General features: G+C 40.5%; 6 protein-coding genes across 10 annotated transcripts; 3 read left to right on the plus strand and 3 right to left on the minus strand.

The window, feature by feature from the left end:
- Positions 1 to 53397: 53397 nt before the first annotated feature.
- LOC307138194 (Golgi apparatus membrane protein TVP23 homolog B) lies at positions 53398 to 57041 on the minus strand. Of its 2 annotated transcripts, XM_079836378.1 has the most exons (7): positions 56969 to 57041; positions 56661 to 56731; positions 55770 to 55914; positions 55227 to 55316; positions 54193 to 54318; positions 53742 to 53870; positions 53398 to 53670 (listed from the first exon to the last, which is right to left on the minus strand). In XM_079836378.1, exons 1-7 carry the CDS (start codon positions 56978 to 56980, stop codon positions 53644 to 53646), a joined length of 600 nt encoding a protein of 199 aa, XP_079692504.1. In that variant the 5' UTR covers positions 56981 to 57041; the 3' UTR covers positions 53398 to 53643. The 2 variants fall into 2 exon arrangements, with proteins under 2 accessions (XP_079692504.1, XP_079692503.1); XM_079836377.1 differs by having other exon boundaries at positions 53569 to 53870.
- Positions 57042 to 59120: 2079 nt separating this feature from the next.
- Positions 59121 to 60548, plus strand: amn (amnion associated transmembrane protein; the record flags this gene model as incomplete). The annotated part of the gene is made up of 1 exon (XM_079819053.1): positions 59121 to 60548. One exon carries the CDS (start codon positions 59121 to 59123, stop codon positions 60546 to 60548), a length of 1428 nt encoding a protein of 475 aa, XP_079675179.1.
- Positions 60549 to 61833: 1285 nt separating this feature from the next.
- ush1ga (Usher syndrome 1Ga (autosomal recessive)) lies at positions 61834 to 68769 on the minus strand. The gene is made up of 3 exons (XM_079836398.1): positions 68472 to 68769; positions 64308 to 64758; positions 61834 to 64208 (listed from the first exon to the last, which is right to left on the minus strand). The coding sequence occupies exons 1-3, from the start codon at positions 68633 to 68635 to the stop codon at positions 63402 to 63404; spliced, it is 1422 nt and encodes a 473-aa protein (XP_079692524.1). The 5' UTR covers positions 68636 to 68769; the 3' UTR covers positions 61834 to 63401.
- Positions 68770 to 69717: 948 nt separating this feature from the next.
- otop2 (otopetrin 2) lies at positions 69718 to 75301 on the plus strand (the record flags this gene model as incomplete). The annotated part of the gene is made up of 7 exons (XM_079818577.1): positions 69718 to 69761; positions 70551 to 70933; positions 71378 to 71514; positions 71614 to 71672; positions 72022 to 72158; positions 72328 to 73142; positions 75131 to 75301. The coding sequence occupies 7 exons, from the start codon at positions 69718 to 69720 to the stop codon at positions 75299 to 75301; spliced, it is 1746 nt and encodes a 581-aa protein (XP_079674703.1).
- Positions 75302 to 75409: 108 nt separating this feature from the next.
- On the minus strand, positions 75410 to 106538 carry hid1a (HID1 domain containing a). Of its 4 annotated transcripts, XM_079834057.1 has the most exons (21): positions 106384 to 106530; positions 103094 to 103243; positions 100614 to 100784; positions 98822 to 98944; positions 95887 to 95993; positions 95572 to 95688; positions 92173 to 92380; positions 91971 to 92027; positions 91747 to 91887; positions 91571 to 91661; positions 89925 to 90076; positions 89727 to 89805; positions 86698 to 86862; positions 85630 to 85857; positions 85373 to 85396; positions 84040 to 84123; positions 83619 to 83764; positions 83460 to 83549; positions 82398 to 82489; positions 82160 to 82318; positions 75410 to 76661 (listed from the first exon to the last, which is right to left on the minus strand). In XM_079834057.1, exons 1-21 carry the CDS (start codon positions 106447 to 106449, stop codon positions 76598 to 76600), a joined length of 2514 nt encoding a protein of 837 aa, XP_079690183.1. In that variant the 5' UTR covers positions 106450 to 106530; the 3' UTR covers positions 75410 to 76597. The 4 variants fall into 4 exon arrangements, with proteins under 4 accessions (XP_079690183.1, XP_079690185.1, XP_079690186.1 ...); XM_079834059.1 differs by lacking the exon at positions 84040 to 84123 and having other exon boundaries at positions 106384 to 106538; XM_079834060.1 differs by lacking the exons at positions 84040 to 84123; positions 85373 to 85396.
- Positions 106539 to 108415: 1877 nt separating this feature from the next.
- Positions 108416 to 113887, plus strand: LOC307136811 (protein VCF1). Its single transcript, XM_079834102.1, has 3 exons — positions 108416 to 108924; positions 109673 to 109784; positions 111113 to 113887. Exons 1-3 carry the CDS (start codon positions 108908 to 108910, stop codon positions 111350 to 111352), a joined length of 369 nt encoding a protein of 122 aa, XP_079690228.1. The 5' UTR covers positions 108416 to 108907; the 3' UTR covers positions 111353 to 113887.
- The last annotated feature ends 30292 nt before the right edge of the window (positions 113888 to 144179 follow it).

Raw genomic sequence — 144179 nt, forward strand, 5'->3', positions numbered from 1 at the left:
AATGTGTGCATGATCTTCTGCAGATGGAGACGCTGATCGCTTTTGGGGATTTCCTTCACACAAATCAATTGTTTGGCCTCGGAAGACTTGGAATATTTGTTCCTTTTGAATAAATTGTACATGCAGTCGTATCTATCTGCCTGTTATATCTGTGTTTTATATACCACACAAATGGGTAGGTTTAGGGATGGAATGGGGTTGGGTTACATGTTAAAACATGTCTAGATAGCGTAAACAAAATGATGCTGGCTGATTAAATTGAGAATCACACTCCAACGTGTCATAATGGCAAAATCACAACCCAATATATGATTATCATGACGATAACGTTCCCATGCCCAACGCGTCAGTGTATGGCGGCAAAGGTTTCTCATTGAAATTAATGGAGCCCTCAGCGCGTCGATATAGTGCCACCTAGGGGTGCCTTTAGCGTCTTTATTGTGACGTGGAAAGCACTTGACCATGCTTCGGAATTTGACGCATTGGGAGTGAGAACGGGTTGAAAATGCTGCCTTCGGAGGACACATTTCAAGGCACCAAGGCACGTCCGAATCTAATGTTAGCTTCACTTCCTGTCTCCTGAGATACCTTCATCTGATCGAGTTTTGAAGGCAGCATATATGTATCCTTCGCTGCCTTTGATATCCCACAATCCTGTGCGTTCCATTCTGTGACAGTTGAGCTGAAAAAAAAATATGGCCTCCGAGAGTTGGGTTTGCTGGTCAGTTTGTGTGTAGATGTACGTTTTCTCCATCATTTTCCACTTCTGATGTCAGAAATTACTAATGTAGTATTTAAAAACTGTATGTGTTTAGTTCTCACAAAAGCTCTCTCTATTTTGCTGTAGATCATTAAACGGTTACACTGCCTAAGAAGTCTGTCCGAAATTAGTTTTGTGAGGTGCCTTCATGCACAAACGCTGCCTTACAAGCCATTGTCTAGTCAGCTGCCTAGGTTTTCGGATGCAGCCATAGACTTGGTCGGTGTAGTGTCACAGCTGGGGGCGTGGCGTGGAGGCGGAGGCGGTGTGGGGGAAAACAGTCCCAACATTCCCTCACACTGGAAATGCATGGTGTTAACCCAGTATAGCCTATTTAGAATCACTTCTGCCGCTTGACCGAGCAAGATATATAGAAAAACTGAGCCGTATTGGGTTGTATTGTCTGTACAGTATCTGTGACTGGAAAAACGACCCAACGCAATGGCCAGAGGTGTCATTTTCTTGTCAAAATGCGTCCTGCTCCCAGACATATTACTTGCCTACTTCATAAATCACCCAGTCTTTTGATGAAGACATTTATTTAGTGATCCTGAAGTTAATGGATTTAGAGTATGTATTACATACATTTAACGTTTTAAAATTATCATACAGGTGCTGGTCATATAATTAGAATATCATCAAAAAGTTTATTTATTTCACTAATTCCATTTAAAAAGTAAAACTTGTATATTAAATTAATTCATTACACACAGACTGATATATTTCAAATGTTTATTCATTTTAATTTTGATGATTATAACTGACAACTAAGGAAAATCCCAAATTCAGTATCTCAGAAAATTAGAATATTACTTAAGACCAATACAAAGAAAGGATTTTTAGAAATCTTGGCCAACTGAAAAGTATGAGCATGTACAGCACTCAATACTTAGTTGGGGCTCCTTTTGCCTGAATTACTGCAGCAATGCGGCGTGGCATGGAGTCGATCAGTCTGTGGCACTGCTCAGGTGTTATGAGAGACCAGGTTGCTCTGATAGTGTCCTTCAGCTCTTCTGCATTGTTGGGTCTGGCATATCGCATCTTCCTCTTCACAATACCCCATAGATTTTCAATGGGGTTAAGGTCAGGCGAGTTTGCTGGCCAATTAAGAACAGGGATACCATGGTCCTTAAACCAGGTACTGGTTGCTTTGGCACTGTGTGCAGGTACCAAGTCTTGTTGGAAAATGAAATCTGCATCTCCATAAAGTTGGTCAGCAGCAGGAAGCATGAAGTGCTCTAAAACTTCCTGGTATACGGCTGCGTTGACCTTGGACCTCAGAAAACACAGTGGACCAACACCAGCAGATGACATGTTACCCCAAACCGTCACTGACTGTGAAAACTTTACACTGGACCTCACGCAACGTGGATTGTGTGCCTCTCCTCTCTTCCTCCAGACTCTGGGACCCTGATTTCCAAAGGAAATGCAAAATTTACTTTCATCAGAGAACATAACTTTGGACCACTCAGCAGCAGTCCAGTCCTTTTTGTCTTTAGCCCAGGCGAGACGCTTCTGATGCTGTTGTTCAAGAGTGGCTTGACACAAGGAATGCGACAGCTGAAACCCATGTCTTGCATACGTCTGTGCGTAGTGGTTCCACTCTTTGTGAATCTCCCCCACATTTTTGAATGGGTTTTGTTTCACAATCCTCTCCAGGGTGCGGTTATCCCTATTGCTTGTGTGGCAACCCGAGGGGAAAGTCTAAGATGATATGGGAGGATACAAGAGAAGCAGGACCAATCTCACACACTCGCTATCTAATATTAATGATTGGCACCTACACAGGTCGACTACGCCACCCCGGAAAACCGGGGAAATCACGGCCTATGGGCGCACAGGTTCGTCATCTTTTTATAAAGAATGGGTGAAGAGACGTAGGTCGTAGAAAAAGGGAGTAACAACTTTATTGTATCAATGTAAAAATGACCAGCAGCGGAGGTATCTGGAGGGTGGCCAGCTGTCCAATTAGACCGTTCCCCGTGATACAATACACACGCCCATGCCAGATAAAACACAGCCCTCGGTGTAAACACCACACTATGGCAGCTGAACCTCCCTCTCCAGAACCCCCCGCTCCTGTAACAAAATAGAAGAAAACAAAAGAAGAAAAACAATCAACAAGAACCAAAAATATAACAAAGAATCCAAATAAAAAAAATGTCACAAATTAAATTAAAAGACAAATTCAACACACTTACACTCAATCAGGCATCCGGGAATCCAGTAACAACACGACCAGAGTAAATGATAAACACAAAAAAACACAATAAATAAAACATACCTCAATTTGAATAGACACAGCTAATGTATAGCCACTAGAATCAAACAGGTGGCGGTCGGTGAAACCGGATCAGCCAACAAAGCCGCTCAAACTTCCAAAGGAGGCGCAAGGCAATACTCACAACAGCAGTGACTATAATAATAATAATAATAATAATAATAATAATAATAATAATAATAGAAACTTGACAGTAGACAATGAAGCTGTGGTAACAGCATAACTTGTAGTAGCAACAAAACAGCAGCGCTGTCCCAAACGCGTTTTATGCAGGAGACAATCACCCCAACATCCTCATTTGAGCTGAGCATCCGTGAAGGAACTGTTTCTCCTGCTAAAACAACAGTTGATTAGCTCACTTGATTAAAATATTAGTTTAAAAAGATAACTTATACGTACCGAGTGATCGTCACAGAAACGCATAGCTGTACAATTACTCACAGCACGAGTCGCCGCTGCTCACATGCATTTACAGTACAAAATACTAGAATGGGTTAAACGAGAGTTACCACAACCACCATATTAACACTGATAAACAATCGGATTTATCTTACCTGCAAATAACAACAGCCTGCACATCACCGCAGAGCTGCAGTGCAGACCAAACAATTCCTCACTGAATGGTGGCGCGGCCTCGCCATAGGGCGGAGCTTACAATGACGCACCCTCAGATAGCGGATGCGTGGTCTTAAAATAGACAGGCCTCGAATGCTGATAGGCTGTCACACTAAATACAGGGGAGGAAACTTGCTCACCCTGCTACAATCTACCGCTGGCCTTTGCATCGTCGCCCCAACGATGGAACTACTCAACCTCATGCCACCTGGGAATATGACATTTAATACAATCTTAGTCTAACATGACTCATGAAGACCGGTCACTCATTCAATACAGGACTTCCTCATGCCACCTGGGAATAGGACATGGACGACAACCTCAGCCTAACATGACTCATGAAGACTGGTCATTCATTCAATACAGGACTTCCTCATGCCACCTGGACTTCCTCATGCCACCTGGGACTTCCTCCCAGGTGGCATACATTTACTTCATGAGTCTAACATGACTCATGAAGACCGGTCACTCATTCAATACAGGACTTCCTCATGCCACCTGGGAATAGGACATGGACGACAACCTCAGCCTAACATGACTCATGAAGACCGGTCACTCATTCAATACAGGACTTCCTCATGCCACCTGGGAATAGGACATGGACGACAACCTCAGCCTAACATGACTCATGAAGACTGGTCATTCATTCAATACAGGACTTCCTCATGCCACCTGGGAATATGACATGGACGACAACCTCAGCCTAACATGACTCATGAAGACTGGTCACTCATTCAATACAGGACTTCCTCATGCCACCTGGGAATATGACATGGACAAAATGCATAAAACAAATTAAAAACTTAAGCCAGTCACTTGCCTTGACTGTACAATAGTGACCCGTTTCCCTATTATACAGACAGCACTCCCCAATTCACGACATACAAACGTTGTAATTCATAACGGAGGGCTCGACTCACACCAGGAAGACTATCAGGCCAAGGAAAAACTCTGATCAGAACTCAGACCCACAGGAAATGGGAATCACAGCCACCGGACACAGGCTGCTGCTTTGTTGCTATGTATCCTACAATAAAAACAAAAAACAAAAAAAACAACACACAAAGCAAAACAAGAAAATACGACCACGTCTCCAACACAGATACCCTGCCGACTACGCCAAAATGTGGCAACCCGAGGCGAAAGTCTAAGATGATATGGGAGGATACAAGAGAAGCAGGACCAATCTCACACACTCGCTATCTAATATTAATGATTGGCACCTACACAGGTCGACTACGCCACCCCGGAAAACCGGGGAAATCACGCCCTATGGGCGCACAGGTTCGTCATCTTTTTATAAAGAATGGGTGAAGAGACGTAGGTCGTAGAAAAAGGGAGTAACAACTTTATTGTATCAATGTTGAATAAATAAACTTGAGCAAAATTTGCTATGCCGTAACGTGCACCAATCGGTATCTGGCACACCACACAAAAATAAACAAATAACACATAATGACCAGCAGCGGAGGTATCTGGAGGGTGGCCAGCTGTCCAATTAGACTGTTCCCCGTGATACAATACACACGCCCATGCCACATGTGAAGATTTGATACAAGAAAACACAGCCCTCGGTGTAAACACCACACTATGGCAGCTGAACCTCCCTCTCCAGAACCCCCCGCTCCTGTAACAAAACAGAAGAAAACAAAAGAAGAAAAACAATCAACAAGAACCAAAAATATAACAAAGAATCCAAATTAAAAAAATGTCACAAATTAAATTAAAGACGAATTCAACACACTTACATTCACTCAGGCATCCGGGAATCCGGTTACAACGCCAGAGTAAATGATAAACACAAAAAAACACAATAAATAAAACATACCTCAATTTGAATACACACAGCTAATGTATAGGCACTAGAATCAAACAGGTGGCGGTCGGTGAAACCTGATCGGCCAACAAAGCTGCTCAAACTTCCAAAGGAGGCGAGAGGCAATACTCACAACAACAGTGACTATAATAATAATAGAAACTTGACAGTAGACAATGAAGCTGTGGTAACAGCATAACTTGTAGTAGCAACAAAACGTCAAAACGTAACGTTAGTGACTAACGAATGGGGGTTTCGCTTAGAAGCCATCAACTTCGAGTTTAGAGAAAACGCCCAATGGCGTGCCAATGCCATGGGGCATGCGGAATTTGCATTCGTAACTCCGCCTCACCTCGTGAGTATATAAGGAAGTACGTGGCAATATCGCATTATGTTACCTGCTTGAGGAGCCAAGACTGAACTCCTGCATTCCAGGTAGCACAGCTGATGTGGCAACGGGACGTTACGTCTCCGTTCCCTCCTCAGGGAACGAGGGTTACATCCGTAACCGAGACGTTCCCTTTCGTTCAGTCACTACGACGTAACTACGTTCAGTAGTGACTAACGAATGGGGGTCCCAATATAATCCCGCCACTCAGCTGTCTTCCAGTGCCCTGCGTAAGTGTGAGTACCCTGTCGTAAGAATGGTACGGACGAAGGACTCCCAGTTATCACAGGATTACCAAGGTACACTGGGAAGCATATCCCAGTGAGGGAATGCCAAGGATGCCTACCCGTGGGGAGGACTTAAGAGACATATATGAGCCGGCTAGGGGCTGCATATGGAGATCTCTAGGGTACCAGCCGAAGGTGGATTTTTAACCCTAGGGTTGGCGGGCACATGCCAAGGGAAGAAACCCGCTCACTGCGGAGACTTACGGTGAAATACTCGTGTGGGGGTCGCCGGAGGGGAACCATGCACACGGGGCACCTGGCCGGAGACGAGGGTCTGGGCTCGCTAGAGGGCAGACACACAGATATCGGCGTAAGCAGTGCTGGAGGAGCTCAGGGCTCTCGGGGGAGCTCACCTGAGGAAATGTCGCACGTATCCAGTCCGTGGAGTGGAGTGGCGAGCAAGCGAAGACACCCGAATGAGTTGGGTGTCGCCCAGCCTGCAGCTCTGCAGATGTCTGTCAGCGAGGCGCCATGCGCTAGAACCCAAAAGGAGGCCACACTCCGAGTGGAGTGTGCCCTCACACCAAGGGGACATGGTCGACCTTGCTGCTGGTAAGCCAAAACAATGGTGTCCACTATCCAGTGAGACAACCTTTGCTTTGAGAGAGCATTTCCCTTCCGCTCTCCACCATAACAGACAAAGAGCTGGTCTGAGGTCCTGAAACACTGCGTCATGTCTACGTAGGCGCGGAGGGCGCGTACTGGACAGAGCAATGCCAAGGCTGGGTCTGCCTCCTCCAAGGCAGCGCTTGCAGGTTCACTACCTGATCTCTGAAGGGAGTGGTAGGAACCTTGGGCACATATCCAGGCCGGGGTCTCAGGATCACGTGAGAGTTAGCCGGCCCGAATTCCAGGCACGCTTCGTCAACCGAAAAAGCCTGCAGGTCCCCGACCCTCTTAAGAGAGGCCAACGCGGTCAGCAGAGCAGTCTTCATCGACAGGAACTTAATATCAACCGACCGCAAAGGCTCAAAGGGAGGCCTCTGCAGAGCACTTAAAACTACTGAGAGATCCCAAGAGGGTACGAGAGGAGAGCGAGGAGGATTCAGTCTCCTCGCCCCCCTCAGGAACCTGATGATCAGGTCGTGCTGACTTACCTTTTTGTTCTCCAAGAGATCGTGGCGGGCAGATATAGCGGCCACATAAACTTTTAGGGTGGAGGGAGACAGCCCACGCTCCAACCCCTCTTGGAGAAACTCAAGCACGGACCCGATCGGGCATTTCCAGGGGTCTTCTGGCGGGAAGAGCACCAGGTGACGAAGAGGTTCCACTTCAACGCATAGGCATGCCGAGTGGACTCTGCCCTAGCGGAAGTGATGGTGGCAACCACCGTAGGTGGCAGGCCACTCAAACCTGCCGCGTCCCGTCTAGGAGCCACACGTGGAGGTTCCAGAGGTCGGGACGCGGGTGCCATAGGGTGCCCCGTCTCTGAGTAAGGAGGTCCGGTATCAGAGGAATAGGCCAGGGAGGGGCTGTCGCAAGGAGTATGAGTTCGGGGAACCAGGTCCGGCCGTGCCGGTACGGGGCGACCAAAAGGACCTGCTCCTTGTCCTCCCTGATCTTGCACAGGAGCTGTGCGAGTAGGCTCACTGGGGGGAACGCATATTTGCGTAGGCCCCGCGGCCAGCTGTGCGCCAGTGCATCCGTGCCGAGCGTGCCCTCGGTCAGGGAAAAGAACAGGCTGCAGTGGGAAGAGTCGTGGGAGGCAAACAGATCTACCTGTGCGTCGCCGAACTGTTCCCAAATCAGCTGGACCGTCTGGGGATGGAGTCTCCATTCTCCCGGGAGAGGCTGAAACCGCGAGAGCTCGTCGGCTGCGTGGTTCAGGACCCCCGGAATATGGACAGCACGAAGGGACCTCAGGCGCTTCTGACTCCATAAAACGAGATGGCAGGCGAGTTGAGACATACGGCGGAAGCGTAGACCGCCCTGGTGGTTGATGTACGCTACTACGGCCGTGTTGTCTGACCGGACAAGCACATGTTGACCCTTCAGCAGCGCTCGGAAGCGGTGCAGGGCGAACCGTACTGCCAGCAACTCGAGGCAATTGACATGCAGGAGGTGCTGGGGTCCTGTCCAGGAGCCCGCGGCTGCTTGTCCATTGCACATGGCACCCCAGCCCGTGGCAGAGGCATCCGTCGATACGACAACATGCCTGGAAACTCGTTCTAAGGGCACACCGGCCCGTAGAAAACTGAGGTTCGACCACGGGGTGAGCGTCTGTAAGCAGGCCCGAGTCACTTGGATCCGGGGCGTGCCAGACAGCCATGCCCATCTCGGGACTCGATCGCGAAGCCAGTGCTGAAACGGTCTCATATGAAGCAATCCGAGCGGCGTTCCCGCGGCGGCAGATGCCATATGCCCCAGGAGCCTCTGAAATAGTTTCAGTGGAACCGCACTCTTGCTCTCGATTTGACGGAGGCAAGCCAGCAGAGACTGCGCGCGCTCGCTCGTAAGCTGCGCGCACATGGCGACCGAGTCGATCTCCATACCGAGAAAAGAGATCCTCTGCACGGGGCAAAGTTTGCTCTTTTCCCAGTTGACCCGAAGGCCCAGACGGGCTAAGTGGTGGAGAACCAGATCTCTGTGTCCGCAAACCTGCTCTCGAGAGTGGCCCAGTATGAGCCAGTCGTCGAGGTAGTTCAGGATGCGGACCCCGTGCTGCCGAAGGGGCGCAAGGGCTGCCTCGGCAATCTTCGTGAAGACGCGAGGGGACAGAGATAGCCCGAATGGGAGAACCGCGTACTGATATGCCCGCCCCTCGAAAGCAAACCGAAGGAACGGTCTGTGTCGAGGAAGGATGGAGACATGGAAGTAGGCGTCCTTCAGGTCGATCGCTGCAAACCAATCGTGAGGACGAACGCATTCGAAAGGCGTTTCGCAGTCAACATCTTGAACGGAAGCCGGTGAAGGATCGGTTCAAGATGCGAAGGTCCAGGATTGGTCGTAACCCACCGGTTTTCTTGGGTAAAATGAAGTAGGGGCTGTAGAACCCCGACTTCATTTCAGCCGGAGGGACAGGCTCGATTGCACCCTTCGCCAGTAGGGTGGCAATCTCCGCACGCATGACGGGGGCATGGGCCCCGGTCACGGTATAGCGGACTCCCCTGTAACGGGGAGGAGCCTGCACAAACTGAATCGCGTAGCCGAGCCTGACGGTCCGCGCAACCCAGCGGGACAGCCCCGGAAGCTGAAGCCATGCTTCCAGAGACTGCACCAACGGGGTCATACGGACGGCAGACGTACCCAGGGTGGGGCAGCGAGGCAGCGTTACCGGCCCGGACAGGGGAGGCTGTTGGGCGTCCCGGGGTCGGGGCACAGTTAACGGCTGCGTCCTGACAGAGGAGACCAGGGAAGGATGCACGTTCCACTGGGGTCTGCTCTGCCAGGGGGCTGGCGACAGAGAGGGATGCGAGTGGCGAGACCCGAGGGTGGCGCGCACTGTCATCACCGGTCTCTGGGTCCTCAGAGACAGGAACATGAGTTCTTCCCAAGCGCTGCTAGCCCGGGGGCCAGCAGCGGAAGGATTTTCCAACGGCCCTCCACCGGGGGAAGGAGAGGCCCTGCTACCATCCCCTGGGAAGAACTGGAACCCATCTCTGAGTTGTCCACCTCCAGCCTGGCGTTTAACCAGTCTGGGGAGCGGACTGGGCGACATCCTCAACCACCTCCACGGCGCGGCCCAGGTGAAGGCTGCTGCTGGGGCCGGGCGGGAAGAGGGAGGGCGCCCTCGGCGGCGAGCGGACTGAGGCGACTGAGCCGGCGGCTGGTGCAGCAGCTGGCCGCCGGGGCAGTACGTGTTACAACCTCAGTCTGCTCTGGGGCGGCCGAGAACTGTTGGGCGCAGTTCTCAGCCGCGCCGCCGAAGAGGCCAGCCTGGGATATGGGTGAGTTGAGGAGGCGGGCCCGCTCAACGTCCTCCACATCACCAGGTAAGGCCAGGTGTTCTCCCGGACCACAGCTGTGGACATCGCCCGACCCAGGGAGCGTGTGGCCACCTTCACCGCCCGGGGGCGGGGTCAGTTGCGGCACGCAGCTCAATGAAGAGCCCTGGGTCGGCTCCACCCTTGTGCATGTGCAAAGGGGCGGCGGCCTGCCCGCAGCTCTGCGGGACCACGCCACCGAAGTAGACGAGCCCACAGGCTTTGGGAGGGTGCTTAGGACAGCCACACCACGCCACGTCAAAGCCCTCTGTGGACACCGTAGTGCGCAACAGAGAGTTCAACAGTGGGGGGGAGGGGGCCCCAGTGTACCCTAGGCCGCGGCCCCATCAAGGGCAGAGAAGGCGGAGGAGGCCACCTTTTATGTCTTGCCCTCCTTGTGCAAGGTGTCAATGGTCATCTTTTGGACAACTGTCAAGTCAGCAGTCTTCCCCATGATTGTGTAGCCTACAGAACTAGACTGAGACACCATTTAAATGCCTTTGCAGGTGTTTTGACTTAATTAGCTGATTAGAGTGTGGCACCAGGTGTATTAAATATTGAACCTTTTCACAATATTCCAATTTTCTGAGATACTGAATTTGGGATTTTTCTTAGTTGTCAGTTATAATCATCAAATTTAAAAGAAATAAACATTTGAAATATATCAGTCTTTGTGTAATGAATGAATATAATATAAAAGTTTGACTTTTTGAATGGAATTAGAGAAAAAAAATCAACTTTTTGATGATATTCTAATTATATGACCAGCACCTAAAACTTGTCGTTTTATGAAATGTTTTTCTGAATATGCTATTCTGGCGAGAAAAATGTCATTCAAGTGTCATACATGTAATGTGACTATATCAGCTTGTAAGCTTGAAGCACACATTGAGCCCAGCCCTTCCCTTAATGAAATAAGACTTTTGAATGATTTGTACATTAATAGCCTCACACACACTATGTGATAGCTTGCGTGAAAACTGCTTTAATGATAAGTTGACTGCTTGAGTTCAAATCCCGTGACAAACTTATGACTATATTGCCGTTTTTGTTAAACAAACTTTTGCCATTGCAATAATGAAATCTCTTATGTTTTCATCTTTACAATAATACGTCATCATGTAATGCAAATGTTTAATTGTAATGGACGTATTGCACAGGCTTTCGGAATTGACGAACACCTCCATCTGTCATTCGGCAGTAAAAAACGTAAGATTTAACTTATTAGAGGTGCAGAACGCCACACAGCAACTTTTCGACATTGCACCAAGCAAAAAACAATCGTAATTATCAATCACCCAACAAGGTCTACGTGCGTTCATTCGAATAGGTTGTTTTCCCCCACAGCATAAACGGATATGACGATCAAGTCGATAGGTGTGTTCGACATCGGCTGAGTCTGGATGCAACTGATCGGCAAGAGTAGCCACGTGCAGGCGGGGAGGAGCTGACACTTTCGAGCAAAGTATGGTTCGGACACTTTCTGCTTTGCGCTGTTTTCATACTTTACCACAGCTGAAGTGAAATTTTTATTCAATACTTTATGTACTGCTTAATACAGCGTCTGTTTGTACAAGAATAAAATTCAACATATAAGCCTACACTATCAATGAAGTGGGGTCTACATTTTTATAACATATAATTATATCACTGTTATCATTATAACATCGCGACTACATGAAAAGAGGTTTTACCATTATAAAAAAATTGATTTGTGAGCATTAGTGGAACTGAAGGTTTTAGAATAAACACGAAACACACGTGACCGCTGTCATGTGGTGAATCCGGCCAATCGTGGAACAGCTGTGTCGTCATCAGAGCTTGTGCAGTCGCTGTGCAGTCGCTCTGTAGAAGCTGCACAAAATGCACCAGCCGGCTGCTCTCGAATCGCTCTCGCGGCACTTAAATGGCATACGTCACAGTCACGTGGCGTCTGTGCTGCCTCAAGTCGGACAACTTTTTTTTTTTATTCATTCAAAAAACAATAACATAATGTATCAGGAAACAGTATTAATAAAAAAATTTTTTAAAAAAGAGGTAACTCTTTACAATAAATACAAAAAAGTTACCTGGGGAAAATGTTTTTGAGCAAAAACAATACATACACATACATCCATAAACATCAAATAAATGTATTATAAAATATGCAAGCTTTCAGAGTTCTTAAAGCTTTCTTATTCAAAGAGTCTCTGATACTGTCAATATATATATATATACATAATTCAGTCAATAAGATTATAAAATTTGGTTTCTTATTGGTGAATTTACACTTTTGAATGTGAAATTTGGTTAATAATATAATTAAATTAATTAAGTAAAAGTAACGTTCTTCTTGTTCAGAATAGTCAGTAAAGCCAAAGAGTACATTTTCCCACAAGAGTGAAAGAGGTCTTGAACATCGACTATTTTCGTTGATATATTTTTCGTTGAGTATGTACAGTGCCAAAATAAGTGCAAGGCGGTTTCCTCATATTTGTCACAAAAAATACAATTCACAATTATGCCAATTACGATATTATTATGACAATTTTTTTGTTTTTTTACATTTTTATAAATAATGACTTGCTGGATAAAATCTGTGAATAAGCTTATAATAAACTTCTTTAATCTTATTTCCAAGATTATATTTCTGTGGTAATAACCAAACTTTCCTCCAGCAAATCAATTTTCCATTTAGTAAAGAGATCCAATGAGACAAAACATAAGGTACAGTAACAATTTCTCTCTGGAAAAGAGTACGAATAGCTATATTAATATTCTTTGAATTAAACAAAAAAACACATTTTACCAACATATGATTTTTTAACATCAAAAGACATTAATTCAGGGGAATGTTTTTTATCAATACCTCTAAAAAGCATGATAGCACCTGAAGGAATTGAACCAAAAACAATTGAAAACTCTCTTGGAGTAATTGGTATTTTATGAAAAGAAAGGAATTCATCATAAGAGAACAGCATTCTTTCTTTGTTGTATGACTGACTAACCAGCAGACACATCACCCTGCAGCCCAAGACTGGTTTCCCACTGAAGCTAAGCAGGGCTGAGCCTGGTTAGTACCTGGATGGGAGACCAACTGGGAAAACTAGGTAGCTGCTGGTAGAGGTGTTAGTGAGGCCAGCAGGGGGCGCTCACCCTGTGGTCTGTGTGGGTCCTAACACCCCAGTATAGTGATGGGGACACAATACTGTAACCGTCCTTCGGATGAGACCTTAAACCGAGGTCCTGACTCTCTGTGGTCATTAAAAATCCCAGGATGTCCTTCGATAAAAGAGTAGGGGTGTAACCCCGGCATCCGGGCCAGATTTGCCCATTGGCCCTCTCCATCATGGCCTCCTAATCATCCCCATATACAGATTGGCTTCATCACTCTGTCTCCTCTCCACCAATCAGCTGGTGTGTTGTGGGCGTTCTGGCGCAATATGGCCGCTGTCGCATCATCCAGGTGGATGCTGCACATTGGTGGTGGTTGAGGAGATTCCCCCTTCTATATGTAAAGCCCTTTGAGTGCCTAGAAAAGCACTATATAAAGGTAACAAATTAATTAATTAACCAATGTAATATTATTGTCAAACCAGTTCTTAATAAAATAGATTTGTGTTTGCATGGAATATTTCTATTATTCCAAATAAAATAATGATGAGAAGAAAAATGATGCTTATAGTAATGACCAAGATAGGAGCATTTATTTATGAAAGGCAGATAACTTTGATTTTATCTATACCGGCATGCACTGCTTCAAGTCAGCCGCCGATCGGTCTGCGCATCACTGCGTGAAGTCGAACAAGCCTGATGACAGCTTCACCTATAACGGTTCTGTGTATCACTACACAACACCCTCAGCAACCACTCTTAGCAACGTAAACATATGTTTGTTCTCATTGATATTGTTCATCGAAACTTGAATTATTAAGAGAGATTTTGTGTGAGGGAGTGTATTACATGCTTTTAGATATAGCATTTTCCTTCAGGTCAGTCCTATGTTCATAATAAAAAATCTATTGAATGTCCACTGCGATATCTTGTCCTTTTGACAGTGAAGGGGTTTTCCGTGTCCTGACCATAGACCGTAAAAAAATGACAGAGCGCTCAATTGACAGTTGCGTCTTGTTTCCTTGTTCACACAAGTTTTAGTCCTTTCAATATAAAAGTCTTCGCTACTGACTGACTCACTCATAAAGACAGTCTTTGCCGCAATCTAATGGTGTAATAATGTAACTTTGGTTGCTGTTCACGGTCAGGGACTATTTTTCAGCAGAAGGAAGGCTTTTAGTGATTTTACTTCATGAAAGTTGCATTGATACCATAGACTGTAAAAAAATATGAACGTAGTGTCTGTGACATCACCCATAGGATTCTGAAGAGCAGTTTTGAAGCGTAAAGTAGGGTCGAGCTGGCCGTCGCCATCTTGGCAGCACGTCATCGCACTACCGGATAACAGAAAATGGGCAAAGAGGCGGTACGTGGGAGGAGCTGAGGTGACGTGAGGAGTAACAGACAGCAGATAAATGGCCTGTCACTCAAAGTGGCCATGCCCTTAATTATGCCGAAATTTAAGGCTTAATATAATGTAAGCGAATGAGTTATACAAAAATTCACCCCCCTCACAGTTGTCATGAAGGACAAAATTAGCCATATAGACCAAAACCACAATTTGTACCAGGCTGTAAACATGTTTTTTTCTGCTGTAAAGTTGGGCATTTTAACATGGGGCTCAATGAGATTCTGCTCCCTTCTGGAGCCTGTCTTTAGCGGCCAGTCGATGAATTGCAGTTTAAGTCAATTCCGAATTGGCTTCAAGAGAAACTAGGGGGAGGTATCTGCTGGTTTGATGGCCTACATATATTTTGGCTTTTGTTAAGTGTTATGAAAGTGTGCTCTATTTGTACACTTAACCCTTAGTCGTCCCTCAAGTAGGGTTTACGTTTGAGTCCCTTGGGGTCAGATAGACCCCAGACTTTTACAGAGCGATTGCATAAGGAAATATAATGTTTTTTACATGGAAAACTATATATCATTTTTTTTTATTTACTTCTCAACTATACATTTATGCTGTGTTTTTGTGGGTATTTGGTAGTTTTTTACCTATTTACTGCACAAATACTTAACTATGTCTTAAATTGGCTCATTAAAATATTTTTTTTTATGAAAAAATCACTTGAAAGATGATCTTAAATAAATATAAATAGTTTTTGGACATTGCTCTATGTGTTAGGGATAGAATACCGCCATCTGTAGGTTTGTGGAAAAACTTTAGGAATTATATAGTTAAAGAGAAAGAGAGAGCAATGACCACATTATCCACTAGAGGTCCATAGGGAAGTTATGCAAAAGTTAAGCTGCCTTTCATCTTTTCATCTAAGCTGCCCTTTTCCCTCTCTTTCTCATGATTGTTCAATGTTGCATTTGTGCTCTAGTATTTGTCCTTCATTTATGTATGGATTTTTTTGAAAATGCTCTCTGTTGCAGTCACACACATGTGTGTGTTTGTGTGTGTGTGTGTGTGTGTGTGTGTGTGTGTGTGTGCGTGTGTGTATGAGACAGAAAGTTCGTTCCACTTCGTGTTTACGCTCTAGGACCAGATCTTGATATAAATGTAGACATTTTCAGATTTATACTGGATTTAGTTGATTTTTTTTTACAAAGTGAAAAAAAAAGCATTTTTTACATTTTCCCATTCATTGCCAAAATCCAAAAAAATGCTCCAGACACCTGTGTTTGTGTTTGTGTGTGTGTGAGTGAACATGCTTGTTCCATATTGCATTTGTGCTCTAGTATTAGTACATCATTTATGTATGAAAATCTTTCAGATTTATGCCAGTTTTGTTGATTTTATTTGCCAATTTCAATGAAAATACTCTCTGTTGCAGTCACACACATTTGTGTGTTTGTGTGTGTGTGTACATGTGTGTGTATGAGATAGAAAGTTCATTCTACTTTGTGTTTATGCTCTAGGACCAGACCTTGATATAAATGTGGAAATTTTCAGATTTATACTGGATTTAGTTAATTTTTTTTGACAAAAAAAGTGAATTTTTTTTCTTTTTTACACTTTCCCATTCATTTTCAATGTGGGGTCAATCTGACACTGAGGGACTTAAACGGTAAATTTTTTTTTACATACCTTTAGAACAACCAAATCAAGCCCAGATTTTTTGTGCATGTTTAGATAGATTATTTAGGAAAAGTCACAGAGTCTCATGGCCCTGAGATGAAGGGAACACTTTTAAAAAATGGAGGAAAAGTCCATTGGGGTCAGCTGAACCCCAAGGGACGATTAAGGGTTAAGTGGCCTTTTTATTTATTTATTTAATTAATATTATATGATCTGCAAATACAGTTTTAAGATTTAAAGTACACTCAAGTGCACATTCAATAGCACAATAAATTTTCACAAGCACTTGCGAATTCGTTTATTTGATATTCTGAACAAGTTTCACAAATAAGAATGTAATAATCTCGGCTTGTTTTAACACTGTCACGATTATGTTCTGTGTAGGTGGTTCCTATCATTTCTGTATTATGTCTCTTTATTTAATTTTTTTACGGTTACTGATTAGTTCCTCTTTATCCAGCTATTCCTGTTTAGTTCGCTAATTTTTCTTGTGTATAATACTTCCTGTTTATGTCTATTCTGCTATCTTTCCAGAGTATTTGAGATTCCTATTAAAGGACTATTTTGTGAGATTTCCTATTTGGAGACACACGTGACAAACACATTTTACAATTTTTAAACGGATTCCATATAAAACTTCCCTAAAAGACCCTTAAAATGACTTTTATCACCTAATCAGGTCAATTCAGTCACAGAATTCAGTGTGCAGGACTTTTTTTTCACCTGGATATTAAAAAATAATTCACACGTGTTTTTGGGCACTCCCTGTCTAAGCATGACACTGCATTTATTCAAAGTGAGAAATCTGGCATAGGCAATTTTTTGAAGTGGTTTGATTTTACTTTTTGTCTATTCACAATGGTGTTTGCACATCAGAAGCAAAGACATAATTGAGCATCCCAGTTGAATAGCCTGATACAATAGCATCCAATCTCTGGTGTTTCCTCAGCTGTCTCTCACTTCCCCCGCAGAACATACCCTCAAATCACAGTCATGCTTTGTCATCTTTTCTCTTCAAACGGCATCACGTACAGCTCACCATTTATTAATGAATTATTAACCGAATTCAAACACACAACCTCACCCTGGACCACCACTGTGTTTTGAATAATTGTAAAAAATTGTCCTGCACAAGAAAATTATGGCAAGGCCACAATAGCACTGTCATGCAAGGTGTTTTTATTGACAGTGTTCCTGTACAGTTCACCAAAAGTAGAAATAAAATTTGACAAAATAGGGAATATGTGGAAAAATGGAGGAAAATATTTACTAAATATAAATACACCGCAGCACTTGGCTGGTAGATCCTTCTCCAGAAAGGTAAACGCACACAAAAATATTCACAGGTCACTCCAATCTCCAATCTCCAAACAACAAACCCTCCTGCACAAACAAACAGGCCTGGCTTACAACCTGGAAGCTCCACCCACATGGACTCCACCACATTCTTCCAGAGGTAAGTATTAAAACAGTAACTTTCCATTAATCACATATACATATTATTTAATCTTCAGTATCATAACATGGCCCAGTCTTCTTGGACAAAGGCCAGAGGTTACTATTTTTAAACTGGGATAGGAAAAAATTATAGGCTACGCATGTCTTCATCACCAATGTCATATTGGCTTTATTTTGCTTTTGTGATGCATATACTCATCATCACATAAAGTAACTGTCTGTTTCAGACTGGATGTTAGAGCTGAAGTCACTAGTAGCTCTGGCAGTGTGTGATCTGGAACAGGAAAAACACATGAACTTCACATGTGCATAAACACACATGTGGTCAATTCATTTTTCTGTAAGGGCTCTCTCATTGAGTGCCAATACCCTGTTTTAATAATGATTTATTACAAAACTTTAATTATTACAAAACTGTAATTATTATAAAACTGTAAAAATTAAAACAATCCAAATAAAATAAAAAAAAATACAAATTTTATTTGTTTACATGTACATCATGTCACCATTAACCAACATCAGAGAACTGTGAACGTGAAGGTGTGTTCTTAAATTATTGAAATATTAACTTTTCTAATCTCAAGAGGACTTCAAGTAAATATTTTAGGTCAACAGAGTTTGGCTGACAAAACGTTCGGGAATCCCTGCCCTACAATCTTCAGAAATGGTATCATTGTTTATTTGTAAAATGAGAAAAAGATTTTCAAATGCTAAACACGATTAACACAACGTAATGGATCATTCAATTTCAGATGATTTCACACACCATATAAAACAGGTTTTTCAGTGTAACATATGGTCAAAGAACAGACATGAGGTATATTATATAGCCCTATATATAGGCTATGTGTGTGTGTGTGTGTGTGTGTGTGTGTGTGTGTGTGTGTGTGTGTGTGTGTGTGTGTGTGTGTGTGTGTGTGTGTGTGTGTGTGTGTGTGTGTGTGTGTGTGTGTGTGTGTGTGTGTGTGTGTGTGTGTGTGTGTGTGTGTGTGTGTGTGTGTGTGTGTGTGTGTGTGAGTGAGTGAGTGAGTGAGTGAGTGAGTGAGTGAGTGAGTGAGTGAGTGAGTGAGTGAGTGAGTGAGAGAGAGAACTATTTAATTTATTAATATAATATTTATTATTATTTATATATATATTTATTATATATGTTCTTTATCTTAGATTATCTAAACTATATTTGACTGTTAACTAAATACAATAGAGAAAAACATGATGCACTCTTTTGAACGTCCAATTTAAAAGGATAGGTTGTTCAAAAATAATTATGATGCCCTCATCTCCTTTCATGCCCTCATCTCCTTTCAAAGTTGTATGACTCATTCTTTTGTGGGGCATATTTTGAAAAAAATGTGTATTCAGTGTATTTTTGTACATACAATAGAAGTCAATTGGCACCAATATTGGTTATGCTGGTTCCCAATGTTCTTAAGAAATGATGAGAGAATTTTCATTGTTTGCTCTGTGTCCTTAGCTATTTATCTGAATGCCTGTGATAAATTTATCATATTACACAAATGTGCATTGTTTTGAAAATGTGAACTGACTGTTGCAGTTAATGTTTAACATTGTAACATTGTAATTATCTTTTCAAAATAATCCATGAAACAGGTTGCGATTTGCGGAGCGTGCACTAATATTTTCAGTTCCATTTGTTTGCGCTGTCTCAAGACCACGCCCAAAACAAGGGCATATAATGAATATTCATGTATACTCCACCAACTGGAACAGTTTTTCACATTAACTGAATATTACACAACACCAGTAACCTGGACTAAACACGACACAAACAAACCACGACTTAAGACAAAACATAATGTGCAGATAAGTACAATAAACATCTATTAAGTAACTTCTGGTGTCTGTGTGTGTTTATTGTGGGATATGGGGAAAGGATGCGGTAATGGTGTGAATATGTGTATGTTATGTATGCTACTGAAGTGTCCGGCCATAGTGTGCACCAGTGATGCGCGGGTCAATGTATAAACAACCCGCACCCGACCGACGTTTTCAACTAACCCGCCCGCAACTCGGACCGCAAAAAAAAAGAAGAAAATATTGTACCCGACCCGCTTCCTGACCCGCATTTTTTAAAAGTAGTAAATGCTCATCGTAGCTCATTGGGCCATTGAGAAAATGTTTCAGGCCCTGGCGTGGTGCTCAGAGGTGCAGCGGCGAGAGCAGGAAGTTCTTGAGGCGGCCCATCATTTTCCATTTCAGCTCCAGATGCATATTATTGATGAACGCGATGTTTATGTTTCGACCCGGCTTGAAGAATTCATCAGCCCACATTTGGAAAACATTTGGAAAAGTGTGAAAGCCCTTAGGAGCGCAAACTGTTATTTTTCTGAATGCTGTATGATATAGCCTAGTGTTGTGTAATACAGGCTTGATTTATTCATTTATTTCGTTTAATTTTCTTAACAATTAAGATGCTGCATGTGTTTATCCAGTCTAATCGAAGTGTGCGTCTCTCCCCCGACTTTCCCAACAAAAATCCCGCCCCCTCTCAGAAAATACATAAAACTGACTTTAAATGCGTTTAAAAGTAGCCTATTAAAATGGTACAATGGCATTGCTCAGTTCAACGTTTTGGGAAATCGGGCATTTTGTCCCGCGCCAGCATTTATTCAAAAGTTAATAACGCTCAACATTCAAAAGGTAAATAAGGATTTATTGACGATCCGACCGACCGTGACCCGAATATCATTAAAAATATTTTTGGATGACTCGTAACCGCGGGTAACCGCGGGTGGCCGCGGGCACCCGCTCATTTTGGATCAACCCGCGCATCACTGGTGTGCACCCAAAGGTAGGAAAACAGTAAACTGGGTGGATAGTGGATCATTTGTGCGTGTAAATGTAGAGCTACTGTGATCGTGACAAAGCCCTCTGTCACATTAGCGAGTCAAGTCAACTTTATATATATAGCGCTTTTTACAATGCAGATTGTTTCAAAGCAGCTTTACAGTGTTAAACAGGAAAATAATGCTACAGAATATGATTCGGCTGTATAGGGACAGGTTAACACTTCAGTAGCATACATAACATACACATATTCATATTCATATTCATACACTGTTTGTTAATTGGCCAGAGGAGAACTGGCACCCCGACTGAGCCTGGTTTCTCCCAAGGTTTATTTTTCTCCATTATGCCACCTGATGGAGTTTTGGTTCCTTGCCACTGTTGCCTTTAGCTTGGCTTGCTCAGTTGGGGACGCTAAATTTTCAACCAAAATATCCAAATAAATCTAATTACTAAACTAAATTAACTACATCAACTAAATTACTGATCTGCCCACATTGTCACTGTATGATAATTGAAATTAGCTGATGACATCACCGTTTTCTCCAGAGCGGCTATAAGAAAAACCAAGAGGAAATGTGATCAGCTGGTGTTGGTTATTCTTTACTGACGATATTATCGTTATGTAATGACTTAATCATTTATCTCATTCAGAGTCTAATGCTCTGGTTATAGAGGTTTTATGTTTTTTTTTTGTATTATTCATAAAATAACCCATGTGATTTTACAGCACAAGATCCAGGATGGTTGCAGAAACCGAATTATATGCAGGATATAAATGAATAAAGTTAACGCATGGAAGGATTTAATCTACAACAGTACTCGGACACACACACACATCAAGAATCAGCGTATGAATCTCAACAATGGTGACAATCAAAAAATATATTCAGATAAACAGATCAACTTTGAACATAAAACAAGCTACAAAAACATCACAACAAACTAAGCAAAAGTAAAAGCAAATAGTAAGAATCAAAGTCACAAATCAGATGGATAATTTATTCATGCCGCAATGCATGCTGGGACCCATGAGGGAGTTTTGATCGGTGGTACCCAGCATGCACTGCAGCATAAAGCTTTTCATTGATTGTCACCATTGTTGAGATGCATACGCAGATTCTTGATATCTGTGTGTGTCTAAATAATGCCATAGAATAAAACTGCATTACAACTTTTGAGCACTACATGATTTTAAAATTTTGCATATTATTCAATTACCACAACAGTGCTGGATCTTGTGCTGCTGAATCATGTAGGCACCATTATGAATAACACAAATATTAAGAACACAATACAGCTGTAACCAGAGCATAAGACTCTGAGTGAGATCAGTGACTTAAAGGTCCCATGGCATGGCATTTTTCTATTATTTTTTAATGTTTCCTGAGGTGTACTTATATTGTTAGTATGATTTTTACATCATAAAATGTCATAATTTAGAAATAAAAGGCATTTTTTCAATACTGATGTTTGTCCTCTGGCTGAATGCCCTGCTTCAAGAGGCGTGTCTGCTGTGAGACTTCAGTAAAAACGCCCACTGTTGTGATTGGCTGACATCTTTGCATTTTAAATGAGCGGAGGGGGCGTGGTTTAACGAGGTCTACGAGGCACGAGCAGGCACGAGCAGAGCCTGCTGCCAGAGAGACGGATGGACCTGAGTTCACTTCACATCAGTTCTGTCAGTCTCAGTTCAGTGCTGTTGTAGTTACAGCATATACTTCAGGTTATTAGTTTATTTCTAGTCGGAGGGACTGTCACTCATGTCAGAAAGTTAGTAACTTTAGTAAATTATGGATCAGCGCTGACTGGAGACCCGAACCGTTTAGAACGATTCAGTCCGATTTGGTGAACTGATTCGGTTCACTAAAATGAACCGGTTCAAAAGAATGATTCGTTCGCGAACCGGACATCACGGAGACGGAGCGATTGCTAACAAAGTTATTTATAGTAACTACTGAGTTGTGAGAGCGCTGTCTGTCAGCGCGAGTTTATTGTGTTTGTATCTGAGAGTTCTGAATAAACACGAGTCCCAGTCACACAGAGTCCGTCTTCATCATTATTACCAACTTTGTAACACATGCAAAGTACCATTACAGCTGTCGAGACGAACGAGTTACGAGTAAGTGTTGATAATAGTGTTGATCCTATCATATGAAAAGCGTCAGTGACGCGCATTGAGTACACAGCGCAAACAAAGACACAACAGCAGCAATCGAATGTAATCCAGTTTATTGTGGGGATAGCTGGCTAGCCTAGCCGGAGACCCTCACGCTTACCCCCCGTCTGCTTTATCTCGCGCCGCGTGAGGCGCCTCCGCTGTGGGCCAGATGCAGTACTGGGGGTCGGGGATGTTGAAGGCCGACCGGTCAGCCCGAGCTTTGGCGTGTGTGAGGTTTATCTCTAAAGATGTGGCTCTCTATGTTGAGCAGAAACGACTGTATGCACATTTTAGAACAGATAGACGCGACGAGGACGTACAAAAACACTGACTCACAAGATAGAAAACACGAAAACACCGTTCTGTCGAGAGAGAGAGAGAGAAGCCGCAGTGTGTGCACGAATAATAAATAATTAGCTACACATAAGAAATCACTGATCACAGATCAGAAGGAACTGAAAAAAGACTTCTGTTTTCATTTGTACATCCAAACACTGAGAAACTGCCAGCGTTCACTCGTTCACAACCCATGATCTCTCGAGTGTTTGCATGGGCGTGCCAGATTCTCTGGGCGGAGGAAAGGGAGGTAACCGTTCCTGCTTGGACGTCAAACCAGGAGACTTCAGGATTGGCTCGTCTGGCCTGTCATTTTCTCAAAGGCAGAGAAAGACAGCCAGAACTCGGGTTTACACCGATCAACATTTCTATCCACTTGGGGACAATATTCAGGCTAGGGGAACTCACATTAATGTTGAATAACCTCATAAAATGAAAATTTCATGCCATGGGACCTTTAAGCCACCACATGATGATTGTGCCAACACCACCTAATCACATTTTCTCTTGGCATTTCTTACCATAACAAATGTATTTTCTATACACAAAGTTAAAGCAGCCAGAGGCAAACAAATTAAAGTTAAATGTTTAAGGGTCAAGAGCCCAACTAAAGAAAAGACTAATCTCCATCATGGTGACATGATGAATGAATGATCAATTACACTATTATTTTAATTAAAACAGAAATTACAGAAATAAAGTCAGTCTGGTTAGTAATGTGTGAAGCTGGTAGTGCTGTTTGTGGAGTTGTTTAATCCTCCTCTGCTGAGATATTCAGAGATTTAATGTCTTCTTTTATCTACTGTTATTTCATCTAAAGCTGTGGCTTAAATTGTAGTTCTTGTGTTTCTCTTTCCTTCTGTGATTCTGCTCTTTATCATCAGGTGTTCATAATTAATGCTCAATCATCACTTAATTAATCACTTAATTACTCAACTGCAACATATATTAAGAATCATTTAAAAAAATGTCTATTAGTGTACTCAACTGAAATGAGCTTAGAGTACTCATAACTATTGGTTTTTAAACACATATTATTTGAGGTAATAAGTTTCCTCAAATGTAATGAGTTTGCTTAACTCATTGGGTTTGACTTTGTGTGTGCTATTGTGAGCTAGCAGTAACTAGCAAGCTCTCTGAGTTCATTTAAAGTTTGTAATTTCTGTTGTTTTACTCATTATAGTGAAGTTTTAGCTGTAAAAATTATTTGAATGCAGTGTAAAGTTTAATTGGATATTAAGAAATATCGTTGGTTTAGTGGACTCAATTAAAATAAGTTCAGAGTACTCATAACTACAGTTTTTCTTTACTTCAATTAAGTTTGTTAAACTCAATTTAATTGAGGTAATCAGTTTCCTCAAATTAAATGAGTTTGCTTAACTTGTTGGGTTTTACAGTGTACATGCAAATCTAAATAATACAACCTTAAACTATAATAATAATAAACAATCTAGGTAACAGTTTACAATAATTTCATTAGTTAACATTAGTTAACTACATTAGTTAGCATGATCTATAGTAATTATCATTACTTCTATAGCATTTATTAATATTTAATGTTAATTTCAACATTTACTTATACATTATTAATATCAAATTTTGCATTTGTTAACATTAGTTAATGTACTGTGAAATAACATGAACAAAACATGAAAGAAAGGTTGTATTAGTTAACATTAGTTAATGCATTAGTTAACATGAACTAACCATGAACAACACCTCTGTTCAGCATTAGTTAATCTTTGTTAGCGTTAGTTCATAAAAATCCAGCTGTTCATGGTTTGTTCACGTTAGTTCACAGTGCATTGACTAATGTAAACAAGATTTGAATAATGCGTTAGTAAATGTTGAAATTAACATTAACAAAGTTAAATAAATGCTTTATAAGTGCAGTTCATTATTAGTTTATGTTAACTGCTGTAGTTAACTAATGTTAGCTAATGAACCTTATTGTAAAGTGTTACCATTTTTATTGGTACACTAACAAATGTATTGCTTGTGGTTAGTTCATGTTAGATAATACATTAACTAATGTTAACTAATGAAACCTTATTGTAAGGTGTTACCAACAACTATTTATGACATTATTTTTGAAAACATTCTCAATTTACAGTATTTTTCAGAAGTGTGAATAACTGGTGAACATTTTTTTTTTTGGCCTCCATGTCCTAAATATACTTGATAATGGTGAGATCAGATCTCTCTATTGACCATACTTTCTTTTGTCAGACTATTTTGGATTATTACCATGCAGCAGCTCGAGTTCTTACTAGAACCAGGAAGTATGACCATATTAGCCCAGTTCTGTCAACACTGCACTGAAGTTGTATACATTTTAAAATCTTGCTTATTACTTACAAAGCACTAAATGGTTTAGCTCCCCAGTACTTGATCGAGCTTTTAACACATTATACTCCATCATGTCTATTGCCGTCTCAAAATTCTGGCCAGTTGATAATAATAAGTTAATATGTATAATTATGCTCTCATTTATAATTATGTTTACATTTATATTTACATTTGTATTTGTATTATTTTTCTCAGTTATGTTATTTCTGTGGACCAGGCAATCACACTGCAATCATGTGTCATGTGACTTAATCAGTGACTGAATGAATGCACCTGTCTATTGTTTAAATAAAATATGCCAGTCAGAGTGACTGAATATCGTGAAAGAGCAAAACGTAGTCCTGTGTTGTCTCTAGAAACCATCCTCTGCTAACAGATAATATCAAAATCAACTGCAGGCGGTCGATCCTTTTCCTATTTAGCACCTAAACTTTGGAACAGTCTTCCTAGCATTGTTCAGGAAGCAGACACACTATGTCAGTTTAAATCTAGACTACAAAATACATCTCTTTACTATGGCATACACAAAAAACACTTTTTCAATTAAATGATTGTTAGGCTGCATTAACTAGGTCAGCCGGAACTGGGAACACTTCCCATAACACCTGATGTACTCGTTACATCATAAAAAGAATGGCATCTACGCTAATGTTAGTCTCTCTGTTTATCCTGAGGTTTACTGTAGTCTGCCGGATCTGGGCCGTATCCAGACCAGATGGTGGACCTGTGCAAGAATCAACCAATGCAGCCCTGAAGTGTCAGCAGAGACCGTGTCAACTAGACTCTCCCCTGTGACGGCCCATCGAAAAACAATATCCTCAACAAACCCGTCTCCGAATATTCCGATCTAAAATGACTTCTGACCTGTAATCCTACACTGTTTGTTAATTGGCCAGAGGGAAACTGGCACCCCAACTGAGCCTGGTTTCTCCCAAGGTTTTTTTTCTCCATTCTGTCACCTGATGGAGTTTTGGTTCCTTGCCACCGTCGCCTTTGACTTTTGGCTTGCTTAGTTGGGGACACTAAATCACTAAATTCAACTAAATTACTGATCTGCTCGCATTGACACTATATGATAATTGAAATGAGCTGGATGACATAACTGCTTTCTCCAGAGCAGTTGTACAGCCAGATCCTGTTATCACTGTAAAGCTGCTTTGAAACAATCGGCATTGTATAAAGTGCTATAAAAATAAAGGGGATTTGACTTTTACAGTGAAGGGCAAAAGGAAAGTTTGGAAATGTTAACTAATAATTCCTATTGACACACTAACGCAAAATATATAAATAACAAAATGAAAATCAGACTTTTGCACAGTTCAGTAAATTTAAAATTCATATTCTATCTATATCTATCTACAGGCTCATTATAGATGCCAGCACAATGTTTGTGCCCGATCAAGCACGGCTAATCAAAGGCGGCTGTCAAAAAATACATGCTGTGAGGCTCAAATGGTGTGCACTCTGGTAAAGACGGTAGACAAAAGGGGAGGATCTAGTAGGTGGGTTAGCAAAGAGAAGATGATATAAAATGAATGCTTTTGCTTTTGTCAGCTACTTTGTAAGATTTTTTTTTTTTTTAACTTTTCAGGAGCAATGATCCCCATATACCCACCTACCCAGCTTCTGTGTGTTTGTACAATGTACATAGCCATAACATCTTTGTTGCGGAGGCACTAAGGCACAGGGATGTGTGGGTCAAGGCAATTGAAACCCTGACTCAGTTGTTTAAGACTGGGCATAGCCCTACATCAGCTCTGGCAGTACTGGAAAGTGACCTGTTGGATGAGCATGGCAACAAATATGTATATGCCTCAGCTAGCCATGCCCTTTGTCCAGACCTTCAGTTTTGCTAGGTATGTGAAAATGTACTTGGTCTAAATCAGTAGCTTTGAGAGTCATATGTAGTCAAAACAATCAATTTAATTTGCAGATAGTATCAGACGGTGAATAAGCACGAGTTTGGAGAGCATAATGGGGAGGGAATGCTAGCAGCTTCCTACAATGCAGGATGCGATGACAGCTTTGCCAAGCTTAAAATGTCCTCAGCAGGAACACCACTTGTAGCCATTTGTTCCCTGATGACGAAACAAACACACAGTCTTTCCAATAGTGGAGAAGTGTGTTTTATGGATTCATCTGGTAACATGGACCGGGAGAACTGCAGGGTGTTTCTGATTCTCACACACACTTGTGCTGGTGGTCTTCCTCTTGGAATAGTGATAACCCAGTCGGAGGATGAGAGGACAATTAGTGAGGGATTGGAGCTCCTGAAGTCCTTTGTTGACGAAGGATGCCCTTGGAGAGCAAGGTGAGGCAGGCTCTTATTTCTTACAGAAGGGAACTATAGCCCAGGTTTTTCCTGAAGCCACACAGCTGCTCTGCATATTTCATCTTCTGCAAGTTTGTGTGGAGTTGGTTGTGGAACAAAGAACACAATATTGAGATGAAGGACAGGCAGACACTGTTCAGCATAGTAAAATACATGCTTTATGCAAGGGAGATGAGTACAGTTGAATTGCTTTACCAGCAAGCCCTGGACAACCCTTTGACCAACTGGTAGAGGAAATAGTAGACTGGTAGAGGTAGCTTAAAGATTTGATTAGTAGGCTACTTTTGGTATGTTCACCCTCCAGAGGCTTATTTTGATGGATTTATTGATTTTTATTTATTATTATTTTTTAACTCACTACAGATACAAGAAGTTCCTGACCTATCTACAGGGTCTTTACAGTCGGCGTGAGAGTTGGGCTCTCAGTTATAGGAGAGACTTGCCAACACGTGGCAATCAAACAAACAACGTGGAGGCTGCAATGCGTGTTTTGAAAGACAAAATACTTCAAAGGACAAAAGTGTTCAACCTCCCTCAATTATTCAACATTTTTATCACCCGACTAGAGATGTACTATGAGTGTGACAGACGTTGCACTTGGCCATTGGGAGGCATTCCAGCGGTCAAGATTCCTTGCTACAGAAAGTGATATTAAAGTGTCTGATATTTCTCAGGTAAAGTATCATTTTTAAATAATCATGATAAAATTCATCATAAGATCTTTATGCTGTCTGTATATCACATCTTCGTTTCATTGTTAGGTTGAGGAGAAGAAGTTTCAGGTGAAATCCTCCACATCAGGGCATACCTAAACAGTGGACATGGAGTTGGAGCTCTGCACATGTCCAGTTGGCCATAGTGGGGCACCATGCAAACACCAGGCAGAAGTGGTGCAAAATTACAACATGACCTCCATCACTTTCTGCCCACAGCAGGTGAAATGAGGGGTGAGCTGCTGCAAATAACACAAGGTCATTATTTCTTTGCAGCATCGGTTGTCACACATGGCCTGACACTGTTTTTAAATGCCTTCTTTAGATATTTGAACATATAGTATGTCAGTTTCATGTTCTTCACAGCCTGAGTTTCTCTTGACATCCTGAACCCTTTACGGCCAAATTTGCTTAATCTGAGCACATTAGCACCAGGTAAGAAAACTCAAGTGGGACATAGAACATTCATTATACATGCTTATTCTAAACAAAACAACTAGTCAGCAGGTTGACATTCATATACACTTTTTGTAGACATGCCTCCAAGGCAAGAAACCTGCAATACTGATGATCAGTACAATTTCAGTGCTCAAGATGATGGTCAGTATAAATGGTGCTGTTTTGTTTTTTCTTGTTTGTAATGGTGGCATAATGAACAGAAATTATCTTGAAACATTTATATTCATTTTGTATATGTGTGTAACCCCAGTAACGATACTCGCTATGTTAAAGCTGGGGCCTGGGTAATTTATTTTGCTGTTATGATTAATTATAATCACATTTTTTTCCTTCCCTTCAACAGCAATAAAGACTAATGAATCCAATACTGGTCTTATGAGTCTTTTTATATTTTTAAATAACCCAATCAATTCAGAAAAACAACGTAAAAAGTGATAAAATGTGAAAATAAACTATTTTGGGATTTGAAATGAAATAAAATGTCAAATTAAAATCCTTTTAAAGGAGTGACTATTTGAAATAAATCAAACTCTTGTGCTGCGTCCCAATTCGCATACTATCCGTACTAAATAGTATTCAAAAAAAGAATTAGTATGTCCCAAATCGTAGTATGTTGAAAAGAGTATTCCAAAGATTCCCGGATGGTTTACTATTTCCGGTCAGAATCCGAAGTGCAGATCGATGCGCACTCTAGCGGCTGATATTGCCCACAACCCATTGCGAGATGGACGAGGATTCGATTAGAACTACAAACGCGGATAAAAAGTGTTAAAAAACTACAAACATGACGGTTATGCGAGTCTGACGGTTAAGTGGAGAGGATTAGATAAAGTGGTTTGAGTGAGCAATTATCAGTATTTAACCTGACGAAAAGATATTTATTCAATATTATCCACATTATATTTCACCTGCAGCAGCATTGAGAACTTTTGTAATGATACGTTTGGCCATTAACTTTGCAAACACATGAGAGGAGTCTAAAGACCCACGAAAGGCAGATCAACGAGCGACTACATTTCTCTCCGATACGGTAGGAAATTAAATTTAAAGTGGGGGATTTTAACTGTGACGATGATTGACAGTTTAAACGGTGACGGGACGCACGTTACAGAGTCCGTTAAAGATGACGAAGTAGTATGTCCCAAAGCTTGCATACTCTTCTGCTACACACTCAAAAGTATGTACTTTTTCTTCACAAAAAGAGTACATACTTTTAGGACGTAGTATAAGTAGGCGAATTGGGACGCAGCCGTTTATTCACAAGTGTTTAACACCCTTCAAGGAATTAACTCAGCAGTTTGGAAAACTGTATAAATGTACAACTCAATAACACACTATAACAATTTATGATTTAACCCAATGAAATACTCAGTCCATTGAATAACAAAACTCAGTTAAGTGGGCCCACATTCACGGACTCACTCACACAAACACCCTACGTTGCAGCCACTCAATGTTGGTTCGCCTCTGGTTGCAGGTCTGGGGCACGTTCAAAGCTCAAACCGGTGCGCAACGTTTTGCTACGGTTTCCGGTTGAATGTCATGTTTCCTGGAAACGGTGTGCAACGGGTTTGAGATGCGTTTTCTCTCGTTTGGTGGGTGTGTCAAAAATGTCTGCCCAATCAGCAGCAAAATGTATATAAACCACGCGGTATTAAAGAGACAGCTCACACAATTGGTCCAAGTAAGTTGTTTACAAATGTGTCCGCTGCAGCTCAGTATGTACAGTATACGCAACAATTGAAGATATTAGAAGACATGATTGTCGTAAAAAAAAAAAAAAAATACAGTATATATATATATATATATATATATATATATATATATATATATCAACATCATGATGTATTTATTTATATTTTTAGCTTCATTGCAAGGCAAATTTCATATATGGTAATTAAGTGCTTTACATAAAAATGAGAAATAAAATACAAGCTATTAAAAAAGTAAGAACTAGAAATAAAATAAAATAAAATTAGAATTGATTACCAGGAGATAAAAAAAGTTAATTAAATGGGATTGGGATGTTCTCTTTTATTCTGGATGGCAAGGGCAGTGATTGCATGTATTTTGCAGTAGCTATTAAACACGTATTTATATCGATTTCATCAGGCTCTGAGAATTCCTCAAAAAGAACAAAGAATTTTCTTCTCAGCTGCCATAGTTGCAACTCTTGCGTCATCAGAAGAGGGTGTTCAACGCAGCACCGTTTCCCTTTAAAAAACGTTTTGCAACGTTTTGTTGGAGCTGAACGCAGCCCTGGTTCGCCTCCTATATCAATGCAGATCCGGCTCGTGCTGATCACCACACGAGCGCATGGGATGAACGATGAGTGAAATCCATGTTGAATATCACTAATACTGACCAGGGACGGACTGGGGCTAAAAAACAGCCCTGGACTTTCTCCCAAATAGGCCATCATCCGCCCTTAGCCGTGCGCAACAGACACTAGCCAGGATGTACTATGCCACAATACTGTCAGACTATCAGACAAGGTATTCACAACAAGTAACATCTCAAAACCAATGATGATAATAAACTTTGATTTATATTAAGGCTGTGAAATGATGAAAATGGCTAGGCCCTATTAATTTTGTCTGTGAAGCTTTCACAAACAACCACCAGGTCTTTGCCAATTCCACAATAATAAACACAAATATGAAAGACAAGGAAAAACTGCACTCTGATTGAAGACAGACAGAAAGTGCAAGCTAGGATTTTTTGGTTAAACAAAAATTTAGTAAATTATTTAGCCCCCTTCCTTGTATGTTAGCACGTTTAGAGTGGTAGCAATCCATGCCTGATGTTCCCTTTCGTTCAGTCACTACGACGTAACGTTAGTGACTAACGAATGGGGGTTTCGCTTAGAAGCCTATCATCTTCGAGCTTAGAGAAAACGCCCAATGGCGTGCCAATGCCATGGGGCATGCGGAATTTGCATACGTAACTCCGCCTCACCGCGTGAGTATATAAGGAAGTACGTGGCAATATCGCATTATGTTTCTGCTTTCAGAGCCAAGAGAACCTACCTCTTCACTCCTACAGCCTTCTGAGACTCTGTCAGCTTCTTCGAGACGAGCAGCTTTCCAGTCGGTGTTGGTGTAACGGCGCGTTCCAGTGATCGCATACTTCCTGCCTGCAGATCTGCGCAGTGGTCCGTTTGACAGCTGGTGTGTGTTTCCCTGGGTGCTTCGGCATCGACTGCGAGGCTTCCTCTCACAAAAAGAGCTTGCGCGTGGCACGTCCTTTTCAGGATGTCTCGCCCGTGCACTTCTGGGTGCAGTAGATCCCTTCAGCCGTTCGACGGGCACGAGCGCTGTTTGACGTGTTTGGGCTTTCAGCACGCTCAAGCGGCGCTCGTGGATGACTCATGTTCTCTCTGCGGGAACATGGCCATCTCGGTGTTACGGTCGAGACTCCGTGAACTCTGTGCGTATGCCGGAGCGAGAGTCCCCTCTGCCACACCCCAATCTGCGGTCTCCACTGGAGGCTGCACTTTGGCTGGTGCCCAGGGTGACCTGAGGGTGACGGTGTGGAACAAAGCTCCGACGCTCATGCCTCGGCCCACACCCCCCTCTCATGCACCTGACCCGGTCTGTGTCCAGGCGTCTGCATTGGGGCCGGCTCCTGCCATCCCGACTGTGGCGTTTGGTGCGGCGGAAGTTGAGGAGATGTCTATCGCCGCATCACAAGGTGGGCTGGAGTCATCTGAGGATGATGATTCGGCTGTGCTGCCACCTTCGGGTGCGCCAGCATTGCCCTAGTCGGACCCAGAATTGACAGCCATGCTGTCTCGGGCCGCCGCAGCGCTTGGGTTGGAGTGGAACCCTCCGCCCCGACCTGAGCGTTCGCGGTTGGATGATTGGTTTTTGGGGGCGGCCCCTCCAATTCCTTTCTTCCCCGAGGTGCATGAAGAGATTGCGCGGTCCTGGAAGTCCCCGTTGTCTTCCCGTGACCGTTTGGCGAACTCTTCCTCCTTCACCTCCCTCGATGGAGCCGCGGCTCGTGGGTACACTGGGGTCCCCCCAGTCGAACGCTCTGTTGCGATGCAACTGTGTCCGCAGAGTGCTTCGACCTGGCGCGGTGACCCAAAGCACCCCTCCAAAGCCTGTAGGTTTTCGTCATCCCTGATGGCGAAGTCCTATAGAGCTGCGGGGCAGGCCGCCGCTTCTTTGCACGCCATGGCACCTCTTCAGGCTTACCAAGCCAAGTTGCTATGTGACCTGCACGAGGGTGGGGCTGACCCAGGACTCAGCAATGAGTTGCGTGCCGCCACCGACCTCGCTCTCCAGGCGACGAAGGTGACCGCACGCTCCCTGGGTCAGGTGATGTCCACAAATGTGGTCCAGGAGCGACACCTATGGCTCACCCTGGCAGATATGCGTGACGGTGAGCGAACCTGGTTCCTCGACGCTCCCATATCCCAGGATGGGCTATTCGGCGGGGCGGTCGAGAGCTTTGCCCAACAGTTCTCGGCCACTCAGAAGCAGACTGAGGCCATAAAACACATACTGCCCCGGCGGTCAGCTGCTGCCTCCACCCCACCGCCCGCGCAGTTGCCTCAGTCTGCTCGCCGCCGAGGGTGCCTTCCTGCGGTTCCCTCAACCTCTGCGCCACCCAAGCAGCAGCTTCCACCCGGGCCGCGCAGAGGTAACCGCAGGAAGGCGTCCCAGTCCGCTCCAGCCCCGCAGCCCACGAAAAAACACCAGGCTAAGCGGCGCTCCTGATGCGGACAGCTCAGGGATGGGCAGTTCTTTCCAGGAGACGGCAGCAGGGCCGCTCCTTCCCCCGGTGGAGGGCCGGGGGAGAATCTTTTGTTCAGCTGCTGGCCCCCGGAACTGACACCCCCATTCCTGAGCACCCAGAGACCGGTGATGACGGTGCGCGCCACCCTCGGGTCCCGCCACTCGCATCCCTCTCTGTCGCCAGCCTCCTCTCAGAGCAGACCCCAGTGGAACATGCATCCTTCCCTGGTCTCCTCTGTCAGGATGCAGCCATTAACCGTGTCCCCACACCGGGACGCCCAACAGCCTCCCATGTCCGGGCCGGTAACGCTGCCTCGCTGCCCCACCCTGGGTACGTCTGTCGTTCGTATGACCCCGCTGGTGCAGTCTCTGGAAGCATGGCTTCAGCTTCCGGGACTGTCCCGCTGGGTCGCACGGACCGTCAGGCTCGGCTACGCGATTCAGTTCGTGCAGGCTCCTCCCCGCTACAGGGGAGTCTGCCATACCGTGATCGGGGCCAACGCCCCCGTCTTGCGTGCGGAGATTGCCACCCTGCTGGCGAAGGGTGCGATCGAGCCTGTCCCTCCGGCCGAAATGAAGTCGGGGTTCTACAGCCCCTACTTCATTGTACCCAAGAAAACCCGTTAGTTACGACCAATCCTGGACCATGTCTCCATGTCTCCATCCTTCCTCGACACAGACCGTTCCTACGGTTTGCTTTCGAGGGGCGGGCATATCAGTACGCGGCCCTCCCATTCGGGCTATCTCTGTCCCCTCGCGTCTTTACGAAGATTGCCGAGGCAGCCCATGCGCCCCTACGGCAGCACGGGGTTCGCATCCTGAACTACCTCGACGACTGGCTCATACTGAGAGCAGGTTTGCGGACACAGAGATCGGCCGCTCCATCACCTAGCCCGTCTGGGCCTTCGGGTCAACTGGGAGAAGAGCAAACTCTGCCCAGCGCAGAGGATCTCTTTTCTCAGTATGGACATCGACTCGGTCACCATGTGCGCGCAGCTTCCGAGCGAGCGCGCGCAGTCTGCTGACTTGCCTCCGTCAAATCGAGAGCAAGAGTGCGGTTCCACTGAAACTACTTCAGAGGCTCCTGGGGCATATGGCATCTGCAGCCGCGGTGACGCCGCTCGGATTGCTTCATATGAGACCGCTTCAGCACTGGCTTCGCTAACGAGTCCTGAGATGAGCATGGCAGTCTGGCACGCTCCGGGTCCAAGTGACTCGGGCCTGCTTACAGACACTCACCCCGTGGTCGAACCTCAGCTTTCTACGGGCCGGTGTGCCCTTAGAACGAGTTTCCAGGCATGTTGTCGTATCGACGGATGCCTCTGCTACGGGCTGGAGTGCCATGTGCAATGGACAAGCAGCCACGGGCTCCTGGACAGGACCCCAGCGCCTTCTGCATGTCAATTGCCTCGAGTTGCTGGCAGTACGGTTCGCCCTGCACCGCTTCCGAGCGTTGCTGAAGGGTCAACATGTGCTTGTCCGGACAGACAACACGGCCGTAGTAGCGTACATCAACCACCAGGGCGGTCTAGGCTCCCGCCATATGTCTCAACTCGCCCGCCATCTCGTTCTATGGAGTCAGAAGCGCCTGAGGTCCCTTCGTGCTGTCCATATTCCGGGAGTCCTGAACCTCGCAGCCGACGAGCTCTCGTGGTTTCAGCCTCTCCCGGGAGAGTGGAGACTCTGCAAGCCTATGCGTTAAAGTGGAACCTCTTCGTCACCTGGTGCTCTTCCCGCCAAGCGGACCCCTGGAAATGCCCGATCGGGTCCGTGCTCTCGTTTCTCCAAGAGGGGTTGGAGCGAAGGCTGTCTCCCTCCACCCTCAAAGTTTATGTGGCTGCAATATCTGCCCACCACGATCTCTTGGAGAACAAAAAGGTAAGTCAGCACGACCTGATCATCAGGTTCCTGAGGGGGGCGAGGAGACTGAATCCTCCTCGCTCTCCTCTCGTACCCTCTTGGGACCTCTCAGTAGTTCTAAGTGCTCTGCAGAGGCCTCCCTCCCTTTGAGCCTTTGCGGTCAGTCGATATAAAGTTCCTGTTGAGGAAGACGGCTCTGCTGACCGCATTGGCCTCCGTTAAGAGGGTCGGGGACCTGCAGGCATTTTCGGTTGACGAAGCGTGCCTGGAGTTCAGGCCGGCTAACTCTCACGTGATCCTGAGACCCCGGCCTGGATATGTGCCCAAGGTTCCCACCACTCCGTTCAAAGACCAGGTGGTGAACCTGTAAGCGCTGCCTGTGGAGGGGGCAGACCCAGCCTTGGCACTGCTCTGTCCAGTACGCGCTCTCCGTGCCTACGTAGACATGACGCAGTGTTTCAGGACCTCAGACCAGCTCTTTGTCTGTTATGGTGGAGAGCGGAAGGGAAGTGCTCTCTCAAAGCAAAGGCTGTCTCACTGGATAGTGGACACCATTGTTTTGGCTTACCAGCAGCAAGGTCGACCATGTCCCCTTGGGGTTCGGGCTCACTCCACTCGGAGTGTCGCCTCCTCTTGGGCTCTAGCGCATGGCACCTCGCTAACAGACATCTGCAGAGCTGCAGGCTGGCCGACACCTAACACATTCGCCAGATTCTACAATCTCCGAGTGGAGCCAATGTCCGACTATGTACACGCCCCCCCAAGGGGCCGGTAATGGGCCAGGCTCAGGTGTCTTCGCTTGCTCGCCATTCCACTCCTCGGATTGGATACGTGCGATATTTTCCTCAGGTGAACTTCCCGAGAGCCCTGAGTCCCTCCAGCACTGCTTACGCCGATACCTGTGTGTCTGCCCTCTAGCGAGCCCAGACCCTCGTGTCTGGCCAGGTGCACCGTGTGCATGGTTCCCCTCCGGCGACCCCCACACGTGTATCTCACCGTAAATCTCCGCAGTGAGCGGGTTTCTTACCTTGGCGTGTCCCCGCCACCCCTAGGGTTAAAAATACACCTTCGGCTGGTACCCTAGAGTTTTCCCATATGCAGCCCTTAGCGGGTCATATGTGTACTCTTAAGTCCTCCCCACTGGTAGGCATCTTGGCATTCCCTCACTGGGATATGCTTCCCAGTGTACCTTGGTATTCCTGTGTTAAGTGGAAGTCCTTCGTCCATACTACAGGGAGTGCAGAATTATTAGGCAAGTTGTATTTTTGAGGATTAATTTTACAACATTAATAATTAAACAACAACCATGTTCTCAATGAACACAAAAAACTCATTAATATCAAAGCTGAATATTTTTGGAATTAGTTTTTAGTTTTAGCTATTTTAGGGGGATATCTGTGTGTGCAGGTGACTATTACTGTGCATAATTATTAGGCAACTTAACAAAAAACAAATTTATACCCATTTCAATTATTTATTTTTACCAGTGAAACCAATATAACATCTCAACATTCACAAATATACATTTCTGACATTCAAAAACCAAACAAAAACAAATCAGTGACCAATATAGCCACCTTTCTTTGCAAGGACACTCAAAAGCCTGCCATCCATGGATTCTATCAGTGTTTTGATCTGTTCACCATCAACATTGCGTGCAGCAGCAACCACAGCCTCCCAGACACTGTTCAGAGAGGTGTACTGTTTTCCCTCCTTGTAAATCGCACATTTGATGATGGACCACAGGTTCTCAATGGGGTTCAGATCAGGTGAACAAGGAGGCCATATCATTAGATTTTCTTCTTTTATACCCTTTCTTGCCAGCCACGCTGTGGAGTACTTGGACGCGTGTGATGGAGCATTGTCCTGCATGAAAATCATGTTTTTCTTGAAGGATGCAGACTTCTTCCTGTACCACTGCTTGAAGAAGGTGTCTTCCAGAAACTGGCAGTAGGACTGGGAGTTGAGCTTGACTCCATCCTCAACCCGAAAAGGCCCCACAAGCTCATCTTTGATGATACCAGCCCAAACCAGTACTCCACCTCCACCTTGCTGGCGTCTGAGTCGGACTGGAGCTCTCTGCCCTTTACCAATCCAGCCACGGGCCCATCTATCTGGCCCATCAAGACTCACTCTCATTTCATCAGTCCATAAAACCTTAGAAAAATCAGTCTTGAGATATTTCTTGGCCCAGTCTTGACGTTTCAGCTTGTGTGTCTTGTTCAGTGGTGGTCGACTTTCTGCCTTTCTTACCTTGGCCATGTCTCTGAGTATTGCACACCTTGTGCTTTTGGGCACTCCAGTGATGTTGCAGCTCTGAAATATGGCCAAACTGGTGGCAAGTGGCATCTTGGCAGCTGCACGCTTGACTTTTCTCAGTTCACAGGCAGTTATTTTGCGCCTTGGTTTTTCCACACGCTTCTTGCGACCCTGTTGACTATTTTGAATGAAACGCTTGATTGTTCGATGATCACGCTTCAGAAGCTTGGCTATTTTAAGACTGCTGCATCCCTCTGCAATATATCTCACTATTTTTGACTTTTCTGAGCCTGTCAAGTCCTTCTTTTGACCCATTTTGCCAAAGGAAAGGAAGTTGCCTAATAATTATGCACACCTGATATAGGGTGTTGATGTCATTAGACCACACCCCTTCTCATTACAGAGATGCACATCACCTAATATGCTTAATTGGTAGTAGGTTTTCCAGCCTATACAGCTTGGAGTAAGACAACATGCATAACGAGGATGATGTGGTCAAAATACTAATTTGCCTAATAATTCTGCACTCCCTGTAGTCTTACGACAGGGTACTCACACTTACGCAGGGCACTGGAAGACAGCTGAGTGGCGGGATTATATTGGGACCCCCATTCGTTAGTCACTAACGTTACGTCGTAGTGACTGAACGAAAGGGAACGTCTCGGTTACAGATGTAACCCTCGTTCCCTGAGGAGGGAACGGAGACGTAACGTCCCGTTGACACTTCAGCTGTGCTACCTGGAACGCAGGAGTTCAGTCTTGGCTCCTCAAGCAGGTAACATAATGCGATATTGCCACATACTTCCTTATATACTCACGCGGTGAGGCGTAGTTACGTATGCAAATTCCACATGCCCCATGGCATTGGCACGCCATTGGACGTTTTCTCTAAGCTCGAAGATGATAGGCTTCTAAGCGAAACCCCCATTCGTTAGTCACTAACGTTACGTCTCCGTTCCCTTCTCAGGGAACAAGGGTTACATCCGTAACCGAGACGTTTTCCCGTTTAATTCAATATCTTAGTCTTCATTCTAGCAGAAAATGTGAACTCATCACTCTCATATACAACTAAATGAATGAAAGAAATGAAAACCAATGCAATACGATGATGAATGTCCAAAAGATGACACTTACAGATACAGACACTGTGTGTGTGTGTGTGTGTGTGTGTGTGTGTGTGTGTGTGTGTGTGTGTGTGTGTGTGTGTGTGTGTGTGTGTGTGTGTGTGTGTGTGTGTGTGTGTGTGTGTGTGTGTGTGTGTGTGAGAGATTTTGGTTAGATGACAGTTGTAGGTTACAGTTTGACAAGAGTTTACAGTTTGACAAAAGCACAATGTTTTGTTTTATTGCGAGTGTACACAAATGTAAGCAAACACTTTGCCGTTTGAATGATGTCCTGTATGAACAACATGACGGAGTATGTATTGTTTTTATGTTTCCACTGTTCGATCGCATTACATTAATTTTCGCGCGAGTTTTATTTATTTTTATGTGGCAACCCGAGGGGAAAGTCTAAGATGATATGGGAGGAGAAAAGAAGCAGGACCAATCTCACACACTCTTTATCTAATATTAATGATTGGCACCTACAGGTCGACTACGCCACCCCGGTAAAAACCGGGGAAATCACGCAGGTTCGTCATCTTTTTATAAAGAATGGGTGAAGAGACGTAGGTCGTAGAAAAAGGGAGTAACTACTTTATTGTATCAATGTTGAATAAATAAACTTGAGCAAAATTAGCTATGCAGTAACGTGCACCAATCTGTCTCCGGCACACCACACAAAAACAAACAAATGACACAAAATGACCAGCAGCGGAGGTATCTGGAGGGTGGCCAGCTGTCCGATTAGACGGTTCCCCATGATACAATACACACGCCCATGCCACACGTGAAGATTTGATACAAGAAAACACAGCACTCGGTGTAAACACCACACTATGGCACTATGCCCCCCCGCTCCTGTAACAAAACAGAAGAAGACAACAGAAGAAAACAATCAACAAGAACCAAAAAAATATAACAGAATCCAATTTAAAAAAATGTCACAAATTAAATTAAAGACAAATTCAACACACTTACATTCACTCAGGCATCCGGTTACAACGCCAGAGTAAAATGATAAACAAACAAAACACAATAAATAAACATACCTCAATTTGAATACACACAGCTAATGTATAGCCACTAGAGTCAAACCGGTGGCGGTCTGTGAAACCGGATCGGCCAACAAAGCCGCTCAAACTTCCAAAGGAGGCGCGAGGCAATACTCACAACAACAGTGACTACACAGTAAAATCCCCAGAGTTAAATTAACACTGCTCAGAGAACATTTGGTCCCACTCTACAGAGTGTTAAAGTAACACTGAATCAGTGTTAAAGTTAATGAGATAATTGAGAGATTAATTAAGTGATGATTGGCCATTAGTGATGAACACCTGATGATAATGAGTAGAATCACTGAAGGAAAGAGAAAAAGAAAAACACAAGAACTACGAATGACTATAAAAAAAATCTCTGAAGATCTCAGCAGAGGAGGATTAAACAACTCCACAAACAGCATTACCAGCTTCACACATTACTAACCAGACTGACTTTATTTCTGTCAGACGTCTCTTATTGAGAATTAACAGATTTTTTGTTTGATTCTGTTGTGAAAATTGTTAGTTTTTAATGTGACCATCATGGTGATCAGTGTTTTCTTTAGTTGGGCAGTTTGATGACGTTTTAACGTTAGTGTTTCTCTGGCTGCTGTAACTGAGTTTGTTATGGCAAGAAAAGCAAGAGTAAACACAATCAGATGCTGTCGGCTGCTCGATGTCGAGAATATGATCATTGTATAATGATTTAATTCATTGATTTTACGACTGAGTTTGAGCAATATCCTATTAATTTTTTAATTGTGATTTTAGAGAAGATCCAACACTGTTTTAATCAGAAAAGCTGAAAAAATTTTTGAAATCGATTGTACACTAATCACTTCTAACTCCTGCGAGATGAACTCACACACAGACATCAAGAATCTGCCTATGAATCTCAACAATGGTGACATGCTTCATGCCACAATGCATTCTGGGAGCCATAGATGAGTTTTGCGTGATGCACCCAGAATGCATTGTGGCATGTCACCATTGTTAAGATTCATAGGCTGATTCTTGATGTCTATGTGTGAGTAAAACTCGCAGGAGTTAGAAGTGCTTATTGTGTGATGTGTTAGTAAACCGCAGTACAAATCTTATGTAAAAATGTTTTGATAATTGTTTAGTTTCTCTGATGATAACATTGCTGGATCTTCTGCCCTAGAATCACAAGTTTCCTATAATCAATGACTTTCAGGGGATCAGCAAATAAGGCACTATATGATGATAACAACTGTATCATAAACAACAAGCGTCAAGATTTTCTTGCCATTTTCACCGTAACGAACAGTTACAGCAGCCAGAGAAAATCTTATGTTAGTAAGTCAAGGGTCAAGAGCCCAATTAAAGCAAACACTAATCACAATAATGGTAACTTCAAACAACTTTAATTTTCAATAAAACATCAACATCTAAACCTCAATAAGAGCTTCTGTAGTCGTCTGATAGAAATAAAGTCTGTCTGGTTAGTAATGTGTGAAGCTGGTAATGCTGTTTGTGGAGTTGTTTAATCCTCCTCTGCTGAGATCTTCAGAGATTTAATGTCTTTTTTATAGTCAGTCGTAGTTCTTGTGTTTTTCTTTTTCTCTTTCCTTCAGTGATTCTACTCATTATCATCAGGTGTTCATCACTAATGGCCAATCATCACTTAATTAATCTCTCAATTATCTCATTAACTTTAACACTCTGTAGAGTGGGACCAAATGTTCTCTGAGCAGTGTTAATTTAACTCTGGGGATTTTACTGTGTATAATAATAGAAACTTGACAGTAGACAATGAAGCTGTGGTAACAGCATAACTTGTAGTAGCAACAAAACAGCAGCGCTGTCCCAAACGCGTTTCATGCAGGAGACAATCGCCCCATCCTCATTTAAGCTGAGCGTCCGTGAAGGAACTGATTCTCCTGCTAAAACAACAGTTGATTAGCTCACTTGATTAAAATATTAGTTTAAAAAAGGATAACTTGTACGTACTGAGTGATCGCCACGGAAACGCATAGCTGTACAATTACTCACAGCACGAGTCGCCGCTGCTCAGATGCATTTATAGTACAAAGTACTAGAATGGGTTAAATGAGAGTTACCACAACCACCATATTAACACTGATAAACAATCGGATTTATCTTACCTGCAAATAACAACAGCCTGCACATCACCGCAGAGCTGCAGTGCAGACCAAACAATTCCACACTGAATGGTTGTGCGCCCTCGCCATGGGGCGGAGCTTACAATGACGCACCCTCAGGTAGCGGATGCACGGTCTTAAATAGACAGGCCTGGAATGCTGATAGGCTGTCACACTAAATACAGGGGAGGAAACTTGCTCACCCTGCTACAATCTACCGCTGGCCTTTGCATCGTCGCCCCGACGATGGAACTACTCAACCTCATGCCACCTGGGAATATGACATGGACGACAACCTCAGCCTAACATGACTCATGAAGACCGGTCACTCATTCAATACAGGACTTCCTCATGCCACCTGGGAAAATGACATGGACGACAACCTCAGCCTAACATGACTCATGAAGACTGGTCACTCATTCAATACAGGACTTCCTCATGCCACCTGGGAATATGACATGGACGAAATGCATAAAACAAATTAAACTTAAGCCAGTCACTTGCCTTGACGGTACAATAGTGACCCGTTTCCCCATTACACAGACAGCACTCCCCAATTCACGACTTACAAACGTTGTAATTCATAACGGAGGGCTCGACTCACACCAGGAGGACCATCTGGCCAAGGAAAAACTCTGATCAGAACTCAGGCCCACAGGAAATGGGAATCACAGCCACTGGACACAGGCTGCTGTTTTGTTGCTATGTATCCTACAATAAAAAAAAAAACACAAAGCAAAACAAGAAAATACGACCACGTCTCCACCCAGACACAGATACCCTGCCGACTACGCCAAATGTGGCAACCCGAGGGGAAAGTCTAAGATGATATGGCAGGAGAAAATAGAAGCAGGACCAATCTCACACACTCTTTATCTAATATTAATGATTGGCACCTACACAGGTCCACTACGCCACCCCGGAAAACCGGGGAAATCACGCCCTATGGGCGCACAGGTTCGTCATCTTTTTATAAAGAATGGGTGAAGAGACGTAGGTTGTAGAAAAAGGGAGTAACAACTTTATTGTATCATTGTTGAATAAATAAACTTGAGCAAAATTAGCTATGCAGTAACGTGCACCAATCTGTCTCCGGCACACCAAACAAAAACAAACAAATGACACAAAATGACCAGCAGAGGAGGTATCTGGAGGGTGGCCAGCTGTCCGATTAGACGGTTCCCCATGATACAATACACACGCCCATGCCACACGTGAAGATTTGATACAAGAAAACACAGCACTCGGTGTAAACACCACACTATGGCAGCTGAACCTCACTCTCCAGAACCCCCCGCTCCTGTAACAAAACAGAAGAAGACAACAGAAGAAAACAATCAACAAGAACCAAAAAAAAATAACAGAATCCAATTTTAAAAAATGTCACAAATTAAATTAAAGACAAATCAACACACTTACATTCACTCAGGCATCCGGTTACAACGCCAGAGTAAAATGATAAACAAACAAAACACAATAAATAAACATACCTCAATTTGAATACACACAGCTAATGTATAGCCACTAGAGTCAAACCGGTGGCGGTCTGTGAAACCGGATTGGCCAACAAAGCCGCTCAAACTTCCAAAGGAGGCGAGAGGCAATACTCACAACAACAGTGACTATAATAATAGAAACTTGACAGTAGACAATGAAGCTGTGGTAACAGCATAACTTGTATTAGCAACAAAACAGCAGCGCTGTCCCAAACGCGTTTCATGCAGGAGACAATCGCCCCATCCTCATTTAAGCGGAGCGTCCGTGAAGGAACTGATTCTCCTGCTAAAACAACAGTTGATTAGCTCACTTGATTAAAATATTAGTTTAAAAAAGGATAACTTGTACGTAACGAGTGATCGCCACGGAAACGCATAGCTGTACAATTACTCACAGCACGAGTCGCCGCTGCTCAGACGCATTTATAGTACAAAGTACTAGAATGGGTTAAACGAGAGTTACCACAACCACCATATTAACACTGATAAACAATCGGATTTATCTTACCTGCAAATAACAACAGCCTGCACATCACCGCAGAGCTGCAGTGCAGACCAAACAATTCCACACTGAATGGTGGTGCGCCCTCGCCATGGGGCGGAGCTTACAATGACGCACCCTCAGGTAGCGGATGCACGGTCTTAAATAGACAGGCCTGGAATGCTGATAGGCTGTCACACTAAATACAGGGGAGGAAACTTGCTCACCCTGCTACATTTATATAGTGTATTCTCCGTGTAAATTCATGCACCGAGCCGTGACGCCCGTGCCAATTCTGTTAAAACGAATACACATGTTCCACCCCATGCACGCCCATGTTGATAGCTAGCTGACTATGCAATTCGCTAAGATAGGGATAAAGGCAGCCTATTTTAATGTGTCCTGCTACTACTGGCACTTACCAGGACCTCTTGCTGGTGTGAAGTTAACTCTGTCTGTCCCTCCTCATCATTACCAGGCTGTGGAAGCTCAGGCTCAGCTTCCACTTGCTGGTCCTCTAGTCTCAGTCTGGCTAAGCGATGTAGTGTGTTGGCAGTTGCACTGCAACCCGCTTTTCTTTAACTTTTTCCCATCCACCTTTCTCCTTACGTTTTCTGCTAGCCATAGACTTTTTTTTTTTTCCTTTGCAGACGGCCGGGCGACGGCCCTCGGTTGGACGGCCGTTCTGGACTTTTCCAGAACGCACATATTGTCAATCCGTCCCTGATACTGACTAAATAAAGTTCCCAGTAGCAAAACATGAATCACTAATGACGAGAAATAAGAGAGGAAATATAACTATATACATATATACGGAACACTGTAAAGGCACAGAATAAATAAAATAAACATATTAAAATGTAAATCACCATATTACTGTCAAACAATATTTTAGTGTCTTTAGTTTGTTATGTTATGAACAGTGGACATGCATCAGCTGGACCAGTGTTCCCCCAGCTCACCTATTCCAGAGGCCTCATACTCCAACCAACCCCGTATGCAGAGTAACTCAGAGCGTGGTGAGTTCATGAAGCTTAGAAGATTTAAAGTTATAGTTCACCCAAAAATGAATATTATCCCATAATTTTTTATTTAATAATTTACTAATTTACCAATTTACCCTCAAGTCATCCTAGGTGTATCTGCCATTCTTCTTTCAGCTAAACACAATCAGAGTTATAAATAATATCCTGGCTCTTCCCAGCTTTGTAATGGCATTGAATAGTGCTTGAGATTTTGAAGCTCCAAAAAGCACATTCATCCATCATAAAAGTAATCAAAACGACTCCAGTGGGTTAATAAATTGACACAAATTGTCAGAATCTCTGGCAATGAATTATTCACATCAACCTTAAAATGGCAGAAGTTTTTATGCTCATTCTAATGTGTTTGGGGGTAGGGGGTGAGTCAATGCTGCAGGGCATGGTTTGGCATAAGGGGCGTGGTTTGGGGGAAAAATTTGAAAAAAAATCATGCGAATCATTCACCTCCACGCGAATCATTTACTCAAACAATTCGTTCCGGAAAGGGCATATCCCTTCAATAGGTCTTTGCAGGAATGGCCAAAATCGTATATCACGGCCTATGTTTTTTATAAGTTGTATATTCTGTGTAACTTAATATAAAAAACATTAAAAAGGTGCGTAAGATGAATAAAAATATTGCATTGAGCTAAAAAAGAAGTGCCTTTTCTGTGCAGTTGCTTGTGTTAACAAGTGTCCAAAATAAATACGATTTTAAAAACATTCACATAAATATGTGAATAAATATAAAATAAAAGAGTTACTTTTATTTTAGTACACAAACACGAGCATCCCTTTTGTGTTTCAGCAATCAGCGCTGTGACAGAGTTGACCAATGAAACCGAGTCATAGACGTGAGTCAACGCTGCGGGGCGTGGTTTTGGCGTAAGGGGCGTGGTTTGCGCTTAACTGGTTTTGGGGGGGTGAAATCCCACAAGGTGTATGGAGATAGAAATGGCTCATTCTAAGGTAATAAGAACATTACAGCTCATTGTGTAAGGTCTTTATACACCACTGAAAACATAGTTATGTATGCATTTCTATATTGCATTTTGGTAAATAAATCCTCATAAATACTACACAATGCACCTTCACAAATCATTGTGTTTTAATCAAAATCCCTTTAAGACAAGTCATTTCACTCGGCGGCCATCTTTGAAACGACTCTCGGGCATGCAAGTGCAGCTCCTATCTCTTTGAATGGGGAAACATCAAATGCTCCAAAACTATTCGCCAAGTTTAAGATTAAATTTCATATTTGAAATCACCAATGAAATATGACGACAACTGTCTTACATTTTTGACCCACGGTGTGTAGATAAAAATGGCTCATTCTAAGGTAATAAAAACATAACGGCTCATTATGTAAGATCTTTATACTCCACTGAAAACATAGTTATGTTATATTATATTGCATTTCTGTCAATAGATCCTCATAAATACTTGACACTGCCCCGTTAAGCATCTGCTCAAAAGCATACTGGCTCTTTCCTTGCAAAAATCAAACCAGCAACCTTCCTGTAACCAACCCTGCGTCTAAACTCCACCAAAAAATAAGGGAGAGTGCAAAAACATTCCCCAATTGCCAAACATTATGCAGTCAAGATTCCCACATTTGGAAATATATATCGGAATTGCCCCAGCATATAAATGCATACAAGGAAAATGACTTGCTGATAAAAATTGTTTGCGCACTTAACATGTAAAAAAAAAAATTCTTAGTAAATGCACCTGCAAATTTGGTCAACAGTTTTACTGTTCATTAAGTGTGTTATGTTACTGCGTTTACACTGTGTACACAAAGCTGAACAGAGCACACACTGCGAATGAATAGCATGCTAACAAGCCCCAGACTTCTAACATTTCAAAATGTCAAGGTTGTTTCATAACTAATTTAATGTCAAACTCATAAAAATTCATTTCAAATCCCCTCGCACCACCGTATCATGTGACCATCTCCAATGGCTTTGTGCAGCCCATCAGCATAATGATAAAAGGCTGATAAGGCTGCGCTACAGATAAGCACATTTACTTATCCAAATTGGACACACCCATGGAAATCTTATAAGATTGACTAGAGATAATCCATATCATCTCATATGATCTGTAAACCTGATAAGATATCAAAATCATCACATATAAATTATCTACTGTAACAGACCAGAAGATTGGGTTGAAATTCCCATAAACCCTGTGATACATGTGCAGCGGTGCCTGCACGGTTTTGGAGTAAAGACTGATTACTTCTCAAGCCAAGTCATTATATGTGCATTACGCTTTTCGCTGTCTGTGTTGATTCAAAGCTGCTTTCCAGAAAATCAACATTTTAAAGGGATAGTTCACCCAAAAATGAAAATTACCCATGATTTACTCTCCCTCAAGTCATCCTAGGTGTATATGACACTCTTCTTTCAGACGAATACAATCAGAGTTATATTAAAAATGTCCTGCCTAATCCAAGCTTTATAATGGCAGTGAATGGCAGGCCAAAATTTGAAGACCAAAAAAGTGCATCCATCCATTATAAAAGTGCTCCACACGGCTCCAGGGGTTAACAAAGACCTTCTGAAGCGAAGCGATGAGTTTGTGTAAGAAAATTATCCATATTTAACATGTTATAAAGTAAAATATCTAGCTTCCGGTGGACTGCCTTCTGTATTCAACTTACGCAGAAAAAGTGTAACTGGCGCGACGATGACGTCAGACGTAGCGTAAGCATTTTGAACTGCAAGAGGTGCTACATTTTCTGCGTCAGCTGAATACAGAAGGCGGTCCGCCGGAAGCTAGATATTTTACTTTATAACGTGTTGTTTAATGGATGGATGCACAGATTACCATAGCAATGGCCTAGCAACTGCCCAGAACACCCTAGCTAGCAGCACCTTTGCAACCATCTAGAATACCTAAGCAACCGTCTAGCAACTCCCTAGCAACCGGCTAGAACACCCTAGCAACCAACTAGTAACACTCTTGCAACCACCCAGAATACCTTGGCAACCACCTATCAACCCCTTAGCAACCACCCAGAACACCCTAGCAACCGCCTATCAACAACTCATAACACCGTAGCAACCGCCTGTCAATGCATCATTGCACTTTTTTGGTCTTCAAATTTTGGTTAGGCGTCTGTCCATCTTCCTCTGGTGTTCATAAACTCAGTAATAGCTAAATATCTAGTTAGTTATTTTAAATGAATAAAATAAGTTGATTTTCATATCAATATTAATAAAATATTGCTCAAATCTGTCAATGAATATGTAAAGATAATGATTCAACAATTCTATACCAATTGAATTTGAGATTTTGATGCGCAACAATAAATGTAAAGTTGTTAAACCAGTCCAGACTGTAGGGTTGAAAGTGGATCTGTGGGTCCTTTGAAAACATGACTCATTTTAAGTGTTATTGCCTTTATGACGCAAGTGAGTAATTCTTGTTCAAAAATGAGAGTTGACTACTATAGAGTGAAGAAAAATGGACTAGGATTGTATTCAAGGTCACAACCTGTGTTGTAAAAGAGTAAAATGAGCTAACCAATGAGATCATTTATGGGAAGGACTCTGTTTGCCGAAGAGACATTCAGAGATTGCTGAAAGGATTTAATGCCCGTATTCTAAGAATTACGACTGACCCGAGGGTCAAAGGTGGGTTAGAAAGTCTGAGACTCACCTATAAGAAGGCCGTTATTCTGTCAAGGTGTGGATTTTTACACTTGTCGGCACACGGGAGAGTTGTAAGTATTTTTTCATTGCTTGGATCCGGTGTCTGATAACTTAAGCCTGCTTAGAGCTGAAATGACAAATGAGTGTTGAAATTTTTGTAGAAATTAAGATGTGTTGCAAAGCAACAATTAATCAACATGTCATTACATCATTGAGAGAAAGCAGCTGCTTAATATTAATGACCCAATCAATGCTGTAAAAAAAAATCTGTTGTTGGTTGTTTAGTCAGTGAAGTTAAGAATGAAGTTGATTGATTGATTATTTGTGACCCTGGACCACAAAACCAGTCATTAGGGTACATTTTTGGAAATTGAGATGTATACATCATCTTAAAGCTGAATAAATAAGCTTTCCATTGATGTATGGTTTGTTAGAATAGGACAATTTGGAAAATCTGGAATCTGAGGGTGCAAAAAAATCTATATATTGAGAAAATCTCCTTTAAAGTTGTCCAAATGAAGTCCTTAGCAATGCATATTACTACTAATAATACATGTTTGATATATTTACGGTAGGATATGTACAAAATATCTTCATGGAACATGATCTTAATATCTTAATGATTTTTGGCATAAAAGATAAATAATTTTGACCCATACTAATTATTGTTGGCTATAATATACCTGTGAGACTTATGACTGGTTTTGTGCTCCAGGATCACATATATATAAATCTTATATATTGATATGGATCAACCATCAGTGCAAGGAAAGAGTACAGTGCTGAACATTATTCACAATTCATTTTTAGGGTCGTCATCCCTACATAACCCATTCTGTCCTTTTTTCTTTAATGCTAACAACACACACACACACACACACACACACACACACACACACACACACACACACACACACACACACACACACACACACACACACACACACACACACACACACACACACACACACACACACACACACACACACACACACACACACACACACACACACACACACACACACACACACACACACACACACAACATTTATAGAGTAAAGCCTGTGAATTAGGGTATGTTTACATGATAACAATGTACTATTTTTTGTGTACAATGGTATCAAAAAGACCCCTGTTCTCACAGTAAACGACTAAAAACACTGTATTACTCATACCAGACCAGTAGGTGGCGATGTCCCTTTGTAAAGAATACGCGCATATAGACTAAACACCCAAATGCATGTTTTTGTAGATGATAACAAAACAGATAGTTTTCAAAAACTTGCACTTTGAAACCCATTTTCAGGCGACCGAAATGCAGCTGATGTGTAAATGAACAGCCAAAGCGCATAAAATGTTTTTAGTTGAAACCGTTTTTAGTGCAAATGGCCCCTTAGTATGGTATAAAAATGATTAGTGGAGAGTGGTCTCTTTGTGTTTGCTGGTTGCTTTTATTGAGCAAGTTACTTTCACATGACGGAACACTCAAAAGGGTTTGAGGTGTCACAAAACTTTAGTCCAATAACCATCCCTTATGTATAACCAATCTGTTAAATCTATGAAAACTAGTACAGGGTCTAGATTATCCAAATTTGTGCAGGAGGTTACTGTTAGGACTTAATTGGTGTCCCGTGACAATATAATCAGTTTTTCATTGAGAGATCTAACTATAACAGATATTGTCTTATTTAAACAGATTTGTCAGATAGACATCGGCTGTAATAGATAAAAGGCAATCGTGTTGTTGCATGCAATGGAGCGCAAAGTGATTAAAGTGCTTTGTAATGGGATTAGACAAGATTGTTGATACCATGATAGCGGTTGTGATAGCAGAAGCTGTTGATATCAACAAAAACTTGATTGTATTTTGGCGTTGGGTGCGGATGAGGATGGATGAAGCGGGCTTTATGTGCTGCACATTAACGGGGCTGAAGTGAGAATATGCCATTCGGTTTCTACATTTGAGTTGAGATTTAAATTTAGGGAAGTCGAATTAAGGAAAGAAATTGATGCAAGTATAGTTGATATCCATGTTTGCTCATTTTCATGAAGGAGCTGATGTTTTATCCAATTTGACATTACAGAAGAACCTCCTGAATTAATTGGCAATGGAATTGTGTGATACATTTTTTTTATATTCATATACAGTCAATCCAAAATTTATTCAGACACCTTCAACATTTTATCAAATGATCACAGTTTATTCGCTATAGTTTATATAAAGGTAATAAAATATGACAAGAACTGTGTCAGAGCAAATTCATCTTGATAACGTAAGATAACTTTGATAGTTATCTTCAATCAATCAATCAGCTGTTAAATTTAAGTACACAATAGATAATACCAATTTAGCAAAAAATGATCAGGTCAAAGTGTTTGAATCATTTTGGACCTACATTTGTATCAATTTAACTAGTGAAGAATTTTTGGGTATAATATGTCAAAAATGGGCATTTACAGCATGGTATAATAAATGATCTGTGGGATATTTTGAAGTGAAACTTCACAAACACACTCTAGGGACACGTATATAGTACATCTGGTAAAAAGTGTCCCCTTTAAAGAAGTTCAACGTGAAGATATCACATCCCAGTTATCAGAACACATCGTTACTATTTTTTGTCTCACTTGTAATACTGTCAATACTGGTGAATATCTAGTGTCGACTCTGATGAAAACAGCCTTATTTTGTCTCATCATTATCTTGTACCATTATCTTGTATCATTATCATCATTATCTTGTTTGGTGTGCTCACATGACACAGACAGAGGACAATAAGGGTTCTGGTTCACTGGAATAGAGGTTATAAGAAAGCTGAAATGCTTAAGGCAGCGAACCAGCATGTCAACACTTGGCCTACTTTATGACTCAAACCTTTCAAGAAAGGTTGAAGATGATCTTTCCTCCCAGTGCAACGATCAGTAAAGATGTCCGAATGAATGTCAACAAAAACAAGCCTTGGTCAGAATGCATGATGTCGACCAAAAGCAACGGCTCTATACACAATTAATTCTGTTTATGTTTCAGGCTCATGAATACTGTATACACCGATCAGGCATAACATTATGACCTTATATTGTGTTGGTCCCCCTTTTGCTGCCAAAACAGCCCTGACCCGTCGATGCATGGACTCCACTAGACCCCTGAATGTGTGCTGTGGTGTCTAGCACCAAAATGTTAGCAGTCCTGTAAGTTGCGAGGTGGGGCCTCCATGGATCGGACTTGTTTGTTCAGCACATCCCACAGATGCTTGATTGGATTGAGATCTTGGGAATTTGGAGGCCAAGTCAACACCTCAAACTCGTTGTTGTGCTCCTCAAAACATTCCTGAACCATTTTTGCTTTGGGTCAGGGCGCATTATCCTGCTGAAAGAGCCACAGCCACCAGGGAATAACATTTCCATGAAAGGCTGTACTTGGTCTGCAACAATGTTCTGATGCTCACGTGCCCACTGTTGGTGCTTTCGGCGGTGGACAGGGCTCAGCATGGACACCCTGACTGGTCTGTGGCTATGCAGCCCCATACACAATAAACTGTGATGCAGTGTGTATTCTGACACCTTTCTATCAGAACCAGCATTAACTTCTTGAGCAGTTTTGAGCTACAGCCTTCGCTCCCACGTGCATCAATGAGCCATGACCCTGTCACCGGTTCACCACTGTTCCTTCCTTGGACCACTTTTGATAGATACTGACCGCTGCAAACCGGGAACACCCCACAAAAGCTGCAGTTTTGAAGATGATCTGACCCAGTCGTCTAGCCATCACAATTTGGCCCTTGTCAAACTCACTAAAATCCTTACGCTTGCCCATTTTTCCTGCTTCTAACACATCAACTTTGAGGGGAAAATGTTCACTTGCTGCCTAATATATCCCACCCACTAACAGGTGCCGTGATGGAGATAATCAGTGCTATTCACTTCACCTGTCATAATGTTATGCCTGATCGGTGTGTATATATATATATATATATATATATATATATATATATATATATATATATATATATATATATATATATATATATATATATATAGGTACATTTGATTATAAAATGTATTAATTACTGCATGTAGAAATCACATGGTCTGGAGTGGAGCAGAGGGCAGGACAGTGGACTGATAGCTGAGAGCCTTTAAAACTAGACTTTTCATTGATCTGAACTATTAGCTACTATAAATCACTCTTAAGTGGCTGCTCGTGATGGTTGTTTGTTCATATATTCTCTAAATTCATAAAACCATGTGTACACTCTGATCTATTTCTGAATGTTATAGTGCAGCGATCTAACAAAAGTTGTCATTTGAGAAGTCAAATTTTACTGTGCACAGATGCTTCAACACAATAGCATACACAATTCATCAGGCGAACAACTGTGAGGCTCATAACAGCTCATAAAAACATTCATATATTGACTAAAAGCTTTTCAAATGTTTGACTCATGATTGATCTTATGAGAGTAAAATTGAGCAGGTAATAAACAATTTAGACTTCTATCCTAGCTGTGCAAAGTGACTAATCATCGAAAGTTAGTAAAATGATTTGTAATGTAAAATAAAATTATGTTTATTCATACCGTAATAAAAATTATTGTAAATGTTAAAGTGTTAAAGTGCATTACTATGTGTTAAATTACGTGGACTAAATATTTTTAAGCACTGCCGCTATTCTCACTTTTAGCACTTGAGATCTTAATAATTTATTTCCTCAAATATTGATTATGGAGAAATGCCCCTTTGATCATGTCAGCAGAACAGAGCAACAGAGACACCTGGAGACCAGCTGAAGAAACACATACACACCACAAACTGAAGAAGACTTCATAATGCTTTTAATTAGACTTATTCTCCAGCACAGTGTTTTCTGAAATGATTACATACAATTTATTTTCTTACAAATTAACACATACTTTAAGGCAACACCAAGTTAGACCAAACTAGCAAAACAGAAAATCTTTTTAGTGAAAACATGAAGAGATAATAATTTATGATAAGATTGAAAAACAAACACAGCTCAACCAGACAAAATTCTCACTAGTCAATAACATTCTTATTTATCAGGGTCCCTCTGTTTGGTTTACGACCTGTAAGAGAATAAAAAACAGTTCAGGGATATTTAGGCATGCATTATATACGGGATAGTGTTTCTCTTTACCTTTTTGAAGAGCGTAAAGCCAAAGTAGTTAGTTGCCATGTTCTTCAGTTTGGTTCCACCACCTACTTTGCATCGCACATATCCATAAAGGTTTGCCCACTGCAGCACAACTCCCATGATCACAACCGCCTGCTCACACACACACACACACACACACACACACACACACACACACACACACACACACACACACACACACACACACACACACACACACACACACACACACACACACACACACACACACACACACACACACACACACACACACACACACACACACACACACACACACACACACACACACACACACACACACACACACACACACACACACACACACACACACACACACACACACACACACACACACACACACACACACACACACACGTCAGGAAGGTTACATCTCACAGTAAAACACTGTATTTAAGATAATTAAAAAACTCACCAACCACTTTATATTGAAGGAAAAAAGGGAACTAAACACAAAGAAAAACCAAAACACCGGACACACGATCAGACCAAACCAGAAAATGCGGGAATCAGAGTTTGAGATGACGTTTTTACTGCTTTCCTATAAGAAAATACATCAAACAGGAATTAAAGAAATAGTTCAACAATAAAACTCTCTCAGGATTCATTCTCCCTCATGCTCAAATGGGGTTTCACTTTATTTTGATGGTCCACTTTAGACATTCTACTAACTATAAGTAACTTTGCAACTACATGCCAACTAACTCTCATTAGAGTATTAGTAGACTGTTAGGTTAGGGTTAGTAGAATAAGTTGACATGTAGTTGCAAAGTTACTTGTAGTTATTAAAATGTCTAAAGTGGACCATCGAAATAAAGAGTTAGCAGATATTAAGCAGATATTACTAATCCTCTAATAAGATTTAACGATGGTTCAAGCTCCAAAACAGCACAAAACAACTCCATAAATGTGTGCAAGATCAGCATGTTTGAATATGCAGATTGGAGAATAATGTTCGAGACTTGCAGCGGTGGAGATTTTTACTGTTTTATCGTTTGTGGTAAATTTGTTTTTCAGCTTCAGTACCTCACACAGAGCTCTCATGTGACTTCAGAATGGGTTTTTTTATTCGGTTTGCTGCTTAACAACCTTAACAAATGTTCCATAGTGTTCCAAAGAACAAAGAGAGTCAATATGTTTGATGATGCACCGGAATTTCCTATGAACTATTCTTTTCATATTTGAACACTGTGACTCAACAGAGGAAATTTAGCTCTTTAAAGTAATTACATAACTGAAGGTATTGTGCATTCACTAACAGTGACAAAACCATTAAACTTTGATCGAGCTGTGATAAAAGTCAGCTATAGCTATATATTAAAGTTGTACATTACCCCAGTATTGTTAGTCACAATCATAAACTTGATTTTTATTATATGGTTGCCTTCCAGAGTTGCAAAAATCTTTAATATCCGGCAGTATTGTAAAGCTGTGGGCGGCGAGACTCACTGATCGGGATTCAAACATCCAATGACTGCGACCGTCGTCATCGACCTGATTCCACCATCTCAAGCCCACCAACAGCCGTCCCGTCACATTCTGTATGAAAACAACACACACAGAGAAACATTCTGAAATGCGCCACACATAGAGAACACCAGGTTAACTACACATTCTCAATTGAATTTTACATTTCAACGAGAAAATATATAAGATGGGACCTTTATTTTGACAGGCTAATTGATGTCAGCCCAAATGGAAAATTGATTAAAAGACTAGCACTTTTAAAGGGATTGTTCAACAAAAAATTTAAATGACCCCATGATTTGCTCACCCTCAACCTTTATTCTTTCTGATAAAATGGTCAAATGGGCCATTTTTTTATATAAAGCCAATTGTGTACGTCTGAATGAAAGAAAGTCATATACAGCTTGAGGGTGAGTAAATCATGGGGTACTTTAAATTTTTTGGGTGAACTATCCCTTTAATTTGGAACAACATGCTTAATAAGACCAGGAACACGCATTAAGAATGTAAACTGAAGATGCTCACCTTTACTGTCCAGAAGTCACATGACAGAAGCAAAATGATGGTAACCATGTTGGCAATAAAACTTCGGCTGAGAAACTCACAAAAGAGGTAAATCAGGACGGCACTCGTGCGGAAGAAAAGATGAAAGAAACAGGCCAGAGGGTGTCTGAAAACAACATCTTATTTATGATTATTTTTTTATGAAAAAAGACTGCTCTGTGTACTATGAGACCTAGCTTATCACAGTTTTAAATGTCACTTAAAGCCACAATATGTAATTTTTCATCGTTAGAGGTCGCTTATTCAAAACAAAGGCGTAGCTTCATGACGCCTTGATTTCGCAGAGCTTTTATTCTGTCGCTTCTTCTGCTCATGTGTATTTGGGTAAGCACTGTTTTATCATATTACACACATCGGAGTGTGTTGAAAGTTATGTTATAATGCTACTCTGTGCGTTCCCTCGAGACACATGTTCACACTGCAGTAAAGCTAGAATGATATTAGGCATGGTAAAACATGGTACTCGCGGTAAATCCACAACACCAGATTTAAACAATAAGACTAACTGTGTTGAGCTGTAGAACAATCATTAGTTTCTGTCCATGAATGATCCAAACAGTTGCTCACCTGTCTAATGAAACATAAAAAACATATTAAGGCGTCATTGGTGTTTCCATGGTTTCTACATGGAAATCAAGGGTAACGCATGTATAAAACTGTTTATTTCTCCGGATTTAAACATTCTTGAAAACATTTGGGATAATGCAAGTACACAAGTCAATAAAAAAAAATTCTAGTCATTCAATTTTTCATCGTAGTGGTTTTTGGATATTTTAATAAAAAAATCTTACATATTGTGCCTTTAAAATCAACTTCTCTAGTCCATTTGTTTTCTCAAATCTAAAAACTCACTTGATATTTGATTTCCTCTCCCTAAATGCGGTTTCATCCTCATGGAATAATGGCACTTCACCCTGAGAGTCCTTAAAAACAAATTATGTATCAGTTCAGCACATCTTTTGTCTCAATAGAGAGTTTTTTGAGGTTATAGCCTAGTGCAACGATCCTTCATACACAAGTCATGCAGACTTGACAGCAGATGCATGCAGAGCTGCACTTAAACTTGACAGCAGTTGCAAAACTCGACCTAGGAATCACATAGGCACATTAGGGCTCTTTCATAAGAGATGTCTTTAAAGGAAATATAAGTGACAGCTCACCTGTCTGATCATGCTGGCGCAGGTAGTCTTATTTCCTGCTGACGTGTATGTAAACACTCTATGAGAAGCAAACGCTACTAATATTTCATTTGAGCTTTACTTCCTGTAGGGGGCGCTTGGTGGCTCAAATAATGATTCCTCAAAGAATCACAGGCAAATCTCACGACGTTTTAACCTTATTTTTTTATATTTTTATAGTACAGAGTATAATTAGTAAAATGTATGATATAGAAAGATTCTTACATATGTAAGAAACAAAGGAAATATACCCCAGAAATATCATGAAATAATTTTTAAACATTAATCGCCAGTATTATTCAGAAACGATTGTGATTGGTCGATTATCTGACTCAGCGGTTAGAAAGACACCAGCCATCACGTGACAACCCCGTCGACATGCAGCTTCAGCACCGGTCCTGCCCAAACAAAAGGTTTTTTGAACTAATATAGATATAATAAAAGTGATGATAAGCTGTTCTGAAACTAGAGTAAAAGGTTAACAAAGTCCAAGATGAAAAGAGTTCTGCTTCTCTTGATATCAGCTGTTTTAAGTCAATATTACCCTTTTTTTTAGTCAAGTAAGTTATTTGTATTGCGCTTTTCACATAGTTTCAAAGGAGTTTTATGATGTTAATGTTCATAATATCTTGATATTTTCATGCTTTATAAGATTCATTTGGCAGATTAGAGCTTGGTGATAACATGTTTCGATGATACAAGCAATCAAGCAGTTGAGATATGCTATAGTAGGCCATATATATATATATATATATATATATATATATATATATATATATATATATATATATATATATATATATATATATATATATATATATATATATAGAAGGCCTACATACAGCTTAACATTAGTATAGCCTTCTGTATGTATCAGGGTAAGGTTGGATATACTTATACTGTAGTTTTATAATACATTATTAATTGCTAGTTGGTATATTTATTCAAAGTATTAATTCATTATGTGGTGATACTGATAATTCTGTAACCTGAGGTTAGTTCAATTTATATATCAGTTTTTTGTAGTGACACAGTTAAGTGATGCATGACAGGGTTAAATTTTTTTTGATCATATCACCCACCCCTTAATTTCTTATATCACCCATCTCTGCGTGAGCGTACACTCTGCTGATTACACACACAGGGCACACACTGTCAAACTCTCTGGAGAAGCGCTCAGTCTTTCTTCCACGTAAATAGTGAATCTGCCATGGTGCGAGTGCAACTGTCTTTTAAAGGGAATGGGAGATGAGACTGATTAGTTTATTGCACGTTACGCCCAAAACACACCCATGACTCATTAAGAGACTAGGGACAACCCTTTTGGATCATGCGTCTGGCGTGCCGACTGTTTTTTTATGTCGTTAAAATAGCAAAAGAGGATTTAGACACACCCTAAGTGCACCTGCGCCATGAGCTTCAGAATCAGATCATGTGCTCAGATCGCTAAAATAGTGCTGAGTAATAAGCAATATCCATGAGAGAGGGAGAGAAATGTTTTTTTGTCCCAGGTAGTACCAGGCAACTTGGAGGACTAATCGTAGTAAATGAACATGCTTATGCACAGTGCTGTATATTTTTTTAAATGGCGTGGAGAAACACTCCATTACCTGCCACATCTCTGAAATAGCCTGCACTTTTCAGCCAATCAGAAACACTATTTGCCGTGTCAATCATTTTGCATGCGGCATTGGATTGGCTATCATGTCTTTGGTGGGCAAGGTTTTGGAGAGATGGCGGTTGTAGTGGTGGGGCTAGTCTAATTCAATGTCTAAGTTAGCGAAATGGTGGAAATGCATCTTTTAGTACCAATGAAGTAGCATGGCATTACAGTTTGGCAACATGGCATCACTACATTTAAGAGGAAATGAGAGACAGAGGTATGTCTTGTCATGTTTTTCATGGGAGGTCTTGTTTTTCGTGAAACCCACAGCGAAAATTATGCAATAGAGGGTCAACGGCTGGCCTATTAAATATTTTACAGTCACCCAGATATGTGCCTTTATTGTCATCGTAGTAGATGTTTTACTGACAAAATAGCTCTTGTGAATTTTTCACTAAGTTATAACTTGGACTCTCATGTGACGGACCAAAGGTCACCCTGTTTTTCTTCCTACCACTCATTCCCTTCATGATGGCTCTTCGACACAACGTTCTGCTTTTCCTTTGCATTTTACCGATCGCTAATGCCCTCTACAAGCAATGGATTCCAGACACCAATTTTGAAAACGCAACCAACTGGGATAAAGGCTCTGTACCCTGCGGTAATGACCAAGTGGTGTTTTTAGCTCAGAGGAAAGTGTCGGTGTACGTAGAAACGGCTCACACTATCAGTGGAATGAGCTTGCCAATGGACGGACAACTGATTCTAGCGTCTGGCGCTGGGTTTTCTGTGAGAGAGGGCGGAGATCCGGGTTGTGGATCTGGGGTCACGGCACAGTTTAAAGACCCTGAGTCTCTGAAATGGTTCGACCCATCACTGTGGGTGGCTGCGACCACTATCGACGACCTGCACAGAGGTACACATCAGTTTTCCGTCCACGAGGAGAGTGTCCCGTGCCAGTTTGACGACGTTGTATTTCGAGAGGCCACCTCATTCCGTGTGGATGTTTCATGTGATCATGATGTGCCTGTGAAGAGTGTGTCTGTGCTTGGGAAAATGTTCACCAGCAGCTCTGAGTTTTCTCAGTACCTCTCATCCGATTCGGGCAGGCTGCAGTTCCATGGCTCCTCATCCCTCAGCATTGTCGGTTCAGGCTGCGGCGATATCACGGGATGCATCTGCGATAACTCTAAAAATCGCGATGAGATCTGTGCAAACGTGAAATGCGATCCGTTGGAGTGCAAGAAACCCCTGAACCCAGTGGGACATTGCTGCGATGTTTGTGGCGCAGTTGTGGACGTTCAATTCTCTCCGAGCTTCAACTTTGAGTCGTATCGTCAACGGCTTCAGCATCTCTTTCTCAGCCAGAATAAATATGAGTCTATACAGATGGCCATGTCGAAAGTGTCAAAGGAGCAGATGCTGCTGGGAGTGATTACTTTCGGAGCCACTCAGGAGATTCAGGTGCTGCTTCTAGACCAGAAAACGGGTCAGGAAGCCGGGAAGCTGGCCGAAACTCTTGCTCGTGACATAGTGCAGGATGTGCACAACCACGGCTCAAGCATCGGCATCAACAGCGCAGAGTTCCAGGCGTCATCGGGGGAGAGCAGCAGCGAAGTGGCTGGAAACAGTGCAGGGGTAGTGGTCGGTGCGGTGCTGGGCGCCCTGATAGGAGTGGGTCTACTTGCAGTCGTTATTCTCCTCTATCGGCGTGGCATTGTTAAACTACCCAGAATGCCTAGCATCCCCTCACTCAGCAAATGGAAGAACAATAGCGACATTGGGGAGCTGGGTGGCCCCATGGACCACGGCTATGACAACCCCATGTTTGACAAGCCGACTATGATGCCAGAAGTACCGGGTCTGTACGGGACAGAGATGATGAACTCAATAACCCTAACCAACTCAGGAGTGCACTTTGTAAATCCTGTTTATGATGAAACTGATTTTAATGCATGACAAGTGTAGTTTCAGCTGATCTGATGCTGGATGCGATGACAAAATAATCTGAAACTTCTTAAAGCTTTTGAACAATCACTGATCAATAACATGATCAATTGAACTGAATCAATAACAAAAAAACAAAAAAAAAGACTTATTAGTGCACTTGTGGTAAAAATAAAAAAAATCACACGTTAACTTTTCTGTACTTTCATACCACACTTGATAAAAGCTTGGTTATCTGAAATATTTGTCCATAATATTGTGTTACGTTACCCTTTTAAATCCTGGGAGTTTAACTCAAACTTGCATTTGAATAAATACATAAATAATACTGTGCAATTGCCAGTGTTTATGTAATATAATCCCATGTTTATGTTGTTTGTTGCTACAACATTTACCTTTCAAATATCAAAGAAAACTCTGAGGTCAGTCTGTACAAACAAGTAATTAATATCAGGTTCAACCTCCGATTTTGAGGTAACAACTTTCAATTCTGTTTGATAGATTGCAAGACTGACTCTGCTTGTGACAAAGGCTATTATTCACCCTTAAAAATACTTCAGCAGTACTTGTTCTGTAAAGAACTCGGTTTTTATCAAGGACCCATTTCGGCTTCTTGAGTTGCTAAATGTCTCTTTAAAAAGGTTTGTTAGCTCTGTGTTGGCTTCTAGTCCTTTAGTAGTTTTTATCCTGGTCCTGGTGAACCTCAACTGCACATTATTATGTCTTTTTTCTTTATCTGACATGCTCAGTTCAGTTCATGATGCTCTCTAGTGAACTGATGATCTGAATCAGGTCAAATTGTTAAATAAAGAAGACATACAGATACAAAATGTTCAGTGCTGTGGGTCCCCAGAAATAGGATAGAAAATCGCTTTAAATCACCAGTACAAAGATGGTTTTCTGAAGGACTAGAGAATAAAATAATACCATGTTTAGCTCCTATTAGGAGTGTAGTTCTGATTGGTGACGTCTATATTATGTATATTTAGCATAATTGTCGTCCTGTAGGGATCATTGAGGCTATTGCTCATAAAAAATTTGTTAGCTTTTACAGTCATGGCATTTACAGCCTTTTGTTCTCCACAGGCTTTGAATAGTTGTGAAAGAGATCACATTTATAATACAAGTTTGCTGACCCCTAACTATTGAAGTGTGCACAAAGGGAGGCAGGGGAATACTATGGAACAAAAGATTCAGATCATTAATTCTTACCAAAATGACTATTTTTCCATTTTAAAGGTTAACACATTAATCATATCTTTTCAACGACCAGACAAAACCACACTTCACAAAAATTGCAAGTTTATGAATTTGTTTAATCGTTACATACCAGCAAATGTCATTATAAATAAAGTTGATGTATGCGTTATAAAACATGGCTGTAAATTGCTGAGCAATAAATATTCAAGGAAGACATCATGTAATAACTCAATCACAGATGGACTTTAAAGAACCTGCTGTATTGCAGACCTGTGCATGAACCATACAGTTTACTGACGATATACTTCAGTTCAACAACAAAAAACTACTGTTGTGATAAACGAAATGACACGATGGTAATGAGTTCTGCGCTCTGCAAGGATCAACAAAGGGCTCGCTGTGTAAGCTAACTCAGCCATGCGTCACACAACTTACCCAATTACTCGAGTTTCAAAAAAACATGTTATGGCCAGATACATGTAAACATTACGTGTAACATAATGTGAGGGTGTAGACAAAGGCTTTTATCCTACATACAGTCCTCACAACAGCAATCCATTTACTGTACATTTCACCATTTACAGCTGTCCAATAACTAGACAAATCTGCAATGGCCTACATCATGTATCCAAATCTCCCTGTGTGTAATAACAAGAATAGCACAGCTACAATTACCACCATGTTGTGTAGCACATACTGATCTTTGCATGTCTAACAAAGAATTATGAAACATTTGTCAAATTATATACACAAGTTATGTCTTAAATTACATTTTGTATGGAAATTTCCAGGCACTGAGAAAAATGCCCCATGGGGGCAGCTATATTATAAGACTAAGAGTGCATGTAATGAGATGTGACCTCATTTTCGCTCTCTGCATTTGCCACATGACATGTCATAACCATTACATTTGAACTTAAATACCATTTGTATGCATATTGCCCTGTTTGTGTCAGTTAGGAAATATAGTTTTTCAGCTATTTCAACATTGGTCCACTATAAACCTCTACTATAAAAGTTGTATTGCATTATTTAGAGTGGATTTAGAGTTGAGTTAGGCCAAAGGTGTTCAATCCTGCTTCTGGGGGCAGATTTGCCTTTTTAAGCACAACTAACTAAGCTAACTAAAAGAGGTCTTCGGGATCACTAGAAATTCTCAGGTAGATGTGTAGGTGTAACAGAAGTAAGCTGGTAAGAGCTGTGAGCTAAACCTCACTCCCCTGGCCTCAAGAAGTGCACTAGCTCGGAGTGGGTCGAGTAAGACCGGTTACAATTGGTGCCATGACCCGGATGGGAGGGATATTTAGGGGAGTGAGTGTAACAGAAGCAAACCTCACTTCCCTGGCCTTAAGAGGCGCATTAGCTCGGAGTGGGTCAAGTAAGACCGGTTAGATTTGGTGCTGTGACCCGGGTGGGAGTGAGATTTAGGGGGTGAGTGTAACAGAAGCATTAAGAGCTGTGCATGTAAACCTTGCAGGAAGGTGACCCTGCAGGATTGGACACTCCTAGCGTTGTTTAGCATCTCTGCATTGTTTCATTGGCCAAATGTTGACAAAGTAACTTTTGCCGTTTTCAAAGGTAAATGGTACAATGGTTCTGTAAACTCTTACTTATTCTTCAACTTTAACATTCATTGAAGTAAAAACAGACATTAATGGAAGAACTTCACAACTCAGTGTCTTCTATGCAACCTGGGTCATCGATGGCATCCAGTCGGCGCTGACAGGTGTCTATGATCTTCTTGCGGGGCCCCAAGGGGATGTGAATGCTCTTGAGGTCACTATCGGAGCACAGCAACAGGGCGTCTAAGTCGATCTTTTCTCTTTTGAAGATAGGAACGAACTCGTTCATGCTCTGTGTGGCCAGGAACACTTCCAGTGGGCTAGTGTCAGGCTCATCATCGTCATCCAGTCCCAGCTCAACTTCGTCCCACGGCAGCTCCTGCACGTTCCTCTCTTGAAGGCTCCGGGCGCTTCCGATGCTGTCCTCATCCAGACTGGGCACACGATTCATCCGGCTGCGCAGGCGCACATTATCGACCCGTTCACTGCCTGCCAGACTGCCTTCATCTCTGCTACCAATGCCAAAAAGTCCACCGCTCACATAGTTGCGGCGGAAAACCATGGTGCCCAAGCCGGGACGGTTGAAGAGTGAGTCGTGGCCTGAGTCTGTGCTAATCTCTGAGTACTCCACATCTTGACCATGCAGGTCGGGTTCACTGATGGCACGCGAGACGGCATCCTCATTGTCATTGGGGAACATGTCCCGTATGTTGCGACGAGACCGGTCCTTAGGGTTGACGTACGTACCCTGCTTCATAAACATGACGTCATTGCCTAATTGTAGGCCAGACAAAGAGCGGACACTCTTCCTGCCATCTTCGTAAATCTTGAATGTCCCATCACCTTGCTTCTTCTTCTCAAGCTTCCTCTGGATTTTTGTTTTGCCCCTGGCTGTGGCGTGGAGAGTAGCCTAAAGTGACAAAGTTGGGTAAAAATCTGCTTCAGTGATTGTGGCTTGTAACTAACATCAAATATTTAAGTATTGAAGAGCAATTTGAGAGATTCTGACCTGGGAGTATGGCACATTAGTGGCAGTGTTGAAGTGGTGTAACTTGCGACTCAAGGTGCTGCTGGCATAGCTGGAGAAGCTCATGGCATCCGAGACTGAGGCTTCTGTTGTCTCTCTCTGAAATTTACGCTCCATGCGCCGTCGGTGCTTCTGTTGCAGTTTAACACATTCTTTGATGCGCCGTTCGGCGTCACGGAAAGCCCGGTCCTTCAGTTTGCTTACTAGCTTGGGGTTGAGGGCTGTCTGCTTGGCAGCGATGGAGTCCAAATAGCGCACACAATCCATGTGGTTCTTGGTGGCAGCCATGTCTAGAGGCGTGTGGTAGTCGTTGTCCAGGCACCACACATTGGCACCAAACGACACCAGGAAGGACAGGCAGTTGAGATGGCCATTGGAGGCAGCCAGGTGGAGTGGCGTGTTCCCCCATATGTCACACTTGTCTGGGTTCCCCCTGAAAGTAGAGCCGTGATAGATCCATATCAGGTGTGACATTTAACGGTGACCTTTATGAAACTACTACTCAGAACAGGGGTGCCCAATCCTGTTATTGGAGATCTAGCTTCCTGCCACGTTCATATCCAACACTGATCAAACACAACTGAAGCAGCTAATTAAGATCTTCAGGAGCACTTGATAATTACAGACAGGTGTGTTGGATCAGGGTTGGATCTGAGCTCTGCAGGTAGATAGATCTCCAGGAACAGGACTGGGCACCCCTGACCATATGACCTATAATATAGAGTTATATTTAATACATAACATGGCAACATAATTCACACTTTCATGTGTTAGGTGAAACTGGACAAGGCTGTCATTATCACTTGTTACATACCCCAAGAATAGCTGAGACCGCATTGGCAATCCCATGATTTTTTGATTATGTTTTCAGCACTGACTTATCATCCATGAAGGCCAGTAAATAATGCATAGGTCTATGAAACCGAAACAACCTGCTCTGTGCATTTGAAATCTAAAATCATCAAATGTCAAAAAAGAGCAAACAGGTGTGTTCTATAACACATAGGATCTCATAAAGCAAATCTTAGTATGTTTTATTATATAAGCCAGTGATCCAGGGCTTTCTCTGCTAGTGCCGATCCTGAGCACTGGATCTGTAATTTGATCTCCTGCCTGAATAAGAGGTAACTCACTGGGTGTCTCCTTTCTAAGAAGAATGATAGAGTTGTCACACTAAATTCCTGCATAAACACAGGCCTGATCAACAAAGAAGCACATATCTCAATTAATGTCACAGCATGCCATAATTTGCTAATCTATGACCACTAGAATCTACATACTATTCACTTTGCATTTTAAGCACACAATCATTCAAATCTGGTTTAATGAAATATCTACGAACACAGAGTACAACTGTATAAAAAGGTAATTTGCATCAAATTCTCTATATGATATGTGATCACACATTTCCATTAGAGCTCCGCGTAGATGTATAAGTACTTGCTATACTCGCTAGTACTTGCAATTGTATTGCTTGAAACTAAGCTCAGGTTGAAACTTTGCTTTGCTTTACTTTTGGGCCCCTCCTAGGCGTCTTAGACCGCACTTAAAAATGCCGGTTTTAAAGTTTGCTGGTTGATTTATTTCTTTATTCATAATTATATGAATGCACACATAAATACATTTTACAAATTTTATTTTAAAAGGTATCAATGCAATATAGCATTGCATTATAAAATATATAAAAATACAATATAATACTATGACTTATATATGATTTGTGCAGCCCTAATTTTCACTATACAGTTAAGCTGTGTCTTTCTGTTTTCTGCAACTAGTGCTGGCTGAGCCTAATTAATATTTAATGGGTGACAGGTGAAGCCTTGCAGTGATGCATTATGGATGAGAAAAGCTGCAAGGTTTTCACAGTTAGCAAAGGGAGCTGTGTGCTGTACTGGGTCAAGCCAGAATTCGGATTATGACCCGCTAACCTGCCTGACCTTGATTTTTTTGCATGCTAATACTTACATTTTATCAAATACACAGACCCTTAGGTCCTTATCCAAAACAATCAGACATGTACTGCAGCTGTCTTCGGCCGTGAGTTATGAACTGTCATTTTTACCCCACTAATACTGTCAGAAAATAAGATGTATGACTGTCAGAACATTATAAAAACACTGGAACAGGACTATTATATAATATCATATGCTATCTCCTAACATTACTTAACAAATGACTGCTATATGATCGCCACCACCCATAAATGTCTATTTTTACTGCTGTTACTATTTTTACCATCATTTTACTGTCCCTATTTCTTAGCTTAACTTCTAATAGCATGAGTCAGACTCAGTTCTCATGTACGGTAATGCCCTAATGACCTCTTGAAACCCTTTTTTTCTGTAAACGTTGGGCATTATCGTGGGAATTCATGCTTCAAGGATCCATGCAGTGCATTGACTTTATCACTACAGAGAAGAAACACTCAAATTAAGGGATTAATTACTGAATCCCTATGTGTACATGGGCATAAGTTGGCTCTAACTCAGAAATGTGATGCTTGCTTTGCTTTATGTGGAGATCACACGATAGCCAGTGGCTTTCAATGTTCAAACAGTCCGATTATCCATTCAGGACTGCCGAGCAGTGGGAGAACTTCTGACAATTAAGAGCTTTTATAAAGGGCCACTAGGTCTGCAGAGGAAACCAGGTCAGCTCTATTGAAAGCTTTTGTGTGTTCGCTTTTATCTGCCGTCAATCTGCATTAACAGATTGGCCTTCGAACAAATCATAGAGAATTGTTAATGCATCCTTAGTGATAAAACAACTCAAATGTCACTGCAAACAAATAAGGGCAGTATATCCGTCTTAAGGTGCATTCAAGGTATACATTTTTAATCAGTCCATACATTAACAGGGAATCGAATCTATGACCTTGGTGTTGCTAACGGCATACTCTGCCAGTTGAGATACAGGAACTCAAAAACATGAAAAAAACAACAACAATACATACCAGTACAAATATGGAAAAATGACAGGAACAAACAAGAAAAAATACCAGTACAAAACCAGCTCACTAGAACTACAGGAACTCAAAAACATGAGACAAAAATATTAAAAATATCAGTACCAAAACAAATAACTAGAACTACAGGAACTCAAAAACATGGAAAACATGGCACAAAATATCAGTACCAAAACAATCCACTAGAACTACGGGGGGGGGGGGGGGGGGGTACCAGTACCAAAACAGATCACTAGAACTACAGAACTCAAAAACATGGAAAAATCTGAAAAAATACCAGTACAAAACCAAATCACTAGAACTCAAAAACATGGGGGAAAATGGCAACAACAACAAACCAAAAAAAAAAAAAAAACGTACAAAACAAGATCACTAGATCTACAGGAACTCAAAAACATGGGGGAAATGGCAAAAATAAATAACTAAATACCAGTACCAAAACAGATAATTTGATCTACAGGAACTCAAAAACATGGGGGGAAAAAACTGCAAAAAATACCAGGACGAAACCAATAATAGATAGGCTATTATTGTTTTCGTACTGGTAATTGTTATTATTTCATGTTTTTTTTAGTTCCAGTAGATCTAATTATCTGTTTATGTACTGATATTTTTTGTGTTGTTGTTTTTTAGTTGTTTTTTTTCTAAACTGAACTCTCAGTAAGAATTTGGTTGTCATGCTTGACACTGATATTAAGTGCAGTTGATTTTTTCTACATTGTCTGATTCTTAAAAAAGGTATTTTGTTAACGTAATCAAATATAGTCAGTGTTGGGATTCAGTTCTGCATAATGATTTTGACTGGAATAAAACCAGTTAGTTTATTTGTTATCAGAAGTACGTTTTGGGACAACTTTTTTAAACAGAGAATAAACCTGACCATTTATGGTGTCGTGTTAATATGACCTCACTATGACATGGTGAACTGAAATATTACATAAAACTACCATAAACAACACGAGTACAGATTTAAGGAAGTACACTGGAACTGCATGTTCCACACCCAATTAACTCAATAAAATCATCAGCGCTGTGAGGGTGTTATGGTATGACAGTGACCAATGCCGGTTCATGCGTGATGCCTCTCACACACGCAAACATACGGGCTAAACTTCTGCTAAAGTTGAACAGACCCAGTTGGTGTGACTGTAAATGCAGGCATTGACGCGCAGTCTTACCCTCTCCCGACGATCAGCCGCAGCGCGTCCAGGTTGCCGTGGTACGCGGCCCATAGCGTCGGTGTCATGCCATCCTCATCCGGAGCGTTCAGGTCCTTCCGCGTCGCTTCTTTAAGCAAGTCAAGGTAGCCATCCCTAGCTGCCTTGTGGTATTTGTCATTCATGGTGCTCTCGAACCTCAGCCTCCATCACTCTTTCACGGGCGCTGTGCATTAGGTGTGAACCCCCTGACCGGATGCGCGAGGCGCTTGGAGTTTCCAAGGACACCTCGGACGCTCGCGTTGCTCCCCGCGAGGGTGTGGCTTCAGCTCCGTGCTTACAAAACGCAATTTTTCCCCCATTTGAGATTCAAATTGTTTGATGAAAGCAAGGTTTTCTTGCAAAAGTGCTCCCAAAACATACACACCACACATTTTCATAATAAACAGCATTAAGAACAACTATTATGGTGTTTAATAGATTATTAGTTCAGACATTTTCAATTATAGTGGCCCCAAAACGTTTAAGCTGCACTTGAGAAGTGCAAATAATTCATCTGCAAAAATATGCTTGTATTAGTTTTAGTGGATACATGAAGTTTGTTCTCATAATATTCATCAAAATATCATGACCTATTAACATGATCCACTAATTTTTGACAATCAGTGTCATATAATTGTTTTAATATTTGATCATTTCAAACCTTGTGTGTGTGTGTGTGTGTGTGTGTGTGTGTGTGTGTGTGTGTGTGTGTGTGTGTGTGTGTGTGTGTGTGTGTGTGTGTGTGTGTGATGTTTAGCCTGAAAAGTGGGTTCATGCTCTTGCTGATATTTTGTTATGAAAATATTTGTTTTCACATCTCAAATTTCTGGCTTTATAGCCAAATATGCACTGAATACTCACGTTTTAACATGAAATACTGAAGCACATTAAATTATTTTCTTCACATTAATGTTGTTAATAATGTACAGTTATTAATTAATGTACAGTTGTACATTTAAATGTAGGGAATTATTAATAGGTCTATGCATCTGTGAGTTTTATTTATGGGGGTTATATATATGCATGGCATAGCTATATATCATAATGTCCCATCACTTTGGCATTATCATGCACAGCTTCACTGATGTTTGAAGATTTATTATTTAATTGCACAGTGATTTTTTTCTAATTATTTGTGTACTGTTTGTTGTGTCTGACAGGTTACAGGTCCTTCAGCGTTACTGCAGTAAATCATTGTGTCGGCAAGTGAATATATATATATGCCATGAAGTGGCACGCTCCTCAGAAGGCCAGCGGTTTCTACTCGTGGTAAGTGAAGGACACTAAACTCTCTTTTTGAAATGCATCTGCTAATTGAATAATTGCCAGATTCTGCTCTAGCTTGTGTACCATGTTTACTCTTGAACTGCTAATATTGTTGCAAGTCGCTTTGAATAAAAATGCCTGTTAAATGATTAAATATGAATAATAACGCTGCTTTTAATATCGCTGGTGTTAACGTTAATACATTGCGCTCATGGGACACAAAAGGAACAATGCACAATTCAACTCAAATTGTACAACTCAAACATTTACAATGAAATTGGGTGAGGCTCAATATTGCAAGGACTCCGAAAAGCTGAGTAAATAAAGGCTTAATATTTTGAAAACAGATATGACTGGAGTAAATAAAAGCGTAATATTTGTTGATGACTCAGAGCTGAGGGTGTCTGATCAGTACTTCACGTATCCTTCGTCACTTGAAAGAGAGAGTAGAGGCTGTGCTGGTAGCCCTCTTGTTAAACACTGTTATCACAATAGCTGAGGGCCATTGGCTGGCCGTGGTCCAGTGCAAGCAAAGGTGAAATCTGTTCAGAGTTCCAATATTGTCAAGTTAGATTTGAGGATGCAGGTCCCCTTCAGATGTGGGACAGACGCAGGACTAGACGTAAGCGGAAGAGAGGGGAGGTGATTGGTTGGATGCGGGTTCAAGTATATATACAGCTCGAGAAAGCTAGACTGTATCTAATTATTTGGCTTGACACCTGTCCACTTGTGGAAGGTCTTCACATGCTACTCTTTTGAACTTGGACTCAACTTTTGTTTTCTTGTGGACAGCTCTTCTAACGCAATCAACATGACGACCAAGGAAGACCTGGAAGCCATCGAGAACCAGATATCCACCATCCAAGTTAGCACCCATGGAGAGACGGCCGGCCCGGTTCTTGTCCATGGCAGGTTCAAAACTGTGGAGAAGGGCCGCAACTGGGGATGGCTTCTGTCGGGATTCATCTGCCTAAACATCCTGCTCCTGGGAATCGCCATACTGAGCGGAAGTGTCTTCAACAAGGTCCAGATCTCCTCGTCTCACCTCCTGATTTTCCTCATCTTACTCGTCATTCTCACCACCGTATGGATGGTTTACTACAAAGTCCATACTTCTCGGGTGTACCGTGCGGTGCTCTACAAAGACAGTCATGCTGGACCAGTTTGGCTTAGAGGTAAGTCTTTCATTCTTCTCGAATCCGACTCTGGAAATGGCTTTGAATGAACCCAGCAAGCAATTGCCATCATTTCACCTGATGGCAGGTTAACCAGATCTCGGTTAACCAGAGACCAGCTTTGAGTAACCCACTTCTAGCCAAAATAACCTTGAATTTGATCATTTTTGCCAAAATAACTGGTGAGATGTATGATATTCCATCATGTAAGCAAAGCCAACAGTGATGTTTGGTGTCATTTCTTTGACATGTTCATGTTCTAGATGACTAGTCCTTTCATTGGATATAATTAGACGTCTATTACATTTTCAATTTTTTAGCCTAGACGTCAAGGCTGTGTTTGGACGGCTGTCTTTTAAACACAAAATTGCTTGCTGGGAATTCAAATTCAATTGAATTAAAGACAAGTCTCAAGTGCTTATATTGTGCTTGTGTCTTCATCAGCTGGACTGGTTCTGTTTGGCGTCTGCAGTGTAATCATGGATATTTTCAAGATCATTTATTACGTGGGTCGTATGCACTGCGATTCGCCTGTGAAAATAGCCTTCCCTGCTGTGCAAGCTCTGTTTGTCATTGTCCAGGTAGGGTTAAAACTATGAACAACATTCCCTGCTCTTTTAGGTTATTTGTTCTTGTGTTTTATAAATTATTTTTTAAATGTAATCTCTTCCATATTCCAGACATACGTCCTCTGGGTCCACGCAAAAGACTGCGTACAGATACAGCAAATCATCACACGGTGAGTCCTAGGTTTCAAGATAATGTTTTGCAGATGTGAATCCCATATGGTTTAGTCATTTTATTTCCTTGTCTTTTGCCATCTTGACCTCACTGTGTCATCAGGAAGGGAAATTAATGGGAAAGTCTGACAAATGTAGGCAAATGATCACACCTTTATAGATCCGTAAAGGAAATGATCTGTTTGTAACCAGCAGGTCTAGGCCATTGACTAGAATTGTGTGATGCAATGAGCACACATTTTAATGTTAGTTCAAGGAAATGTTTGGTTTTGATAGGAAACCATGTATGCTTCTGAGGTACAGGGACGCTAGTGTCACTGTATAGTAATATTTACTCTCTCATTGTAGATGTGGTCTGATGTTGACCTTGTCTACGAACCTCATGGTGTGGGTGATGGCTGTGACAGAGGAGTCGCTCCATCAAACAGTGGCTCCAATCGACATTTCCTCCAACAGTTCCTCAAACTACAGCGTCACAAAACAAGGTGCTTGACACTGAACACTTTTGAGACTTGCGTACTGTTGTATTGTTAGAAAGATCATCCAAAGTGCATTGGTAAATTGTCATCGGTTTGCCATGATCATTCATAACCTCATTCATTGATATGCTTAATTTGGCAGCAACTTTAACGTTCTCTGTTGTCTTGCTTTCAGGCCGCGCTGAAGAGAGCGAATGCAAGTGTAGCCATAATTATTGTGATGTCTTTGAGAAGGCCTACTACTACCTGTACCCCTTCAACATCGAGTACAGCCTCTTCGCGTCAGCCATGGCCTACGTCATGTGGAAAAACGTTGGCCGCCAGATGGACGAACATCACAGCCACAAGCTGCGCTTCAGCCCGTGGGACGTCCTAGTTGGTCCAGTGGCTGGCATGATCATCCTGGTGGCGGGCCTGGCTACATTTGTGGTCTATGAGGTGGACGTGGCCAAAAAGGACCAGAAAAAGACGGAGGGAGCTCTGATAATGCATTACGTCATGAACATAGTCGCCATCCTTCTGATGTCCATCACAACTCTAATTGGTTGTATAATCTTCCGGATGGATAAGAGGGAGCAAGTGTCTGGGAAGAACCCCACGCGGAGTCTGGATGTGGGGCTGCTCGTGGGAGCGTCCCTGGGACAGTTCCTCATCTGTTACTTCACCATAGTAGCAGTTCTGGCATCAGGGGTCACGGGGCACACAAACGGGCTCAACCTGACCTGCGCTATCCTGACTGTGATCCAGCTGTGCCTACAGAACGCCTTCCTCATCAAGGGTCTCCATCGGGAGCCGTTCAAAGAGACGGAGATGAGCACTGTCTTTGCCAACGTCATGGCTGTGAAAGAGAGAGACCCGGAGAGGCGGAGCAGCTCTATCGTCCCAGCACACACGCTACCCATCCCGTTGACGTTGTTTCAGGGTCGACTCTCCTGGAAGAGGAGGATCCTTAAGGAGATCTGTGCCTTCCTGTTACTCTGCAATATCATTGTAAGTATCTGACCCCAGATTTATTTTTGCATTAATGTACCCATGCATTCTTTTACATTACCATTTATTTGTTACACAAAGCTTAAAATAGCCTCATGGGCAGCGCCGACATATAGCTCAGTTGCGCTTTAGGCGTCCAGAATTTGAGTCCCGGCACGTGGACATTTCTCGATCCCGTACCCCTCCCTCTCTCCAACTTCGCTTCCTGTCAACTAAGGGCCCTTTCACACCTACCTTGTTTGGTCCGGATTTTCTGACTTTTCAGTTTGGTCCGGATCAAAATTACAGGTGTGAAATCTCCCCCGTACCACGGTCCGGACGAAACAGACAAAATTTGGTCCGACGAAAAGAGGTAGTCTCAGTCCGGATCAAACTGAACAAAGGTTCGGTTCATTTCTAGTGTGAAAGCATTTTCTGTATGGTTCGTACTTTCAGACGATTTACAGGAAGTTCATGTTTATGTTTTAATATTTTAATGTTATTTTTAAATTTCATCTAGGCTACATTGATTATGAAAAGTGAAAAGATGCGCAATATGTCAGAAGACAGAAGGTCACAAATGATTTTGAACTAAATTTTGTATGATTATGCTTAGAAAGCCTTTCTTTCATGTGAATTTCATTTTGTAGAAATTGTATCTTAATTTTAATCAACGTTTAATCAGATAATTGCCTGGATTAAATAAATAAGAAGCAAAAAATCTATAGCAGACAATAATCGCGGGAGCGATCACAGGCTTTGCACATGAACTGGAGCGCGTCTCAAATAAACCGAAACTCAGCAGGCTACTTGAAATGTCCACTTTTAAACGTGACGAAAAGAAAATAGTCAAGCAATGCGCACTGTTCAATAGTGGCAACGATATGCGTCCATTCATTCATTCTTGTCAAAGACGCTGACGTCAGACGCACATTCGTTTACAAACCAATCAATGTCCAGATGCAGCCCACAAAGATGATGACGAGTTGACGCAAGTGCGTCATGTAAAGTTCTTTAGTCCGCTCGCATAATTGCAATGTAAAACCAAACCAAAACTAACCGAAAGTATCAATTGTATCAAAACATGAACTTCGGTGCGGACCTTGGTGCGGACTTTCAGGTGTGAAAACGCCCTTACTCTCCTGTCATAATAAAGGCAAAAACATAAATCTTTCAAAAAAGGCCCTGTTTACCAATGGACGACGGTAAATACAGGTGTAAACGGGTCTAAAACGCTTTGGGATTGTCCACTTTCGACCACTTCTAGAGGTATACGAAAATGCATTCGACACAATTACTTTCATAGACGCTCATGTGGTCAAATGTGTTCGAACAGCCTCAAAAGACCGCCTACTGGCCTAAAGCGTGAACATTATGGGAAGAGCGCTAGCCAGACAGGATTTAAACTTTGGCTGACGACGCAAGTTTGGGTTGAAGACAAAAACGTACCAAGCACAATGTTCTCTTTCCATTCCTGATTTCAGACACACACTCACAGCGTTCGGCTGGTCTTGTGTCTGTCGGAGCAGAAACTAAAGCTGATGCTTTCTGTGTGTTTTCCCGGCGTCTCCGACCGCATCCATATGTACATTACGTGAGCTTATTTCATCCATTAGATCGAAAGATCTGAAAAAACACATACATTTACCTGCCATACACCCTCTCCTCGAAGAAATCAGGACAGAAGTGTATGAAAGTGGACAAAAGGTAGTCTCCCTCGCCTACCTTTAATCCGATTGACCAAAACCCATCTAAACCAGGTGTAAACAGGGCTTTAGAAGAAGCTCGGGGCAGAGAAATCACCTCAATCATTTTAATGATCGTTCTACTCTATAGTTTTGTCTTATTTGCCTTAAATTTGAAGAGTCTGGCATTCAAATTCCACTCCAAAACCCTTGTTTTGTTCCTTTCTGAATGCATATGCCTCCCAAACTTTTGTGTCTTTAAAACATAACAGTAAGATCAGTTTCATATTCTAATTCTGTACATTGCATTTCTGTGTTTTGTAGCTTTGGATTATGCCTGCCTTTGGAGCCCGGCCTCAGTTTGACAACACCGTCGGATCGGACATTTACGAGTTCCAAACGTGGGCCGTTGTCGTGAATATCGGAATGCCGTTTGGGATCTTCTACCGGTTGCACTCAGTGGCCAGTCTCTTTGAGGTGTGCCTTGCCTCATAAGTCATAACTGACCGCTCAAGAACTGTTCGAGCTTATGCACATACCATTGTAAATAGATATATTTTTTATAGTATTTTTTGTTTAGATGACAGAGAAATGTATCATTTTGTACTGCATTTTTATTGGATAATACAACGATGTCTATGTTAGTGTGAGTGTGTATGGAGATCTAGACCATGTTCAACTGAAATCCTTTTCAATTCTGTGAATGAATATCTTCTGAAATATGGCCAAACCCTGTTACAGGCATGTTAGCAATGAAATCCTCGGGAAATAAATCCCCCTCATTCCCAATTTCTGTTTATTCTGGTCACTATGTACCCAGATTAAAATGAGCACACATATTGCTGTACTCTCTATGCTCTTCTTCATTATGGATAAATGAAGTCTGAACGCAAACGTGACACAGTGAGAAGCGTGTTTTTTGTACTCTACATCCTCTCAATATATTGGGACACATTTTGCACGAATACACACACATTAAAACACAAGTACAAATGCAATCTGCTTCACAAGCTCTCTTATAAATACTGCCACAAATCAAGAAAAACATTCGGTTTACAGTAATCGGCACTTTTAAACAATATGATTCAGAAACCACAAGCTGATCTTGCTGCCATTTGACAACATTGGATAGTTATTTTTCATATATTGTAGCCAGTAGTTCTACTTCAAACATCAAGCAAAAATGTACAGTATCTCATTAGCAAACCTGATATGCAGACAAAAATAGAGATATCGATATACCATCAAACTAATACTTATATTTTTGTACATTTTCATGATGTATATGAATACTGGTGGAATTCATCTAAACCAGCTTTTCTTAATTTCAGACAATAGTGAGAACTGGGAGTATTGTAATGTTTAGGTAACAACGAAATAAAGGATCCAGCAATATCGCCCTCGTGTGGTGATATTAATACAATCTTTGTCAATGCCTCTGATAGCTTCCTAGAAATTATTCACAAGGTTTTCGATACTATAAATAGCATTCCTTCTTTATAATAAGCACCTTATTCCTATAAAAACCACAGTGAGAGAGATTCACATGTCTGGGCTGCCTAAGCTGCTGAACACAGAATGCTTTAGCTATCAGAGCGCATGGTTTATATATAGACGCGTTATCATCTGTACACCAGCCAGAGCAAACAGACGGCCGTGGGCACTTCTCGTGGAGTCTCACAGGCAGGGACGTGTCGCCTTTTCTCTGGGGAAGTGGAACGGGTTAAAGCAAAACGACAAGGCAGGATGAGGTCCGCGGGCTCTCGGTTACCAACAGGTTGCAGCTCATTTTTACATCCTCTGGATCTCGAAGAGGCGCACGTCGGTATCATACCAGATAGGCGGATCCACATTACTGCAGCGAGAGGAAAAACAATGTTAAACTCACGAATGTACTACATTTACTTGGCTGAAACTAATTAAACATACATATCCCAGACATTTTTTTTACCCCAAAATCAACAGAAAGAAAGAAATGTACCCTCTTGATTATATATGTGATCCTGGAGCACAAAACCAGTCATGCGTCTCACGGGTATATTTGTGGCAATAGCCAACAATACATTGTATGGGTCAAAATTATCCATTTTTCTTTTATGACAAAAATCATTAGTCAAGTCAAGTCAACTTTATTTATATAGCACTTTTTACAATTCAGATTGTTTCAAAGCAGCTTTACAGTGTTAAACAGGAAAATAATGCAACAAAATTGTATTCAGCCGTACCGCTCCGGAGAAAACGGTGATGTCATCAGTTCATTTCAACTATCACACATTGACAATGTGGGCTTTAGATCAGTAATTAAGATCAGTAATTTAGTTTAAATGGTTAATTTAGTTTACTAATTAGATTTATTTTGATATTTAGTTGAAAATGTAGTGTCCCCAACTGAGCAAGCCAACCCAAAGGTGACACTGGCAAGGAAACCAAAACCCCATCAGGTGACCTAATGGAGAAAAATAAACTTTGGGAAAAACCAGGCTCAGTCGGGATGCCAGTTCTCCTCTGGCCAATTAACAAGCAGTGTATGATTATTATTCTGGCAATTTACAGGTCAGAGGTCATATTTGATAGTAATATTCGAAAGATTGGAGGCAACACGCCGGAGACGGGTTTTTTGAGGATGACGTATTGATTAAACAATTATTAAATCGCGATATTCGAAAGATCGGGGCCGCCAGGCCGGAGATGGGTTTATTGAGGATGCCAATGCTCGATTTAACAATGATTAAATAGGAATATTCGAATAATCGGGATATTAAGGATATTAGGATATTAAGATCATGTTCCATGGAGATCTTTAGTAAATATCCTATCGTAAACATATAAAAAATTTATTATTAGCAGTAATATGCATTGCTAAGGAGTTCATTTGGACAACTTTAAAAGGCGATTTTCTCAATATTTAGATTTTTTTTGCACCCTCAGATTCCAGATTTTCAAATAGTTGTATCTCAGCTCCTATACTAACAAACCATACACCGATGGAAAGCTGAATAAATAAGCTTTCCATTTGGTCACGTTTATAACTTCATTCTTAGTATTTGATGACTATTTATGTTTAATTGTAATTTATGTTTAATTTTCAGGAGCATTATTTTTAGGTGAAATGTGACCAAAAAACAAAACAAAAATGTAATATACACAAGATTTTTAATGTTTTAAGACAAAGTCTCTTCTGCTCACCAAGGCTGCATTTATTTTATTAAAAATACAAAAAAGAAAAGTAATATTGTGAAATACTATTAAAATGTAAAATAACTGTTTCCTAAAAAATATATATATATATATATATTTTTTAATTATAAAATGAAATGTATTTCTGTGATCAAAGCTGAATTATCATCATCAGTCTTCAGTGTCACATGATCCTTCAGAAATCATTCTGATATGATGATTTGATGCTCAAGAAACATTTATGATTATTATCAATGTTGAAAACAGTTTTTTTTTAGGATTCTTTGATGAATATAAAGTTCAAAAGAACAGTTTTTATCTGAAATATAAAGCTTTCGCAACATTATACTACTGTTCAAATGTTTTGGGTCAGTAAGAATTTATTATTTACATTTGGGAAAGAACTTAAAGGAATTAATACATTTATTCAGCAAGGATGCATTAAACTGATCAAGTGACAGTAAAGACATTTATAATGTTACAAAATATTCTTTTTAAAATAAATGCTGTTCTTTGGAACTTTCTATTCATCAAAGAATCCTGAAGAAATGTTTTACACAACTGTTTTCATACTTGTCATGGGACTCGAGCTGCGTCAAAAAGCAGAAAAACAAAACAAAACATTCAAAAGTATTTAATTATGGGAAGGGTTGGGCTCATGTTTGTGCTGATATAGTCCACCTATAGTGATACAGATATAGTGAACCAGCAGCCATATCACCATGTAGCCCAAGACTGGTTTCCCTCTGAAGTCTGGTCAGTACCTGGATGGGAGACCAACTGGGAAAACTAGGTAGCTGCTGGTAGAGGTGTTAGTGAGGCCAGCAGGGGGTGCTCACCCTGTGGTCTGTGTGGGTCCTAACACCCCAGTATAGTGATGGGGACACTGTACTGTAAATCGTCATCATCGTCTAACTGTACATGTGTGACACTTGAATGACATTTTCTCGCCCAATTATTATGCCTGGATGCCAGCCAAATTTAGAATTAGCCCCGCCCACAACATTTGAGTCCGGTAAATTTGGTCTGGAATTAATCCGTTGTGGAGTAACTATGCCCCGAACAGAAGCTGTTCGGACCAATGAAATTGTCAGTGCGGGCTTTATGTGATGATGGACATATGATAAACAGTAACGTAAGCATTTACGTCACCAAAGTGCGCTTGGGTTGAATTCGATTTAATCCCAACGGAGAACTTGTTCGTATATGCATTCACCTTAACTATTTCTCTCAAAACGATGATCGTGTTGATAAGTACTCCGTGTGTGAATGCCTGTTATTTACATTGCTTCTTCCGATCTCTTATATTGGGCACTTTTTGCACTAAAATTGGCTTATTCTTAGCATGACGTTGTCATACTCAATTCTAGTCAGAATATGAGTCTGATACTGCTCCGTTGTGCTGTGATTATGGGGCGTGTTTCAACCGAACCAGGAAAGACCTCAATTGGATAGACCTACAACCAATCAGAGCAACGGAGCGACGCATAACGTTAGTTGTCAAATGTCAACAGAACTCAACTGCACTGTGTTGCCAAGTCCACGGGTTGAAGCGACCCCAATTATGTGATATACAGACCCATGAATGCGAATTTTAGCAGGCAGCCCTGCCAAAATAACACATATTTTACCCCCCAAATGCCTTTTTTCCCCAGAGAACCCCCCTGGAAAGCTATTGGGCTTGTTTTTGGCTAGTTTTGAGTAACGTTAGCAACGTTTTAGGCGGGTTTTGTTGTAAAAACTTGGCAACCCTGTCTGCACGCACGCTGGAATAAAGTAGCCTAACGTTAGAAGAAAAAGATGAGTGTAAACGATCTTTGCCGGTGTTGTAAAAAAAGAATTGAAGGATACACAGAGTACTTACCAACACGATCATCATTTCTGAGAGAAATAGTAAAGGTGAATGCATATACGAACAAGTTCTCCGTTTAGGATTAGAACAAATTCAACCCAAGCGCCTTTGATGACGTGGATGATTACGTTACTGTTTATCATCTGTCCATCATCGTCTAAAGCCCGCCCTGACAATTTCATTGGTCCGAACAGTTTCTGTTCGGCCATAATTACTCCTCTACGGATCAAGTCCAGACCGAACTGCCTGAGTTAAAATGTTGTGGGCGGGGCTAAGTTCGGCTGGCATCCAGGCTGTTTTTCTGAGGGATTGCCATTTTGACAGTTTCCGCCTCAATATATAGTCATATTTGCTAATTATCTTTAATGTATTTGCCCTGTATTGATCCGATTCTTTTTTACAACACCGGCAAAGATCGTTTACACTCGTCTTCATCTTCTACTTCTTCCAGCATGTGTGCAGTAGAGTTCTGTTGACAACTAACGTTATGCGTCGCTCCGTTGCTCTGATTGGTTGTAGGTCTATCCAATTGAGGTCTTTCCTGGCTCGGTTAAAACATGCCCCATAATCACAGCCCAATGGAGCAGTATCAGACATGATATGACAACATCAGGCTAATTACACGGCATAATAGCTTCATAAATCACCCAGTCCTTTGATGAAGACGGTTGCTATAAAAAAGCAAAAAAAACTTTGCTATTGTCAGTCATTTGAATAATACTGTGACACTAACAACTCCAAATTTGCTCTGTAAAATGTAAATGCTGAACTCGGAATCAATCTGTGAATGACTGTACTAACAAGAAAAACAAATAACAAAACAGATAAAGCTACATGCATGCAAGACGACAGAAAACTTACATCATATAACTGGATTTTAGGCTTTTAACAAATGTTTGTTAAGGGTGGCACTGCGGTAATTTAACATTTGGCATTAGACTCTGCGCATTTCATGTTTCTAGTCTAGCCCAAACAAATACATGAACAAATGCCCTTTGCATTGCACACGGCATATCTAGAAAAAACATTTCATAGCACAAGACAAGTTTTATGATCATTTTAAAATATTAAATGTTTGTAATACTTCAAATCCATTAAATTCAGGAACACTGAATTAACATCTTCATCGAAAGACTGGGTGATTTATGAAGTAGGCATGACGTAATATCTTTGGGAGCAGGATGCATTTTGACGAGAAAATGACACGTCTGGCCATTTCTTTGGGTCGTTTTTCCAGTCACAGACACTGTACGAACAATCCGACCCAATACGGCTCAGTTTTTCTATATATCTTGCTCTGTCAAGCGGCACAAGTGATTCTAAATAGGCTATATCGGGTTAACACCATGCATTTCCAGTGTGGGGGAATGGACTGTTTTCCCCCACGCCGACTCCGTCCCCACGCTACGCCCCCAGCTACGACATACATACAGCAGGAACCAATCAGCTGTGCTCTATAGAGAATTATATGATTGCAAGAAGACTGAGTTGAGGAACATCTATGGGCTCTATTTTAATGATCTGAGCACATAGTCTAAAGGTGCACTTAGGTCGTGTCCGAAGTTTAACGACGGAAAAAACGGTCGGTGCTCCAGGCGCATGTTCCAAAAGGGTTGTCCCTAGTCTCTTAATGAGTCATGGGTGTGTTTTGGGCATAACGTGCAATAAACCAATCAGAGTCTCATCTCCCATTCCCTTTAAAAGCCGTTTGTGCTCACACCATGGCAGATTCACTATTTACATGGAGGAAAGACAGAACACTTCTCCAGAGAGGAACCGGATCTGCTCGTCCAATGACGCCTGCTTGCACGTCATTACGGCAAATAGTTAGGCAAATTATGATACATGCAATGACTATCTATTATGACATGTAGGCATTTTTATATTTATGTACACAATAATAATCTCATATTACTAACACACCCTTTAAATAACACAAAAAATACTGCGCTATTGACTTTAGAGTAGGTTTGTGTTGGTCAATGGCGCAGTCGTTTTCAGTTCCTCAAAATAGCAACGCTCCAACAATTCTCCTGAACACACCTGGTTTTCAGACCAGACGCCCATGGGTGAAAAGATGGCGCCAGTGCTCTTTAAACAACGTTGGCGCTGGACGTGAAAATGATAACTGCATCAGGCTGAAACTAGCAAACAACACTTGCGTCTGGCCGCATTGCACCGGGTGTATGATAGGGCCCAGTTTCATGACAGAACTTTGTACAAAACTAGTTTTTTTATAGTATGCACTGATAAATCATGAATGTTTTCATGCCCAGAAAACACCACCCATGAAAACCGACCACAGACTGTAATGTCACACTTACCGCAAGTAAATGACTCCCCACATGTATGTGCGAAACCACATGGCAGTCCCTGCATTGGCCTGGTATTTCCGGATGAGAATGGGATGTGGCACGGGCAGCAGACCCACTAGAGTGCCATGCTGAAGAAACTTCAGAATCTCAGATTCATCCGTTAGACCCCTGATGCAAGAACATATCGTCACATTCACAGCAGCACATCAAACTACAAGCAACTATCAGTGACAAACTCTTCTCTTACTTGTCAATGCAGATTTTTTCCACCTGTGGCACCAGTACCTGTAGCAAGCGCATGATGGTTTGCAATGGGAGTTTACTCTTCCAGGACAGGACCTGTGATTTGAGAGCAGACAACTTTTTCAGACTTTAAAATGATTAACTTAGGGTTGTTCTTGATTAAACGAAAGCATTGACACATCTTTTCTTCCATTTTGTGATACAGTCAAACCAAAATGTTTTCAGACACCTTCAACATTTTCTCACATTATCAGTTTATTCGCTGTAGTTTATAAAACATGACAAGAACTCAGAGTTAAACTGTGTCAGAGCAAATTCTTCTTGCTAATGTCAGATAACTTTGATAGAAAGGGATGTAATGGATTACAATCAACCAGTCAGCTGTTAAATTTAAGAACACAACTAGATAATACCAATGACCAAGCTCAACCAATGACCAAGCAATGCTTAATTTTGTTCAGTCTGTGGTGACAAAGGTCACATTAGCAATTAAAGAAAAAACACTTCAGCAAAACATGCTCAGGTCAAAGTGTCATTTTGGATGTTGAGATGTGGGCGTCTCTGATAAAACCATGATTTTTGATTGTGCAATATAAACCTGCACTTCAAATAAATAACAGGACAAATACATTTTTTCAGGGTGTGGTAAAATGTTGTCAACAGGCAATGTGACAAATTTGGGTTACTGAAAAAAAAAAAGACCAAATCATCAGTTCTTTCTATGAGGAAGGGGAAATCAAATGCTAACAAAAAGACGTGTGGAGCACTTCTATAATGGATAGATGCACTTTTAGGGCTTCAAATTTTGGGCTGCCATTCACTGCCATTATAAAGCTTGGATTAGCCAGGACATTTTAATAGAACTTCGATTGTATTCGTCTGAAAGAAGAATGTCATATACACCTAGGATGGCTTGAGGGTGAGTAAATCATGGGCTAATTTTAATTTTTGTGTGAATTATCCCTTTAACTCAAGGGTTAAAAATGACACTTTTCAACAATTTCCAGTTTAAAATCCTTCGGTAAGACACTGATCCTAATGGCTGTGATGAGTAAGGTTCTCTTACCCAGTCGGGCTTCGGGTTCCAGTGGCTGACACATGATGATGAGCTGGACAGACGTCTCCTCGCCATCTCTGCCTCGGTGTAGAAGACATCCTGGCAAGAGACATCACTGTTATCACCTTCATTTGAAGAGCAAGTAGTGAATATGATTGGGCGTCTCACTTCATTGTCTCTTCCCGAGATGGACTCTGTGTCGCTGGTTCCAGCTGCGGCGCTGTGCTCAGGGGTTTGTGGGGTTTCGGCCTGTGGCACTGCTATCATAGTACCGTCTTCTGAAACCTGGGACTTCTCCGTCAGTTTATCGATGCCTAAAGAGAGTTAGCCTGACTTACATGAAGTGCCACTATCTCATAGTAGCTGGTCTTCACTAATACCAGTGTTGGGGAAAGTTACTTTCAAAAGTAATGCTTTACAATATTATTATTTTTTATCCCTAAAAAAAAGTAACTAACTGCGTTACTTGGTTACATTTTATGGAAAGTAATGTGTTGCTGTACTTTTTCTCACCTGGGCTGGGCTTGCTTGTTTGTTTTTTAATGATAATAATAAAAAGTACATTTGCCAAAAATATAAGAGGCCAAACCTTTAAGCTGTGCTGGCATTCTGGACCACAAAAGAATAGGATGCAGGAAAAGAAAGTACAACACTCTTGCGTCAGCAATAAAAACTAAACAAAACAAAAAAAGTATTCTGTGACCACTTGCGTTCAGATTTTAGATAGAGACCTTTTTTCATCACACGTAACTACATCACATTCGACACACTAATACTATTGAATGAATGAACCTGTGTTAGGCGGTTTATGCAAATTAATATAATAGTATCATATAATTGTTGTATATTATGGTGGGGTGGGGTGAGGGGGTGTCTTCCAGAAAGTTTTTGAAAGGTGGGATGTCTTCAAATGTGATATTTAGAATGGATAGTTCACCAAAGAATTTAAATTAGCCCATGATTTACTCCCCCTCAAGTCATCCTAGGTGTATATGACTTTCTTCTTTCAGACGAACACAATCGGAGTTATATTAAAAAATGTCCTGGCTCTTCCAAGCTTTATAATGGCATTGACTGGATGGGTCATTTTTGAAGTCCATAAAAGTGCATCTATCAATCATAAAAGTGCAGTGCATCTATTCATCATATAACTGCTCCACACGGCTAAAATAGCTAACTTCCGGCGGATTGCCGTGCGCATCGATTTACGACGAAAGAGTACCCCTTGAACCCTTGACGCATGTGCATTGACCAACACCGAAGCACAGAGGATAGAACAAACCAAAACATAGCGTCGGGGGTTACTCTTTTAGCGCAAGTCGACTTGCACACTGCTGACTGCCGGAAGTTAGCTATTTTAGTCTTTAAAGTTTTAAATATGGATATTTTTCTTAAACAAACGCACCAGTTCGCTTCAGAAGGTCTTTATTAACCCCCTGGAGCCGTGTGGAGCAGTTATATGATGCATGGATGCACTTTTATGGACTTCAAAAATGACCCAACAAGTCAATGTCATTATAAAGCTTGGAAGAGACATTTTTATTCTCTTTTATTCTACAACTCCGATTTTATTCTTCTGAAAGAGAGTCATATATCTAGGATGACTTGAGGGGGGAGTAAATCATGGGCTAAATTTCATTTTTGGGTGATATATCCCTTTAAGTAATTTTTGCTTATTTTTATGGTTAAATTGGATTATTAGGTCAGCAGCAAAGACATTGGTTAATAAAGTGAGATTAAATACATAAAGTATATTTGTGTTATTTTACATATTTTATTTTTGCAGGTTTGAATAATATTCAGAGTTTGCATTTCAGTGTTTTTATTCATTTTGAGGAATACTGGATCTGTTTTTGTGAAAGTGAGTAAATGCATGCTCACATTTAGTCCATAATGTTCACACACAACACCTCTGCACTTACTCACGATTTCTCTCATCAAGGGGACTGAAGAAGTGTCAGTCAATACATGGGAAAACAAAGTAACTTGCGTTACTTATTTGAAAAAGTAACAGATATTTTGCAGTAAATTTAAAAGCAATGCATTACTTTACTAGTTACTTGACAAAAGTAATCTGATTACATAACTTTACTTGTAATGCATTACCCCCAACACTGATTAATGCTACTATTTAATATGCAGTACACTGGTCAGTAAACACACCAATAAGCAGAGCTACCTGGTATGGCCACCAGACTGGCCTTCAGAGTGCCGGGCTCAGCGGGCACAGCCGGCCGGGAGCCCTCCATGGACACCGTCTCCTGTGAGCTGGTCCGAGATATAGCATTTGGAGATTTCCTCTTCCTCTGCAAGGCCTTCTGAATGGTGGCGGCGTCGGAGGGCAGGTTGGCCAGCTGATGGAAGACGTTACGCTTCCGAATGATGGCGTACACCAAATTACAATTACCTGGTCAAAACATTATCAGAGTGGGGGTTAGGGCTGGAAATCAATGGGGGATTGGGGACAAAATGAACAAAAATGACCCCCAAATTCAAAATAAGGGGGCAAAAAAATCCCCTGCAGAATTAAACCAAATGTAATTTAATAATATGTGACCCTAGACCACAAATCCATAAGTCATAAGGGTAAATTTGTTTAAATTGAGATTGATACATCATCTGAAAGCTGAATAAATAAGCTTTCCATTGGTGTTTGGTTTGTTAGGATAGGAGCCGAGATACAACTATTTGAAAATCTGGAATCTGAGGGTGCAAAAAAGTCTAAATATTGAAAAAATCTTCTTTAAAGTAATGAAGTCCTTAGCAATGCATGTTACTACTAATAATACATGTTTGATATATTTACGGTATGAAAATGTACAAAATATCTTCATGGAACATGATCTTAATATCCTAATGATTTTTGGCATTGAAGAAAATGGTTAATTTTGACCCAAACAATGTATTGTTGGCTATTGCCACAAATATACCCGTGAGACGCATGACTGGTTTTGTGCTCCAGAGTCACATATTTTAATATATTTATTTAAAAAGCCCCTGGAAATGTATTTTTTTAGGGAGCAATTATTGGCCCTTAATGGAAAAGTTAATTTCTGACCCTGGTTGGAGTCATCTTTATGTAACATTTTAGCAGAAGTAAGACCACAGTATGTACAAGAGTTTCCATCCATAATTTGCTACATGGCCTTCTATGAACAGAGTTGGGAGAGTTGGCAGAACAGTAAGAGAAGGCTCCTTTCAAGATTACAATTTATCTGGCAAAGATGAACGAGAGTGTCGATCTCACCATCAAACTGGTACTGAATGATATTATTGAAGGCCTCCAGCAAGAAGAAGGCCAGATGGTGGTTCTGAGGTGCAGAAAACAGGAACCAGTTGGTGGAGAACGCCTCCAGGAGATGTAGGAGCTTGTTGGCAGCAACCATGGAGAGACTCTTTAGGTAGGGAGACACTAAACAAGGACAAGGTGTTATGTGACAGCGGACGCAAAGAACACAACACTTGAATGACACACACCAAACTACACAAACATCAGGGTTTCTGTAGGTTTAATTAAGGCAAATTCAAGACCTTTTAAGGAATACATTTAAGGCAACATAACACGTCCATATGTTAAATATAAATGTCTAGGAAGCACACAATGAGTTGCATCAGCAAGACTTCATAACGTTTTAATACATTTTACAGCTTAAAGTTTGAGAAATCATGTGAAACGGATTTTATGATTAAAACAAGAACAAATATCTGCCAATGGGTTCATAAAAAGCAACTTATTTCAGTGGCAAGTAATTTTCATACGCATTGACAGATATTTGTTCTTGTTTTAAGCAAAAACTCAATTAATTTTGTTCAATTTGCATCTCAAGTTAATGTATCTTGATGTAAGGATGTTTAGATATTTGTACTGGAAAACAAAAATCCTGAAGTAGATTTTCATTTTTTGCAGTTCATGCTATTTAATTTTACAATTAAGAGCCCTATGAAATCAGTTTATATTATGATTATATATATATATATATATATATATATATATATATATATATATATATATATATATATATATATATATATATATATATATATATATATATATATATATATATATATATATATATATATATATATATATATATATATATATATAGATAGATAGATAGTTTATTCTATTTAAATTGTTCTCTGTTTTAATGGTAAAATTAAATTCTATCAATCAAAAAGCATGTCTAATTAATTGAAATCATGAAACAGACAATTTAACAGCAATTTATTAAAAGTTTAACAAAAAAAAATTTTTTAGGGCCTTTTATTTTTGCTCAAATTTCATGTTTTAATCCATTTTTATGATTGGATTCTGCGATTCCGTCTATGTTTTCAGCATTGCAGAAATCATAGGGCACTAATCTAATGGCATGATATTGAATTTAAGATTTCCTGCTCCAATTTAAAGGTGCCATAGAATAGAAAACTGTATTTACCTTGGCATAGTTGAATAATAAGATTTCATTACATGGAACTGACATACCATGAGCCTCAAACACCACTGTTTCCTCCTTCATATGTAAATCTTGTGCGTGCAAAAGACCACTGAAAAACGGGCGAATCCACACATAACACCGACCGTGACGTAACAGTCGGTATCATTAATATTTACACCCCCAAAATTTGCATATACCAGCGCATATTCAAGGCGAGGCGGTGTTAACGTGGACACAGGGGATGTGAGCACTTTTCATACCCTTCCCACAGAACAGAACTGTCAACAGGCATGGTTGATGTTTATCTATAACAGGATACCGCACCAATTTAATTCAAAGTTGTTTGTTTGCTCAGTGTTAATTTCGTTAACAACCATTTTTTCCATGACTAAGACAAGACGAGATGACACAAACGTCCTTAAACGATAACTGTGACTATATGAACATGCAATATCATTGACGAAAACAGACGAGACTAAAATGAAAAACTTTGACCAAAAACCCACTCTTTGGTTTTGTTGGGGGAAAAAGAGGAGCGTTTGAGTGTTCATGCTTGCGGTTGCCAGATGTCAGTAATTTAAATCCCCCAATCAGAGCTTTTCTGTTAAAAGAACACATATTATATCTGGAGCTTTACTTAACCCTCTGGGGTTCTTCGGGTTAAAAATGATCCGAAGTGTTTTATAAAAAAATTTTAAAAATCGTAGCTTCATCGGAATGGTCCGAAACTTGGTGACTTTATTGGTACTTGGTATATGAACACCCAAAAAATTGGGGACAGGATTTGAAAAGTCTAAGTGGTCGTAAAAAATAGTCACACTCTGGACCTTCGGGTCAAAAATGACCCCCATAGGAAATGAATGGGAAATTGGCAAAAATATGAAAATAGTTTTTTTGTGCATACAATCTACAAATCAGCCAGGATGCAGAAAAAAGGACTCAACAGTGAAGGGGTGAATCTCTAAAACATCAAGAGTGCAAAACAGACAAAAAAACACAAACACACAAAACACAATTAGCTTTTGGAATGGCACGCGTTCATTTGTGTGTGTGTGAGTTTTTTTGTCTGTTTTTTTGCACTCTTGATGTTTTAGAGATTCACCCCTTCACTGTTGAGTCCTTTTTTCTGCAAGCTCTCTCTCTCTCGCACGCGCGCGCATTTCAGCAATCTCCATTTGAGATTTTCTGCTTAAAGTGTCATTCAGGTGGTCTGTGTTCTGTCACGACTCATGTGCTGTTTGTGATTGTGTTCGCTGAATAACTGCATTTGTGTGAGCTATTGAAACAGCCAATCAGAGCAGTGCTCAACATTATTATTCATGACCCTTCCAAATAAGGTAATAACAGCCCATTTCGTTCTAGGGACAAATCCTAGGGTTGTAAATGGACATGTAAAACCACATCTAGAGTATTTTTGCCCTTACCTAAGCCACATACCTTCTAGGTAGATGTCAGAAGACAATTTAAAATATTGTATCAATGCATTCTATGGCACCTTTAAGACATTTTAAGGCCTTAAATTGTGGAAGGTCAAATTTAGACCCGTAGAAACCCTGAACATAAATTTGTTTTACAGTAAGCATTCATTCTACATTACTCTGAACATTCAATTTCAAGTAAAGGCCTTTTTGATCTCAGGAAACCGACAGGAAACTGGCTTTATTCTCTACGATGAAAATAGCCCTAAGTGGTATAAATCATTTCTAATAAATGGAATAATAATAGTCTCTAAGCACATGCAAGAAAAAAAGTCACCTCCAGTTTTTTGTGACATAACAACATACTGAAACATGAATCCAAGTAAAGCCCTGTGCAAACACAAGACTCTGTTATTACTCACCATTCACCACAATAGTGAGCAGGCAGTCATAGAGAGGCTGTAAACGCTGATGGCCACTGGTGATTATCTTGTGGAAAACCTTCAGACATAACCAGAGATTTTAAAAACTCCTTATATGTTTCTATTCGAACCAGATGTAAAAACACCATCTTAAACCTTCCGTGTGAATTGCAAAACTAAAGCAGGCATGTGTCTCACCACAATGAGCAGGTCGGCATGTGTGCCAGTGAACACAGGGATGTCCATAGGGACATGAAGCGAGTACGGCTTGTTCAGACGCACACCAAAGTTCCTCTCTCCGCTCAGCAGCAGCAGAATGAAGACGCCGATGTGCATGAGACCGACCCGTGCTGAAGTTCAACATGCACAATAAAAACATCAAGAGCTCAGTAGACAATCACAACAAAAGTCATCTACATAGAGACCGTAAAAAAAACCAACAAAAACAGCCCGTTTAAATCTAAGGGCCAGAGAGGGTTTCTCATAAAAACTACTGGACTTCAGTGGAAAAAATAAATGAAGTGTCACCCTTAAATGGCTAGTTCACCCAAATATACTCACCCTCGTGTTATTCCTTACTTTTGTTCATCTTTGAAAAACGAATGAATTTGTAATGAAACCTGAGAGATTTCTGTCCCTCCATTCCACCTAAATCTTGATGTTTCAAATGTTCATAATGGCACTGTAAAAGTAATCCAGATTAACTGAGTGGCTTAAACCAAGTCTTCTGAAGAGACAAAGGGGGAATTCCAAACAATGTTTCTGTGCACTTGTAGGGCACCTCAGGAGGGGACGCCATTTGTAGGGGTGTTTCCAAACGAGAGAGAATTCCTTCATGAAGGACCCTTACACAAGAGTACATGCCATGGTCACTTCAAGGAAGTACTTTTATCTTTTAGTGTCATGTGACCAAGGATGCCAAATCCTTAACATTCATTTTAAAGTTGTTTTGTTTGTGATATACACACACACACACACACACACACACACACCACTCACTGGTGAAGTGAATAACACGATTCACTTTGGGTGGGATATATTGGGCAGCAAGTGAACATTTTGTCCTCAAAGTTGATGTGTTAGAAGCAGGAAAAATGGGCAGGTGTAAGGATTTGAGCGAGAATTTGAAGGCCAAATTGTGATGGCTAGACGACTGGGTCAGAGCATCTCCAAAACTGCAGCTCTTGTGTGGTGTTCCCGGTCTGCAGTGGTCAGTCTCTATCAAAAGTGCTCCAAGGAAGGAACAGTGGTGAACCGGCGACAGGGTCATGGGCGGCCAAGGCTCATTGATGCACGTGGGGAGCGAAAGCTGGCCCGTGTGGTCTGATCAAACAGACGAGCTACTGTAGCTCAAATTGCTCGGAGCAATGGAAGAAGGTGGCCTGGTCTGATGAATCATGTTTTCTTTTACATCACGTGGTGTGTGTGTGCGTGGTTTACCTGGGGAACACATAGCACCAGGATGCACTATGGGAAGAAGGTAAGCCGGTGGAGGCAGTGTGATGCTTTGGGCAATGTTCTGCTGGGAAACCTTGGGTCCTGCCATCCATGTGGATGTTACTTTGACACGTACCACATACTTAAGCATTGTTGCAGACCATGTACACCCTTTCATGGAAATGGTATTCCCTGGTGGCTGTGTCTCTTTCAGCAAATAATGCGCCCTGTCACTAAGCAAAATGGTTCAGGAATGGTTTGAGGAGCACAACAACGAGTTTGAAGTGTTGACATGATGATGAACGAAAGTCTTACGGGTTTGGAATGACAAGAGGACGAGTTAATAATGACACTATTTCCATTTTTGGGTGAACTATCCCTTCAAAACTTCCATTCAGCACACTTACATTGGTCGGCTCGGGCATCATTCAGGTAAAACAAAATAGGCACTAAAATGTCCAACACATCACTGCTCTTCAGCACAAAGAACAGGAATTTCTGTAACAGAAAACACAGGGATTATGTGTGAATTAGTTGCTGGCATATTTTGGAGCTGACTGTATTGAAGTGCCCAGTCTCTTACTTTGTTGAAGTCACAGAGTTTCCAGAAAAGGACCAGCAGTTCCTGGTGAAACTGGATCTTTTTGGTTGAGTTGGGCAGGTATGTTTGAGTGAGTGGGTTGGTCAGCAGGCGTGCCAAACCTTTCAGCACAAAGTCGTAATCCTGCAGACACAAGGATCTCACAGCTCACACATCAAGAGAACAATGACATTCTAGACTTATCCTAAGATGAAGTTTCTCCATACCTCCTCCCGATGAATTCTGGACAGGTAATTCACAAAGAGGTTATTTGGACCAACAGACTACGAATAGAGAGAAAAAGAGAAGGTATAGCTCACACAATTTTCAGTAGACCATGTTCTTTTATTCAGATGGCCTACCCTCATTTTTTAGCAGATCCTTTGACTGAGTGGATGTTGTGTGCATTATGGGGTGTGGTGCGCTTACATCCTGCTCTTCCATGCTGGAGGGGGAGGGTGGGCGGTACGGCTGTCCGCCTTCATGCTCCAGGGTCACTATGAGGATCTGCACGGCCTGCTCCACCAGCTGCTCACGGTAGTCAGAGAAGAGCAGGTGGTTGTAGGGGATCCCGTAACCCACCGGGTCGTAAGCGCACACCACGTTCAGCAGCGAGGTGAAGAGAGGCAGAGCGTGTCTGCGAGAAAGACCAGTGTTTACTACACATTTATACTGTTGAAGACAATGTACGGGATATTTGTCCGTACAAAACTACACACCATGGCAATGCTATGCAGTTACTAGAGAGTTTTGGATGGTTGTTAGGGTGTTGCTAGGTATTGCGATGCAGTTACTAGAGTTCTGGATGGTTGTTAGGGTGTTGCTAAGTATTGCTATGCAGTTACTAGAGAGTTCTGGATGGTTGTTAGGGTGTTGCTAGAAATTGCGATGCAGTTACTAGAGTTCTGGATGGTTGTTAGGGTGTTGCTAAGTATTGCTATGCAGTTACTAGAGAGTTCTGGATGGTTGTTAGGGTGTTGCTAAGTATTGCTATGCAGTTACTAGAGAGTTCTGGATGGTTGTTAGGGTGTTGCTAGGTATTGCGATGCAGTTACTAGAGTTCTGGATGGTTGTTAGGGTGTTGCTAAGTATTGCTATGCAGTTACTAGAGAGTTTTGGATGGTTGTTAGGGTGTTGCTAGGTATTGCGATGCAGTTACTAGAGTTCTGGATGGTTGTTAGGGTGTTGCTAAGTATTGCTATGCAGTTACTAGAGAGTTCTGGATGGTTGTTAGGGTGTTGCTAAGTATTGCTATGCAGTTACTAGAGAGTTCTGGATGGTTGTTAGGGTGTTGCTAGAAATTGCGATGCAGTTACTAGAGTTCTGGATGGTTGTTAGGGTGTTGCTAAGTATTGCTATGCAGTTACTAGAGAGTTCTGGATGGTTGTTAGGGTGTTGCTAGAAATTGCGATGCAGTTACTAGAGTTCTGGATGGTTGTTAGGGTGTTGCTAAGTATTGCTATGCAGTTACTAGAGAGTTCTGGATGGTTGTTAGGGTGTTGCTAAGTATTGCTATGCAGTTACTAGAGAGTTCTGGATGGTTGTTAGGGTGTTGCTAGAAATTGCGATGCAGTTACTAGAGTTCTGGATGGTTGTTAGGGTGTTGCTAGAAATTGCGATGCAGTTACTAGAGTTCTGGATGGTTGTTAGGGTGTTGCTAAGTATTGCTATGCAGTTACTAGAGAGTTCTGGATGGTTGTTAGGGTGTTGCTAAGTATTGCTATGCAGTTACTAGAGAGTTCTGGATGGTTGTTAGGGTGTTGCTAGGTATTGCGATGCAGTTACTAGAGTTCTGGATGGTTGTTAGGGTGTTGCTAAGTATTGCTATGCAGTTACTAGAGAGTTTTGGATGGTTGTTAGGGTGTTGCTAGGTATTGCGATGCAGTTACTAGAGTTCTGGATGGTTGTTAGGGTGTTGCTAAGTATTGCTATGCAGTTACTAGAGAGTTCTGGATGGTTGTTAGGGTGTTGCTAAGTATTGCTATGCAGTTACTAGAGAGTTCTGGATGGTTGTTAGGGTGTTGCTAGAAATTGCGATGCAGTTACTAGAGTTCTGGATGGTTGTTAGGGTGTTGCTAGAAATTGCGATGCAGTTACTAGAGTTCTGGATGGTTGTTGGGGCATTGTTAGTTAAATGCTAAGGTGTTGACTGCAATTAAACATTATATTTACTTTGTTATTGTCTTATTTTCCAGTACAAATATCTAAACATTGTTAAATCAAGATATATTTGAGAAGCACAATAAATTGCACAAATTAAAAAAATGCACATAAAAAAATACTTATGTGCTCAACTGAGGCGGATAAATGTTTTATCAGATGAAAAGACATGCGCATAAACTATGACAGAAAAACACTGGTCTAACCAGTGGACAAAATGCATTACAGAATCTCAAATGTTGGTTTGGTGGTTCTGAAATGCCTGAGGCAAAGCAAAGACTTTATACATAGGAAGACTGTGCACTCCGAATACTTATGAATGGGAAAAAGTGCAGCGCCCAATTAGGCAAATAATAACCCCCTGCCTTCTAAATGAAAGAGCCAATCGTTGATTAGTAAAGTCATTGCGTCACTGCAGCTGAAGCTCCGGTTGCTATAGAAACAAGCAGTTTTCTGAGATGTGCGCTTAGGACTGTGCATACACATTAGCTTGGTCCAGGAACAAAATTTATGAGCCAGTTGTCGACAGACTTCATTGGTGATTTCAAATATGAAATTGACTCGTGAGCTTGGCGAACAGTTTTGGATAATTTGATGTTTCCCCATTCAAAGAGATAGGAGTTGCACTTGCATGCCCGAGAGGCATTTCAAAGATGGCCGTCGAGTGTAATGACTTCTCTTAAAGGGACTTTGGCCAAAGTCTGTCATCAGAATGGTTTGGTTTAATTCCCTCTCAGAAGCATCTCAAACGATTGCGTTCCCAAACACCCACATCCGAACGCAAGATAACATGGTCTGAGATACAAGTAATTTGTGATGGAGGAAATAGAGCCACAATTTCTTCCCCAATAGGAGCAACTTCCATTTTTATTACTGATGTTTTGCACCAGTTTCCAGGAAGTGAGGTTTTTGTTCTCTTGAACACATTGGTTGAAAACGATGCTTTACTTGCAAATGTTTTATGCAATATTCCAAAATTGCACATACGTTAAATTTGCAACTTTGGATGGAAACAATGCTATTGACATAAGGAGCCATATTTGCGTTAGCGCAAACCCTCTTTTGCTGTTAAAAAAGCAACAGTCAGTATTTACTAAAGATGAGCAGTGAAAAATTAGCAATGAAAAGGAATGGACTGTTATTTTTTGCTGCTGCGGTAGTCAATTTACTGGTATTTGCATATATTAACACTGAAAAAAGCATGTCTTAAGCCATTTCGCACTTGGCATGCTATGCTAATTTGCCCTGATCTGGCTGCATCTGTGTTTTTTGGGCATTTCATTACAACACTGACATATTCACACAGCGTGATACCGTTTGTTAAACATTAGATATGTTTAACAATTAAACATTTATATTATACAACATTTTAATACCTAACTTGACATCACACCCATTTCGTTCTATTTGGTCTGCTTTCTAAAGACTGGTCACAATAAGAGCATCCTTGCACAACAATCAGAGTTTAGCTCCAACCTTGATCAAACTCACCTGCCTGGTTTCTTACAAGCCCGGATCAAAAGAACCCACAATGAAGTTTACAGCAGTTTAATGCTTAGGGTTAGAGGCTTGACTTAGCAAACACCACTCGTAAGGCTGCGGGTGTTTAATTGGGGAGTGTTATGTTTGTGCAGTGGTTTGTCTTTTGTGTGTCATGTGGAGCCAGACCTGTTTTCAGCGGAACAGAAGAAGGTGACCCAGGGGTTGAGGATACCGTTTTCTGCTGTTGGTGGCAGGTACATGGCCTCTGAGAAACAGGTGAGCAGTAACCTCAGCAGCTCAGACCTACAAACACAGCACAGACAGAGGAGGAATACTGGAGGGTATGTAGACTACTCAGTTTGGCTAATCTGATCATCCGTTTGGGTGGAAAAACAGGTCCGGGCTATTAGCTTCTTGTATGGTCAATGATTAAAAGGTCACCATGGAAACTCAAATAAACACACGTGTGGTTCTGGGAATGGAGTCCAGCTCACGTCTCACCTGTTGAGATCGTGGATGTAGTTGAGTGGGGGGGACTGAGCGAAGCCCACCCCGGCCTCCCAGATGTATTCACAGCTGTCCAGCGACTGCATGTCCTCAACTGACTCCTATACATGATAGAAACTCAATCTTAGATCTAACTGCACACAGACAGACTGAGACAACTGAGGGCATTTCATTACATCACTGAAAAACTCAAACTAGAGTAAATACACAATATTGGCAAAAGTATTGGGACACCCCTCCAAATGGGCGAGTCTGGGTTTGGCGGTTGCCAGGAGAACAGTACTTGCCTGACTGCATTGTGCCAAGTGTAAAGTTTGGTGGGGTGGGGGGTGGGCGATTATGGTGTGGGGTTGTTTTTCAGGGGTTGGGCTTGGCCCCTTAGTTCCAGTGAAAAGAACTCTTAATGCTTCAGCATACCAAGACATTTTGGACAAATTCATGCTCCCAACTTAGTGGGAACAGTTTGGGGATGACCCCTTCCTGTTCCAACATGACTGCGCACCAGTGCACAAAGCAAGGTCCATAAAGACATGGATGAGTGAGTTTGGTGTGGAGGAACTTGACTGGCCTGCACAGAGTCCTGACCTCAACCCAATAGAACAGTTTTGGGATGAATTGGAGCGGAGACTGAGAGCCAGGCCTTCTCGTCCAACATCAGTGCCTGACCTCACAAATGCACTTCTAGAAGAATGGTCAAAAGTTCCCATAAACACACTCCTAAACCTTGTGGAAAGCCTTCCCAGAAGAGTTGAAGCTGTTATAGCAGCAAAGGGTGGGCCAACTCCATATTAATCCCTACGGATTAAGAATGGGATGTCATTAAAGTTCATGTGCATGTAAAGACAGGCGTCTCGTTTGCGTAAGAAAACTTCCAGCGGTCAGCGAGTCAACTTTATGTACAGGACCATCGCAAGCTTTGATGCCTCTCGCGGATAGGGCTGGGCAACAAAGCCCCTCCTCTCTTATATCGAAATCCTCCGCCATTTCTCTTTAAAAATTCTCGTTTTAGACTCTAATTCATGACCGGTGTTTTGGTTTGCTCTATCCTCTGCACCTCTGTTTGTCAATACACATGCATCAAGTTACTCTTTCGCCGTATATCGATGCGTACGGCAATCCACCGAAAGTTAGTTATTTTAGTCTATAAAGTTTTAAATACGGATATTTGTCCTACACAAACGCGCCACTTCGCTTCAGAAGGTCTTTATTAACCCCCAGAGCCGTGTGGAGCAGTTATATGATGGATAGATGCACTTTTATGGACTTCAAAAATGACCCAACAAGTCACTGCCATTATAAAGCTTGGATTAGCCAGGACATTTTAATATAACTCCGATTGTGTTCGTCTGAAAGAAGAATGTCATATACACCTAGGATGACTTGAGGGGGAGTAAATGATGGGGTAATTTTCATTTTTGGGTGAACTAACCCTTTAAGTCCATAAAACAGAATATGCACGCCAGAGTTTTGAGACCTCAGTAGACGTGATGGAGTATAATGCGTTAAGAGCTCGCTTCAAGTACTGGGGAGCCAAACCATTTAGAGATTTGTAAGTAATAAGCAAGATTTTAAAATGTATGCGATGTTTAATAGGCAGCCAGTGCAGTGTTGACAGAACTGGGTTAATATGGTCATACTTCCTGGTTCTAGTAAGAACTCGAGCTGCTGCGTTTTGGACCAGCTGGAGTTTGTTTATTAAGCGAGCAGGGCAACCACCCAGTAGAGCATTACAATAATCTAACCTTGAGGTCATGAACGCATGAACTAACTGTTCAGCATTTTGCATTGAGAGCATATGTCGTAATTTAGAAATATTTTTAAGATATGTAGTTTTACAGATGAAGAAGAGTGTCTTTCAAATGAAAGATTGGTATCAAAGAGCACACCCAGGTTCCTAACTGACCGACTTGACAGAGCAGCCATCAAGTGTTAGACAGTATTCTAGGTTACTAAGTGCGGAGGTTTTTTGTCCAATAATTAGAAACTCTGTTTTTTTTTCACAATTAAGTTGTAGGAAATTACTAGTCATCCAAATTTTTTATATCAGCTATGCATTCTGTTAATCTTGTGAATTGTTAAGTTTCGTCAGGGCGCAAAGAAATATAGAGCTGAGTATCGTCAGCATAACAATTAAAACGAATGTCATGCTTCCTAATGATATCTCCAAAGGGTAGTGTGGATAGGGTGAAGAGCAACAGTCCTACACTCTAAAAAATATTCAGTGGCTTAGTAAATAATCACAGTGATATTTAACTTTATTAACTTAATAAAATCTCTGAATATCATTTACTTGATTTTTTATTTTGTTTGACTTGAACATATCAAATTAATTGATTAAAAATCCAACAGTTCATTTTGTCTAAAATGTACAGTTATATTTAAGCTTTTTCACTAAAAGAATTGAGTATTTGACTAACCAAAATATATAAAAATATTTGAGAATAGAGAATTAAACTGATCCGTTTCAAGAACCACAAATATTATTTAATTCAAATCAATATTAATAATATGTAACACACACTTAAGAAATTGAGTAAGTTTCCTCAATTAAAACATTGCACCCCTCCCCCACCCTCCGACGTGACGACAACTCTTCGATGTCGCGTCACAGCATCTTTTAGCTACGAGTGAAACGCAGGACGGCGATCTGAAGTTCAAAGTCCACCCACAGAGCGTGAGTCCACCTTGGGCACTAGAACCTGCAGCGCTAAGATCGAGTAACACTAATAGAGAGATACAGCCACGATCGGATGATAAGAGCAAATCATTTGTAACTCTAATGAGAGCAGTCTCAGTACTATGATACGGCCTAAATCCTGACGGGAAATCCTCACAGTCTAAAAACACAACTTGTACAGATGATGGGCTACAAATATAATGTTTCATTCGGTAACTGTGCATTTTGTCAGACAGACAGTGGTGAACTCACAGGTCTTCCTTTCTTGTGGCTGTGAACGGTGAAGTCCGGACAGAAGAGCAAGTCAGCCAGAGCCAGTAAGAGAGACTCCGCCAGAGGACGGGCCCCTTCATCCTCATCCTCCATATCATCCATCTATCCAGAGGAAATAAAACATCACTCAAAATAGTACTGTACTTCAACTGGTTTACTTGACTTCTTACTTATAACCAGGGCTTGACATTAATTTTTTTGCTCACCAGCCACTGTGGCTAGTGGTTTTCCAAAGTTACTAGCCACTCAGCATTTTCACTGGCCACAATTTTGACATCAATACCATGGGGAACTGCCATATAGATATGTTTAATATTATCTCATAATTTGGCAGCATGTTTATTAGGCTGCTGTAATTTTAATGCTGCGTTCACACCGAATGCAAATAGAGCGTCTGGAGCGAGTGATTTCCATGTTAAGTCAGTGTAAAGACGAGATGACGCACGTCTGGAGGTTGACGCACGTCTGGAGGTTGACGCACGTCTGCGACGCGATAGACGTGTTTAGCGTGGTGTGATGGACGCGATTTCGCCTTATTCGCTCGTCCAGTTCACATGAAAAAGACGCAAATTGAGTGTCTATACGAGCGAGTGATTTTATTTGGTGCTTTTTGTGCATTCACACATTCGAGGCGAAATCGGGTCCGACACCCGAGTTGAAAAATCTGAACTTTGGCGTCTGTTCGGGCCGCTTTAACCAATCAGGAGCCTGCTTGCTGCTGTCATGTGAAGTGACGTGATAAACTAATGGTAAGTCAATAGCGGATGAGAAACCCTGCGTAATTTAAAAATACAAGTTATTGTGTCACAAAAAGTAGTTAAGACTTTTTCAGGTGAGAATGTAGTTGTTTAAAGCTCAAATCTGTGGTTTATTTATAAAGAGATTTCAACATTTTATCTGCCGTTTTCGGAGTAGTGAGATCCAGTCGATCAGCAGGCGCTCAGCGCTCGTTAACCCCGCCGAGAGCAGCCTTTCCACGGCTAGTCCTTCTGACATCTGCCGCTGGCTCTTATGTCTAAACACGAGATGTAATTTGTCTTGTGTAGATCTAACAGACGATCTTTGGTCTCATGAATCAATCATTTGTTCCCTGCCAAATAAATGTTTGACTGAATTGTTTGCTTTATTTATTGTATAGCTTCTTATTCCTTTTACTTATACTTTTATAATGGCTATTATTGATCACACATAAACTGACATTTAACAAAAAGAGACTTGTGTTTTATGTCATATTTCATTTTATTGTAGCCTAAAATATACATACAGGAGTGGGAGCGAACTGAGTGACGCTTTCAAGAACACTGCTGTTCCATTAGCAGAGTACCGGACTTGTGTCTTCCCATCCTCGGGAGTTCGTTCTCCCGAGTTGAACTTGGCAAGTCTGAACTTGGGGACAGGCGGAAGTCTAGGAGTGACTGCGTTACCAATACACACACATTTGGCAGGTAGGAGGGTGTTAATGTCAAGCCCTGATTATAATGTATCTGTTTATAACAATTTTTAATGATAATATTTAAAATCTGATGTGAAAAATTGGTTTAGGAAGTTGGATTTCTCCTAGAGCAAATAACCACAACTAGGACACAACGAAAATGCATAAATTTACTTGTTTGAATGTCCAGGACATTCATTTGAGAGTGTTTCATAATCCTACACTGCTATTTCTGAAAGCACTTAAACTCAGGTTTGAAGTTGCATGGATGAATATCAGTTTCTGTGTATTAAATTGAGTTGTTGATAGCACTAAAATGGTTATTATTTGGAGCATCACCCCCGCTCTGCCAGCGCCAGGGATGGTGGACCAGAAGAAGCCTCTCCAGTCCTGGTCCTCAAAGATGTAGGGCAGGATTCGAGTGAGCATTCGACTGCAGTTCAGCACCATCTGCTTATCCTTCTCTGTGGGGCAGCCAGACTCGGCGCCCTGAACCAACTTCTCCACCGCCTGTGACAACACACACACACACACACACACACTCATCTCAGAATATATAGAAGCCAGCCCGCTACACCCACAAACATACAGAGGTGCCAAAACATGCAATCAGACTAAAACTATCAGAATGTCACTGTATTTGATAACTACATATCAAACAATACTGTCATGGCAGGCAGAAGAAGGATCTAAATGCAAAACTTTATTAAACCATAGCAAAGGAAACTACTCAAAATAAAAAAGAAAACGTAACAGATCTGTGTTGAAACAAAGACAACGCCAGACCTGACAAACAAAGGGAACTAAGGAGTATAAAAACACAGGTAGAACAAGGAACAGGTATAGAACATAATTAGTAACTATGTAAACTAACTGGTGACTAGAACAAATGAAACATGAACTGAACACAGGAAGCAAGAGCACAGGAAACACAGGGCAAAATGAAATACAAAATAATAGTCAGAGGAACATAATACTGTGAGAAATACTGTGTTAGTATAGTTTGTTTCCATTTTAGTATTAATATTGTGAATTAGCTTTTATTTTTATATTTTTAGTTTAATCTTTAGTCATTTATTTATGTGATTTCATTAGTTAATTATCAATTATTTGTAATATTGCTATTTAGGTTAAGTTTATTTTATTTCATTCTTAATTTTTTTTATTTTCAGTTAATAATTTGAGTGCTTCAACGTATATTTATTTGAGTGTATTGCCAAGGCAACATTTAATTTCTGTTTTATTGTAAGTTTTTCAGCTAATATTTATGTTTTATTTTATTTCAGCTTTATTTCAATTTGGATTCAAAGAAGAATTATGCGCACATCCAATAAACTTTTAGCAGGTGCTAGATTAGATGAAGCATTTAACTCGAAGTCAACAAGAATCAGCACACTGCTGTTGCTGCTCCCAAAGATTTATTAAATAAGAGAACGTTTAGACCCAAAGGGTCTTCGTCAGACCAGACCCGTTCACATGGATTTGAGAAAACGACTAAAAACGGTGTATTATTCATGCCAGGCCAGTAGATGGCGACGTCACTTCGTAAAGAAACACTACACTCCTATAGACTGTAATATGCATGCAGGATGTCACTGTTTCCCCAAATTTGCATTTTTGTAGTTTGCACAGAGACGATAATGCTATTGTTTACAAAGACAAGCACTCTGAAACCCATCTTCAAAAGTTTGTGCTTTCAGGCGCCCAAAACGCTGTTGTCATGTAAATGAACGGCCAAAACACACAGCATTTTTTTGTTTTTAGTGGAGTATAAAGACCTTACATAACGAATCATTATGTTTTTATTACCTTAGAATGAGCCATTTCTATCTACACACAACGCAGGTCTCCTTACAGTCGCCATTTTGTGCCGCCATGTTTCTACAGTAGCCCTAAACAGACAAACTTCACTACAGAACGCTAGCTACTCTCTGCTGTCTCAAACGACCACATCTTTGTCCTGTGTCGGACTGTACCTTTAACTACGATCATTCATTAAAGTTTGACAAAGGTTTTTTAATGTTTTTTTTAAAAGAACTTATGCTAATTTGATCAAAATACAGTAAAAACTGTAAAATATTATTGCACTCTAAAGCAGCTGTTTTCTATGTGAATATATGTTTAAACATAATTTACTCCTGTAATCAAAGTTTAATTTTACTCCAGTCTTCAGTGTCACATGATCCTTCAGAAATCATTCTAAGATGATGATTTGCAGCTCAAAAAACATTCATTATTATTATCAATGTTTCAGATTTCTGCGGAAACAGTGATACATTTTATTTTCCAGGATTCTCTGATGAATAGAACAGCATTTATTTGAAAAATAAATCTTTTGTGACATTACAAATATCTTTACTGTCATTTTTTATCAAGTTAAAACATCCAATTGCTAAATAAAAGGATTTTATTCAGTAATCTGACCCCTAAATTTTAAAAAGCAATGTATACTAAACCATTTATTAATAAAGCTTATTTTTGAGAAATGTTTTGTTCATAATTCTGTGTTTGTACTATCATTAAATAAAATAGATTCTCTTTGTAATCTTGTGTTATTCAGACATTCACACAAGTGTCAAATACTTTTTGGAGCCACTGTGAAACTAAACACACAGTAACACTTCTCTCTCGTCTGCCTGCATGTGAGCCTGAAGACTCCTAATCATGTTTTCTTTCTGATGGGCAGTCTCAAACAGGAAGCGCAAGGAGTGAGACAGGAAGGGGAAAGCGCCAGCTGTTTTCCTGTCGCACCATCGACTTCAGATTCTCACTGCCCGTTATTGATGAGGCACAGTGTTAATGTTACAGACTGTTGTTACCTTGTAGCACAGTGTTGCCAGATTGGAGGGCGACTCCTCGCGCACAGCTCGGATCTCAGCGGCCGGCACCAGGGCAAACACATCCTGCACATTGGTCGCCGTGTCCGCCCAGAACTGATCCCAGAAGGCGTCATCTGTGGCCTCCACGGGCTGGAGGGGAGGGCGAGGACCATACAGGTTTAACACACACACACATCAGACTGAAGCAGCAGCTGAGCCAAAACAATGAGTTCATAAACCACATCAATATTTGATTAACAGTTGAAAATAACAATGCAATCACGTTAGCCCGGCTGAGAACAAGAAACAGGTGATCATTTCACATTGCCAGATAAAAAAGTAAAGTTTTGACATGTCAAGTAGTGACAGCAGTGTCCCGTGGTGTGATATTCTCATCGAAAAGCTATTTTAAACAACATTTATGTAATTATTATATGCAGCTTCATGAGCTCATACTAATTGAAAGACTACATGGAGCATTTCCTTGAACCTGACAGTTCACTTCGTTGAGTGTACGTCAGCTGTACACTCGTTATTGCGGTGCATTGTGGGATTGAATGAATGCACTTGATAACGTCCATTATGGTTCCGGACACCACTACAAATGGCTGTCCCCTCAAATAATGGCCTATTTGAGGGCATCCGGTTGTTAAGTCTGACGTCACGCGGCAGTGCTTCCGAGTCCAAACGCTCTCTCTCATACCACAAAAAAAACAACAAACGGTGCTAATATACACACTAGGGGTGTAACGGTACACGTATTCGTACCGAACCGTTTCGGTACAGGGCTTTCGGTTCGGTGCACGCATTCCGAATGCAATCTTTAACAGTTAACACACGCTTGTTTTAACATACTTCAATCCGAGTTCCCACACGGACATATTAAGTATTCAGTCCATTTTATCACGAAATTCAAACGATAAATGCCGTTTTGACGCTCTTTTATGTGACGTGACTGATCACTGTTCAAGCGGCCGCGATCAATCATCTCTTCCTAAAGAATAAACATGAATGAACATCTGAAGGTACAGTATACAAATATTTAAGTATAAAGATCGACGAGATGCTTCATGGGAGTGGGCGGAGCTACTCGCTGACTGGTGGAATTTTCTGTACAGTATCATGGGTAATTTAGTTGTTTTGTGAAATGTTTTGTTCAAAATATGTCTTTGCATTATCTTTTTATAAAATAAATTTGATGGGCCCTATCATACACTAGGCGCAATGTGACGCCAGATGCGACGCAAGTGTTTTTTTCTAATTTCAGCCCGATGCAGTTCTCATTTTTGCGTCCAGCTCCACGTTGTTTAAACAGCAAATCAGCATCTGTTCACCCATGGGCGTCTGGTCTGAAAACCAGGTGTGTTCAGGAGAATTGTTGGAGCGTTGCTATTTTGAGGAACTGAAAACGACTGCGCCATTGACCAACATTAACCTGCTCTAAAGACAATAGTGCAGTATTTTTTGTGTTATTTAAAGAGTGTGTTAGTAATATGAGCCTATAGGCGGCGCACACACTCTGATTATTACACACACAGGGACGCGCAGCAGCACACACACATTTTAAATATTAAAAATAAAAGGATTCCTCTCTGGAGAAGCGTTCAGTCTTTCCTCCATGTAAATAGTGAATCCTCCATGGTGCGAGCACAACTAGCTTTTAAAGGGAATGGAAGATGAGACTCTGATTGGTTTATTGCACGTTACGCCCAAAACACAAAAAATACAAGCTAAATAATTTCAAAATAATGTCTCACAGTATAATCTTAGGAGTGGGCGGAGCTAACAAGATCTTTTGGCCATTTTGCCTGTTTGGACTCTCTGATTGGTGGAGTTTTCTGTACAGCATCATGGGTAATGTAGTTTTTCACCACCCCTAAACAATTATTTAAAAACTAAGTTGAACTAACGCAGGATAACGGCTTCAGCAGAAGGAAATACCATTGAATAACAGCCTCGTAGCTCACAGTAGGGCTGTCTGTAAAGGTTTATAAGCTATCGTTAAAAGTCAATTTACCTATGGAGAAAAATGTTACCTCCAGAACCAACTGTTGCGTAAGACACTACAGGCAAAAACACTGTGTTTTCATACTCTGGTCGGTTTTGAGATTTTGGGCTATTTGGCTTTTTATAACGTGTTGTTTCAGGCTAATGGAAAAACATCCAAAATACAGTTTTTAACTGTTTTTATTTTATTGCACTTTATCTATTTGATTCTGCAGATTTAAAGTACAGAGTCAAATCTCCACTTCAGCAGCTTTACATGCACCAAAGGTTACAGTTTTACAACTATCACTATTCAGAGGGGTTGTTCATATTGAACATTGTGTTCAAATGGTTAATTTGTCTGATTGTAAACAACATTTTATTCCTTAAAACATGGTGAAAATGTATTTATTGATTTCTGGCTTTTAACAGTAATTTCTGCTTTATTTCCAAAACTCCCTCTGTAAAAAAAGCACAGTTTTATCTGACGTTTAGTTTTCTGTTCTGGAAATGTATGCAAATCAGTGCATTTCTAATTAGATATTGCCTCATTTGCATATATAAACATAATATTTCAGAAAACTTGTATGTGATTCTTAATGTAATCAATCAACTGGAGAAGTATGGTGATATCTAGTAGTTACATTGTATCCTATTCCCCTGGGGTATTTTGCCTTAATATTAAAATATATTTTGGATGACTGACAGTTAAAAAAAACTTAAGACATCACGTCAGTATAGGGGCGGGGTCCAGCATACATACGTCATCTTATTACCCCCCTCAAAAAACAAAAACAAAAAAAAAATTCCAACATAAAACAAAACAAAAAAACATCTAAAATCGATAGAAATAAAACATTTTTAACGGTTTAATTTATATAAAAATAAAAATAAACTGTTTTGAGCTACGCAGGTTTATCTTTTTAAAAATTCTAGCGGTTACATATTTTAATAATATAACATTACAGTATTATAATAAAATTAAATTCTAAATATATATATATTTAGAAATATTACGAAGTTTGAACGAGCGAGAGAATGCAGATATTGACATATAAACACATGACACCTGTCTTATTATTATTATTATTATTATTAGGAGCAAACACAGGCACCGTTATTCTGAATGAAAGCCCAGTGACCAGCGCATCCACACACACACATAAACACTGAAGTAAGGCTGTGTGTAAATAATAATACAAATAATAATAATAATAGTCTGAGGTCTCGCGGTCGGCGCTGCTCCATCTGGAAACAAACACACGCTCCTAATAACCGCCTCGGATAACAGCAGCGACACAAACCTGTGTTTTTGTGGTCAGCTGTATCACCGCCTTCCTGAAATTTAGCTTCGAGTCCGTATTTCCCATTTTCTCCTGATATGTTGGTTTAATGATGAGGCGCAGCTCTAATCCCCGTCACCTCCTCCTCTCTGTGTGTGTGTGTCATCTGCGGAGGCGGCGGTGCTGCGCTAAACACACACACACACTTCCGGCACGAGCATTTCATTTTCCTACTATGGGCAAGGCTTTGCTCATGAAAATTAATGATGTGACATAAGGCCGGTGGGCGTAACTCGTTGGTTAAATGGCAGGCCCAGAGCCGTATGGAGGACGAAACCTGGGAATTTTTTTTTTTTTTTTTATGTGCAAATTTATAAACAAACAATCAAACAAACAGATCCACAAAAATGCTACATAAATAAATATATTAAAAATGTGTAAATAAATACATAAATCCACATATTCCTGCATAAATAAATATATAACTAATTAAATGTGCAAGGAAATAAATAACATTAAAAAAAATGATTGAAAGTTGACTTTTTCCCTTTTAACCGTTTATTCATTTTTATAGCTCCATATTAAATTTCCTTGGCACATCCATGGGCACATCATGTTAATGAGGAGGGTGTCAATCAAACATCACAAGGCCACCACTGACTGATGGCTGTTGACACCATAGATATAGTGCATCCTGGTGCCATGTGTTCCCCAGGTAAGCGACGCACACGTATCCGGCCATCCACGTGATGTAAAAGAAAAACGTGATTCATCAGACCAGGCCACCTTCTTCCATTGCTCCGTTGTCCAGTTCTGATGCTCACGTGTCCACTGTTGGTGCTTTCGGCAGTGGACAGGGGTCAGCATGGGCACCCTGACTGGTCTCAGCTATGCCGCCCCATACACAACAAACTGTGATGCACTGTGTATTCTGACACCTTTCTATCAGAACCAGCATTAACTTCTTGAGCAGTTTGAGCTATAGTAGCTCGTCTATTTGATCGGATCACACGGGCCAGCCTTCGCTCCCCACGTGCATTAATAAGCCTTGGCCGCCCATGACCCTGTCACCGGTTCACCACTGTTCCTTCCTTGGAGCACTTTTGATAGAGACTGACCACTGCAGACCGGGAACACCCCACAAGAGCTGCAGTTTTGGAGATGCTCTGACCCAGTCGTCTAGCCATCACAATTTGGCCCTTGTCAAACTCACTAAAATCCTTACGCTTGCCCATTTTTCCTGCTTATAACACATCAACTTTGAGGACAAATGTTCACTTGCTGCCTAATATATCCCACCCACTAAAGGGAGCTGTGATGAAGAGATGATCAGTGTTATTCACTTCACCGGTCATAATGTTATGCCTGATCACAAATATAGCCTATATATATATATATATATATATATATATATATATATATATATTATTATTATTATTATTTTTTTAATGTTGTGGGTTTATTTGTTTGCGTATTTATTTATTGTTTTTGCAGGTTTCGTCCTCCATAGGAGCCATGGCACTGGGCCGACCGTTAGCGGCCCCTAGTTAGCTCTGACTTCTAAATATTACCGTTAGATAGGTTACGTAACTGGACGCCCCAGAAAGGTTACCAAGCAACGTCAGTCGGCTCTAATTAATATTCATAAGCCAGACCTCTGCCTAAACACCCATAGTAGGATTTATACATTCCAAACGCACTAGGCAGTTGCTAGGAAAACACGGTTAGCGTTACAATGAAAACTGCGTCAGCTGTGATCAAGAGCGTCATACGGTGTACTCGACCGCAATATTTGAAAAAACATCTTTATATCAGTATAACTGCTTGACATGCTAAAATACACATTTGTTCTTATGAGGCGAGTGGAATTATTTTTTTCTTCATATTGAACATATATAAAAGCAAATACACAGTTACAACTCAAAACAGAATTTAACAAAAATAGAATTATATAAACAGTATAGACAGTCAGAGAGGCAGTAAATTAGCGCTTGTGGACATCGGACGTGATATCATCGCACGATCAGCCAATCCCGCGCCGCCCTCGTGTTTTACAGGCTTGAGTTTCGCGCATGCGCAGTGGCATGTAAATAACAGCAGCCGCGGTGGTTTGTTTTGTGTCGCGCAGGCTCGTCAAATCGACAAATAGCCGGTTTATATTCGCAGAGAACCTTATTATACCCGCTACGTGTATGAAAGTACGACTGCGAGAGGAATACAGCGTCAAAATCAGTAGAAAATACCGCGAGATCTCCCAGCTAGTGAAGTGTCAGTTAGCACACAGCTATGATAGAGACTAGCCGGATGAGTTCAAGTCTCACACATTTATGACGGCGGAGTTCATCAAATACGACCTTCACTTGTTTTCTAACATATCATTTACTGCTTTGTACTTCATCGAGCCGAAGATGTTGTGTATATGTGTGTGTTAAGCCGCTAGCAGAGGTGTGTGTGTTGGTGTTGAAGTGTAGCATGACACAGCAGGCTGTTGACCAGAGCTGAGCTCAAGAAAACACGAGATCATCCTCCTCTCACAGCCACAGACATGCTGACAGAAAACAGGTGAGGCCACAGATTCTGCATTATTATTACTTCATCTAAAGAATACGACATGTTTGGGGGGATTTGTTGGTCATGCATCTTGATTCACACACAAACACAGACAGATGAAATGTGCTAGATCCTAGCATTCATATCAGAATAAAAAAGAAACCTAATATTATATGAAATATTATATCTGTGACCAGTGTTACTAAGTTAATAGTTACTGTAATTTAATTACTTTTCCGTTGATTTCTTTTTCTTTTTTACTTCTGATGTAATTGAATTAAATACTGTGTATAGACTGTAGAACAATTACATATAATAAAATAGTGGAATTAACACACAATTTAAAGTAAGTTTTTTATATATCCTTCTCACATTTGTAGTACTTTGGTCAGTTAATAAGAATAATGTATGTAGTTTTGCATAGCACTACTAATAATACATTTTTGATATATTTACGATAGGAAATGTACAAAATACATGGAACATGATCTTAATATCCAAATGATTTTTGGCATAAAAGAAAAATGTATAATTTTGACCGATACAATGTTTTGTTGGCTATTGCCACAAATATATCAGAAAATATAAATATATAAAAAAAAAAAATAAAAAAAAAAAATAAAAAAAAAAATATATATATATATTAGACTGTACATTACTATGTGAAGTATACAAGCATGTATAATACAAGGGCACACATACTAATGTGTAAGTGCTGCTGTTATGTTGATAATCTGTAAACTCTAATGATGTCCTTAAGGAAACGTCAGCGCGCTGACGGTGATGAAGAAGATGCTCAGATGCCTCAGGCCAAAAGACTGAGCTCAGCCTTCCAGAGCTCGGAGACGGGCAGAGAATCATGGGAGTCTGAGGTATGAAGTGCACTCAACAACACATCACACCACAAATATAATGATAATGACACTGATACTTTTTCCAGCTGATGAACGATAAACAGCTTGAGCGTTTCAAGAGACAGACGACAAAACTGTCACACTTAAAATTAACAGAACGATATTGTGCATTGGTGTGGATGCTAATATAGTTATCATTATAGTTTTCATTCATGGTGTGAACTGCAGGGAGTTTGTGAGTAAATGAAAAGCTAATAATTAATGAAATCCTTATATTTAGGATGCAATATTTAATATTTATACCATGGTCTGTCTGAATACTTGATTCTGATTGGCTGGTGCACGTTAAAACTATTTAATGCACGGCTAGTTCCAAGTCAGTTTAATCATCATTCTATATTAATGTGCTGTTTTCTTTGAAACGCACACTAACAATCAGACACCCTCACACACACAGACACACTCATGCTCACACACTCGTACACACACACACACACACACACACACACACACACACACACACACACACACACACACACACACACACACACACACACACACACACACACACACACACACACACACACACACACACACAAACAGACACACAAACAGACACACACACACACACACACAGACACGCACACTCACTCACAGACATGCACACATTCACTCACAGACAAACATATACACACATGCATACAAACATTCACTCACAGACAAAACACATGCACACAGACACGCACGCACTCGCACCCATGCACATGTACTCACACAGACACATGCACACTCACACACACACACACACACAGACACACACACACACACACACACATATACACACTCTCACATGCACACAGACAGACAAACATACACACGCTCACACACAGACACTTACACAGACATGCACTCTCAAACATACACTCAGACACACACACATTCACAAAGACACACTGCACACGTTATCTTTGTGTCCCTGCGACATCTGCACCCGGCCTTATTGTTATCAGACTGAGGCACCAATGTCACCCAAACATGTGGATATTTTTTTTTTCTCAACATGAACATATGAAACTGTATGAGCACAATAACTCGAGTGTATATGTACATTCTGCGCGATAACTTGCAAAGTCTCTTTTATTAGCAGAGATTTTAATATTTATCATCTTAAACACTTTTGTTCTGAATATCTTTTGTTTACACACATTGTTTAATGAATGTCTAACTAAAAGAATGTCAAGATATTGCTAGTCATTTCAGAAGTGTTGACAAAATAACGTAATGATTAAAAAAAAGAAAATTTCTCCTTAAACTTCATTTAAATAAACTAATATGGTTCTTCCCAGTCCTCCAGCAGCGAGAGCAGCTGGATCAGCAGTCCGGATCATGCCGCCGGCAGCAGCGGCGGCAGCCATTGTGGAGTGGACGTCATCGGGCCCCACAGCGGCCCCGGCCCCCGCAGTCCCCACAGTGCCTCCAAGCAGTCGGGCCCCATGGACCTGCTGTCCTACCAGCACATCAACCGTGTCCTGAGGGAAGCCCATTTCCACAGCTTACAGAGCCGGACTCAGTCCAAGCACAGATGACTTTCAGGGACCGACAAAACCCCAGTAGCGACAGGGTAAAACGTCTTCATCTCCATCCTCATTCAAACCTGCTCCTACTTTCTAGATCTCTCTCTCTCTTGCTCTCTCTCTCTCTCTCTCTCTCTCTCTCTCCCTCTCCTAGAGCTCCTTTTATGTTGATATGTCACAGGATGGAAAACATGCCCTGGTACTGTAAGCTCTTTGACTAACTAGAGCACAAAAGTATTCATTGTAAGCAATAACGGCTTGACTATGATGCAAACTTTTGTGACTTTCACACTGTGTATTTTTCTTCTGAGTACAGCTGTATTGAGAATAAAGGAATATTTTAGTGGGGATTTGCACTTGGGAATTTCTGTTGATCAAATATTGATGTGGACAACATATAGAAAATTCAGATGGGAGGCATTTAAAGGTGCCAGGATATTCTGTTGATTAGTTTGCAGTGCTGTAACGAATGCATAAAGGAGCCAGTCGACACGCTCAAAGGCTGTGCAGGTCTGGATGGTTTCCTGCTAATCTCGACACCGTTCTGCAGGATCTCTTGCCTCCCAACCATCGCTAAAGCTGGTTGCTCATCCAGGCGTCAGGCCTTCGAGACCCTGCCGAGGTTTTCTTGTGTGCTGTTCGAACTCAGATTGCGTTTTAAAGATTGTTGTTTATTTTACTATACCTTTTTGTATTGAAAGATGTACATTTACATTTTACATTCAGATCATCTACATTTCTAAATAAAGATGGATGTTCTTAAGCAAACCTGTGTTGAACCTGCGTGACTAACTCCTGAGAAATTGCTTATTTTTGCCATTAACAAACATCCTTAACTGAGATCGACCAATTAGAAGAGTCACTGTTATCATGGAAATAACTAATCGCTGGTAATAAATGAGTCCTTAACCTGGTAAAGTTTAGTTGTCATTTTAGCACTTCCGGTTCCATTGTCCTGAAGTTAATGGGTCTTTGGTTAAATGCCTGAAATAAGGTCTGTGGTGAAAACAAGCTCAAGATATTGTCACATTTGGTAACACTTTATTTTAAGGTGACATAGGTACACAAAACTACATGTACTTACTATAGTATTAACAGTAAATTATGCACAATTACAAGTTACTAACCATAATAACAAAACTATAGCCAGTACAATGTACACCGATCAGGTATATGACCTAATATTGTTCGTCCCCTTTTTGCTGTCAAAACAGCCCTGACCCGTTGAGGCATGGATTCCACTAGACCCCTGAAGGTGTGCTGTGGTATCTGGCACCAAGATGTTAGCAGCAGATCTTTTAAGTCCTGTAAGTTGCGAGGTGGGGCCTCCATGGATCGGACTTGTTTGTTCAGCACATCCCACAGATGCTCGATTGGATTGAGATCTGGGGAATTTGGAGGCCAAGTCAACACCTCAAACTCGTTGTTGTGCTCCTCAAACCATTCTGAACAATTTTTACTTTATGGCAGGAGCATTATCCTGCTGAAAGAGACACAGCCACCAGGGAATACCGTTTCCATGAAGGGGTGTACATGGTCTGCAACAATGCTTAGGTAGGTGGTACGTGTCAAAGTAACATCCACATGGATGCAGGTGTATACATATGTCATCTTAAAATAAAGTGTAACCTCAAATTTTGTTCTGCAATATAAAATACATCAGTAAGAGCCCCTTTTGATTTATAAAGGTTGTTGGGGACATTTAAGCGTCATCATCCGAACAGGAAATCTAATCACTAGATGCTTTCTCACAGCCTCATTCTAGCTCAAAACTTTCAACTTAAGTTTTAAATAAAGACTGTCTGAAGGTTAATGGTGGTGATGTGGACGTGTTTTAGGCTTCATAAAACTTAATTTGTGTTCATTTGTGAAGTTCGTCTTGGTGCAAAACTTTAGTTGGTCACAGAGCTTATTTTCTGCAATAATAATCCAATGGGAATGTGATGTGAACTTAAGGGTTGACCTACAAAAATACGTCATCAGTGCAGCAGTCGAGTTCGCTTAACATTTAAAGTTCACTACCTTAATGCATTGAGAATTACTTACCCAGGTAATGAATGCTGTGATGTAATCTCCATCAACAGGTGCATCAATTTCCATCATTTTTAGGTCAAGATCTTGTATTGCAAATGCAAGAGTCCAGCACTGTGTAAAGTCTCCTCCAGCACATCCCAAAGACTTACAGTGAATTTAAGGTCTGGACCCAGAGGTGCCGATTCATGTGTGAAAATGATTCTTCATTCTTTCACAATTTGAGCTGATGAATCTTGACATTGCCTTCCTTGAATATGGCCATGATGTTTCTTCCTACATGGCTGTTTAAGAAATTAAAAGCATCAATTCGGGTTAGAAGAACTGTTGCCAAACATATAACATGCTAGAAACATAATCACTGCAATAATTATTCAGTCATTGACTCTAAAGAACTTGCTTATTTAAATCCAAACAGCTGAGTATATATATGCTCATTATGCTATAACTATTAACCCATTGATATTGTCATTTCTGATATGACTGTCATTTCCTATTAAAATATTTTACAGTCACATATCTTTGTCTTTCTGTCTGATTTTCAAATAGCACTTTGCTGTGAATCAAATGTTTATTTATGGAAAAAATGGGCGGTCGCTGTTGCGTTCTTTTATGCATGGCTGCACTCAATAGACGACAGAGGCAAGGGGGGAAATCTGCCTTTTTCTGGATGTGTAGTGAATTATAGCTCAGTGCCAGACCAGGCATTAATGAGAGATGACCTGTGCTTCAAGGAGTTGTGGGAAAAGGTCACTTTAATTAGAGCACTGCATGTCCTTGTCTTGTCACATTGCGCTGCATAACAGATTACATGTATTAATTCGCCTCTGGTAAGTGTGGCTCCCCGTCTCTGCGTCCTCATTACAGCTCCTGCAGAAAACACAGGCCTTCCTTCCTTCGCTGCAAGCGCCTAATAGATGTGTCCAAAATGACCACAGATCAGTTTATCATCAGTCTTGCAGAAGACTGAGAAACTCAGATATAATGCTCACTAGATTTGTACATTTTCTGACAAAAAATGCAAGTAATTTGTCAGGGAGTTGCTATATGTTTGATTGGGGGTTTGAAGGGGTTTTGCGTAGTTTCTCAATGGCCAAATGAGCCCATCTAAGGCCGTTTACATCTGGTTTTGGTCAATCGGATCACAAGTGGACGACGCTAAATACAGGTGTAAACGGGGTCTAGAGTGTTTTGACCTTGTCCAATTTCCACCACTTCCAGAGGTAATGGAAAACTCGAACAGCCACTAAAGATCCTCTACTCTCCGCCTACTGACCTAACGTGTAAACATTATGGGAAGAGCGCTAGCCGGACGGGATATAAACTTTTGTCGGCTGAAGACCCAGGTTCGGGTTGAAGATGAAAACCATCCAAAACAACGTTCTCTCTCCATTCCTGATTTCTAACACACACTCACAGCGTTCGGCTGGTCTTGTGTTTGTCAGAGAAGAAACGAAAGCCGATGCTCTCTGTGTGTTTTTCCATCATCATCGTGTTCATATGTAAATTTCGTCCATTTGATCGAAAGATCTGAAAAAACCCATACATTTACCCGCCCATATAGACCCTCCCCTCGAAGAAATCAGGACAGAAGTGATTGAAAGTGGACAAAAGAGACAGATTAAAACACCAGGTGTAAACGGGAATCTGTCTCCCTCGCCTACTTGTGATCCGATCGGCCAAAACGCATCTCAATACCAGGTGTAAACAGCGCCTCAAAGCCCTCCTTCAGTGCAAGTCTATATGGGCGGTTTTACATAATTGTGCATTTGCAAGTGTGAACAAACCAAATAAATAATCTCAAGTCATATAGTTTATAATATGTACTTTATAGAGCTTTTTATATCACCCAGATTTATCTTATCTTGTAAACTCTGACTTTGGCTTTACATCAAGGGCCATGTTGTCCTCAAGCTAAATATGCCCTCCCTTACGCTCAGGCTTTGTGTGTTATAAGTGCTAATTAATTTAGACAACCCATAAAAGCCAATATACAAAAGGCTGAATAAAGATTTCAGAGCATGCAATTACATCTCTTCCGTAATGGACCATATTCACAGAAAATAATCGTTTGACAGTGACATTTGTAATTGGGGGTGAATCTTTAATAGACTGACACAATAAAGAAGAACATTGAACAAAAAAAGACTATAGTCACATGTGAGCAACGGGTTAATGAATTAATCTTTCACTAGAGTTTAACAATGTGCACAACTTTTGAAGCTACTTTAGGGTTACGCTACGTAGTTACATTGTACTTAAATAAGTACTGAGTAAAATTAATTGACTGCTTACTATAAAGTTACGGTTAGGGTTTGGTTTAGTTACTTGTTATAATTTACTGTTATTACTATAGTAAGTACCAGGCACGTGCAGAGGGGAGAGGGGGGGCTTTGGGTGCTCAGGTGCTTCAAAATGAATCGAAAGTGCCCCTCTAAGACAAATAGCAATGCTAATATTGGGGTCAATAAAATAAAATGCATTTGAATTATAATTAACATGACATTGTGTACAAAACAGTTGTGTAAAGTATTTGAGTAAATGTAATTAGTCACTGTACTTAAGTATCTTTTTGGCTACTTTGTAGTTTTCAGCAACTTTTACTCTCTACTTGACAACATTAATAAATAAGTAAATGTACTTTTTACTCCAATACATTTCTGATGAGTAATGCAGTTACACATTACGTTTTGCACGGCACCTAACTTTTTCTGCAGCAGTTTGTGTCTGCTATAATGAAGCGAAATTCGCATTCGCCAGGTACAATATCTGTGTATATGTGTGTTTTGCCTTTACTGACCCAAACTACTTTTCGTGAATGCGAGTGCATTAGCAGTTAGTTTATGAATCACAGGTGTTTGATTTATGAGATGAGTTCATGACTGCAGCCGCTGATGAGGCTGAAACCAGCACATCCAGTGCAAGAAGACTTCATTTTACATAACATAATCGATGCACCGATGGTGTGAGGACTCTATTGTAATTGCTCAGTCTAATATTCTTCTTCTCTTAAATTAATCACATTTTTGATGGCCTAAACGTGCTCGCAACTTTGCACACACATCAGAAGTGGTGAAAATGTACGTCTGGTTTTCAGAATTAGGCGTGGCAAAATGGCTCGATAGCGCCACCTACAAAATTTCAATTAAGTGCCGTTCACTGCGTTTCACGTACAAGTATGAAAATCGGTACACAAATGTAACAGCCCAATACCTAGAAAAAAGTCCCTGCGAGCAAAATCGGAAAACCCAACAGGAAGTGTTTTCACTGGCGTGTCTCTCAAGTGTTGAGGACTTGTGCATCTTTGAGCCTATATTCAGTACAAGTAAAATACTGTTACTGTATTTTAAAGTACTGTTAAAATCAGACACTCTAAGACTTTTACTCAAGTCGTATTGGAATTGGTGACTTGTAATGGAGTCGTTTTCTTTGTAAGGAATCTATACTTTTACTCAAATGTGGTTTTCAGGTACTCTTTACACTTTTGCAAAACAGTAACGAATCGCTCAAAAGTCGGAAAATTCCTGTTTATTTTTACATAAATGTCAGTCTGTGCCGTTGTCAACTTGCCATAACGCTTTGCTATGGGTTGCGTGCGTTTTGCTTTGCTGACTGATCTCGAGTCATGGTTCTTACTTCTTTCAGCAAGTGAGTCTCGACAGAAGGAAAAATCTCTTTTTTTAAAAACTTTTAAAATTAAAATTAAAGCTAGTGTGCCGATTTAATTTAAATCAGTTCCCGTTTGTCACACCAACCACCCAATCATGATCTGACCCAAGTATGTCCATTCAAATTTCATTGGACATTAAGTAAGGTGGTAATTTTCCGTTCGCTAACACTTTAGAATACTGATCCACCATTAAAGAATAACTACACAGGAACAAATGAGTAACACAATATTAACACCAGTAACTATTATTATCTAACACGAAACTCTGATTAATTAATTAGTTAGTAATAGTGCTCAGTTGAATGAGGTAGTTCACTATTAGCTAATAGGCATACTTCATACCTCCCAGGGGACTATAAGAACTACTATATACAGGTTCATAATTAATGTGAATAATGCATAATTAATGCTAAAGTGAGGATCATGGTAACCCACTAGTAGTGACTCTTCAGAAGGAACTACTAATTATTTGGATCAGTTTTCTAAAGTGAAAAACATGATAACTCTGTAGTAAACACTGAAATCATTGTCAGCTTTTGAGGTTTTTGTAAGGTTTTGGATAATAACACTTGAGTAATTACTAGTGGGTGACCATGATCTTCACTTTACAATACTGATACAAATAACTAGTAATTCCTATAGAAAAAATGCAGGGTTGAAAATGGACAAACCCAGCTATTGGGTTGTTTTAACCCAGCGGTTGGGTAAAATTTTTGCTTAAAACAACCCAATTGCTGCAGGGTTTGTCCATTTTCAACCCAACTTGGGTTGTTTTTAACCCAGCATTTGTAGAGTGTATGTAGTAACACTTCAGTCATTACTATCAAAAATTTTACAAAAACGTCAAACGTTTACAATGATTTAAGTCATTACTACAGAGTCATCATGTTTTTCACTTTAGAAAACTGATCTAAATAATTAGTAGTTCCTTCTGAAGGATGTAGTAACACTTGAGTCATTACTAATGGGTTACTATGACCTTCATTTTAGAATTAATTATACATTGTACATTATTCACATTAATTATGAACCTGTATAAAGTAGTCCTCCGGGAGTTTGTCTAATTTTATATATCAAATTACATCGCTGAGAAACTTAATGTTAACTGACTACAAAGCTGCAGCACCAAAAGGTAAGTAGTGTTCAATTCACTTGTATTTAAGTATATTGAAACACCATTTAATATTTGATGAAACTATCATAGGTAATGAAGCCCAAGTGCCACCTACATTATTATGTGAAGTGTATGCTAGCGAAATGGTGGCGTGTAAAGACTTTATAAATGAGCATTTTTGATAATTATGCAGTAGCTATTATGAAAGAAGTCTTGTATGCTCATCAAGCCTGCATTTACTTTATTATTACAGAAAAAACAGTAACATATTATTACAATTTAAAATAATAGTTTTCTATTTATATACTTTAAAATGTAATTTATTCCTGTTATGCAAAGCGGAATTTTCAGCATCATTACTGCAGTCTTTAGTGTCACATGATTCAAATTAAAATTCACACACACACACACACACACACACACACACACACACACACACACACACACACACACACACACACACACACACACACACACACACACACACACACACACACACACACACACACACACACACACACACACACACACACACACACACACACACACACACACACACACACACACACACACACACACACACACACACACACACACACACACATTTATATATATATATATATATATATATATATATATATATATATATATATATATATATATATATATATATATATATATATATATATATATATATATATATATATATGCATGTCCCTAGTAAGTACAAGTAGTAACGTGTTTACGTCACCTTAAAATAAAGTGTTACCCTACTTTAGTCTCAACTTTAATGGTATAAATCAAGAGTTTTATCACACAGACCTCCATGCCCTTCTAAAAGCATCCTAATGGTTACCAGTAGATGGCAGCAGAATTCTTAAAATTCAATGTGCAAGTGATATTTTGCATAACAGTTGTCATTTCAAGTCAAGACTGTTGGTTGCACTTTAGTTCAATGGTCCACTTTAGACATTATGTAGACTATAAGTCACTTTACAACTGACTATCTTTACAATGACTATCTGTCATTAGAGTATTAGTAGACTGTTTGCTTAATATCTGCTAACACTTTATTTTGATGGTCTACTTTAGACATTCTACTGACTACAAGTAATATTTCAGCTACATGTCAATGTATTCTACTAACCCGAATCCTAACCTAACAGTCTGCTAATACTCTAATGAGAGTTGGTTGACATGTAGTTGCAAAGTTACTTATAGACTGTCTAAAGTGGACCATCGAAATAAAGTGTCACCGAACTTGATTTGTAATATTAAGCAAGTGAATAAGAATCACTTATGATAAATGAATTAAAATGTGTCTAATTCTGCAATAACGCGTGCTATGGTAAAGTGGAGGGTTGTGCAGGGAGGAAGGAGAGAGTTAAATCAGCTGTCCTTGTTCTGGTGTCTGGTGCACATACGTTGTTTTATTTTTACCATCCACCATTAAAATCTGGGTTACTCTCAAGGCCTTTTGGTCCTTGTCCCGCTCCTGAAATGAGAGACTGCAGACAGAATGTATGCCTATAGCAGTTTACAAGACATGCATGCATATTCAGATCTTCACTGTTTCAAGTCAACATGAAATCAACATGCGATTTGATCTGTGATTTACTTTCTTGCTCTTGCAGTGAACATCAATGCACAATATTTCAAAGACGACCCCTTTTTAGCCAATGTCGCAAATCCCTCATATTTTTGAATCCCTCCCATCCAACCACGTTATATAGACTTGGTCGGCATTACTGGGAAGGCCCACAAAATGTCATATCCGCCATATGCGTTGGGGAAAACAAGCCATTAGAATGAATGCAAGTAGACCTTGTTAGACGCTTTTTCTTTACTCTTTGTAATGATTACGATTTATTTTTGCTTGATGCAGTCCCGAAAAGTTGGCATGTGGCGTTCTGCACCTGTAGGAAGTTAAAGAACCCTGATCTGAAGTTTTATACTGCCAAATAAACAGACGTAGCCGTTCGTCAATTCCGAAAACCTGCAATATGTCCATTAATAATTGTCACTACTAAATGTCACTAAATGTCATTTTAGTCAAAAATCTATGACTAAACTAAATTAAAATTTGCTGTCAAAATTAACACTGTTTGGTTCCAGTCGGGCCAAAAACCTAGGACTAGTTGGCAAAAGTAGGTTTTTAAAAAAATCCAAAACACCCGAAAATTTTGCCGGGTACGAGCAAGGCTTGGCTCACCGTCTTGAGCCAAGGATTCCAACGACATAAGACACTTGAGCCATACGCCTAACGGTTTAAGAGTTATGAGCCATTTGGTACTTTTGACCGTTGTAGCGCCCCCGTCAGGTCGATCGGGGAATGCCTTGGCGACGTTGTAGGCGGTGTGAGTACTACCAGCCCTCAAAGTTTCAAGTCTCTACGACTTGCGGTTTGGTCTGCCCAATCAGTTTTAGGGGAGAATGCTGATCCTTGGAAAATTTAACAACTGCAATAGGGTTTCAGCTAAAAAATTAAACACATGCATGGATGAATTGTTCATAACAAGATCTAAAACATGCATTTTGTAAATAGATAAGGTGAATTTTTATTTCATGTCGACTTTAAAGTCAAAACAGGAATTGATTTGTACTCCCTATGCAGAGCATTTTAGAGTTTAGCTCTAGTAAACAGACCTTTACTTCCCAAATGATGGTACTGTATTTATGCCAGTAAACTGGATTCTCAGCTGAAGCGATCCCAGACTGTGTTGGCTCTATTCTTCAGTCCGTGGCGGAGCAGGCTGTTTAGGTAGCTGTTGGGAAGCTGTGGCCTGGTGTGAAGCTGGCACTGGAGCTGCTGGTCTTCAATCGTAAGCCAACACTAACATCTGCTCCATCAGTGGAAAAAAAGCTCTCTACGGCCTCTTCCACCCCAACACTCCAGCTAATGACTGGCCACTCCTGTCATTAAAGCCTTATTACCTCAGTAGGACTCCATACAGAGAGGAGAGGAATACCCTGGAAAACCACAGGGGAGAGAACTGCAGATGCAGTCTACTGCTAGATGGACACATTAATGGGTGGATGTTCTGATCGGGATAACTATATTCCCACATCTAATGAACACTTCTGGGAACTGTTTAGGGCATCTCGCAGAACTCGTGCACAGTACATTACATTGGCTAGCTGGAGGTTATAGTAACCCTCCAATAAGGCTGAAACTCATAAGACACAACATTTTCATGGAAAATGAATGCAATGTGATTAGAATAGAAAGTGTAGTTAGCACTATGTTAAAGGGGTCATAACACACACCGTTTCTGCCAGTCTCATGTTAATCTTGCGTACCTATAGAGTAGTATTGAATCCTTCATATCCCCCAATAGTCTTTAGTTTTATCAGATTTATAAAAGACAGATACGTTGTACCGATTCTTTTCGAAAACAGTCGAGCTTGTGGAGGCGTGCAGTGGGCGGAGCTAAAGAGTCACGAGTGCACACACACACACACACACACACACACACACACATCATGGCATTATCCTTCCCTGGATAACTTTCGAGTCACTATACATTGGTGTTGTTCACATTATATGCGCCGATTGCCAAACAAATCACACACATTTGATGCAGTTTCACTCACCACCTGCGGTTTTCACTCATGACCGGGAACAAACACACACACTTGCAGAACTCCGGAAAAACAAACTGCATCCACTTAATGCTGGGTTATTTGGGAACAAGGTTATCTTTCCCTCACACCAGAAACACACTTCTTTAGTGACATTGTTGATTTCATGGTCTAAAAACAAAATGTTTCTTGTCTGGGATCGTGCAGAGCCTCTGAAGCCCTTCCTTTGAAACTGCATTGATTTGGACCTTCAACCGTTGGTTGCCATTGAAGTCCATTATGTGGAGAAAAATCCTGATTCTTTTCGACTGAAGAAAGAAAGACATGAATATCTTGGATGAGATGGGGGTGAGAAAATTATCAGGAAATTTTCATTTTGAAGTGAACTAATCCTTTAAGGTCGAGTGCAATTCTAAGACTCTCTATACTTTCTCATTTCGTCTTTTATAACCCTCTCCAAAAACAAACCCTCGAACCCTTCTGTTGAAAGATTGGTCATCCGCCCAGTCACCACCAGCATGAAGTCTCACAGATGGTGAAAACTTAAGGGACACCAAAGGAAGAGAGGCTACTAACACAGCTGTTAGACTGGCTCAATGTCTCCTCTAGTTACCTTACATAAACCAAATATTGGATTCGATCCTTATAGAGTTTCTCTGTATAGCTGCCACACTGGGTCTGTCTCACGGTATGCATTTAATATGGCATCTATTCGATTTCACACAGTGTGTTGCAGAGACAATATGCAGTTTCACCAAATAAATGCTGTACATGAGACCAAGGTCAAGAAAACTCACCTAAAAGGAAATTTTCATCTTCAATGTCATTGACTTCAAATTTGTTACAACAAGTCATGCCATGCAAATAAATGCAAACGTGAATCAAATCAGTCAATAATGACAAAAATTTCCACTTGGTCCTCACACAAAGCTAAGACTTTGAACGTAGCACTTTTATGGTTCTTTCTGTTTGGAAAGTCATACATGTTTGGGACAAAATGAGGAGGATGAGTAGATGACAACATAACTTTTTAAGAGTCCCATATAGAGTTTAAAAACACCTCTATTGGTTTCAGCATTGTTTTCCTAGCTGGGGTTTGAGTCATGAGCTTGCTGAACTGATTGATGTGCTTTATTTCTCCGGAAACACATGGTTGTTTTGTCTGCTTTATTTTGGCTTGTGAGTGGCGCTGATGGTGGCGGGGCAGCTTTCTGTTTGGATACTGTTTTTACCCAATGTATGTGTTATATCTGTAAACTCTGTAAACTCCTGGCAGCACATAATGTCCTTTTCTGTTTATCTATGGATTTTTGTTTGCCCTCTTTTTTTCTCTAGTTCTTTAAGACTAGCTGACCGTTCATGTCATTAAAAACATTTGATTAGACAATCCTTTTAATGAAAAATTAAACAACAGAATCAAGAAATTTTAAATGCAAAATCTTAGAATGTGGTAAAATACAGATTTCTCATAGGGCCTAGACAACCTGTGAAAAACATTTCTGACAAAAATTCTGATAATAAAGTCTATACCCATTTTCCACTAAAAAGAGCCTTTTTGGAACAATTTTTGTCCATTATAATTGCTTACATTCTCATGGTTCTTCCATTCTTATTTAGCTTAAAGCTTCTTGTTCTCATTGGAATCGGAGAGGGAAGTCAGAGGGTACATACTGTACATAATCAATAAGTAAGTGTGACAAGTCTGACAAAACAGGGCAGGTTTCAGAAGAAAGAAAAAAACAGTCGGTAGGTGTGAAATCCTTGAACAAAAAGCGACTTGTTTCGAGTGGGCTAGTCAGACACCACCAGAAGAAGCTGTTCTAAAGCAGTTATCCTAAATGTTACTTTGGATAAAAGTGTCTTCTAAATATAAAACAATTAAATGTCAATGTCTGACATTACAAGACCATCTAAGTAAAACAACTACCATTTACTGTACATTTTGCATTTAGCAAGCAAGTTTAAACTATACATTTTACTCAGTTCATGCATTCCCTGGGAATCAGACCTATCTTGAGGCGCTTTAAATCATCCAGAAACCAATACAGCAGTGGTTCTCAACTGGTTTGGCCATGGGACCTACATTCTCCATGGTCATTAAGCCTCGACCCAATTTTTTAGGAATTTGATATATATATATATATATATATAACATGCATTTTGCATTTTTTAACATGCATATATATATTTATGATTAGCTAAATTTGCTTTTAAAAATTTTCAAAAGATTATAAGTGTACCGCCTTATTTTACTTAACATCCATAAATTGTAAGAATATGACTGATGAATAAATAATATAAGGTAAGGCTATTAAATAGCAGTCCAAAATAGTTTTAGTTAATACAATAAAGTTAGTAAGTTGGTATGAGCCACCACAGTCATTTTAAAAATAACCATAGTAAATACACAAAGCTAAAACATGAACAGTTAATGAAAGATATGGAAACTGCTCCTGATGAATAAAATAAACACCATCTCCATGCAAATCTTTTCCAGCTAACACACAAAGTACATGTAATATATTTTATTGGTACTTTTTGGTCATTTCATGACTTAGCCTACTAATAGACAACATAACTACGAAGTTGCAGGCTCATTTTCTTTTTTGTTAAATAAGGAGTGGGAGTGGGACACAAGACGATTTTCAAATCTTAATCGATTTTAAAACTGTGGGAAACCACAGACATTAGGGCAGTTTCAACCGACTTTTAGCATTATAATCCTCCGAATGTACACACTAGAAGATTCGTCCAGACAGTGAGACCACACACCTGTCGATTCTAGTAGCATTTCCACAGTGAGACGAGATCTCACGGAGACTCGCGAGATCAAGCGTGACTTGAGAAGAAAAACAGATGGAGGACGATCGACATCGTCAGCTGGTTCTCCTGGCGTGAGTTTTGTTTTACGGGAAGAAAATCAATGGAGAAAAAAGACTCAATACAAGTTTCAGCTGTAAAGTACTCAACATCCCCTAGGTGAAGTTTCCTCGTTCTCATTGGCTATCGCAGGTATCACGTTAGAGGCAGGCAGCCCGATCAAGAGTCGGAAATATCAAACATAAAGTTGAATAATTACAATTTGGGATTGTGCGGGCACCGACTCGATCAGGAGCAGTACAATTATCATAATGACACCACACAATTGAGGATTTTTGGACAAAAAGTCGGTTGTGAGAAGCCTTGAATTGGGTCACACCCCCAAATCGTTGGTGATACACAGCACTTGTGTGCAATTGAAGACTGTGCGCTACGCCGCTACGAGCACAATATTACGGAAACAATGCGTTTTTCTCAGGCACTCTTTACTTAAACTGTGTCTGATAGAAGAGTCGACAGCGTTCACGCACATCTTTCAAAATAAAAGTCTTGCATCAGAAAAACATAAAATTATGTTTGTAGTTGTTTCTTTGACTGCACACTCAAACCGACCCACCAGTTGAGAAACAGAAGAATCTATAAATGTAGAACTCAGTCAAAATGAACTCTTGAACTCAAGGATCTTTAAAGGCTCATGTTCAGATGCAGGGCAGATCGTCCGTGTCCCATATCTGTGTAGCAACCATGTGCTCATTCCTGTGCTGCACACTGGCGGCAGACAAGGTGCAATTTGTTCCATTTGGACTATAACTGTCAGGAAGAGATATACCCCCACTTAAATAGCAGCCCATAATCTCCTCCACTCCCCATATTATCCTAATTGAACCCATGGGCTGCCAACCCCATCAATAGCTGAGCTCATCTCCAAATTAATAAAACATAGGCCCCCAAAGCACGGCCACATTACAGCTGAAGGCACATGGATGGGCATTCATCAGAATCTTGGTTTATCTTCCAAAAAGAGGTCTATAAACAGCTTTTGTAGAGATGTTATCATTTCAACCTAGAACAGTCTGAAAATGCATTGAAAAAACCCATTGGCATTGACGTATTGTTCTTTTAAAAAGACTGCTAGTGCAGCGTGTCAGACACGTGTATCATGACACTCCTTGTCTTTACTGGCACGGTGAGGGTATCATAATAAAAGTGTGCCCGTAATGAAAGCAACTTTAAATGGAGGCAAATGCAGGCAGTGTGAAGCCTTTATTAAATACATTCATCATGTAGCGGTAACAGTCACTGCAGTCAGTATTTTAATAAGTGAGAGGCTCATGCCGAGAGCAAAACACATACAAACACAGCGTCTCTGTTATATTTCTCTGCGTTCTTTCCTGCCAGCGAGTACAAAACATTTCCAGGGAGTTTGCTTGCTCTTACCCCTCACATTTCTAACAGGTTTTGTACGCTTGATTTCTCTTGTCTGAAACAAACAATGCTGCTTGTAGAGAAACCCAAGGCAGTGGGACCTTGAGCAGTCCTCAAATGCTCGAGCTATTCAGCTTCGACATGAACTGCATAAAGGACGCTAGCCGACAAAAAGAGGAATGCTGTTCAAGACACAGTTACAGTAGTTCCTCAAGGCCAGAATTTAAAAACTCTCCTGACATTCAACCAAATCGATCACTTGGTCAAAATCAGTGACGGGATGAAGATTGATAGTGAAGGAGCTTGTCTTGATTCTGATTTATGTACTCCGAATAATCAAATCGGCCTGAGAGGAACAATAGAAGTGTCAACACGCAGGCAAAAGGTTTTGCTCACTCATTGTTTTTGTGTTTTTACAATGGGCTCATTTTGTTGCACAACACAAGGAAGCTTGATTTCAATCTTTGAATTCAATTAACAAAAGTAGCACAAAGAAATACAATAGAATAAGGTACAAATTAAATAAATATAAATGTTTTGGGTAGGTCTAACACTATAGTAGGGTATTCAGAAATACTACAGAAACTGATGAAGTAATCAAATGTAAAATAACACTGAATAGTCTTTTAGTCCTGTATAAATACACAGGCGATTAATTCTGATTCCTTTTAGTTAAAGCTATATTTTCTTATTTTATCAGCATTAATGACACACATACTGTATTAGGCTCCTGTCACTTTAAAGCTGCAGTTCGTATGTTTTACCTCTTTGTCGCCATCTCTGTTTGAAATCTGCAATGGCAGTTATTTGCTGAATTATCATCTTTACGTGGGTTGTGTGTCGGCACGGCTCCTCAGCGTGGATGAGTCTAATGTTTTGAGGAGTTTGTGTGGCTGTCATTCATTCACAAAATGATAAGGTTCACCAGAAAATGTCATCTGAACAAGTAAGTAACATCTGCCACTTTTGTTCTGACCAACAAAGAAAAAAAGCATTACAATAAATCACGTTACCAACAGTGATTGAATCTAACAATCGCTTAGCTCACATCACTTCAAACCATGCAAATTATTAGTATTGTTTGTTCTCAAGTGGTTAATGTTAACATCAGCATTGCGTGACTACGTGTATTTAGTGTGTATATCTAGCGTTACCTGTAGATTTCAGTTTCTTTACAGTTTAATCTTTTGCTTTTCACTATGGGTGAATCTCCAGTTGCCACTGATGATTGTTGTTTGGTCCTTTCTGGATTAAAATCTGCCATCAAAATTATGTTTAAATATTCCAACTGCTGTGAGAAAAGGTTATAAATGATCTGCCACCTGCAGCATCCTCACATGCGTTACTTCTACTAGCCGGACTTCTTTATGTTTACAGAAGTGACGTAATGATGCAAAGACATGCTCGAATTTCCAGCGGAAACCCACCAATACCACTCAAATTATAACACATTATTACAAGCTTACCATTGTGAATCGGTCTAAGGTAAGGAGATCGTTTTGAACACTTGCTGGTTATGTACTTGCTCAAAAATCATTTTTAACCAAAAAAAAAAAGTTACCAACTGCAGCTTAAAAGGGTTACTTCAGTGATTTAGCATTAGGCTTTGTATCAGTAGAAACCTGGTAGTATATTCAAATTATGGTACTTTGCCCGCTCATATCCCCCTGAGACGAGAGAATTATGCATTTTATTTCTGGAAAAAATCCTCAGATGACGCAAATATCTTCATTTTGCGTCATCAGAGGATTTTTTGGCCAGAGGCTGAAGACTACAGCCACTAGATGGAGCTGTTCCGCATGTTATCAACCCGCCCATAGGGGAGAGATCTCACGCACAGAATGTGACACAGTAGACCGCACGGACATTCATAACGGAGCGATGCAGAGCAAAGTGAGTGTTTCTACTTTTCAATGAATTCCTGTGATAGTTTAGCTTCCATAAGCGATCTGAAAACGTACCAGACTGGCACTTAAAGTTACCTCAGCTCTGCTCAGCTCTTCGTGCTGAATGAAATCTGACACTGCTGCGTCTGTGCCGTGACTTTCGTTCGGCTCACTCACACTTTATTGAAAAGACACGTTCATTTTTTAATTGTAGTGTTTATTCTCTAACTGAACGAAATGATTGTATTACTATGAAGATCAAAATGACGGTGTACGGAGTGGCCTCATAGGGCAGCGAAGCAAGTGCATTCTGGGAGTTGTTGTCTTTCATCCACATGAGACAAAAATACATTTTCTGTCTTTTCTCAGTCCAGAAGGCACCAAATTGAAAAATAATTTCACATTTCTACTACATAAATGACCCAGTTTAAATACAAATTAATCTTCCCTGCGCTGAAGTACCCCTTTAAGAGCTAGAGCATGGATCCATTACTGTTACACATGCACACACAAGTTATATTTATGCGGGCCGCATTTTTTCTAATACGCCGCACTTTCGCCGCATAAATTGTAGATTTCTTTGTTGAAAAAAAGTCACATATATCTAAAATGTTGCGTTTACTTCACACAAGAGCAGCCATTTCCCCCTATTGCCATGGGAACGTTATGAAGTGACGTAATTACGCGACGTGAACATCATCGAAAAGCTGCAAACCCCAAATATATATATATATATATATATATATATATGTGTGTGTGTGTGTGTGTGTGTGTGTACTATACAGTAAGAGATTGCACTTTGTGCATTGGAAGCACTTATTTTAACAGAAGATGTCTGTTTTGTATAGCTACCTCTGTAAAACAGGAAGCACACGTTTTATTTTTTAAAATTTTAATTTATTCATTTTTACAGAAGTTGTAGCATATTCCTTTTGTAAAGCTACAGAACATGTTTGACTCATCAATATTTTTTAAGTTTGAGCCATGTGTTAATTAAGGTCTGAAATAAAACAAGATGAGACCTTAAATATTCCCAGCACTTTCTGCGATGTAGTATGCTTGCTTATCATAGGAAGTAATACGAAATGATTCTTTACATTAAGGTAGTAGCCTAGTGAGAACAGGGTGTTGGGGGAATCACTTTTTTTTCTCTTTTTCATCAAACCACAGGTTTTGCAAGTTCCCGCAATTTCATCTCATACAACTGCATAAATATCCCGCAAATTCCATTGCATTTTTTGAGAAAACATGCCGCAAAATCAAGGATTTTTGCCTGCAACAATCACAAAAAAATTCCGCATTTTTCTGGAAGGACTGGTTTACAAGGACACTTGCCTAGACCGGAAATCATTTTTGTGTGTTTTTGATCGTTGAAATGCTATAATCCGCAAAAAATAACTTACTTTCGAAGTGTTTGTGAGGCAGCTTTATGTATGTGCGCAGAGAAAACCAGAGCGCATGAGAATAGTTTAAAATCTCTTGATTGTTTAAATTGGTAGGACTTAAAAGACGTGATCACTTTATTTTGTATAAGATCACTTTAGTGACAATGCAACAATGTGCAAATGAAAATTCCGTCAACTGTCCCAACTCCCAAAACTCTCCAAGTGTGTTCTACAAACCACGCCCCTAAAAAATTACACCCCCTACCTCAAGCTATGCCTCCTATAATGAAACAGCCATTCGTGATGTCATCAGAGCCCTTCCCTCTGGATCTGCTGATGTCATCACTAGTACTGCTCTTCTTCTGCTTTACTTTCCTCGCTTTTTAAGCTTCATTATCGCCACCTAGTGGTAAGGCATACAGATCGTATAACATAGATCACCAGATGCTGCAAGTCATCCTGTTTGTTTTTTAAAGTATTTTAAATATGAAACTAAATAAAAATTTTGTGGAAGAGTAGGTTTTACCCAAATACCAAAGCTGTTATTTATTTCATACTTCCTAAGATTCAAAAGCAAAAAAATGTCATGCATAAAACATGAAATAATTTACTTCAAAAGATTGTTTTAGTCAATGACATATACAAACTACAATGCTAAAGTGAATGAATAAGTGCAATAAGTGCAAGACCTGCGGGAATTATAAAAAAAATTTTGCAATACCCGCACCAAAATTTGAGCTCTGCAAGTCCAAGACTATATTTTAATGGCCTTGGTCTTGTCATGGACTCAGGAGCATTTCGACTTTTTGCTGGGGCATGAGCCCAGTGAAATACCTCTGTGTGCCCCTTAAAATATTACTGGTAAATCCTATGTGTCAACGGAGATTATTTCCCTCTAACTAAACCTAATTCACTTCTGTAACTCCTTAAACATAAACAATAAAGTTCCAAACAGAAATGACATCCAATTCCATACTTCCTAAGTATTATAATTTGATACATACATCAGTTCTTTATGGTTCTTGAATCTGATTGGCTGAGAGCCTTTTTCAGCTGTGCGATATTCCAGTATCATCACTCTAACCATTTCACTGTTAGTATCACTTCGCTTGCGGCGACTGTCATGGCGGTCAAGCAAATCCACCATTTTGTTTTTTTTACAAATACTACTGTTGTTGTGTCAAAAATGTAGTTTTAAGAGTTTTTTAAGCGAGAATGTAGTTATTTAGACCTCAAAAATGTGACATATATATAAACAGCACCTGTTTGACAATTTGTTTAGACGCTAGTCCTTTGCTAATTTTTTGCTGGCTCTTATGTAGTGGTTAAACATGAGGTATAATCAAAGACTATACAGAAAGACGTTTCACTCCTATTTCTTATGGATGGGCGAAACTGCAACGCACATTATGGCAGAATAGTCCCGCCTTCTAAAGTAAAAGAGCGTCAATGCTGCTGTCGTTAGAAATTCCGGTTTTCCATAGAAACCTGAGATTCACGCTTAGGACAGCACATGCGCATTGGCTCGTCTAACCGGAAAATTAAGTTTTTATAACGCTATATTTGATAATAGGAAACAACATTTATGGGACATGTCAAATTTTGTTGCTGATTTGAAATATGTTATTTCATTGTGGGTTCGGCAAGCAGTTTTTGACATTCCAGGATTGCAGCAACCAGTTATCACAAAATGTCTGAATTAGTTAATCACAAAAAAACCCTCTCAAATCACTAATACACTCCAAATACTAACTAACAGGATCGAGATCAAAGACAAACACAGCAAGCGAGCAACAAGACCGACAAGAGAAGTGACGACAGGTGATGTTTTATTGGCCTGCAGGTGTCAGCTGACCAATCCAGAACAAATTACAATAGTGTGTAAAGCTATAGCTGATGACATTGAGCTTTTGTTGCTAGAAGTATTAGTGGATTTGTTTTTAGCCAGCTACCTGTTATGTGCTGGCCGGCTAAAAACCTGTTCTTGAGGTCAGACAAGAGTAGTGTCCATGAAACAGCAGACGTCTGGTAGATAGTCAGAGAGAGTAGGCCTATAGCAGACTGAGAAGTCTGAGCTAATGCTGTATTTACACTTCACAGTTGTTTTTGTGTAGTTTGAGTTATGTAAGAAATCACACAGTCTGCTTAGTGTTTGTTGCAACAATAAACATTTGATCTTTCAGTAAAACGCTCTCGCTATCATCTGAAGCAACACATTAAACGTCTGACCTCGAGGACACTAACTAGAGAATTTACAACCGCCGTATATTAGAGAGCCACAAGACCTTATGAAGTCCTTCAAGCGGTGTTAGTTTTCGCTCTCTGTCACGCTCTGTTCGTTTTCTCCCCTGTTGCTTTGGAGTGCAATAGCTCTCTCCCTTTATTTTCATTGGCATTTAATAAGTGAATGTGCTCGCTTAATGCTGGTGTTTTCAGAGCACACGCGGCGAGTGCTGACCGAATGCCTTCTAAGATAGTATGAACCATTTATCCTTGTAAACGCATGTCATCAAGGGGGCAGTAATTGATTGGTTATTTTTCTCTTTTGGGCTTTCTCTTTGCTTCAGAATTCCTGAAACTTTGTGATTTCTATTGAGTTTTTCTTTTCAAATGTGTCTGAGCATAGCAGTCTAGAAACACACACTGTCTCATTTGCCTGCATTATATTTTTACTGTATCACAGTGTAATGGTTATGTTTTTTTTTTTTAATTTTCATTGTTCTAATTGCCTGAATTTGCGTCCATGTTTGTTACCATTCTTTCTAATTAGTGCACACCTGCCAATGATAAGTCACTGTGTATAAATGCTGTGTTCACGCATTGTCGTGATTATCATAGTCTGGAGATGACAACATGTGACGTTATATTTGGAGCTGTTCATGACTGGGAATTATGCTTTTTTATGGTTACACCATCAAATGCCTATATGAATTTACAGTGTCAGGTGGTACGAGTAGGAGCTCTCAGAAAATGTCAATTTTACAAGCTGTAATTACGAGCTCTATAAGAGGACGTGAGTGCTTTTTATAAGTTGAAATCTCATAATTATGGTAATTACAACATGACGTGAACGCACCAATAGAGGGCATGCATTGACGTCACTTTCCCGCCGGAACACGCCCCCTCAGCCGGACTGAGTGGCAGAAGAGCTGAGCTGAGTATTCTATACAACTTTTCAAAGATCCAGTGATCCATGGATATTGACATGCAGCCTGGAATCGTGTTTTCCTGACATTTACATAAGCCTGATTTCGATACATATATATTTATCACCGTCAGTCATCACAATTTCGAGAGTGAATCCCGCATGTATGCGGATGGGCCTGTATATTGAAGCGTGTATGTGGCCGCTTGTCAAGAATGGAAAACAAAAGTTTTATTCAAATTCTGAACATATTATAGGCCTAATAATTATGTTATTTCTCACGCTCACTTTATAATCAATGAAAGCTGTCACTCATTCAATGAACAGATCTCACACAGTTCCGTTATATCAATCAGTGAAGCTGACGGCACAATGAATCTCTTATTTACATAATGTCTACACTTAGAGAGGATTAGTGCGTATATGCAGAACTCAGCACTGGACAAACACTCCAGAGGTGAGTGGATTCTAACTTCAACACCTGTGATTGGACACTGCATTCAAGAAATCAACAAACATGTCTGTGATTGGCTACATTACTCACCAAAGCAAAGTTGACCCCTTCACTGGTGGGTCTGGTTTTGTATGTTTTTTGCCGCATTCATGCTGAAAACCAATGCTGCCTCTCAGTCTTTTTGCCACTCAGTGGGCGTAACCGCAATCATTCCGGCCGACGGTGATGTCACGAGCATATCCTCTATAAGTCCTTAGTTTCCTCAGTTTCTGTGTTCGTTGTTGATCATGGTAAATGTGTAGTGTGCTTCGTGTTCATTAAAGTATCTGTATTTCCAACAAAATCTCACAGCAATTCGTAACTATTTTGCGTTTTGCTGAATTGGTGGCTAATTCGCAGTGGTGTAAAGTAATGAATTAGAAATACTCTCGTTACTGTAATTGAGTAGTTTTTCTCAGGAATTGTACTTTATTAAGTAGTTTAAAAACAGTGTACTTTTACTTTTAGTTGAGTACATTTTAAGTGCTGTATCGGTACTTTTACTGCACTACTTTTCCTGAACCTGCCGTCGCTACATTATGTTAATTTTTGTCCTGTTGATGTGATTGGCTAAGGCGAATAATCAGTCCTGACTCCAGCGTTTTGCCTCCGATCATTCGAATATTGCACTTTAATAATTATTTAATCAACATCATCCTCAATAAACCCGTCTCCAGCATGTTGCCCCCGGTCCCTCGAATATTCCGATCTATTATGACCTCTGAGCTGTAAAGCTGCCAGAATAATAATAATAATAATACGCTGGTTGTTAATTGGCCAGAGGAGAACTGGCACCAGACTGAGCCTGGTTTCTCCCAAGGTTTATTTTTCTCCATTAGGTCACCTAATGGGGTTTTGGTTTCCTTGCCACTGTTGCCTCTGGCTTGGCGTGCTCAGTTGGGGACACTAAATTTTTCAACTAAACATCGAAATAAATCTAATTAATAAACTAAATTAACCATTTAAACTAAATTACTGATCTAATCACTGATCTAAAGCCCACACTGTCACTGTATGATAATTGAAATGAACTGATTACATCTGCGTTTTTTACAGAATGGCTATACAGCTGAATAAAATTATGCTGCATTATTTTCCTGTTTAACACTATAAAGCTGCTTTGAAACAATCTACATTGTTAAAAGCGCTATATAAATAAAGTTGACTTGACTTGACTTGTTGCTGTTTACTGTATGATGACTGAAATCGTGAAATTGCATTAAACTATGGAGTCAAAATAATGCCACATTGATTTGCAAAAGAAAACAAAATAAAGTTTTGCAAACAAAAATAAAGAATTGCAAAAGAAAAATAAAGTGGTTTCATTTGCAACGCTCCTTTTATTATGCAATACTGTTTCCCCTTTGCGCTTCACTTTTCTGTGCGTTTCACTTCATGGCACTGTTTTGACATGGGGGGTGGAGTCAAGAAACTGGGGCGTGTTCAGCGGACATGGAACTGTCACAGGTTGACAGGTGGCATATTTTGACTCCATATTAAACAATTACTAAAAATAAACTGCAGAATATAAAATTTTCGAATACATTCCCAAATGGTACGTATTCTGTTAGCGCTGCATGAGCTCGTGGTGCCATCTTCTGGAAAGACTTCATTTAGATTGATTGTTTGCCAGGCTTCAAAGTGGCATTAACCGATCGCCACTGCTAGATTTGTGTCCCTTACATCGATTTCGCTCAACATGTAAACGCATTAACCTGCTTTCTGTCAGCTTATTGAAGTGCATATTTTAATGTAATGTGTTCTTACATTAAATTTAAAGTCCATGTATATAGCAAATAACTCTCATAAAACATCAGATTTATATTTAAATCAGGTTTATTTTTTTAATTGCAAGCAAAAATAATCAGTGGTGAAAATTGTGAGTTACTCGATTCTGATTTCTGAAGTGTATTCTTTTTACAGAGAAAACATCCATTGAAATTAAAGCAGTACAATGAATGCGTCTTGAAAAGAAAGAACTCTGCTTTTTTTTTTACGTAAAATTGTTAATGTACAATGCTTTGCAACCTTTTTTAATTAACCGCAAGAAAACCTCTACAGACTGGTTGTCATAAATATTACCAGATTATTGGTTGCTGTTTCAAATATTACATGGCTGTATTTTTAGTGCTAACAGTCAAAAATTAAACTTTGAGATATATTGAAATACTGAAATACTGTTGGTGATCTCTTGTTTTTTTGTTCTTACTGAGAATCATCCATAAAAGAGTACATTACAAGCTACATTTTTAATTTGCAGGGTATAAAGTGGAATAACATTCATAGCATAATACTCACTACTCTTGAGTACTTTTAAAAGGGATAATTGTTTTAGGACAGGTACTTTTACTCTACTGGCACTACATTTTTTGACAAGTAACAGTACTTTTACTTGAGTATGCTTTTTCAGTACTCTTTACACCACTGCTAATTCGTACGATCTGTTTAAACCCCAGTGACGGATACAAATTCATACGAAATCGATGTATTTCCTGTTCATTCCGCATCACACTCTTCTTTGGATTACACTACATACAACTGTGAAACCCAGATGAAAATATTATTGCTTAGAGGTTGAATTTTTTACAATCTGGAGACTTAAAGGTGCAGTGTGTAAATTTTAGCAGCATCTAGCGGTGAGGTCGTGAATTGCAATCACACACCGCTCGCCCCTCCCTTTCGAAGCACATAGTGAAGCTATGGTGGCTGACACAGGACAAAGATGTGGTCGTCTGAGACAGCAGAGAGTAGCGCTCTGTAAAGAAGTTTGTCCGTTTAGGGCTACCATACATGGCGGCGCAAAATGGCAACTGTAAGGAGACCTGTGGTGTGTGTAGATAGAAACGGCTTATTCTAATGTAATAAAAACATAACGGTTCATTATATAAGGTCTTTATACACCACTGAAAACATAGTTATGTATGTTATATTGCATTTCTGTCAATAGCTCCTCATAAATACTACACACTGCCCCTTTAAAGGCAAAATATGTAAGATGTTTAGATTAAAATATCCAAAACCACTAGAACAATATTTTATATTTTTTATAAATTGTGTACTTACATTATCCCAAATGAATGTTTAAATCCTGAGAAATAAGCAATTTTAACCAGGACACGGACCGTGTCCCAGCGTCGCCTATAAATTACATCATACCCACGTTACCCTCGATTTCTGGTTGTTTTATATTGTAGAAACCATGGAAACACCAATGACGCTTTAATATGTTATTTATGTTTTATTAGACAGGTGAGCAACTGTTTGGATCAATCATGGACAGAAAATGATTGTTCTACATCTCAACACAGTTAGTCTTATTGTTTAAATCTGGTGTTCTTGATTTACCGCGAGTACCATGTTTTACCATGCCTATATCGCTCTAGCTCACTGCAGTGTGCATAAGTGTCTCATAGTAGTGCCGAACAAGTGCACGAGTAGCATTATAACATAACTTTTAACACACTCAGATGTGTGTAATATGATCAAACAGTGTTGGGTTACCACACATACACATGAGCGGAAGAAGAGGAAACGCTCGTCTGCGGCAGAATAAAAGCTCCGCAAAATCAGGTGTCATCAAGATACGCCTTTGTTTTGAATAAGCGACAAAAAATTACATATTGTGCCTTTAATGGAGGTCTCAGTTACTGTAAGTATCAACTACTGGATATGGCTCAGAACATTTGATATTGGAAGATTTGATGTTTGAGTTCATATTAAAATCTACTTTAGATTGCATTCATCTTGTGATATATTGTCAGTTGAATCTCATGAAAATGGCCAAGAACATGTCCAGGTAATATTTTACCCCAAAATCAAAAGAAAAAAAAAATACTCTATATCATCCCCATTCTCATTACATTATGTAAGTAAATACAGTGATAAAATGTTAAAAATATATTACTGATATAATAATGATATCTTACTGGAACTGCTAAATATCATGGGATTTGTACAGGTCTTGTACATTAATAAGAATCATTACCGAAAATAATGGTCTTCATGTTTTCCTAAGACAAATATGAGCACATAAGAGGCATTGATCTTTTCTGAACGTCCAGAGACAGGTGAGGTTGTTGGGTCACATTTCTTACTTCAACAAAAGTTTGTCTCAGTTTGTCTGAGAGAAACAATTGAAATATTAAAGACTCCTTCCATTCCATTGGGATGCCAGCACTGGATGATTGCTGTGTAAATTCATTAGTGATTTTCCTTTGTGTGTGTGTGTGTGTGTTTCTTATAAAGTGACACATCACATCACTCACAGAACAGATGTTTACATCTGGCACAGCTGGAGCTGAGAGCATCTGAGCCCTTCCAGGTGTGTGAGGTGGCAGACATTGCCTCTTCAGTATCCACACCCTTACGAAAAAGAAGTTTACTCAAGTGTGCTATTACTATACTGCTAAAAATAGGAAAGTATACTTTCAGTCTACTTTTTATGCACTTCTCAGAAATATACTTAAACTTGCACTTAAGTATACTCGACTTATACTGACCGAAAAGTCTAAGTATATGTGGCCTATACTTGTACTCAATCTTTTGATCGAGATATACTTAAAAGCATATTCTAAGTTTACTTAGCTTGTAGTCATGTTTACTCTTTTGATTGAGTAGCCTATTAAACACTTTTTCACATAGCTTCATATACAGTTGCAAGAAATGGGATCATACAAAATGCATGTTATTTTTTATTTAGTGCTGTCCTGAATAAGATATTTTACATTAAAAAAATGTACATATAGTCAAAAAAGCTGATTTTATTAAAATGACCAGTGTTGGGGAAAGTTACTTTAAAAGGTATTCCATTACAATATTGCGTTATTCCCTTAAAAAGTAACTAATTAAGACTTTTGCGTTACTTTTTGGGCTTGTTTTTGTTTATAACAAAAAAGTTGTATTTTTGTGCAACGGTAAAGTAGCCTGGATGCCAGCCGAATTTAGCCCCGCCCACAAAATGTTTTGCTCGGGCAATTCGGTCTGGACTCGCTCCATAGAGGAGGAATTATGCCCGAACAGAAACTGTTCGGACCAATGAAATTGTCAGGGCGGGCTTTAGACGATGATGGACAAATGATCAACAGTAACGTAATCATCCACGTCATCGAAGGCTCTTGGGTTGAATTTGCTCTTATCCTAAACGGAGAACTTGTTCGTATATGCATTCACCTTCACTATTTCTCTCAGAAACGATGATCGTGTTGGTAAGTACTCTGTGTATCCTTAAATTATTTTATTACTGGCAAAGATCATTTACACTCATCTTTTTCTTGTAACGTTACTTAATCCAGCGTGCGTGCAGACAGGGTTTCCAAGTGTTTTTGCAATGTCGCGCACAATTGCTACTCAAAACTATAGCCCAAAACTATAACTTTCCGGGGGGTTCTCCGGAAAAAAATGGCGTTTGGTTGGCAAAATATGTTATTTTGGCAAGGTTGCCTGCTAAAATTCGCATTCCTGGGTTTATATAATCACATAATTGGGGTCGCTTCAACCCGCGGACATGGAGAAAAACACGGACTTGGTTACAGTGCAGTTGAGTTCTGTTGACATTTGACAACTAACGTTACGCATCGCTCCGTTGCTCTGATTGGTTGTGGGTCTATCCAATTGAGGTCTTTCCTGGCTCGGTTGAAAAACGCCCCATAATCAAAGCTCAATGGAGCGGTACCAGACTCATATTCTGACTAGAATTGAGTATGGCCACGCCAGGCTAACGGTAAAGACCTCTTCATACCAAAATTGAAATAATAAGCCCCAGGTTGAGGTAAAAATGCAAATTCACACATGAACAGTAGAGGGCGCAGCTCCGCTGTGCTGCCATTCTGGATAATGGGAGAATAGGATGCAGGAGAAAAAAAGTTTTACCAATAAAAACAAACAATCTAGTAATTTTCATCATCAAAGGTCAGCTGCAAGACATTGGCAAATTAAATATAAAGGTAGATTAAATGCATAAAAATAGTTGTTTTATTTAACATTTAATTATTGGAGGTTTGCATAGTACTCTGATTTTGCATTTGACTGATTTCATTCATTTTGAGGAGTACAGAATCTTTACTGTGCAAGTGAGATAAATAAATGCTCACATTTTGTCTAGAACTACAATAACCATCATGTTTACACACAACGCCTCTGCACTTATTTTCTCAACATGGGGTCAAATTAATGTGAAAAAGTAACTTGCGTTACTTTTTTGAAAAAGTAACTCAAATATTTTGTTGTAAATTTAAAAAGTAATGCGTTACTTTACTAGTTACTTGGAAAAAGTAATATTATTACGTAACTCAAGTTATGCCACAAGTAATGAGTTACCCCCAACACTGAAAATGACCCCGTTCAAAAGTGTATGTACCCTTGACTCTTATAAACTTATAAACTCTTATAGAATGTCTTATAAACTTACATTGTTTGAAAATATTGATTTACAGTGAAAACAGATATGTCCCTATTCTGAGTATCTGTAGGCTAGTCCACTGATATATACATAAGAATTTACTTCAAATCTACTTTACTCTTTCCTCGACATTGATGGAATTTCACTGTTATGTGGTAGGGGGCGCTATTATGCATCTTCTGAAAGAGTACATCATCTCTAGATCAAAACACAGACGAAGAAGAAGCAGAAACAAGCGATAGAAGTATTGCTTACGCACCTGTAAAATAATGCGATCATCTACATTAAACAGCATATAAATCAAAACTGCCTAATGTTACTGAATGAGCTATAGGACTGTGAAGCTTTGGGGTGTTGATGGACTCCATCTGCGTTTTGATCATCGCTCTAAATCCGATCTAGAAATAGACCATTTTCAAAAAAGCAATTTTCTCAGCCTTGTTTAAAATGTTGCTTTTTTTAATGAAAATAGACCACATTCAAGTGTTGATAAAAAAGGAAGCATGAAGTTTGAATAAAATGGACAGTTAAAGGTATATTTCAAGTAATTAAATTTAATACTTAAATAGGAACATAGTAGTATACTTAGGATCAGATTTACTAACAGCTGTGCGCAAACCCTCTTTTGCTGCTAAAAACCTGTCAGAGCTGAAAAGCGTGGACAGGGTTATTTTTGCAGCTGACCTTATTGCAAATGCATTTTGGGTCCCTTTCAGACACAAAACTTATGGGAGGAGAGTATTTAAATTAATCACACAAGTGATTTACTAAGGTTTGCGTTTGTCAGTTTACTGGTGTTTGTGCCATTATTTACCTCCCAAAAAAGCACTTCTTAAACCAGACGCTAATTTGCGCTGCTCTTGGTGAATTTAGTTGGTCATTATGGAAATGATCTGGCTGCATCTGTGTTCTCTAATTTGCGTGTCGCCAAGAGATCACGCGCTGAACTTTCCACTCCCACCAATGCTTTTATGAGATTGCGCTCTCACGCTAATTTGCCCTGTTTAGTAAATCTGGCCCTTAAAGTGTAAAAATTATATATAAATAGTAAACTATAAGTATGATGTTATGTTCACTTAAAGAAAACTAGTTGTGTACTCAAACTTCACTACTGTTACACTTATAGTACACTTATACACCAAAAAGTGGGCCAATTTAGTCGTAAGTAGTATTGAAACAGTACGCTTACTAGTTTACTACAAGTACGTTGATATTAGTATACTTACAAGTATACTTAAAAATAGACTTGAACTTTACTTAAAGGCACAGTATGTAAGATATTTGGATTAAAATATCCAAAACCCACTAGAACAGTGTTATATAAGTTTTATTGACTTACATAAGTGTACTTTTGTTTACATGAAATAAGCAATTTTAACCAGGACACGGACCGTGCGTCGCCTATCAGTGACATCATACCCATGTTACTCTCGATTTTTGGTTTTATTTTGTAGAAGCCATGGAAAAACCAAAGACACTTTAATATATGATGTGTTTTATTAGACAGGTGAGCAACTGTTTGTCACCAAGCTACACCTTTGTTTTGAATAAGCGACCTAAAAATTACATATTGTGCCTTTAAGGACCCGTCCACATGGAGACACCTGAAACCGGTATTTTTTGAAACCGGGTCCCAAAGTGGAATAAATCTGAAACCGACACCCTTGCGTTTTTGTGTTTAGGCCTACAGACAATCAGTATATTTTGTCATCACACCACGTCTCACGCATGCTCCAACTCTTCTTCTCCGTTTTTAGTGTCAGTATCAGTGGTTTCTGTACGCAGATATTTCTTGAGACGAGGGAAAAAAAGATTGAATAGGGAAAGCTCTGGCTTCGTGTGGATGTGGCATACTTCATAAATTGGCATCTATGGTAAGATATCCTCACATGTTGGACTGTGCCTTCAACACACGTACGCTCACTCACGCTCTGAAGCCAGACACAATGCCATGTTGTGTTTGACTGCAAGAAACCAACGTGACCTTCCCCCTCAGCCCGTGACCCCATGATCTCATTCTGGCTAAAAAACAGTCTTCACAGTTCACTGGTGTTTACAGAAAGAGCACAGACATTAGAGGGAGGTGTAGAGTTATCCAGTGTCCAGAAGACGGACAGTCAGTGTGTCTTAAACATTGACATTAACACACAGGACAAATGTGTAACGGACACTTTACAGAAGCAAACAGGTGTAAATAATGCATTTGTGTGTGTTTTTTTCTTGAAATAAATTTTAAAGATTTAAAGAAGTTAATTTTGGCCGCATGTCACATTATTTATTACATATATTTGTAATAACGAGTATCTTGGATGAAGCCCATGTGCATTTAGTATTTATTTACTGTAACAACAGATAGACTATTTAAAAGGAAATGAACAAAGTATCCTGTGTAAAATAACACTTTTTTTCTTGTGTATATCTGACAGTTCAGTAAAGATTGATGGTTGCAGCAAGGCTTTTCAGTGCAGGGATTTGATTGGTGATTGTCTTTTATCTGTCGTAAGGTGAGCACAATTAATTTCAACTGAATCGACTAAAGTCAAGGTGAATTGAATCATAACTAAACGAATCAAATTTCAACCTAAATGCATTCGTTTCTTGAGTTGAGTTAAACAAATCAAACTAATCACTGCGGTCGACTTGCTTATTTTTCTGTTATTCCTTGACTTTCATCTCTTCATTTATGTTTATCCCATATCTTCAAACACCTTTTCCTCTTCTTCATCATTCCTTCCTTGCTTTTTTTGCTCCTCAGCAGAAGTATCTTCTGTTTCTCTATTGGTCTAGTGTTATTGTGCCACACATCTCCTGATTCAGATGTTTTGTGATGTGTGGACATGTAGCACATCTGCTCAGGAAGACATGAGTGGCATTCAAGTTAAAGAGAATGAGGAAAATAAAACATGTCATAACTATTCAATAGTGAATGTGATAAAAGTTCAAAAAGAAAAGAAAAAAGTCTGATAAGGTCAAGAGATGGTAAGACATTCAAACATTTTTACATTCATGGTAGGCCTATTTATGAACAGATGTGACTCTGTCCTTGTTCTGAGGCGCTTCAATTGATTTGCAAATGACTGTGAGACTGTACAAATGTGAGAAGAAAAGACACATGTTTTGTTTCCTGGTGTGTCTTCACAGAGCTCAGGTAATCATTTTACTTGCGTTTTTCTTTCCTCTCAAGAGCGGTCCTGCTTTGACAAAGCTCAACTCTTTCCACAGCTGACAGGCTATGTGTTTGGTTTTAATTGAGCCCCATTTTCATCGGCTCAAATGGAAAGCACATGGAAAAAGCCGTGCACCTGGTTCTGATCAGCTACTGAGTTACTGAGCTACAACCACACACTCCAATGCCTAGAAGACCGAGAAGAGAGATTCCTCAATCTTTTCGGAGAAGGTCCAATTGAATGCTTTTATTGCTCATTATTTGGCCACTCGGCACATATGTGCTGTGTAGGTATTAACCTTCATTACCTTTAATGTAAGGGATTATGTCAATGTTAGTTTTCCGTTTCAACCACTAGAGGGAGATCAGCACACTGTACTGTCATTTAAATCTGACACAAATTCTGAGCATCCAAAGTCAATTTAGGCCATCACAGCAATTAGATGTTTACATTTAATCATTTAGCAGATGCTTTTTTCTAAAGCGACTTACAAATGAAGAGAATAATAAAAGCAGTTGAACCAACAAAAAAGCAAAAATATGTAAGTGCTAGCAAGTTTTCCCCTTTTTTTAAGTAGAAAAAAACACATACACCGATCCTAATATTATGTGGGTCCCCCTTTTGCTGCCAAAACAGCCTTGACCCATCGAGGCATGGACTCCACTAGACCCCTAAAGGTGTGCTGTGGTATCTGACACCAAAATGTTAGCAGCAGATCCTTTAAGTCCTGTAAGTTGTGAGGTGGGGCCTCCATGGATTGGACTTGTTTGTTCAAAACATCCAACAGATGCTCGATTGGATTGAGATCTGGGGAATTTGGAGGCCAAGTCAACACCTCAAACTCGTTGTTGTGCTCCTCAAACCATTCCTGAACCATTTTTGCTTTGTGGTCAGGCCGTATAATCCTGCTGAAAGAGCCACAGCCACCAGGGAATACCGTTTCCATGAAAGGCTGTACATGGTCTGCAACAATGCTTAGGTAGGTGGTACGTGTCAAAGTAACATCCACATGGATGGCAGGACCCAAGGTTTGCCAGCAGAACATTGCCCAAAGCATCACTGCCTCCGCCGGCTTGCCTTCCTCCTGAAGTGCATCCTGGTGCAATGTGTTCCACAGGTAAACAACGCACACACACACAGCCATCCACGTGATTTAAAGAAAACGTGATTCATCAGACCAGGCCACCTTCCTCTATTGCTCCGTGGTCCAGCTCCAATGCTCACATGCCCACTGTTGGTGCTTTCGGCGGTGGACAGGGGTCAGCATGGGCACCCTGACTGGTCTGCGGCTATGCAGCCCCATAGGCAAAATAAACTGTGATGCACTGTGCATTCTGACACCTTTCCATCAGAACCAGCATTAACTTCTTGAGCAATTTGAGCTACAGTAGCTCGTCTGTTTGATCGGACCACACGGGCCAGCCTTCGCTCCCCACGTGCATCATTGAGCCTTGGCCGTCCATGACCCTGTCACCGGTTCACAACTGTTCCTTCCTTGGAGCACTTTTGATAGATACTGACCACTGCAGACCGGGAACAGCCCACAAGAGCTGCAGTTTTGAAGATGATCTGACCCAGTCGTCTAGCCATCACAATTTGGCCCTTGTCAAACTCACTCAAATTCTTACGCTTGCCCATTTTTCCTGCTTCTAACACATCAACTTTGAGGACAAAAAGTTAACTTGCTGCCTAATATATCCTACCCACTAACAGGTGCCCTGATG

This window comes from Gobio gobio (genome assembly GCF_949357685.1).
Source record: "Gobio gobio genome assembly, chromosome: 1".
NCBI lineage: Eukaryota > Metazoa > Chordata > Actinopteri > Cypriniformes > Gobionidae > Gobio > Gobio gobio.

Excerpts from the sequence above, each read along its gene's own strand:
- LOC307138194 (XM_079836377.1), bottom strand. Across the intron at positions 55,317-55,769 it reads GTGACTTCTGGACAGTAAAG|AATGTGACGGGACGGCTGTT; the intron begins GTGAGCATCTTC and ends GTTTTCATACAG. Across the intron at positions 54,319-55,226 it reads GGATGTTTGAATCCCGATCA|GAAAGCAGTAAAAACGTCAT; the intron begins GTGAGTCTCGCC and ends ATTTTCTTATAG.
- ush1ga (XM_079836398.1), bottom strand. The coding sequence starts at position 68,635 with ATGAATGACAAATACCACAAGGCAGCTAGGGATGGCTACCTTGACTTG. Across the intron at positions 64,759-68,471 it reads CGGCTGATCGTCGGGAGAGG|GGGGAACCCAGACAAGTGTG; the intron begins GTAAGACTGCGC and ends CTCTACTTTCAG. Across the intron at positions 64,209-64,307 it reads CTAATGTGCCATACTCCCAG|GCTACTCTCCACGCCACAGC; the intron begins GTCAGAATCTCT and ends TTGTCACTTTAG.
- hid1a (XM_079834057.1), bottom strand. The coding sequence starts at position 106,449 with ATGGGAAATACGGACTCGAAGCTAAATTTCAGGAAGGCGGTGATACAG. Across the intron at positions 85,858-86,697 it reads CATTCAGTACCAGTTTGATG|GTAATTGTAATTTGGTGTAC; the intron begins GTGAGATCGACA and ends TGTTTTGACCAG. Across the intron at positions 82,490-83,459 it reads GGAACCCGAAGCCCGACTGG|GTCCTGTCCTGGAAGAGTAA; the intron begins GTAAGAGAACCT and ends CTCAAATCACAG.
- LOC307136811 (XM_079834102.1), top strand. Across the intron at positions 109,785-111,112 it reads GAGAATCATGGGAGTCTGAG|TCCTCCAGCAGCGAGAGCAG; the intron begins GTATGAAGTGCA and ends GGTTCTTCCCAG.